At 42.2% G+C, this 118103-nt stretch overlaps 1 protein-coding gene and 1 long non-coding RNA gene across 5 annotated transcripts; both read left to right on the top strand.

Annotated features, from left to right (window-relative positions):
- The first annotated feature begins 911 nt into the window (after positions 1-911).
- Positions 912-5982, top strand: LOC147257368 (uncharacterized). 2 transcript variants are annotated; one of them, XR_015117587.1, is made up of 3 exons: positions 912-2849; positions 3579-3721; positions 5043-5982. It is a non-coding gene; the product is annotated as an uncharacterized LOC147257368 (long non-coding RNA). The 2 variants fall into 2 exon arrangements; XR_015117588.1 differs by having other exon boundaries at positions 4890-5982.
- Positions 5983-6171: 189 nt separating this feature from the next.
- septin9b (septin 9b) lies at positions 6172-77372 on the top strand. Of its 3 annotated transcripts, none has more exons than XM_086211262.1 (11): positions 6172-6760; positions 35721-36404; positions 62109-62294; positions 65418-65546; positions 65669-65750; positions 66489-66626; positions 70773-70890; positions 72685-72780; positions 73297-73393; positions 75935-75986; positions 77013-77372. In XM_086211262.1, exons 1-11 carry the CDS (start codon positions 6739-6741, stop codon positions 77230-77232), a joined length of 1824 nt encoding a protein of 607 aa, XP_086067388.1. In that variant the 5' UTR covers positions 6172-6738; the 3' UTR covers positions 77233-77372. The 3 variants fall into 3 exon arrangements, with proteins under 3 accessions (XP_086067388.1, XP_086067389.1, XP_086067387.1); XM_086211263.1 differs by lacking the exon at positions 6172-6760 and adding an exon at positions 20517-20600; XM_086211261.1 differs by lacking the exon at positions 6172-6760 and adding an exon at positions 27156-27343.
- Positions 77373-118103: the final 40731 nt, after the last annotated feature.

The raw sequence follows: 118103 nt of genomic DNA, 5'->3' as shown, positions 1-118103 counted from the left end.
TCGTGGTCTTCATGCTATTTTATTTGTGCATCATGTAACTTTTAAATTACTTTTAATGATGAGAAGAGGTTAAATATGACTTGATAACAGTGTTCATGGCTGCCATGACAGATTTAAGACATGACGTCACTGATACCGGTGAAGGTGTAGCAATTCTGCCATCTGCTGGATAAAAATCACAGTAGCTAAAATAAAAAAGCAACAAGTTTTTAGAAACAAAAGCATTGAAATTTATGTTCTGTATAAAAGAAACAAAAGCGGGTATGAGATCCCAAGTAGGACCAAAGCAAAGCATCTGAATGAGCATCCTGGTGTTTGCTGCCAGACAACCAGACAGTGGTGAACAGTGAGGCCCTGAACCACAGGTTGACTCTTCCAGGTAGAAGAACATTGTCTGTTATAGTCCACGTTTTATTTATCCAACTGTTTAACTCCAATCAGTGTGTTTGTGTACAACTGAGAATATGAAAAAATGATATGGATTTTGATGTGTTAGATAATTTAGAAACTGGCATTACCTCATAGCTCTTTTGTTAGCCGTCAGTCACCATTGGCTTCAAGCTAAGTATACGTGTCCGGCACTTTCTGCATTCTGGAGTCACAAAGAAGTGATGCAGGAGGGGGAAACAAACACCTTTGTGAGTTCAAGACAGCAATTTTTAAATGAATGCAGGTAAAATATTTATTTTGAGGCCAAGTATCATGAGACATGAGAAGTAAACAAACGCGACCTAATAGAGATGTTTGATTAAAATAAAAGGACAAAAGTAGTACAGAAAAAATATGCACAAGACAATTATTAAAGTACATGCATACAGTACATGGTTTGCAAAATTTTCCATCCATCCATCCATCCATCCATTTTCTTCTGCTTACCCTGTTAAGGGTCGTGGGGGGGGGGGGGGGGGGGGTGGAGCCTATCCCAGCAGCCTTCAGGTGAGAGGCGGGGTTCACCCTGGACAGGTCACCAGTCCATCACAGGGCCAACACATAGAGACAGACAACCATTCACACTCACAGTCACACCTACAGTCAATTTAGAGTATCAATCAGCCTCGTCCTCTCTTGATGTCTTTGGACTGTGGGAGGAAGCTGGAGTACCAGAGAGAACCCACACAGGAACAGGGAGAACATGCAGACTCACACAGAAAGACTCCATGCCCGAGCTGGGACTTGAACCCAGAACCTTCTTGCTGTGAGCCGACAGAGCTAAACACAAAACTTTATTTCCCCTTTTTTCAAACTTGTAAATAGCAGTGACATACATTTCAACCTCTAGCTTTCTAATAGTCCCCAGCAGGGGGTGCTGTCAACTAAAAGTTGCAAACATGAAACAGGAAACACAAAGTTGTGTATTTGCTGTGGTGAGCTGGAGGCCATGTGAACTGGCAGGTGGAGGCTTTAGTGACTGGGGCTAAGTACGAGCATCCCAGGTGAGTAGAAGAGGACATGTATTACCATCAATCCATCCATTTTCTATCGCTTGTCCTGTTAAGGGTCATGGGGGCTGGAGCCTGTCCCAGCAGCCTTCAGGTGAGAGGCGGGGTTCACCCTGGACAGGTCACCAGTCCATCACAGGGCCAACACATAGAGACAGACAACCATTCACACTCACAGTCACACCTACAGTCAATTTAGAGTATCAATCAGCCTCGTCCCCTCTTGATGTCTTTGGACTGTGGGAGGAAGCTGGAGTACCAGAGAGAACCCACACAGGTACAGAGAGAACATGGAGACTCCACACAGAAAGATCCCGTGCTCAAATCCAGAACCTTCTTGCTGTGAGGCGACAGAGCTGACCACTGCACCACCATAAATCACCCTGTTTCTTAAAAGACCTGTAGACATGACATGCCTGCTAGTCATGACTCACCCAAGCACTTAAATAACACTTACACTTACATGACTTACAGCTGTTGCACTTTTTTCCTCTAAAGAGAAGTCAAAATTCTACTGTGGAAATGCAGAATGTCAATTTTTTTTTTATTTAAAAAAAAAAGAAGCTTAACCATGTAGATGAGTTCACATGAAATAACAGAGCAATAATTACAATAAATGCATTTATGCACATGAAATATAAAATATATGAACACAAACTGGCATGTGCATTTTTAAATCACATATTTGTCAGAGTACGAACTTAGAGTAGCGCCACCATCAATGGATCACAAGGAAATGAGTGAAACAAAAGGTTTCGTGTCACTGATGACAGATCAAACTGAAGAAGTTGCACGCTCTCTTGGTTACGTGATAGAAACTCTCGAAAGAACAGGGTCAATGCTGTTTTGGTGGAACATGATGCTCCTCTGTTGGTGTGCGTTGTTGCTGTCTCTTGCTTCTGATGCAGGTATGTCCATATACTCTGGTTTAAATGATACAGAATATAAATAAAACACAAGAGGTGAACACTACAGCTGCTCCCAGAGGTCATGTTATTTAGTCAGGTTCGATGTACTGCTGATGACCGAAGGCTCTCTTGCCGCTCTTCTCATCCCTTCCTTACATGATAGAGAACACTACGATGCGTGGAAGATCTGCTGAAAATATCACCTTGGAGTGTTCCGCGGCGGGATGTCCCAAAAGCATTCAAGGGTGTGTTGGGATGTATCTGTATCAAGTGTTTAAAGAGCGAAAGGAGGTGCTTTACTATCACCCTAAGGCATCATCAAAGGACAAAATCACCCCTGCAGTGAGGTACATCAACAGGATTCAGACTATAGGATCGCTGCAAAACCACACCATCACCATCAGCAACCTGACACAGGAGGATTCCGGTCTCTACAGCTGCGTCTACGTCTGGTTTCCCATGGCTGAAGTCCAGTGTAATGTCTACATAATTGTTGTAGAAGGTAAGCATTTCTTTTTATTCTTAAAAAAAAAAAAAACTACAACCAGGCAGTGGTGATAGGTCCAGGAGTGCATTCTCTGTCAGTCACCTGTTTGATTCTCCACTCAGTAACTGAGGAGATTTCTCAGTAAAACATGTAATGAATGAAAAGCACTTATGCTTTTTAGTGCAGAACAAAGCTAAAATGGATTTAACCAGAAGCAGTTTTCAAAAAAATAATATAAAAAATTAAAAAAAAATTTCCTTACAGGATAATGCTTTGAACAATATGAATTGTTGTATTTTCGCTAATCATCGTGATTAGAATATTTTTTCTGCCTTTTTCTTTTTTTACACTTCGATGTACTCCTCCCAGTGGGCGCCATCTCAAATTTGGTCCTAAAGTCCTAAAGAATTCTGTAAATATTGACTTTAATCCCTGTGGGTTCTGCTCAACGGTGCTACCTTGGTGGGTAAAATCCCACATAAACCTGTGCACTTTTAGCTGCAGTTTTGTTTCTTTTTGTCATTGAAATCTCTCAGGTGGTTGTTTATCCATCTCTGACATACATCGCACGTAGCTTTGCATTTTAAGTTGAGTTCTCTATCAGGTAGATTTGAGAGTCATTTTACTCATGTTTGTTTCGGAAATTGTAGTCGTTTGCCACAGAAGCAGAAATGCTAGACAAGACTGAGAGTGTGTGTGCGTTGATATGACTTTTTTTTTTTCCTTTTTCTTCATTTCACACAGGAGCGCCGCCACGTCAAACTCAGGTTACACCTACAGAAAAGCCTGTGAAAAGCCATTGTCCTGCAGTGTTTTTAGCCGTCATCATATCGTGTGTTGTCAGCATCCTGGCCACTGTGGTCTTGGCCCTGCTGATCATCCACGGGGTCAGTTCAGTTGTCTTTTCATGTATTAAACGTGAGACACACCCTGAAAATGGTTGCGTCTAGCACACATTGTTTATCTGTCACTCCATCACCCTCCTTCCGACCACAACTGCACCAAGCACGTGGTTAAGACTCCATGTGGGTGTGCGCGTGGGTTTGTGCAGAAGAGATAGGAAACCGCAGAAAACAGGTGTCTTTCTATGGGGTGCCGGATGTAAAAATTTGGTCACAATTTTCTAGCTGATATATTTTCCACATTTAGCTCACTTTAACTCACATTTGAGACAGAAATTCATGTAATGTAAGTTAATATCACAGTAAAACAACTTAACTTAACGTTAATGGTATGATGTGGCGGTGGAGTTATACCTTGGAGTGCAGGCCGCACATCTGCAACGGGGCCGGCTCTATGGGGGGCCAGACGGGGTAACGCCCCTTCAAACAAATGCCTTGCCCCCTCAAATCAAAATTTTTAGAAGTTTAGAAAAAAGAAACACATTTTGATGCACTCACTAATTGATATATAAGAAGTTGACAAAATTATCTGCAGTAGCAGAGAAATCCGCCGCAAAAGGTACGCGATACAGCACCAGCTATCAGCCTCCAGGTGGGACAGGTGGGCCCAAGTTGGACAGGTCTTAGGGTAAAGGACTGACAATGTGCAATCCAATTACATGACAAAAACATTTATCCAGAGCCCACCTACGCCCCCCCCCCCCCCACCACCACCACCACACCCTTTCGCACCTCCGTTGCCACCATGTGCCCCCTTCACATTTCTGTCTGCCCCCTTATGTATGCCCGTCTAGAACCGGCCCTGATCTGCAACAACCGCCGTTCAATCTCTCCTGTTCATTTAGATTTAGATTCAGCTTTTATTTTTTACATATGAACATATTTTTGACGAACACATATAACACGTTTTACATGAAATTCTGTCTCAAATGTGAGGAAAGTGAGCTAAATGTTGAAAATCAATCAGCTCAAAAATAGTTACTACATTTTTACATTCGACTTCCCATACATCACAGCTTCTCAAACTTGTGTACATTTACACACGTATCCAATAGTTGACTCAAGAACACTATCTTTATTATGAGTTTATGCGTAATGAATCCAGAAAATGTTTTTAAACTTTTCCATGATATTCTATTTTTCTGAAATGCAGCATCAGCCGTTACCACCGAAGACGTGGGCTCCATCAATAAAAGATTTGGCCGCAATAGTTTGCGACTGTCAACTGAAATTTTCCTGTTGTCTCGTAAAACATATTTTTACACATTTTCTAATATCTGCATTCCATACACACAATATCTGACAGGCAAAACTGTACGCACACAACAGAAGAACTAAGGAGGATTCCAACGATGGCGTGTATGAAGAGATGACCAGAAAGGGAGTGCAGCACCTCCAGATCACTCAACGTCAACACTGAGGTGTTTGAGGACTGGATTGGTGACCCTTCGCTTTGAAAAAAAAAAAAGTTTTTCTTTCTCTCTTTTTCTCGTCTGGGCTCAAATGTCAACATACTGCACTTAAAGAAAAAAAAAAGAAATTAAAAAAATGCCTGTTGCTTTTCTGTTCTTTTTTTTTAAGTTTAAATTGATGACGCTTCTTTTGCTTTATTGAGAGTGAATTATGAGCACGTGGGTTTGTGTGGCCGTCGATGGTTTGTTCAGCTTCAGGTAACAGGAGGAAATTATCTTTAAAAAAAAAAAGAAAAAAGAAGGAAGGTTTTTGATAGAAACTCTAACTTAAATCAAAGGAAGAACTGAAAAGTCCAAATTGTTGAAGAGACAGTTTCAGCCGTCAAGCAACTATCTAATATTTTCAAGTAATCTGTTTTTTTTTTGATAAGACAAATGCAGGACTTTAACGTTGTTATTCTAAATCATGTGTACAAGCACAGACAGTAAGAGACACATACAGTATTGTAGTATTTGTTAGTATTTTTGGACAGCAAGGGGAGGACAGATAGTGTTAGCTCATAAATGAGTAGCACTGCGTCTCTGAAGGTATTGTTCTCCATGTTACCACAATATCAATTAAAAGTAAGAGTGAAATAAATGCAGGACATTCCAGAATAATTGCAGATATTATTGGTGATTGACCAGAATCTATCAGTCTATTGACTCTTCCAGTGCAGTCAAAACCGTTCCCGCCTTTCCAGGAAATGAACTGCAGCCTACACATTTGTAATGATTTTTGACCTGAAATTACGCTGTAATTATATGTCAATCGACTTCACAATGTAACCTTGTCTAAAGTAAAACTTGTTTATCAGCTTGTTTAAAAGTCAAATAAACAAAGTGAATAAATGAAGTAAAAAAAAAAAAGTTTTGCCGATGACGGTTTTGACCAGCAGAGAGCAGCTTCGGACAGTTGTGTTGCTTTGCTTCAGCCTGTGCTCTATCAGGCAAACGCTCACAAAACGCTGCGCTTTAACGGCGGTAAGTTCCCAGTTCCTCGTCTGATGCGTGTTCAGGTGGACTGAGTAGAACGGGTGCCAGTAACTGCAGTGGAGGTGGTGCTTGTTCCATCGACATGACAGCCCTAATGAAGCCAAGTGCAGGTGCTCGTTCATTATCGACGCATATTTAGTTGGACTCAATTATTAAAATCCTCGAATTCTGTCTCCAGAGTTTAAAACTAATAAATTGTCTCCATTTAGGATCCGAGCGTAAAAGACGCTGCGTAACGGGATTTCCCTCCCTCGCTCCCTCCTCCCGCTCCGTGCGCGCACATCTCCTACTAATGCTGTCGTGCGGTCTCCAGACTCAGCATCCCACTGAGGAGCAAATCATCGAGCTGCGCGCATCACACGACACTTCTACATCTGCGCCGCCCGGAGCCACGCACTGTCGTCACGCACCGAGAGCGAGCTGTGCGAGAACAAGTGTAGGGAAACCCAGACCAAGTCAGCTCCAGGTTTAGGACGACGGGAGACCCCCCCGAGTTCCAGGATTCTCCTCTTCTACTGACGCCTGAGTGAGGTGGACCCGCAGCAAAGTCAGAGCATGAAGAAAACTCCGAATTCAGGTACAGAACCCAGTCAATAAGTGAATAATTTCGGTTGGACTAAATGTTTCGGGTTGTTAGATGAATGAAGAAGGATACTTTTGATGTTGTTTGCATGTCAAGTTATTATATGTAGTTTGTTATAAATGATCTGTTCGTTCGATGAATGTGTAAATTTGATTAGATTTTACATCACGTGATATTTCTGCGATTCATCTTTAATGACGTTACTTCCGATCATTTTCAGTCGCCCAGCTTGTCTCTATCCAACTTGTCAAACTCTTTCTCTTAGTTTTGCACCCTCTGTTTTGGGGTCAGTTTGTTTTGCAGCTGAGTGCGCAGCACCCAGGGGAGCACCTCCAGGTCCCCTGGCTATTAAAGTCGGATGTGCATCATCATCATCATCATCTGTCCTTCTCAGCCTGACCTTCTGTATGGATGCACTGGCCCCTCCAGGCTGTGCTCTCTTTGTACACTCATAGTGCTCTCTGAGTGTGTGTGTGTGTGTGTGTTTGTGTGTGTGTGTGTGTGCCCTCTTGCATATTTTGTTGGCATACATACTTTTGTGCTTGCTTTGTGTGGGTATGATTTGAAATTGTGTGTCTGTGTAAGCGTGTGTTATACAACATGTCTCTGGCTTTGCTCAGGCCCCATCTGCCCCCCCCCCCCCCCCCCCCATCATTTAGGAACACAGGATGGACTCTGGGGAAAAAATAAAGCAGTCTGTTTGAAAACAGACGCATAAATGTGGCACAAGCTGAGGCTGCCGAGGTTTGGGATGAAAACAGGAAACATATTTAACACCGACTCGGGAGAAAAATGTGTCATGTTCATACACGGCGTAAAACACCCGATGATTTTTACACTCGTCATGTTTGGAGGACACAGCATGTGTTCCTGTACGCTTGGTTTATATCTTTCTCACAGAATTATGTTCCTCATTAATATGCTGGAAGATCCGATGATCCAATTATTGCCACATGCAACCAGCATAAACACACAGCAGCGATCTGCCGCCTCAAGGAATCAGTGTTTGACCTTTCAGGAAGTCGATATGTGGGAGTGACCCAAGGTGAAGGTCCCCAAATGCAATTTTATTATTCCTAACAAGAGGTTAATAAAACGGTAAAGGTAAGGTTAATAACCTCCGTAAAGGTGTTGATGTTTTCATTGCAGCTTGCTTATCTGTCAACAAGCCTGCACAAAAATCACCCATCCGGATGAAACCCGTGAGAGGTGGTGAAACGTAAAAGTAATTTTGCCTTGCTACGTTGTTTCGGCGACATCTTGGAGATATTACAAATGATATGAAACGTGTAATTAGCTGGGAGGCCAGATATGGTTGGGACGGAGGACGACTGCGCCAGCTTGGTTGAGACTTACCAGTGGCGGTTAGCTTCTGAATCTGGAATCACACTCAAACTGTGGGGCTTCAGTTAAGGGTGGCCGAGCAGGAAAGTAAGCGTCAGAAGTCACGGCAATGACAAACGTGTATTTACTTGCTACTCTAGGTATCCAAATGTTAACTGCAGCCTGCGTACTTGGAAGATCAGGCTCCCTGTCGCTTATTTTTTAATGAGTTATGGGTGTTATGATTGTGAGGTCTTCATACTCTTGAGCTCTCAAGTCAAAAGGTGAACCATGACCTGGCAACCCTGCGCTGTCCTCCTGGTCTTCACGAATGCTTTCATTCAACATCTTGACCTAAAGGTGTTGAATTATCTGTCAAGCTGGGTGATTCCATGACTGGACTGAAGGAAAAGCCCGTAAGCAGTACACCACAAAACGTTTTTCTCTGGCTTCCCTTGCATATCTGTCAAATCTGCCGAGCAAAAAAAGGTCTATTTTGTGTAGACGGTTTGAAGTGTGATGCTGGAATCCCCTCAAGATGTTAAAGGCCTGGATGAAAACACCTCTCATATTCACTTCCAATGTTTTATGCTGTTTTCACATTTTCCTGCAGCCTCTATTTTTCTTTTTTCTCCAGTATCACAAGAAAGACTGAGAAGAACTACTTAGAACTGCACCATGTTGTTCTGTAACCTCTTTGGAAGAGGGTTTTGGATCATTTACTGTCATTCATCTTTTCCCTGAGATCACCAGTGAAAAATTGTTGTCTCCCATGTAGAAAAGGATGGTGAGCTTGTTGAGTTTAATGAGCTTGATGCACTCGTGTTGTTCTGTAGTTTCACTTTTAGTGACTTAGTGACCCTGAATAATCAGGGAGATACCCCCCCCCCCCCCGCGGAGTAAATGTACTGTTACACCCCACCCCCCATTCTGTTTTTTTTCTTCATATCTTCCTACGCATGAGAGATCTCAGTCAGCTGGGCTTTATATTCTCATGCTTGGGTCATTTTTGAGAACTGGCCTGTCCTCAGCTTGAATAGACTCCTTTGTGGTGAGCATTTGCTGGGGGGTGGGGTGGGGGGGTGGGGTGGGGGGGTGCTTATGTGGATTTATTAGGCTTTTCATCGTTGATCGAGGATTTGATAAAAACACAGCGAGGCGCACCTGAGGTAGATCTGTGGGTGAGACACAAGTAGTAATATTACTACATCCTATTGTATTTTTAGTCGTATTTGAAGTAATGACTGTGTACCACAATGACAAGGCTGTCTCCTGGTGCCTTTCTCAGTTTTGCTTGTATTACAGAGAAAGGAGTAATTATCACAGTGACTCATCATCTCAGTGCTGAGCAGCATATTAGAGGGGGCAACGGCCAGGATTTAGCCTGTTGGATTAGTTCTAGTGGGGGACGTGCAGACTTTGGTTCCCAAAGCTACAGTAATAGACTGTGCTCCTCTGTTCCATCCTGAATCCTAATTAAACGTCTCAAACAACACTTTCTCAGCAAAACTTCATGAGTCCAAGCAAAGTTGTACTCATCGGGATACTTTTTTTTTTTTAACTTTTGGTTGGTGATGAGATTCGTCGGGATTAATCTGGAACAACGGAACACAATTAATTGTGCTCAGCGGAAGTTCAGTTAAGTGATGCTATTGCTCAGCCTGTGTGAATCTGTCCAGGGTGCAGCACGCCTCTCTCTCGGTGTCAGCTGGGACTCCAGCTCCCTGTGACCCTGCATAGGATAAAGATACATGACTCATGAATGAATGAATGGATAAATGGATGGATGAATAGATGAATGTTGTCCAGGCCTACAATAGCAATGCCATCACCTTTTTAATGTGATCGTACCAGATCATCACAGTCTTGTGTCACACCTTGGTTGCAGCTAATTTTGCACTTCAAGGACGTGCTGTTTTTGTGAATAATCCGGGGGGTTTTTTTTGGTGTGAAATCTTTTCCTATGAACACGTTCAAAGTTTATACACAGTTCTATTTGTTTATTTAGCACAAAATTAGTAACAATCTTGCCCATGTATTGTACGGTGTAGTGAAAAAGTGACAAATGGTGTAGTGACAAATTTAGAAGAACAGATCAAATAAACCAATCAACAGGGTGAGTAGAACTGTTAAAAAAGGAAACAGTAAACTTTATTTAAGTGAAAAAAATAAGGAATAAAGAATCAAACCACAATCCAAAGTAAAGCAAATTAAAGAAACACAGACAGATCCATAAAACAGAGAGATGACGCAGCAGCAGTGTTTCTGACAGAGCCAATGTTTGGCATTTCTGAAATACATAATTTGATTCCTGTACTAAAATATGTAATATAAATAGAATCATTCATTTGGGAACGATGAGTCAATCGGTGTAGTATGCAACTGAGGATACCATGACTGGACTGCAGCATCCATCACTCTATGTCATCCATCCTCCCACTGAACCACTCCAGTTGCTCCCATGGACGAGCAGCAGATGAGAGGAGTCAATACAGCTCTTTATTTCTCTTCAACAACGACTCTTCAGTGACAGCTGAGCTGGATTCCCTTCGGTCTGAGTCATGTATTGGCCCGGACCGCCAGTGACATTCACCATTACTCCCTGTGACTTTGATATTCATCGCTGAGCTCCTATTTAATTCACTATCTCCGGGTCAAGCTCGGGGCTTCATATAATCCTTATCGCATTAAAGCCCCCACTTGAAAGAGTATTAACCACCTTTATCAGTCTTTTTCCGTAGGTACCAAGTACAAGGCTCTCAGTTTTAGCCTCTGAGGGTTGCCTTAGGTAACATTATTATCAACAAAAGTTCCTCTCATTTGAAGTTTCCTCCCTCGGATAAACTTTCCCTCAGCTATTAGCTTAATCCTCTCCCACCCACCACAGGAAATGACTCTTGTCTTTCCTGGTTTTATCTTTATTTCTTTTTGAGGATGTAATTCCAATCTGATTAAAAATAGGCTCTGAAATACTGAGCCATGCTTCAACAATGCATACATACATACGCACACACACACTCGCAGAAGACCTCACCCCCACATGAATAGCCTCTTATTCCCTCACAGCCGTGTGCACACGTATACAAGTATGACATCATCTGCCACTGTGTCACTGGCTATAAATAGAGATGGGTGATAATGACGTCTTTAATAAAAAAAATAAAAAAAGCCCCCATGTGAATAACATATGGATGAAAACAGGCCATGTCACTGTTGCTTACTATGATGAGCAGCCAGTCAGTCGTGAATGATTCGGCTGCATGTTCATTAAAGAGACACCTGATGTTGCAGGCAGATGTCATCATTAGACAGAATGACTGTTACTAGGCAGTTTGCTCCAGAATAATCCACAGTGACATTTAGGATGTATCTTGACATAGGTTGACTTCAACGCGTTATCCTCAGGTCTGCCCTCAGGGTGAGACGTCTAAACAATTTTAATAAAAGTTTATCGGTGATGACAGAGTTGTTGCAAGATTGTTTAGCAATGTTTATGTAAGAAACAGACCAGCAAACATCCGTTCCTACGCTAAAAGTGGTCGCGCATGAGTAAATTTGGATCACCTTGTAAATTACACATGGATGCAGATGTCCGGGTCATAGCGGAGGGTGGTGAGAACAGACCGCCAGAATATTTAGCTCATTAAAATAGTTCTTCAGGATATATGAGCTTGATAAAGAAGTCAAATGCACACAAACTTTACCAAAAATATCTGAGGAGAGCCGTTTGTGGTGCTGACATTTTCATGTTTCTAGGATGTCCAGACGATCACGACTTCACATGCAGGACATCCTCACATAAATTTTAACCTTTTTTGGAAGGTCACATCTTGATTGCTTGTTCAAACTAGAAAAATACTGTGTGCCTTTTACAGTGACCTTGACCTTTGACCCTTTTCTGTTCATACTTGAATCCTAGTGGATGTTTGTTCCATATTTGAAGACGTTTCCTCGAGGCTTTGCTGGGATGTTGTGTTAAGCTGACAGACAGCAACATACTGCCTCCGGTCTATCTTCTCTCACTAACGCTCACATCCTTGCCAGGTAAACGTCACACATTCACACCCATGCCAGGTCTTTGTCTCCACACCATGTCCATAACTTAGTTGTATGAAACTTGAGGCAAGTTTGGAGGAAGTTAAGCTCGGAATAATAGCCGCTTGATTGAAAGACATAGCGGGAACCTGCAGTAAAGAAACACAGCTGTCACTGATGTAACGTGGGTTCGCCCATCTGAGCAGGTTTAATGAGAAAATAATAAATGGGACATGTAGACGTAATGTTCCTGCAATGACCAGCATCTGCAGATACTTTATTCTCTCTTCCACAAGTCAAAAGCCGAATAAAACTCCTGCCTTACAGCAGCTTTGAAGAGACACGATTTATCAGACATAGAAGGCTTTTAAATCCCGGTGTTATGATGGTCGAGAGCTCAGTGATTAACAATGATCGACCATTAACCCAACCCTAGCGTGGAGGCACTACAACAGTCAGTCAACGTCTAGTTGCTGCTGTTGGGGTATAAACAGACACAGGAGATCTTGAATGTTGTTCCTGAATGTGCTAGAGATATAATGGGATAGCTGGGTGGTAGGACCCCCTAGTCAGGGTGAGTAATTCCAGCAGATTTCCCGGGAACAACATCTGAGGACTCTATCTAGATGAGTGCAGTCCTAGTAACTGCTAAGATACTACACAGAGCCCGAGAACTCCCAGGGCCAGGAATAAAGCAGCATCAAAGGTGCTGGACCACCACGAGAACAGCTTCACAGCTCTGTCGAACATACAGCATTGGTCCAATGAAGGAGTTCAACTGGTCTGAGATCTGAGGATCGTGAACCACATGATTTAAATCTCCCACTCAGGGACCTCTGTTCTGTGTGGATGCATCTACGTTTGTTATGTCTCTGCTCTCATTTATCATGTCTTTCCTTATTTGTCTGTCTGCCATTTTATGTGTAGATACAGTAGTTCACGCTAAGTCTTGTTTTATTTATTTGGGACGAACTCCATAGTAAGACTCCACATGAACACGGATCACTGCAGCTCATGTGTCAGGGTCTCCTTCTGGTGTGTGCCTGCATGCAACTGCGTGTGTGTGTGTGTGTGTGTGTGTGTGTACGTGTGTGTGCGTGTGCGCACGCACGCACGCACGCACGCGCGTGTGGAGATCGTCTGGGTCCAAGCGGTGGAATTGAACATCAGGAGCTTGGCATGCTGATTACAGATGTCTGAAGCCACAGGGAACCACAGGAACTCTCTTCTCGTTCTTTCTTCTGGTTCCCTGTCCAACATCATCCCTCCATCAGTTCAGGCTAATTTGCAGAGTTGGAGGTGGAAGCATTGGGACTGATGTGGTTGGCTTCTGGGTCTTAGGATAATCAGCCAAATCACACATGTGCCTCTCAGCTATTCTACAATGCACAGTTAAGCAGCACGGATTAACAGTGCAGAACACAATGAGGAACATTAGTAGATGATAAGCCAAATCAGTTCATGCAGGGTGGACGGGAGGTGCAGACACCTCCACAGTGGCTTCATGTCTATCTACAATATCCACACAGCACCCACATATCCATCAACAACAGACCCTTTCTTCCTTATAAGTGAAGATATCCCATTTTACCCTGCTGCCAGCTCCCTCTCAAATCTAATGATTACCTTATGGTGCAAAGGAAATAGCCAGCACTTTTCGCCCAGCCGTGCTGGGATGGATAGACATGCAGACTGCACTGGAGCACTTTTACACTCCAAATGACTTTAAAAGTGGGATTTAAGTAGTTTGGAGGAGAGGAGGCAATGTGAGTTAAAGGGAAAGGGTTCGCCAGGACTGTTAATTGAGCAGAATGTGTGTTTTTCCTGTGTGTGTCAAGCGGAACAGGGATCATGTATGGGTTGTTGTAGCGTTGTCTGGTTCCTGCTGAGGACTGGCTCAGTGCGTTTCAGTCTCTTACTAGACATCAGCAATGATTCGGCCGCATAAGTTTTGCACTTTGTTTTGACTGCTGATTTTGTGAGCTGTGAAACACATTCGGTGGTTGGGAATTTGTGATTGAGTGCTAGTAATTATAGCTGTCAGCATTACTGCTTGGATTCACTATTATCAGAGAGGACATCAAACCTTAACATCAAGAAAGATATTGCAATACAATAAACCAAAAGTTGAGGATATATGTACTTTATGTATTTTTTCTTTTTTTTTTTCTACCAGCACCAAGCAGATTATGTTTCCTGTCTGTCAGAATTATGCAAAAAACGACTTTCTTGTTGCTTGGAGCAGGAGTGATGTACGGTCCTGAACCCAGGACATTTTGTGGCAGATCCAGATCATTTGGAAGATCAGGGATGTGCGTTTTTCCCCTCTTACCTCACCGTTGCATGATGGGATTTTAATTGATAACTTCCTCATAACTTTCTTACAAAAATATTACATGGACCTTTAGGAGTAATAGTATTTATTTACCATATAGCAGTTTTGGAGATAGAGTTAGAGTTGGATGTGATAACGCACATTGCAATTAAACGTATACTGATGATGGGCGTAGATTAAACGTCACATGTGTAGTATATAAGTGAAAGTAGAAATGTCTACGACCTCACACACATTTGTGGAACTTTGAAGCAGCAACTTTGTCTGAGGCGTATTTCAATGCTCTGTGTGTTTTATGTGGACCCTGATGAAATGGAGTAATTTGCCTCTTAATTGTAATTGTCAGACTGACTCTTTTGACATTATCAGTTCTCTCAAGTTGATACATATAAATGTATCGAGCATTTTGAGTTTTTGATGCATTTTTTCTAAAATATGTCACCAGTTCCCGAATTCCAAAACTTCCCATTGATTCTGCATCTTGTATGTGGATACATTTAATGTAATATTACAGCCAGGGGGCGGCATGTGTCAGTGGTAGAGTGACCGTCTAGCAACCGAAGGGTTGCTGGTTCGATCCTCACTTCCCCCCCCGCAGACCATGTTGAAGTAGAAGAAATGACTGGTGACCCATCCAGGCAGGGTGAACCCGCCTCTTGCCAAATGCCCCCCCCCCCCCAGCTCTAGAAGCAGTATAGAAAATGGATGGATGGATGGAAATACAGATACAGACACACAGTGATTTGTTGTTCATTCTGATGCTGTAGGTAGAAAGAAGGGTTCATTCATCATGTGATCTGGTTCCGTGTGCCTGCCTGTTGCTGTAGTTCAAAGTCAGACTCAGTCGGTCTTCGCTCATTCATAGGTTGCCAGCACACGCCCCTATCATGGTAGCAGGCAGCAGCAGAGGCCAACAAGGAAGTGACGCACAGTAAAAAGGGTCTCATTCATATTGGTATTGCACCATATGGGACAGAAACAAGAAAGATATGTTTTCCGCCCACTAAATCCTAATAAAGCTAAACATCAATATAAATGTGATAGAATATCTGAGATGTAATAAGGATAAATCGCCTTGATAAAACTATGGAACATGTCAACGTTGTTACAGGGAACCATCAGCGTTGACTAGCAGAAGTATCAAACAGATTTTTCAGATTAAGATGTATGAGTTGTGCAAAAAAAATAACACGATGACAGTTCTGAGATGATCAGTTTATTAAATCCAGGCTGTCTTCACCCACCAGCTCAGCAGATTTGAAGCTGCAGCTCAACACAGTGATACGGCTTTCACCTGACATACATTTCTCTCTCTCTCTCTCCTACTGAAGACTCAGATCATTTATGAGGACCACGCTGCTGTCATCAGGCCAGACTGGAGGAGATACAATCAGACCTTACTGTCTGAAGAACACCTGGCTTTCTTCTTCATCATGCTGAAAAGGATTTCTTGTCAAAATTAATTCCAGATTCAATATTTAAAACTCACAGCTGTTATTGTTTAGAGATACTTTTTTCCTCCTCTCTCCCAGAATTCAAGTGTACCACAAGGAAAAACAAATGGAACGGGAGCTTTTCTGCAAAATAAATGTACATCCTCATGGTTCTTAAGAGAGCAGGGGTCCGCTTCTAAATTTGGCCTTTGTAGATGAGTGATGTGAAGAGTTTTGTCGTCCCTGTACATGCCCCAGGTTGGATGTGTAGGCTTGAGCAGCAGCAGTGGGGGAACACAAATGAGGAGGACAGCGCCTCTCTCTCTCTCTCTCTCTCTCTCTCTCTCTGTATGAGTGTGGCTCTGAAACAGACAAGACAGAGGGGAGATGGGTTCTGCGTAGCGGTCTGGTGAGGTCATCAGACTGTGGCTAGAAGCACCACATCGTACTGTTTTCTCTTTTTACCCCTCCCCCCTCCCCACTCTGCATCATCGTCTATATCTGCAGACAGGAGTCTCGCACCTTTGCTGTTCTGTAGGGGATTTATAAGAATAAAAGAAGGTGTGTGTGGATGAGCATGTTTAAGTCTGCTATATATAGACACGTGCCTGCGTTATGATGATTAGTTCCAATAGGTTTGTATCGTGTGTGTGTGTGTGTGTGTGTGTGTGTGTGTGTGTGTGTCCTTTTACATGTGTTTTCCACCCCTGAGGAACGGAGCTCCAGCTCTCTCACCTCATCATCTTTCTTCTTCCCCTCCATTTACCTCCTTTGCTACTTCCCATGCTTGTTCCTCCTCTTCCCCTTTTATCTTTAATGTTCCTTCTCCTTCATTGTGCATCACTGCCCTGCAGGCATCCCTTTAGTGTTTGCTGGCATGCTGGTGAGTTTTATGCTTGACTGTTATATAACTAATTTTAGCAAGTTTGAGTCACGCGTTGGGCTGTAGGTCGTGCTCTGAAGTGACGGCTTACATTAATGTGCACCCCAAGGCTCACTATACACTCTTAGTCAATGTGTGATACACAGTCTTTTTGGGGTTGTGTGTGTGTGTGTGTGTGTGTGTGTGTGTGTGTGTGTGTGTATGTGTGTGCATATATGTGCGTGTCTTGCATGAGTGAACAAGTGCACATGTCCGTCTGTGCCTCATGACCATCTGCCTCGTCGGCTGCTAATATAGGCTACATCTTTGGTATATGTGTATGTAATTTAAAGTGCGTGTGTGTGTGCGTGTGTGTGTGTGTGTGTGTGTGTGTGTGTGTGTGTGTGTGTATGTGTGTGTGTGTGTGTTTAGATGGTATTCTGTCATGCAAGAGGAATCTGTTTGGGATCCTTTGAGTGTGTATCTATTTTTAAGTGGATGTTTGAGGGTTCATAGCTCTTTAAGTGTGTGTGTGTGTGTGTGTGTGTGTGTGTGTGTGTGTGTGTGTGTGTGTGTGTGTGTGTGTGTGTGTGTGTGTGTGGACTAGTAGTAGTAGTGGGAGGGTCTAGCTGTATCTCTCCTGCAGGTTGGGATGATGGAGAGTGTAGTGGAGGTGGTGAAAGGTATGAGAGAGGGAGGCCCACTTGGTCTCTCCATCAGGTTTTTCTGAATTATGTCCTGTACAAGTCTGAGCAACCTGTCCCCCCCCCCCAAAAAAAAGGTGAGTAGTATATTCTTACAGCACAAAACACTTGCAGTTGATTGGAAATTAAAATAACGGGTCTTAAAAATAGTCATCAACAACATTACCCCCGAGAATGAAGAACATCCATCTGCAAAATAATGAAATATGAATAAAATAAAACTAAAAGAGGGCGGCACGGTGGTGCAGTGGTCAGCGCTGTCGCCTTATAGCAAGAAGGTTCCGGGTTGGAGTCCCGGCTCGAGCACAGGATCTTTCTGTGTGGAGATAGCACGTGGCCTGTGATGGACTGGTGACTGTCAAGGATGAACCCCGCCTCTCGCCTAAAAAGCTGCTGGGATAGGCTCCAGCCCCCCCGATCCTTAACAGGAATAAGTGCAAGAAAATGGATGGATGGAGTATTTGTGGTTGAAAATCTGAAATAGTGCCATAAATTCCTGCATCAGCTAATGATGTAATGTACTAATTAAATTAATTAAAACAATATTTGATCATTAAAACTGAAAGGTGTGTGTGTGTGTGTGTGTGTGTGTGTGTGTGTGTGCTTTTACACGTGAGCAGGCTGCCATTTCAACCCAGGCCACTGCCCTTTGTTGAAAGAGCACACTAGGAGGGTTCACCTGGGGTGTGCATGGAGCGCGTTTGTGTGCGTGCGTGCATGCGTGTGTGTGTGTGTGCACGCGTGTGTGTGTGACTGGTGGATTGCATTCAAAAAATTGAACGGTAAAAATTAACATAAGAACTGAAATTTCATAGCAGTGTCAGACAAGTACACAAGCAGACAGGCAGCTACCTGTGTTTGACATATTTTGAAGAACATGTTTGAGTCTTGCACATATGATAGTGGGTCAACAAATGGACAAACATATGTTGTTTCATGTGGAGCTTTTTCTATCTTTTTTTTACCCTGTTATTAAATGTAGCTTTTTAAGTCTGGAAAATGATCATGAGACAGACACGGCTTTTTGGTGGTTTTCTTCTCCCTCTAATTCTTTCAAAATGCACGAATCTGAGATGGAACTGCAACAAATCAAATCTTAAGAGGTTATAAATAAAAACGAATACCAGAATCACAAATATTACATGGCACCAAAATGGCAGTTAACTCAACAGTTTTATGTGATAAAATACACATATATTTACATATTCATCTTTTTTATTTCATATTATCTCATACAAAAAGGTATTTTTTTGTCCTGTATCACCAGCCAGCCAGCTAATGGCTGAAGCTAATGGAGACTTTCCGTCAACGACAGCTAAAATTGCCCCCAAATATTCTTATGTGCATCGTACAGTATAATCAACATCTTCTTTATTCATTCAGTAACCAACAGACACTGTGATTTGGGTTATTTGCTCGGTGGTAGCACTGATTGTGACCAGCCGGTGCATTCAGCTGAACCAAACTACAACCAAGCTTTTTTAGGGTCAAGACGCCGACTTGTGAATACATAAAAGGACAAAAACAAGTTTAACTTTAAGATGCCATTCCAGCTTCAATGACTAGAAAAAATGCTTTCAGACAATATTTAACCAAGTTTTCCCTCTCATTAGACAAGAATTAGTAGCAAGGCCTTACTAAATCTGCTCAACCTCTCACAGCACAGACAAATGAATACTCCTAATCTGCCTCCGCTGCTCTGCTTCTCCTCACTTGCCGATGTCAAAAAGGCCTTATAGGACTGAGGGGAGTGGAAGCTGTGTGCTTTGTATCTCTCAGGATGTTCCACCCATTTACACTGTGTTCCTATATGTCGTAAATAATCTAATCTGAAATTCCGTTTTGAAGACAGAAACAGAAGAACAGAGAACGAGAGAGTCAAATGCTTGCAGTGTAAAATCTCCCAGAATGCCAGATAGATGAAGCATTTGTCATCACTGCACGCATGGAGAAACACCAGGCCACATCATTGGCCTCACCCATGGTGTTCTATTGGTTCTAAGGTTTGTGTCTGTGTGTGCGTGTGTGTCTTTTTCTGTCCCCTGTCCATGTATGCATGCATGCTTGAGCAGGTAGAAGAGCATACATTTGTTTCATACTTATGATTCTTGCTCAAACCAGTTGCTATGCTCTGAAAGACATGGGTTGGGATGTTATTATAAGAAAGAGGAAGGAAGCTGTTGTGCCTTCTCCTATTCCCCTTGACGTTAATGTTTGTGTGTGTGTGTGTGTGTGTGTGTGTATTTTTTGGGACTTTGGCAGCAGTGCGACAGCTTGCGAAGTGGCCCTTGACCCTGTTGGACTGCAAGTTGAGGGTCAGAGAGTACAGTTCAAGCATGATCAGAGCAAAAATGTCCATATATTTTGACAACATGATTTCCAGTTGTTCCTCAGCTGAACTGAGGAGCTGTGTGGGAGGTCTGGTGATACGGTTTATTAGCTTCTTGTAAACTGTCCTTATTGAGAACTACTTTATGCAAGATGGCCTTGGACTGAAGCTTATTTTGACAAGAATTGTTGAAAATACTCTTCAATCCACATCTAGGAAGTCATCGCTTGCTTGGATGATGGCTTTATGTGAATTTCTACATCCTGATAGCACATTCGGCATGTAACTGTTGACTTCTCAGGAGTGTGTAGTGTACAGGTTCTTAATAGAGTGCCAGGATAAGTGAAATGAGGGTAGTTTCAGACTTGGAGTTCAGAAACAATGTAGATTTATGAGGGGAATACTCGGAAATATTGGGGAAAGCTTCTTAAACTCTGGAATAACAGGCTGCATCTAAATTCTTTAAGAAGAGGAAGAGAAATTTTTTTTGGAAAAGAAAGCAAAATCAAGGGACTCCATATGACTTGCACATGGCTGCGGACGTCTGCGCCGCTCAGTTGTTATCCTGACAGACTGAAGACATTAAAAACTGGGAGGAAGTACGAGCGAGGGGGAGGAAAAGGAGGGAGGAGAGAGGGAGGGTTGAAAGAGGGGGACAGGGTGACTAAGTCAGGCATCAGGAGTCAGTCAGAAGAAAAGGGGAAGTCTTCATGAAGAAAAAAGGGAGGGGAGGAGGGAGAGGGGAGAAAAAAGGAGAGGTTGATGTGGCTATTTGAGGTAGCCGTTGAATTATGGAGCGAGCCAGAATAGCCGGTAAGTTGTGATTGTTTCCAACTTATTTGATACTTGAACACAGAGACGTTTTCCCCTCTGGTGGGAGTTTCTTTGCTCTTTTCATGGTTGGACTTGAGAGGGAGCAGCTTCTTGGCAGTGGCAGCAGTGAGCTAGATCCTGCTTGTGTTTGCTTTAGTCTGTTGGGTTTTTGGGAGCTGCCGTTTAGGGACTCTGTCTGGGTGTCTATATGTCAGCGTGCCTCCTCTGATTTATTTCTCACAGATGTCTGAGCTCAAAACTGACCACTAGACTTTTCTCTTCTGTCGGTTCAATTGAATTGACAGCCAAGCACATTGTAAAGTACTATTTCTGAACAACTTCCACATGCAGAGCACCATTTATTAAACCTCATGTGATGGGCTGCCAAAGGGGACTCTCCAGAATGAGCAAATATAAGCTTCTTTAGCAAAGTGGCTCCTGATACATTCACAGTGGATGGACAGAGTTAAGTCTTTATACCATCACCACAGATTGGTTTTTGGATTAATTCTATCTCAGACAGATGGGTTATTTTTAAGTTACAGGGAGCGAGAGAAGAGCATATGTCAGCTAATATGACTTGGTTTTCCACTGACTCTTTTGAGGAATGTTGGCATCACGTACAGTGCTGCATCTGAGCTCTTCTGTCACACTCAGTAGCTTCTGGCTTCTCCACATCAGCAATGGATTTTTAATATATAATAATTTACTGTTTAGAGTTGATAGAGATTCAATGGAGCTTCTGTTGAGATCCGTTTGTGTTCAGCCTGCACAGAGAGAATAAGAGCAACCTAGCAAGTTACAGCGATGAAAGCCGGACGTCAAGCTGAGTGACGCTCTGCAAATTAGCCTCTGATTCAGCCGCGGCTGAGCTCAATGAGCCAGAAACACTTGCAAGCTTTTATGTCTCCCCACTTGGTGGCAGTGTTGCAGTGTTATTTGTCCTCCTCACTTCAGCCACATTTCTGTGTGAAATGTTACATGCGGACGATTCAAATTTTGCACATAGAGTTTTTCTATGGGGGGGAAAGGGAATTTACTGACTGCATGGCATGAATAGAGAGCTAAAGTGTTGGGAGGTGTAAAACAATTATTTTGCAACAACGAAAAAAAACCTTTTAGGCATAACTTCCTCCCACATACTTCTCACTTGAGGAAGCCCTGTATGGGCTGAGCTACTTCCTGATTTTCAACATGTGTAGTGTTTGTTTGGACCCATTGTCAAGGCAACAGCACCCCCCCCCCCTCCATGGTTCCCACCTCTCCATCTTCAGACTTTTGTTTTCTTAAAGATATTGATGATGATGGCCGCACTTGGTCTTCTACGACACCTCCACCTCCCCTTTGATCCATAACAGGACGTCGTCCAGGGTAACGTGTGGTCACCACATTGCTGTAATTTGCTAATTGGTGACATATACAGCATACAAGGAAGCAAAAGAAAGAGTTTATTTTGAGAATGAGAGAGAGAGAGAGAGAGAGAGATGATTGTGTCATGTTGCTTCATGCTCTGCCAGTTAAACAAGATGAAAATGGAGTTCTTGTATGTTGAGACAACAGTAATTATTTCATTTCTGTGGCCTGTTCAGTATTGTGCAATAAAAGCGATAATTAATTCATCGAAACTGAAGGTTACATGTGAGAAAAAGGATCTTTTGATGACTCCCTACCTCCCTAAATTAAAACCTGATAACATTTTAAGAGGGACCATGGCCGAGTCTTGTACTCAATTTTTTGCACATGTTCTAAAATTCACTCCAGATATTATACTCAATGTATCAAATCTAGCTTTGCAGTCGTAAAAAAGAAATGTAATGTGCTGTAATTGTCTCTCAGTGTTGTGGTATTCGGTATAATACAATATATATTCTTATTATGAGTTGTTTTGTCGAATCAGCACTTAAATGCATGAGTGTTCCGACCCCAGTATCGTGAGCTACAGTCACATTATTAAAGGCTTATCCTTTAAGGTGATATATTCTGTTTTTTTCCAGTAAATCTGTCAGTTAACAAGCTAGATTTAAAGGTCATCACATCGTGATCAGTGCGTTTATGTTACGTGACTCACTCACACTGTTATGGCTCTCTCACATTCACTAATCGCCTTCGCCGTGGTTACAGGCCGAGGAAGTGTTGTCTTAGTGTTTGTTTGTCTATCAACAGGATTACAGAACAATTGAGGGTAAAATTTCACTGAACTTGATGGAGGGGTGTAATATGTGGGACCAGGAAGTTCCCATTCAATTTTCGTTTTATTGTGGAGAAAATGGCCTTTCATTTTGAAATTGTGTTTGTCTGAGTTTGCAGGCGATCTCTGGGTGCCCTCTCGCTCCTGTTGAAAACAGATGAAATGCTCCTACACCCTCTTTGAGCCCTATGTTCCCTCACCCCGAAACGCACGTGCACATAACCCACCCACGCCCTCCAACTCACACGAACTCAGAGTGACGAAAGTCAAGGAAATCACCCAGGTCAACGTGTTCCATAAAAGAAGTGTACAGGATATCCTCTATGAGTGAACGCCTCACAGTTCTCCTCCTACTGCCCTCCCACTATCTCGTCCTATATTGTTTTTCAGATTATTATTCAGTCATAATGAGCCCATGAAAACAACAAGCACAGCCAGTACAGGAAACTGGTTGGGAAGCTCCACCTTCAGTCATCCTGAGGAGGATTTCTGACAGGTGACATTATTCAACATGATGGAGGAAAGGCAGTTAGAGCCGGAGCTGATAGAAGAGAGGCGGATGAACTCATTCAGGGGTTTAGAAGCTCCTGTGTAGCGGTCAAGGTGTGAGGAGGAAATCAGCTGGTGTCAATATTTAGAGAGGCAGGCAGAGTGTGAGCAGCAGGTGTTACACGCCGCACAGCTTGTGTGTGTGAGACGTCTGTTTCCTGCAGCACTGAAGGTATTACAAGAATACAATGCTTCTCTATTTCTGTCCTCACACTATTGGATATAAATAATGATTATTATTACCCTGTGAACTTTTAATGAATATATTTTTTTATACATGTGAATGTTATACAGAAACAAACTAATTTAGGCAATTGAGGCTTTTTGTTCACAGTATACACCAGCATGAATCTTTATTTACTGTATTTAACCTTTATTAAACCAGAAAACCATTTGAGAACCAATTCTCATTCACAGTCATGCAGCAGTACAGCAGAATATACATAGAAAAACATCACATTATGTACATGGAATGCCTTTGCTTACTTTACAAAATACTTCAAATGGATTCTCTTCACTTTTGCCTGAAAAACTGGCCTTTGAACTTTTGTGTTCCAGGGGTAGAATTTGTGTCCAATCATCATTTTGTGCCATAAAACACAATACCACCGAACAAATTTATTTTCACACAAATTGCAGCTTGTGAAATTTGGAATAGAGCAATAATATGCGTATTCCACCATTTTAGAGAAAAATTAACATCAACATCAATTTCAATATCAATTTAATGGACCCAAATTTTGCAGGAAAACCAAATCCGAACTGTTAACCATCTTTGATACCCCACTTTCCATTGACCTGTTTAAAGCTCACTGGAACAATATACAGTGAACAAGTCGGTAAATAGTCCGTTGTATTGGACTCAATGAGCGGAGTTCTCTGCAACCTGGGTTCTGTTGTGTGTTCTATTCGCACAGTTAGTGCGTGCTCATTTTAGGTCAACAGGCCTTTAAACGCAGAGAAAGTTTCCTTGGCAACCGATGTTTTGTGGGGCTGTGTTGAATGTCTTAGGGAGCTAACAAGCAGATTTGCTAATAAAACAAATGACAGATGCGGTTGTGTTGTCAAGAGAGGAATTGTGCACCAATTCTGTCCTGCAGTTCTTGCACCGCACCACATTTAAACTATCTGAAAAGTTTCTTGAGCAGAGCAGTTCTTTTTATTCTTCCTTTAAATTTCTGCAGTGGTTTTTCATGTAACATTTCTGCAATGATGGTGTGTCATTTATAATTTTATTTCATTCCATTTAGAATTACTGCAGAGGGGTTATTATGTCTTGTATATGTAGGTCAAAGAGATCAACTTTAAAAGGTGCTATTTACTGTACATGAACCCACACACTTCAGAGTGGAGAGGCTTGTTTTGTGCAGCTTCCTGCCAATAAATGTTTGTGGTTTTGGGGAATTCCTGTTTGTCTTCAATTTGACCAAGCATCAATGCTCTAAATGAAAATCATATATGGCACAATAGATAAATAATAAAATAATAAATGAAATGCTTTGTTCCAAGGACTACATATCATTAAGTGTCATGCATAATGAAATTAATATTAATCAGAAAAAATAACCATTGTGCTGTAAGAAATCAATCATAATCATATCAACAATTAAAGCTGCAAATCAGTGAAGAAGAATAAATTCTACAATCTAACATCCCCGGTTGGAGGAATGCTGATACTCCGGGCAGATTACACACTTTCACACTTACACTCTAACACAAAACATGCAAGCTCAGCCCTGGTGTCTCCCAGCACCACGGAGATATGAGGCTGACTGTTTCTGGTTAGGCAGATTTATCCCCCAGACACACATAAACACAACTGTGTTCACATTCACTGACAACTAACCACACTAGCACATGTATGCGCAGGCACACATTCACTGCACACAGTGTAAACACATATGCGCATAACACAGACGCTTCTCCAGATGTTGTTTTGGAGCTTTCCCTCATTCTGTCATTCAGCTTTGCCTTGCACTTGCAGCCAGTGTGTATCCATGTTTAGATAAATACACACTGGCTTGGGAGCTGTGTGTTTCACACACTGTGTTTTGGTTTAATTGAGTACTACAGAACCCTGTGGCATATGGTTTGCAGTGCAGCTTGCATTGGCTGGCATGGCTGCACATGGGCCTCACACTTAGTTCCATGTAAGTACAGTACATTGACACGCACTCACACACCCGTGTGTGTGTACTGGGTGTGTGTGTGTGTGCGTGTGTGTGTATGTATATATATATATGTGTGTGTGTGTGCGTGTGTGTGTATGTATATATATATGTGTGTGTGTGTGTGTGTGTGTGTGTGTAGAGTATGGGAAGGAACACAGATTCACATGCAGATGTATTTTTACTAGCATGTCAAGGTGCACTATAAAAACACACGCAGGCTCAGGCTGACAATTAACTCTAAATGCCAGTACACAGCTGTCAGGGTCTCTGCATGTTATGTGGGGTCATATAAGAAGGACTCAAAGCATAATAAACAATGGGCAATGATATTCAAAAAGTTGCTTATTGCCTAATTTAGGATCACTGTAAGTGCCACATGCTGGTCCTCATCCGGAGACACCTCACCAGCCCTCGTTATGAAACAACTAGACTGCATCATAAACACACACTCTTATTTTGTGTTGCCATCGACCTTGTAGGTGTTAAAGTTTGGGGCCACAAGGTGGGTTTATTAGTGTCCCTTAGAATAGAGGTGTTCATTCACGTGGGATTTTGAATTATCCTTGCAGTTTATAAAAACACCAGTCAAGGCTTTTGAGCCTTTTTGCCTTTGCGAAGGCCAAAGCACAATATGATTGTGATATTTAATTGATCCCTGGTTAGTTTCCGTTGGTTATCTGGGAGTAGAAATGCCAGTTTCCTGTGGCTCCTGCTGCAGGGTTAGGTTTCCTTTTGGTGGGGGTCAGCTTCTATATGCCTATTCACTGTTATGACATGAGAAGTTAGTTTAAAATAATCCAGGATTAAGGATCTTCTTAAGGAAACTGTGATAAACTGCTCCCTCACTCCTGCCCAATCTATTTGCAATACATGCAAAGCCGACTTTGATATTTCATCACTTCAGGTTATTTTATCATCACCTTTTGAAAAATGTTTCCCTGTCGCCGCCAGTCTGGCCACTTCAGCTTCAAGGACAGGAAGTGTAACCAATACAAAAGTTTGGCCTCCAAAAGAAGGGCTTCTAGATTACCTGGTGATTAGCAAGCTCCAAATTCCCATGTCTTTTCTGATAATATGGTGTCCCAGAGGTTAGGTTGGTGCACACTGATTGCCCAGAGGCGCCATCATAGTTTCCTAATGTCAACTTTCTCCAGGAAGTCTCTCGAGGTTTTTCTGTCCCAGGAAAGCAGCAATAGTGTGAAGTGACTGCACTTTAATTTACATGCCAGCTGGTTTGTAGAGGTTGTTTACTCCAAAGTGACACCTCAGGACTCTTACATTATCTGTAGTGGCTCTGTGCAGCGGCGCTGCCGCAGAGTGAAACTGGCTTTCTGATGGCTACTTTAAGAGCCGCTGTTGTAACTGCGTCTGATTGCAGTTTAACGTCGTTAACTGTCTGACATGTCGTCCAGTTTCTCTGTCAGATCTGGTCTGACCCTCAATGAAGAAATCAGAGCTGAGAGCCACTTTGGTCAGTAGAGGGTCTGAAGGTATGACAGGGTCAGCATGGGGGGCAGGGGAAACACACACACACACACACACACACACACAGGACATGCAGGGAGTGGTGGGGGGGGTGTTTCTGGCTAAAGGCAGGGGAGGAGAAGGGAGGAGGCTTGAGCTTTTTCGCTGCCTCTGAAGTCTAAATTCAGATTTACAGAGAAGTTAGTGAGGACTAAAAAAGGTGCCCTACTAAGAGAGTTTTGACAGTATTTTATTTGAATTAGAATTAAGAGAGAACAACTTTAAAGGCGTTTCTAGAAGTTTCTTGACTGAAAAAATGTCTGACTCTGGAGTCAATCCTCACTTGGAGGGAATTATCTCTGATTTTGAAGGTTTGTACTTTGCCTCTCTTTCACTTGAAATTAGCATGCTGGTTTAGTTGTCAGAGGACAACAGCACTGATATGACAATATACTGTGTATTATGATTTCTGTCTACTGTGTGCGCATATGTTACATTTATTTTGTGATTGTTGGTATGCATATGTGTGTTTGTGTGTGTGTCTCCGCGTGTGTGTTCTAAGAACAGATTGGAGCCTGGAGCCTGTCGTCTGTTATTGATTATACCCAAATTGCGTCAATAACAGAAACAAACACAGCACTGACACCACAATTTTCCAGCACCGGAAAGCCCTCAGCAGAACACACTGAGAGTGGAAACAGCTAACATCTGTCCAATCCCTCATTACTGTTCTACCAGTACAAAAAAATTGTCATTACACTGAGGGAACAATATTTTAAATTTTAATCAATAGCTGAAACACACCAAAGACCAGCCCTGCATGTCCCAGGGTTCTGATATAAATGACCCACATTTAGAACGGAACGCCGGGCCAAACCTGAGTTCAACAATCACCTCCAAATGTGGGACAGATCTTTGGTATTTATTAGGGCCACCAAAGGACAGTTGCTGTCAGGGAACATGGCAACGCACTAACAACATTAAACTTGGCTATCATGTTTAAAGCAGCATCATATAATTTCAGTGAGCAGCAGCAGCACCTGCTGGTAGAAGTGATGAAACACAGGATGCTGGTGCACTCAGATCTGGCCATTTGACAATTTTCAGGTGAACTGAAACAAAATTATTAGATGGAGATAAACGATTCATTTTCACGAGGTTAAAAAAAAAAATGCTTCAGTTTGTTGTCATCACCATGATTGTTTACCTGAGAATTCTGAGCTCGCTTCTAGAACCTGAGACCAAGACGGCATTAGGTGCCCAGTCAGATTACAGTACGGAAGCAGATGATAGGTGAGGGAAAGAGCCACCATTCTTCTGATCACAGATCAGTGTACCAGCAAAACAATGTTGAAAACTTCAAAAAAAAAATATCACTGGCTAAAAACTAACCGCAGTGAGAAAGCTCAGGCGTTTTCAAACTGAAATGAATCAGTATTTTGAATTTAGACGATATATTCCCCACTGGGCATTTCCTACGTTTGCTAAGCCATTTGTCATCTTCTTCCTCTGCTATTCTTCTTTTCTTCCTTCCCTACCGTTTCCTTTTCCTCCTCTGGTCAAGCTGTGTTCCTCCAACTGCTCTGTGGCCTGAAGCTGACTGTCAGAACTCACGTGCTTGGAGAGAAAACAACCACATCCTCATCAATATTGAACAAGTGCCCTGTCAGTGTTTGTGCGTTGTAATGATGTAGCATTTGCCCATGAACCTGTTCGATATCAGTCAATTGTTTACTTTTTTGTATTCAATCTTTTTACACTCCTGTTTCTGAGTGACACGCAGCTGGGAGGAGTTGCCTGTTTACACATAACAAAACCGAAGAGTCATTAAACTTGGTGCATGCCGGCTTTGGATTTGTCTGCGCTCCTGCGATTAATACAATCATAATGTAATAGAAGTTTTTATGTTGCGCTTTAAATAGATGAAGCATGGCCTCAATTAAATATCAGTGGCTTGTTTTTTATAACCAGACAAAAAAGAGAACTCTTTGAGTCAGACAATTGGTTTAATTTACAGCAATAGAAAAAAAATCGAATGGGCCATACTCATTTTTACGACGTCAGCTAAGGAGGTAATGTGATGACAGGGTGTGTTTGTTTGTAAATGGGATATCTCAAACACTAATAGACAGATTTAGATGAAATCTAGAAATTTTGCAGGGGATGGATGGTATTATGGAGAGCGATAGATTAAATTATGGCGGTGATGTGAAGCAAATTGTAGATATTCATATTCTTTATGTGCTCTCTGAAATGTCTCACCGCTTTCACTATTCGAGTACGCAAGCAGGTTAACAGGTCACAATGGTTCAGATGTGGTGTAAAAACATCCAAAACCAGAAAATACACAGGAGGAGAGGAGATTTCTCCCTTTTTTATGTGAGCATTTTCTACATTTCGCCCTCCTTTTTGTCTGTCTTTGAGTACCATTATTTCCCACAGGCATTACTGGTCCCAGCTTCACGATAACAACTTCATTTCGAGTATTTCCTGGCTACTATGGGTTTATGATTTGGCAACCAAAATCCTGAAACTAATGTTTTGGATTGCACATTTAGATCATGGAAAGTACAAGAAGCAGCCTTGGTCTGTAGTTGCCAGACTTTCCTGGATGTATTTTGTAATATTACAGGTGTAGTGGTAGTTGTTGTATTGATTGGTGTCCAAGGCAGTAAAGCTGGAAGTGAACAGGACAAATTAAGTTTAAGGCCAGAAGGAATGTACATCCACTGAGAGATCAGAACAGAACCAGACTCCATTGCCAGCATGGACCATTCTAGCATCTCCATCCAGCATAGAAACATCTTTTGAGAATGGCACGACTGAGTAAAACTCCGTTCTGTCCCAGACCATCCAGGACAATGCCAGGGACTTCGCACTGAAGGGGAAATAAACAGGGCGAGGGAAGAGCAGTTTAATTGGTGACCACACTAAAGATGCACAAGTCTTGCCTGAATATGTGTGTGTGGTACTGTTATGGAAAGAAAGTATCGTAGAAACTACAAACAATATTTTAATATTTCAAAATGTAAACCTATGAGTCACTTGAGAATAAGCCCATATTTATATATTCAGAGGGACCTTGAGTGGTACACAGAATCCCTCTGTGTTTGCCAACCGCAACTGAATTTTTGTGGAGAGTTCAAGTAATTTGGACTGATCATCTGTTTAAAGGTGCCATGTTGCTGCTACAGTGTGGCATGTGCACACGGAGAGGAAATTAACATTGAAACGGAGTGTGTGTGGGGGTGTGTGTGTGTGTGTGCAGGCACATTTTCTAAATGTGGCAAAGAAAGAGGCCAGTGTGTTCTTTAGTTGGTTCAAGTGGATAATGTGCATAAATACAACACTTTCTTAACAGTTCTCAGTGGTGCTGTTCGCTGCAGTTTATACTGGATGATGACAGGTGGCAGAACGTTGGCCAGGAGAACACAGTGGAATGTGATTTCTTCAGTTCATATACTCTTTTTGTAATGTTTTACCCAGAAATTGCAGATGGAGCTGCAGTCGTTTTTATCGCCATGTCCTCTAATTTACTGGAAGAACCAGTCTACTGCATTCTTGAAAAAAAAACAACACTTTTTTTTCTGTTTCCTTTTTGTTGATGTGTGTGTGATTCATATAGTAAGAACTTACATAGATGAAGGTTGCCAAATCTCTCTCCTCCTTAAGCTCCCTTTTTCGTAACCTCCTGAAGGTATGTGTGTGTGTGTGTGTGTGTGTGTGTGTGTGTGCGCGCGCGCGTGTGTGTGTGTGAGAAGTGTAAAGTGGAATGCAGCCCCTCTCCTCATTCCTTCACTGATGTAAATCAATCTGTCCATGAAGCGGATAGTTAACTCGTGACTGATCAAAGAAACAGATCAAGGCTTTACCTGTCAAAGGTTGAGGCCTGAAGCCAAGCACTAGGCGAACTATGTAACAGCTTCTTGAATTACTTTGTGTGTGTGTGTGTGTGTGTGTGTGTGTGTGTGTGTTTGTTTGCACCCACTTTAACTCAACGATGATATTGTCCGTTGCTGATAAGGGTTCAGATCCTCCCTTTAAACATCTGTTATTCTACCATAAATTGTACAACCTGGACTCGTCTGCACCAACTTACTCTATCTCACGGCTTCCCTCTTTGCTGAACACCTCTAATACTCCCAGAATTCCTTTGGGCTGGACTCAGGGTGTCGGCCAGACAAGGAGCGAACCACACAGTAAATCCCACAAAGTGAATTGTATTGCTCCTTGTCAGCATTGGTTCTCCCCGACACCATCAGTGGGCAGCTGAAGGAAGTGTGTGTTTGACAGTGTAGCATTAAGGATTTGTCTGACCCAGCAGAATGGCTACCTAGAGTGAAACTCTATCGCCGGCCTTGTCTTGTCAAATGTGGTTTGTTTTTCCTGGTTTGACCACATCGACTTGTACTTTGCGGCCATTGACATCAGATAAGCTCCATTGTGCATAAATTGGTTTTATATAACCGGTGTTTGACAGAGTAACTGCCTTGATCGCTTGACTTATTACCTGATTGTCTGACTGTACTATTGCAAGTGCAATTAGGAGTTCAAGGCTATGACTTCACCAATTATGGTCTGAGCCCTTAGTAACATCAACAACCCAGCTTTTATTGAGAAGGTCCTTCATGTCCAACTCTCTCTGTTTTATGGCGCTCTAGTCATGAACGCCCTTGTTTTTATCTGATAGCTATCAATGCAAACTCATCACGTGTTCCATTTGAGTCACATGACTGGGCAGCAGATCGTTTATGTAATTAACACTGTATTTTAATTAAAAAAAGAGTAGTTTCATCACATTTTTGTGAAAAAGTTTGTTGTCCAGTTTGAAATTGATCCGAGCCTTCTGGAATGTGGAGGGGACGATCACCAGCGCGTCTGTTTATTTATTTCAGATTTATTTTCAGCAGGATACCTCGGATTTGATTCATTTGAAAGATTGGTAATATTATAAGGAACACATGATCAACTTTTGGAGGCAATCTGGATAAAACTATAGATCTTGTAGAATTTCCGTCTGATGCCTTAAGTTCACATGAATAGGTTGAAAGAAAGTATTGGCTTCTGCAAATTATCTTGATTGTATTCTGGAACTTGGATCCAATATTTCAGCTTTTTGCACGTTTTGATGAAATTCATACAGCCAATTTATTTTGATTGGAGAGCTACGTTCAAAGCCTCTGGGGATCGTGTTCTGGATCATTTATTCAGAAGAATTATTTTGTAACTATTCAGCAGGAGGACGAAGACTGTACCATGAACAATTACTGCTGTATGTTCGTATTCTGTATCAATGTCGCCTCCCTGGCTGAGGCTCTCTCAGTACTGCCTCATATGAAATCATAATACATGAACAGCCATTCATCACTTTTGAATTAAGTTTAACTTTAATCCTCAGTAACTTAAGGAGCACAATATGTCAGTTACGACACTGCAGTGCCACAAAATCTCAACTCTGAAATCTAGCAGTGTGTTGACACACTTCACCGTGTCAGTCCCACTAATATCGGGGAAAACACGGTAAGCGATGACTTCATCTTGACCTGTAAACCGCTGCAGTCTCACTTCCCTCCTGAATGCGTGCGTTTGTTTTCCTCCCTCCAGCCTCGTGCATCTGGGCCGAGATGATACTGAATGTTTGTGTTCATTGGTCGGGGTGTCCTTGAGAGACAGTGATGATGATGATAAAGAGGCAGCTTAACCTAACACCTGGCTTGTATTACAAACAAAAGTTAGAATACAGCTGCCTCCTTGTTTGGTTTTGTTACACTAGAGGTTGTGAGCGATGTTGTAAAGGACGTGAGGAGACGAAGCTCCTGGCTGCTGGTAACAAGGTTCCTCTGTGGTAGACTGGACCACCTCTTGTCTTCTGCTTGTGGTCTGGGAATGCTGCTGGGAATGATACTCCATCATTTCTATCAGGAATACTGCTCATATTGTTCCACTATCCTGATGGTATTCATGATCCTGGATGGAAGCAAAAGGGTATTTTTATGTTGCTATATTTGAATTTAAGAAAGGAGAATCAAGCAATAAAACTGACTGCATGGAAAAGCCTTTGGAAAGTATCCTTTAAATTGTACTGCACGAGTTGCGCCATCATCTCAGAGATGCCCCGAATGCTTTTTTCTTCTATGTTCCCAAACAACATGAAAGCACAGTAAAAATTCACTTCTGCTCTTAAATCATATACACTTGACTGCACAGTTTCTAAAATACAAACAAACTGCTTGAGAGCAAAGCACTCAAGTCCTCGCTGCCCGCGTCTGAGGGTGTATAAACACAAAGCAACAAAGAACCAAAATACTAGTCTATGAAACAGGTCACTGAAGAAAACATCCAGGTTCAGTTCTTTTACTGGGACTAAACATGTGGACATAGTTCATCATATCCCTCCTACATTCAGCTTGAAAATGTTACCAAAGTCTACAGTGAGAGTCAGAGTCTTCTGGAGGTTGAAATGAATGTCGCTTCATTTCAAGTCAGCATTCATCTCTTTATGAAGGCTGTAGAGCAATTTTGGCGGATTGACTTCTTCTCTGGCCGGTGTCGAAAGTTGCCTTGGGCTGCCTTTCAGCAATCATAAAACAGGGGGAAAGCGGGGTTAAGGAAGAGACAGTCCAGTGGCTATGTGGGTTTGGACACCACTTTTGTAAATTGCAAGTTTATTATTGTGTATAATTTCTCTAAATCTATAATGATATAATGGATCACTGGATAATGAACTCTCATACAAAATAAGCAATAGGGGTGTGGGAAAAGTGTGTGTTTCGTAACAGTTTTTAATACTTAACGCGTATCACTGCGCAAGTATCTGGAGGTAGCAGCCCCAGCAAGAACACCAAGAACACAGAGATGAAAGGTAGCCATGCTTTGAAATGGAGATAAAGTGTGTGCAGGGTGTTGGTGTTGGTGGTGGTGGTGGTGGTGGGGGGGACCAAGAGTAGAGTGCAGATCCATTTATTCTTGAGGTGTCAAGAGTGTCCTTGGTGTATCCGACAAGCTCCAGATAAAGAATAAGATCTTGGCTATGGCCTGAATTTTTCTTAGGGGGTAAATTGTATCAAATGTCCACTATGCTGGAATGAAGCAGTTAATAATAGTAAATTAGATTAGCGGCTGATGTGCAATGGCTTTGATTTGATTGTATGGAGCTCAACATTCCCTAACAGAGGGGAAGAGGGGCCGGTCCTCCTCCCTACGGGTGCGCTCGCTTTACAACAATTCATTTTTACAAGCACTTTAAGAAGAATTACACAGGACGACACACACGCCAACACACCACAAGCCACACTGAGATTAAATAATCAACAATGAGTTTTGGATTGGAGGAAACAGGAGATGTTGCTGAGGGTGTGCGTGAGCAAACTGGTCCAGTGGTGTGTCATTTTGACGCCAGCTCGTGGCCACTGGCTCCACGCTACAACTTCTTCATGGGAGTCAAATTCATGTTGATTTCCAGCCAGTGCACTCTTCCCAGGGGGTGATTCCATCCCTCAGTATCTTCATCTTGGACAGTGCAGCCATTTTCTCCTGTCACAACTAACCAAAGGCTGGGATGAGCCTCGATCTCATTGTTGCTCATAAACTGTGAGATTTTTCTTTTCTTTTGGCAGTGAGTGTTTCTTGGCTGATTGAGAGCAGTATAACATGTCACGAAATGGTTCAAATGGCTGTGTGTAAAACCCCAGATTTTCATATTTTATTGTACCACACAACCATGCCATGACAGAATAACATGAACTGCCTGAAATATGTTATACAGTCTTGCTGCTGCCAGTAATGGAAGTTTTAATGAAATTAGATGGGTATGCCTCAAATGCTTGTGTATGCTGTTTCACCAAAATTGCTTCTACAGCTACTCCACCCTCAATTTTCAAGGTTTTAGTAATCTGATACCGTTCATAGTCTTTTAAAGGAGAAAAAACTCACTTTTGTTTTAATTGGATTGAATGAATCCATATTTTACAATATTATTTTTGTATGCAGCATATACAAATGAGCTTGTGTTTGGAATTACCTGCAGCCACTGAAGGTAGATTCCGCAGAATGGTTTGTTCCGTAAACACAGCATACATGCTGATTGGGCACCATAAGTGTATGCCCCACTGTTAACTCCTGGCCAGCACAAGGTCACTGCCACAAGGACAACCACCGGATAGCACGAGCTAAACAGTGGCTCGGACAGGCAAAACACCAGTTAGCAAATGCTAAATGCCAGTAAGCACACGCTAAATGCCTACAAAGACAAACTAAACGCTGGCCTGCATGAGCAAACTGCCAGTGTTTGGCCCCTACCTGTCCAGCAGGAAACAGGCCAACTCCACATCAGTCGAAGCCCAAACAGAGATTCTCTATTGTTCTGGAATAATCTTTACATGCTTGGTGTTTGCCGCCACTAGAGCTGTATTCCCTTTTCTTGTTGCTCCGTGCACATCCACCATTTTCTCAGGAAGGAATTTTGTGTACATACTGTGTTTAATCCACACCACACCCTACCTCACCCACTCCCTGCCCAGAAATATTCTGACAAAACAAAAACTTCGTAAAAACAGGCATAGGGCAGTGGCTCTGCGCATATAGTCACCACTACAGAGCTCTCTAGGTGCATAAAAGTAGATTAAGCCGGATTAATTTGCATGAGTCAGATTTAGTTTTTAAAGAACGTGCTGGAGACTCTGCCTTAAAATGCGCTCATTGATATTTTGATATCTTAGCTAATATGTTATCTTTGTGCTTTTTGTGCAGCTCTGAAAAGGTCCTTTGAGGTGGAGGATGTGGACACATCATCTCACTCTTCCCCCGGCTCCCGTCGCACAACCAACTCCCCCCACCGCAACGCCATGTCTCCCACCAGCATCTACTACCGTGACCTGGGTACCGCTTCCCCGGCCACCAACAACAACAACCTCAACTACACTCAACCCCGCTCCATCATGGGTGGAGGAGGCTCCAGGACTCCTGAGCCTGTGTCCCGCCGGTCTGAACTCTCCATCGACATCTCCTCCTCTTCCAGCAAGCAGGTGGATAACGCCACCAGCCCTGCCTCCGCACGCTTGGTAACCAACAGTGCCCTGAAACGCCCTGAAGTCCTCGGCCACTCCAAGACCCCCGAGATGAGCCACAAGAGGGAAGTCACTTTTGCCAAGACTCCGACTGACTCCCCGGTGATTCGCCGTAACGAAAGCAGCAGTAACAACAATGGGACCAGCCGGATCTCTGAGCAAAATCACACTCGCAAGTTTGAGCCCCCCAGTCCTGGGGACATCCGTAAACCTGATATCAGCATCACTAGAGCACCAGTGGAGAACAACGGCCACCATGCAGCAGTGCACCACCCACACCACCCCAACCCTCACCACAACACTATCGTTACCACCTTCCGCTGCTCCTCACCGAGCCACGCTGGACGCAAATCCCCTAATCCTGACAGTAAGTCTTCCTTATTTAACTTGAAATGTTCAGTAATGTCCTGGAAATGCCTCATCTTCCAACTCATCACTTATTTAAAAGAAATAGTATTTCACTGGAACTCAAAAGCAATAATCTCCTTTGGGTACCATGATTGCTTCAAGAGAAACTTCACTTTCAGTTTATCATTTTGTCATGTTGGCTGAACCTTGTTAGGGTTCAAACGCTGAAGGGTTTGTTTTTCCTCCAAGTTTATTGATATTATTTGTCTTTTGCGTTAATACAAATTGCTGTGTACTTGAAGGAACTACAGACATGAAACTTACTGGGGTAACTGCAAATGACATGCAAATTCTTCCCATAAAATATGATTAAAATCATCCAGATGGTGGCTCTAAATTTAACATTAAAAACACAAACATAAAAACCTCACAATTTGAGCCCGCCAGCATAAACTGAAACACGAAATTGGATAGAAAATTGACTTTCTGGGTTTTGGCACACAGCCTGTAATTTCTATAATAAATGAGTAAGATCAGTGGAGCAAAATCACTGCAATCAACCAAAACATCTTCGCAAAGGATGGAGCTAAGTGAACGCTAGCACTAACTCATTTAACGTTTATCTCATAGATCCTGGCGCACAGCCTTGGTTTGTGCTTGGCAATAGGTCCACCAAAGCATTGTGGTAGCTCCAGATTGTTGAGGAAGATTAAAAAAGTGTAATATCTTACTAAACTTCAATTCAAATCAAATCCCATATTCAAAATCCACCTTTTCACGAGATGAGGAGATGGCCTGATTCATATCCTCTGCTGTGGGAATGTTTCAAGTCAAACCCCAGCGGGAGAAAAAAAGATTTTGTCACATTTTCCAGATTCTATTTCACTGAATCTTTTACTCCATATCGTCCTGCTCCTTTTCCACTAACGCCGCCGACAACTCCGAGTATCACATCTCTCACCAGAGGAAGCCAGTAACAGGAGCGGGTTGCTTGATTAATCCGATGTCTGCATGTCTGTCAGTAATACCAGTAACCATGTCTATATCCTCGGAGGCCCGTCGAGTAACAGCAGACTGAGTGTCTGTAGTTGTGGTAATCTGTGTATTATTTGGATGCTTGTTCTTAATGCAGTAATGGAGCTGGAGAGATTTTGGTAATGCGATGAAAGCTTAACCTTGGCAGCATTAGAACAGTCGAACTGTAGTTAAATAGTAATTAGTGCCCGCAGCAAGTGATTTTAATTTTCTTCCTGTGGTTAGCTGAAGTAGGTAAATGTTTAGGCCAAATGTGTCCTTGTAAAAAGGGCAAACACAGAATTTCTCACATAGTTTCAGACCATTTAATCTCACACTTTTCAAATATTGCTGCCTTCTGTCTCCCTCACACATGTTAAAGATGAATACTGGGTGTTCAAGGTTTGATTAATCTCTATATTCTAATATCACTATTGACTGCACTGCTGAGAATTTTTTAATCAGCGCTTGAATATGAGGATAAAGTTTTCCTGTTGATTTAAGCAGTGTCCTGGATTGTAAATACGACAATCTGTTATTGAGCAGATTGTTGTTTTATTCTGTGCTTTACTTTCCTGTCGCTGGAACTTCTAACAACGTCTGTGGAGAATATGGAGGTTGCAGTCACATGTTTGCCCACAGGGAGAGGCCCATAAGAGGTCTTCATCAAGGTGACCTGCCTGGAGGGACCTGGAGCTTAGATGGGACCCTTTAACTTTTGACCAAGAGCACTTCAACAAAAAAATACAAAAATACAAAAACAACCCTCTGTTGTCATTTTTCTATCAACGTAGTTTGATGTGTATTTTGAAGTTCTGCATAGAAAAGGTGGATTGAAAAGATCAAATTGGGGGAAAAAATGTGCAAAAAAAGCTTGTTGAAAGCGTGGTCGGTTTTGCCTTTTTCCAAAAAAGTGCACACAAAAATTAGAAATGAAAGCCCCTTGCAGAAGAAGCTCCGAGGTGGCCTGGACGCACGTGACTGAGCAGCTGTAGCTGCAGGCAGCTCCGCACATACCCTCAACGTTTGTCTTCATGTCACAGATACCGACCAATGCTTACCGGCACAAAAAACCACCACCACCACCACCAACAACAACAACGAAAAAAACACTTACAGCAAGATCTCGCTCCATTTTTTGCTAGTGGTTAGCCAAGACGGCCCCTTCTTCTTTTTCTGTTGATTATAGCATTGCGTAACGTTGCCTACACTGCCATCTTATGCTATAATTACTTACTGCAAAGCAGAGTTCACTTGGTCTCAGCAAGTTAATGGAAACTGACACATGTTCAAGTAGATTGAGTGGACTTTATCTTGTGATGTCATGTTTTTGTTTTACTTTTTGGTCTATTGAACACATGTTGATGCAGCTTTCATCGACACTGTTGGCAGTCTATTTGATGACGATCTTTCTTGACTATTCAACTGTTCCAGGAGGAAACGACATCGTGTGTCATTTATGTGGTTACAACACACACACACACACACACACACACACACACACACACACACACACACACACACACATACGCACGAGTATCCTGTGCTTCCTTCCGCATTATGTCAGCAGGATTGTCGCCCCTTCTGTGGAGCCTCGCTGAGGTTGACTTCCTCTCTCAAAGGTCATGTGATCTAAGTCAGTCAGCTTCCTCGCAAATATCACACCATACTTTGATCTAAGTATCACTGAGATACACCGGGATGTTTGTTTTTTTGTTTTTTTGTAAAAGGTCAACTTGAAAAGGACACACAAATGTTCACAGATTAGCAAATGTGTCATGTTTTGGGCCTTGAAGTTAGATCATAGACTCACACACACACACACACACACACACACACACACACACACACACACACACACACACACACAGGGAGAGAGAGATCCATGAAACTAACACATGCTGCCAATTTCTTACATTTATCTATTCCAAACCGCACTGCTTGAAGCTGTAAATGCCTCTAATAGTCTCCAAAGTCTCTTCAATCTCACCAAATAGCTCATTTCTCCAGCACCGGGCAAACAAAACTCCACAGATCATAAATTAGAATGTAACAAAAGAGGCGAGAACATACAATAGAGTAAAAACAATAAAGATATTAAGTGTTTGAGCTACGATGAAAACAATTTAAAAGAAAAAACCCTGACAGGAAATTTTTCAGCGAATGATAAAGGAAGGAAGTTAAAAATGACTAAGAAAAAATAAGCTTCTTCTAGTGTTTAGTTCTAAATGTGGGCAGAGTATGGTTACAGGCTGTTTTACCGAAGGGGAACAACCAGTAATCCAGATTGGTCAATTTGCCTCTTCAATCTAATGGATCCTTTGGTGGAGCCATCATGTTGTGTAGAGAAATGTTTTTTTACAGTTTCCAAGGGAAAATGTCAGACTGAACTTCAGCAGTAAGCGCGTTAAATGGCCCACGTGACACAAAATGTACTGCATCAGGTAATATGTGATATTTTATTATGTCGCTCCGTTTAGCTGGAAGAAACCTTTAGAATCCACATGTTACTGATGTGGTGAGTAGCGTAACATTGCTGTAGTAATGTCAAGCAACATGACACAGACAGAAACACTCAATCAGGCTCCTCCAGGCTGCAGACAGACTGATTGTATCTGTCGTGCTTGTGTGTATTCAGTCTTATCTTGGCAGGCAGGTCTGCTGTTCATCAATCCATCATACACTACTGAAAGTCTGTTATCTGACATCTCTGGACACAGTGGTTTAGACCATCTGTGGTCACATGGTCACTTTTTCCTAACTAAAGTAAAGCCTCTTCTCTCTTAGACTCCGTAGATGTTTCCTCCTCCTCCTCCTCTCCTGCAGTACCGAACACTGGGAAAAGGAGAGATTGTGATGGATTAAATTGATGAGGTGATATTGAGATTATGGATTAAGGGTTGACATGTAGAATGCTGCTTTTTTTTAGTAACTAAATCATCAGACAGTCACAAAATAAAAATAATGAAGTAACCACCGGGAGTAGAGGGGAGCTAAATAACACCCTTGGCTTTAGTAGAAGTACTAACATCACACTTTCAAAATATTCCACTACAAGTAAAAGTCTTAATGTTGCTGTTGGTTCAGGTGGAGCTCATTCTGAATGATTTTGTACAGGACTGCAATTGATGTTTATTTTCATTATGGATCATTCTGCTCAGTGTTTCCTCCATCAATCCATCAACTTTGGGTTATAAAAACAGTGAAATGTGGCCAGTACAATAAGTGGCATCCTCATTTAAAAAAAAAATTATATTTCCTACATTTTTAGGTTATGCTTTTGCAGTGTTATATAATTAACAATTACTGTAGTATATAAGTACGATACGTGGAAATATGAGAAACATCATTTGAATTCCTGTATGTCTTGTGCATAAATGTATATAATGTTGGTGTAAAGCTGTTCACATCACATGTTAGTAACTCTAAATACTGTACGTTTTGTGCAAAAGTATGAAGAGTGCAAAAAGGTGACGTACAGGCGCAGAAAGTGGCATGAAAAGTACCTCACATTTGGAAGTAAACATACTCAGTTACGTTCCACCACTGCTGGTCTGTTGAGAAATGCCAAAAATACCGAATAAATTATCCTCATTTCAGCTTAGCAGACTGAGTCCTGAACTGGAACCAGAATTTGTGCTTATAACGCCAGAAAAAACAAATTATCTTGTAGTTCATTTGTTTTCCTAATTGAGATGTCGTCATTATGAAAGAAGGAGCAAATGATGCCATTTGTCTCTTATTTGGATTGACCTTCTGGAAGGGGGGTCTGGAGAGAGGGTGATTTGTCTCTGCCTGTCTATAGGTCTGGAAAGGGCACGCACATACACACGCACGCACACACGTTCAGGCAAAGGCAGTCTGAGGTCAAACCTCTCCCAGTCTCCCAGTGTAATTACTGGGATCTCAGACTGTTGTATCCCCGTCTTGTGATGGAGAACATTGTTGTTGCTCAGCAGTGGTCGTACAAGTTAAAATGTCAGCTGAGGAAGCTGTCCTGGAACGACCTGATATAAGACCAGCTCTACCTCCAGGAGTTACTAGAGCTTTGTTCACATAAGTGTAGAATAAGGAAGAGAGATACAGATTCAGTTATATCTTGTTGTTATCAAGCGTGTTTTCCTGTTATTGTCCACACATTGACAGCACATCCAAAAATATGTACAGGCACAGGACAAAAAAACCCAGATACATTGCACAAACAAAGAAAACAGGTCCATACTCTGCTGAGTTCCAAAAAATGTCTTTTTCTTTCTTACACTGCAACATTTTCATCTCCAAGATCCTCCTCAGGTTACACAAGAACTGTCCAAATTATTTTTCCACTGTATCTTTGTAAACAAATAAAGCGCCTGTCATTGCCAGAATCCCCTATGTGTGCACAGAGTTATATAATTGGTCGGTAATCATGAAAAATGAAAAGACGTTTGAATGTGGGTAATGTTGCTCAATGACCTGTTTGTCAAAGCAACCTCGTATTTTTATATTAGATCTGGCTGTTAAATATCATCACAGCAAATGCATGGTAACGTTTCTCTTCCGACGATGGTTTTGTTGCACCTTAGCACAGATTGTTGCTGTCTGTGTCTGTTTGGGCTTTGCTGTCAAATAATGTGCTGATTTACTCAGTTAAAGTCTGTGAGCCGGGGGACTGCCAGGATTGTCATTTCTCTTCAAACACCATCTGTCCTACATTCAAACTGGTGACTTGCTGTCAGTACTTGTTTTCACTTTGAGTGTGCTTCCTAAACAAGCCAGCAGGAGGCAGTGTGTGACAGGTGAAATCTCCTGTGAACCTCAAAGGGTCTCAATTAGATGTCACTGGTGTATCACCGCAGAAATGCATCAGACCCTTTCACAGTTAATGAAACTTCTATCACTCCAGTATATCACAGCAACTAGCCAAACAGTGTGTTGCAGCTTCTTGAAGTGGATGACACTCATTCAGGGACTGATGAAATGAAAGGTTTCACTATCAGAAGAGACAATGTTAGAGGAGGAGCAGGAGACAAATAGGAAATGCTCTCTCTCTCTCTCTGTCTCTCTCTCTCTCTCTCTCTCTCTCTCTCTCTCACACACACACACACACACACACACACACACACGGAAGTTGGAGTTTACATTGAGCATCTGGGGGAAGTCAAGGGTTAAAGAAGTTTCCCACCACTGCAGAAGGACCTTTGTCCTGTTTAGATTTGGTGCCAAATCCCACAACCGCAGTAAAACGCACCCCTCTTTTTTCACTTCCGCCAGCAGCCTGCTGTGAACCAGCAGGCACATTTACACATTTCACCTTCACACAGGTGTAGAAGCACGTCCATCCGAATCAGCACTCATACGAGGACTTTGACTCTGTTTTTCCCGTTGTTCTCTACAGTACAGAGTACACAGACAAATAAACTACGACAGCAAGCTGGAGAAGAGTACAAAAATCATGTATACACACTGAATATGCATACTTATAAGTGTGTTAAAGATGAACAAAAAGCGCAGAGTGCAAAAATGAGAGTAACAGTGTGCATAATAATTATTCCTTTAGTTACATGCACAGCATTGCAATAATAGCGCAAATTTACTGAAAAATATGGAAATATTTGCAAAGCATGTTCAAGCACACACACACACACACACACACACACACTCACACCAGCTTTGCTGTTGAGCGTGGACATATATCGTCCTCCATATCCAGCTTAATGCTGGATACACTCGCACAGAAACTGAAAAAACCTTTTCCATCACTGAAAGATAACAACAAATAGTAGGTTATGGCCCATCAGAGTTTGATGAAGCACGCAGCGATAACGTACGGTCTTAGCTGATACTATCTGCTGTCTCCGGGTGAGTCCCCCTCGCTTGTTTATACAGAGATGAGACTTTGCTGTGGTTCCCTTTGCTCAGGAGACTGATGGGAAAATCATGTGTCTTATCTTGACCATGAAAATGAAGAAGGCAGCCTAGTGTAGGGTCCAGGACTGGAAGAAAAACATAGTTACTTCTGTGTCATCAATCAAAGGTAGCTGTCTCTGGGGACAGATCTACAGCCAGGGACCACCTGTCCTCCTGCCCTTAAAGTGACAGAGTAACAGATTGAAGACTTTTACTCTGGGGATCAATATTTCTAATTCTGATTGACAACCATTCGATAAACTTGAAATATAGACAAAAAGGTTATAGTTCCATAACTGAACTTACAAAGTGGGACCATCTGCACAGAGATAAATTCCTAACGAGGAATAAAGCTTCATGTGAGTCAGGTTTCCACCACAGTCTGTGCTAATGATGTTTGGCACCATTTTTGGCCGATAGAGGAGTGACTGGAGAAACAATAATGTGTGTGTGTATGTGTGTGTGTATGTGTTTGTGAGTGTTTGTGTGGAAAGGCAGATGGCCAGTCGCGCCACAGTCTTGCCATCTGCTGAAATGAGGAGATGAAAGTGCAGAGGGATTGGAGTGGAAGTGCGTCCGTCTGAAGTGAGCATGTGTAGGGAAGGCAAAATAAGAGGGAAACTTCTAGTCTTGCATATTTTTACATTTACGCTGCCTAGGAACGATGATGATACAGCTCTTTTTTTTTCGGCCTTCTGACATCAGGTGAAGATACAGCAGCTTGTAAAGTCTCTGTTGTTCCCTGGTGTCTTTTGTTTGATCACACCATGATATCTTGACACAGTGCTTCTCTATGCTGCCTGCAAGGTGATGAAGGAAACCTTTGTTCTGGGTCCTTTTCCATCCTATTAATAAACTGGGAATCACTCAGAGAGCCCGCCCCTCTGCCAAGGCCAACTTTCAGCCCCTGGCACGTTTGTGCTCAGCTCCTAATTAAAGCTGCAAGTAGTGATGACTAGACCCGCACATGCGCGCGCGCGCACACACACACACACACACACACACAGCCACACACACACACACACACTGCTGCATGACTGTACAGCAAGAGGTGGAACCCGAAGATATTTAGATTTTACATGAGGGAGCAGCCTAATGCATTCATTGCGTCGCAAACATCCCTTTCTGTATCCACTAGGTGGCGCTGTAAAACACAGTATGATGCTGTTCATCATGAGAAGACAATTCAACTTTTAGATGTTTGCAGAGGTTCTCATCTCTGTCTGACCATGTGGAGTCTTGTTATGATAACCTTGGGTCCAAAGTAATCTATCAAAATTGTTGGCCTGGCAACGGTAACATCGTTTAAAATTCTTCGCAGTGACTCATCAGCAGGTTCCTGAGGTTCTTCTGACAATATGTGAGATTGATCTAGTGGACACACTCAGAGGAGTTCATCATAGTACAAAATTACTGAAGTAATTTCATGCTGCCATCAGGTGGCGCTATAAATAATCGGTCCCAAAATCTAATGGGTTCTTTCTCGGCCCATGGACCAAATTTGGTGACGATCTGTTTTCAGATGGTAATACAAACCCCATTCATTTGTAGCAGCGTATATCACAACAGATATTCAACTCGTCCCATAAACTTTGGTACTAATAACATCATCAGTGGCTCAGATCCATCAGGTGTCCCACGAAGCATCAACAGAGAGCCAGCATGCAGCTAGTTAATATAGTTATTAATATTATGAATCGCTGCTGTGCTTTTACTCTGACACAAGCGCCGTGTCGACCGTGATAAGGCAGAGTTCATTCAAACAGGCAAATGGGAAGTCATTTATCTTAATTTTTCTGATATGAATCCTCGTTTCCTCATTTATGTTTGAATACCCTCACCCTTCTAACCCCGCAGATTAAAGTTCTGGATTAGCAAAGCGAGCCTAGCAGACGTACTTGTTAGCTGACTACTGTGTTTGTATTCAATGATTTGGGGATTTAGAGAAAATAACATTGTAGCTCTATGATTTACAGGCTGATGATAGAAAAGCCTTGGCAAAGAAACACAGAGGAGCCGTTGGTTACATTTCACTCTCAACCTGGAGTGAGTTTGGGGTGATGCTGCACAGAGATTAACATCAGTGAGGAGAGGAGAGGGCAGCAGGAAGAAGCACAACGGAGGATTTGGGGGAAAGGGCAAATCATTTTAGATAAGTTGCTTTGCCTTATTATTAGACAGACGTTTTTCCTGTAAATAATGTCATATTAAAAGTAAAAGTCGATGATCGCTAAGTAAACCTTATCTGCGTGCATAGAATTTTGTGGAATCAAGCTGTCAGATGCCCTCAGATGGGAAAGAAACAGCGAGTCTGCTTGGGGGAGGTGAGCTTACACAGAATCACAAAAAGCATCTTGAGTTATGAACATGGAAGTGATAGGCCACACTCACTTTTGCCAATCTCTATCAGATTGTGCATCCCCCCCCCCCCCCCCCCCAAAAAAAAAGAGCACGGACATCAAGTTTGAAATTCTGTTTGTGGCACCCCCTGAGGGCTAAAACTGCTTCAGTAGAGCAAACACAGACTGAATTTATGTACCATGGTAAGTAACATTTTAAATCCAGCAAAGCCCCTCCCTTTGCAAATCTTTAGGAGCATTACCAGAATTTGAAGCTTGTGGTTTTTCAATAACCACTGCAGCAGAGGGTTAACTATAAACCAGCAGAAACAGGTTGGTCTTTTGAACCCTAGATAATTAGCATTATAACTGGGTCACCCTCGCTGTTTCTTAAATTCAAGCAGCCAATGATAATTGTTCATCATTCAGCTGCTACTGTTTTGCTCTTTGTTTTTAAGAGTTGAGTCACCGCTGTCCCACTCCCCTGCAGCTCCAGTGAGGGGGCCAGGGTTTCCCCCCAGAAGGCCGATCCCCTGGAGTTGCTGTGTTTATTGTTCATCAGGGAAGGCTTTAACTCCACAACATCAGACTCAGAGGCGACACAGTTGTGCGTTAGAGAGTGTTTAGTTGCATCTGCAGCTGGGACCGACAGAACCTAGAGATCTTTTAAGAGGTTTCTTGCTTTGTCAGAGTTGTAGTTATTGTTGAACTGACAAGGAGGCAAAAGACAATCAAGGGGCAATGGATTCTGCTTGCAATGAGATGTACAACATCCAGGACACCGTCTGTGAGTATCTGTTCAGAGAGCATGGCGGGTTTTGACTTTTACAGGAGCAGGAAGGACAACCATCTTTAAAGGAGCCAAGTCGGGGTAGGATGTGCCCTCTTCACATGGGAATACACAGACACACGTCAAGATGCTGCTGAAACATTACGTCCCGTTCTTTTGCTGTTTAGTGTCAATGTTTAGTTGACAGTATTGTTCCTTTCTTCTTACAAACACAGTTTGATAGCTAAAGCAGCAGGGTCTTTGTGTGGGTGGTGCTTTGGTTTAAGTAGAAAGAAGACAATGCTTTCATTGAAGAGGGTTTCATCGAGCATATGGGAATTGAAAGGGGGGCTTCTCTTCAGTCTGTGGAGATCTCAGTATCAAGCAGTCCAGCTGTGAAAACTGAAACTGGACAGAAAGACACTCTTGACAACTTTTGCAATATCAGACTTATGAGATCTCCACAGACAGAAGTCTGGGGATTTCTGAACACCAGGTAGTAGCGAGAATAGTTAGTCATTTTGTCAGTGACTTCCTGGAAATAATTCACACCCCTATTTCTTTTGATAATTAAACAAATCGGACAGTGCATCACTTTCTAAAATAGGGAGAGCCATAGTCTGCCGTTTGGAAGAAGCATGTTCTGAAAAATCTCTTTTTTTAGTATGTTTCCTCGCAAACACCAACACATTATGAAAGCTTTTTTTTTTTTTTGTGACTGCAGCTTGGCTGTCCCCTAATGCACATGTTGCTGGTGGGACAGTTTTTACAGGTACACCACTTCCGCATGCCACAGCCCAAAATAAAACTAAAACCCTTTAAAATGTTCCCACCAACTTTTTTAGCAACAAAACCGAGAGATGAGGGAACCTGACCTGCAGACAAACACCTTCCTTCTCCACGACCACGTAACCAACCAATCCCCAGCGCTTTTGTGAATAAAGTTTCAAAAAAGTGATGACAAAGCAAACCCATGCCTGGGCTGCTGTAACGCTTGGGCCAAATGTGCACGCCGGGTTCTGAGGAAAAACCTGGACGATGAAAGTATTCTTGAGTCAACATGTGAGGACGCATCTACCCACACTGTTAATTGCAACCAGGGACTGCGAGGCCACTTCAGGGTGATGGGATAAACCATCCTCCCTCACCACACACACATGCTGTCTCCATTTGCAAGCACAGGGGAGTGCAGCAACCACAGTGAAAATAAAAACACAACAGGAAGTCTCTAAAAGACGCCGCTATCTTCCGGCTGTAGATATCCAGGTCAGGCCAGATGTTCTTCGTCTTTCCACTTCTTCCCCTCTAACCCCTCCTCCTCCTCCTCCTTCTTCTCCTCCTCCTCTGCCCTTCCTCCAGCTTCCCCCGCTCTCTAAGGGAAGATGTGTCACCCTGTCACTGCTCCGCTGAGTCACGGAGGGGACTCTCTTAATCAGATCCATACGAGCTCTTTGATTTGGTAGCCTGCAGCAATCAGCGCCGACCTCCAGGGAAATCACAATCAGGCCCACCCGTATTTATCTTCACTTTCATCTGTCGCCATTTTTAATGATGCAGCTAAAGGTTTCAGAGCATATGAGTTGAAATGAAATGTTTCCAAGGGGAAAAAAAGAATAACAAATACTAATTTAAGCGTTATAGCCAAGTAGTAGCCAGATAGGTCATAGATGCAGAAAAACCTATATTGACCTTTGACTGGCGCATGATTTCCAGTGGCCTTTTTTGAACTCATAAGAAATATACAGCATGGAAATCAATGTAATGAGGCAGTTTGGGGGGAGGGGGGCTGCATGGATCCTACAAACATTAAACTTTGCAGTGGAAGATTTGTATTTGCGGAGTGGAGACAATCGTTTGATGGTGCAGCTGAAGACAGATGTTCATTACCTGTAAAAAAGTGCTTATTTCAACAGAAACCTTCCCTTACCTTGCATAGCTTTAGCAGATCATAAACCATCATTCAGCTTCAAAACTGATTCATAACAGGCATAAAGGAAACGTGCTTATTATATTGTACGCTCGTTTGGGTTGGAACACATGTCGACACACAAGCTCACGTATGCCTCGCGCAGACAAGCTTGGATTCTGTTTTGATTTATTTACCAGTAGCTTTTAGAGCGAAGCTGCCCTACAGGCTCTTACTAACTAATAAAATAACCTCCACACATAAGAACTCCACTTTCATCTTTAGTTCCCACAAGAGGAAATATTACTAGCGGGTCATGAGCTTCATCCTGACAACATTGTGAGAGTTCTATGGAAAATATTCCCCTTGATAAAAGGAGATGTACAGTGGGAACGTAGAAGAAGCTCTTCTTCAGTCTTGCTAAAAAAATTTCACTTCCTCACCACCGATGGACCAGCGACAGATGGGTCTTCAGCTTCAGGAAGAAGACAAGTGCGTTGCTTGACTTTATCGCATTTCTGCAGTGGTGCTATAGAATGTTAACAAAGAACGCTAACCGATACTGAAGCCTGAATCATGAAGCTAAGAGGGTGTTTTACTGCACGTCTCCCAGAGCAGCAAATATTACTCTGAATTTACAATCTGAACGCTGATCTGTCATTTACAGGGGAGCAATAACGTCTTTCTCGGCGTTAAATCAAGCTGAATTCATGTGTTTTTAATGAAACCCGCTGCTCACGTAGAGCTCTTATGAATTGGGGATGATAACAACGATGACACAGCGTCAATCGTGTGCAGCACACACGCTGATGGATGCATTCATACTTCATGCACGCGCGCACACACTCACACACACACACACACACACACACACACACTTTCACACACTTTCACAATGAAACTACAGCCAAGTGTGAGATTTAGCTCCAACGCTGGCAGGAAGGAAGCATTTGTGCTGAATGTTATGAAAGCTTCTCTCAGGCCTTCAGTGTGTGTGTGATGAGGGGGGAAAAAAATGAGATGAGCCGTATCAGCAAAGGAACATATGAATCACTCACTCCTTCTAGCCACCAGAGATCAAATCCATATTTCATAACTACAATTGTCCAGTAATCCCCAGATCTGTTTTGAGAAAATTTCTTTTCACATGTCAAGTATTTTTTGCAGTCGTGTTTGTGATAAATGGGTATTTTCTGTAACACAGGAAGTGGAGAAGAGCAACAGAGAGTTCTGGAGAAGTTTGAAAATTAGTTTCATCTGTTTTGGGGCCAACTGCGCAGATTTTTGTAATTTTTTAAAATATTTCTGCTTTGTTTTGTTTATTTTTATTCAACGGTACTTCTCTCTTATTCTGAAAATGATGTTTTTTATTTAATGTTTAAACTTTTTAGGTACAAGTCATATACAGTTATAGAGATGTTTAGTATTTTTAGTGCTCACACGATCTAAGGGAAGGAACGAACAGATGGAGAAGTAAAATAGAATATTTCCTCACTCTGTGCAAGCAAGCTTTCACATACTCCCACTTTCTCTCTCTCACTCTTATGCATTAAACTGACACACACACACACACACACACACACACACACACACACACACACACACACACACACAGCTTTTCCTCCAGTGGGGTTACATAAAGTCACATGGTTTCAGATAGCCCCCTATAATATCCACAATGTTCTTCATTCACTTTCTTTGAATGAGGGGTGTGGTTGCCTGAATGCCTTCCTGGCCACTTGGGATTGTTGGTCACATGACAGAGCAGTGGGCGTGGCAAAGGCAGCAGCAGTAGTGCAGCCTCACCAGCTGGAGCTGTGATTGAGAGGGGAAGAGAGTGGGAGAGAGGAAGAGAAAGAGAGGAAGGAGAAGAAGAAGAAGAAGAAGAGCAGGGAAGGGCTGGGTGAGTTGTCAATTTTTATATTTGCCGTGTGCTTCTCGTCCTGTGAAGGATTTGTAGAGAAAGAAGGGAGTAGGGGGGTGAATGGGTTGAAGATTGGGGGGTTGGGGGGCAGAAAGGGGAGATATTGATTGGTGCTCTGAAGCTTTTGGTGTCAAAGTTAGTTTTCCAGCTGTTGCCCTGCATTGAAAGTGAAGCTGAGAGGGGGAGTGTGTTTTTGGCAGGAGATCAGTAGAAAACTAATTTAACAGACAAGTCTTGCCTTTTTAAAAAAAAAAAAAAATCTTTTTCTCTATCCTCCCCTGTTCCATTGTGTTGGAGTTTGGGGGTCAGCACTCTTCCCCCACCTCCTCAGATTATTCTCTAGCCCCCCCTCCCCCTTTCCCCTCTCCCCTCCCATTGTGTCTTCAGCTCTGGTGCATGCATGGATAATCAATCTCCTATAATGGGATGAGAGCTGACCAATCAGGATAGACCTTATTACTCTTTAAGTTCCCAGCTTTGCAGCACTCTGGTCCCATCTCATAAACACACACACACACACACACACACACACACACACACACACACACACACACACAGTTTCCAGGCTGACTTTGATCCAGTGCAGTGGATTATCCAGGCACTGATAGAGCCGAGCTGTTTTGACGTGATTTAATTTTGACAATCCCCTGTGTCTGCTGCTCTTAAGAGAGTTTGTTGCCAAGTTCAAGAGGAGTGGAGGAGTCGAAGAGGTCATTACTCTTTGTGACAGTTTTGTTCTTCCGCAGGGAACAGTAGGAACACATGTCTACCCCTGCCAACAAAATTAGTTTGTTGTTACTTGGTTTGACTCTTATTTATTGCCTCAGAGGCTAGCAAAACATCTTAAAGTGAGTTAGCTTTCATGTTGTTAGCGGATCAGGTGGTCGACTTTTATCCAGTTTGCCGAACGTGTTGAATAGTTGCTTTGTTTGTCACTTCAAAAACAAATAGTTGTTAATGCAATGACATTTTCCCTGCTTTGTTTGCTACCCACTGATGTTCCACAATGTGTTCACATTGGTAGACGAAGTACAGCACCCCTGTACTTGAGTCGTAGTAGATCAAAATGAATCCAGTACGAGGGAGAGATGCTCACTTAAACACATACTTGAGTACTTGTATTTCCGTATGATAAAGATGACAATTAGTGTTTTGCAGAAGTTTATCAGTGACACGTTTAACAGGATTTGATGGCGGGTTCTTAAGAGCAGAGATGTAGTTTCCAGTAAATGTTTGAAACAGTATGAGTCATTTTTCATATCTGAAATCTCCAAACTGACTTGAAATATGGCCTTGGTTCCTCTGGTTTGGAACCAGTAGGATTCTTTGCTGTGGCCATTATCACCATCATGTTTTGAAAGTGGATGTGTCTCAGGCTTCTCTTTTCACACGTGGGTGTGTCAGGTTCCACGGAGCTGGATGATGTTTTGCTTTTTTCTTTACAAAAACCCCCCCCTAAATCTAAGCCAGTTGAGAGCGAGTATTTTGGTTAGCTCTTCTCCTGTGAGGAACACAGCTTGACGCCAATCTTACTTAAAAAAAGACAGTTGGCTTTTCATGCTTAAAAGTAACATGTAACAACAAACCATGGAAATTTAGTGACATCAGAAGTAGAATATTTACTTTATAAAAATTGAAGTGAAAGTTTGTTTCCTAAAACAGAAACAAATACTCAAGTAAAATACAAATACTGGAAAAGTGTCACTGAGAGTGCACAGCATGACAACTCAGTATTCCCGAGTAAAGAAATTCATTTCGACTTTTTTTGTCCTCACATTTGAAGTCGGCATGCACACAAACAGCAATGCTAATGCTTCCTCCTGCTTTATTTACATCATCACGGCAGCATGTTTCACAGTAGGTGTCTGTCAAAGCCGCCCAACCATTGTTTCTGTTGTGTTAATCAGATTATAATTAGATTAGCGCCCTGATAAATCATTCAGTCACCATGGGAGGGACCGGCGTGAGGTGGCTAGAACTGATAGCATTATAGCTTAGAACTCACCCTGTCACAGATCTTCATTTAATCCTAAAAAGACCTTTTAAACTTGATGCTTGAAATGTAAATGCGTAGAGTTAACTTGCTCCCACCCTGCTGGACAATCGATCTGTGTACTTTTTTTTTGCCTTAAAAGCAGAAAGTTTTTAACATGTTTCATGATGAACAAGCAGACTGTTTGTCTAAAAATATTCTCTCCCGTATCTCCAGTGTGTCTTCATTGCTCCACGGGATAATTGCATCCATGTGTGTGTGCAGTCTCGTATGATCTTCTTGTCTTGTTCAATTCCAGTGAAGAATGTAGCAACATTTCTGCAGAGAGAAAACCCACAATCTCACTCACAACATGTCATGTAGTCGCAGCTGCCTGCAGTGGGAGGATAGTTGCTCGTCTACATGCGTGTAGGAGAAGGGAAGCAGTCAGACATGTCATGTCCTGTCAGAGCTCACTGGCTGTGGGCCTGCTACGGCACCGCTGACTGGAGGGATGGAGGCAGGTGGTGGTCTCCTGCACAGCGCTGGGGCAACACTGGGCCTCAAGGCATTATGGGCCGACTGTTTCAATGTTTCTGAATCTGAGCGGATGAACTGGAATTAGAGGTCTTTGGTTTCCAACTCGTATAACATAGAAGAATGCGTGTGTGTGTGTGCGTGTGTGTGTGTGTGGGGTTCAAAGGGGTGGGTGAACAAATGCACACAGATACGGTTTAAGTCACTCACAATCAATATACATTTTGAATAAAGAATACAAACAATAAATAAGATGTAAAAATTATGAATTAAATTCTAATTTATATTACCAATCATTGTAGAAACATACTGAAGACATCACATATATGAAGTAGCAAAGACAAAAATGTTCAATAACTTTAAATAGGTTTTATATTTCAGCCACCCTTTGCTTTGCTGACAGCGCTGCAACCCTTGGCCGTCTCTCAGAGAGTCAGGAGAACGCCAGGAGTGAGCAAAGTAGTCATCAAAGCAAAGGTGGCTATTTTGAAGAATCTCAAATATAAAACATGTTTCGAGGTATTTCACACTTTTTTGTTTGCTACATCATTCCACATGTGTTCATTCATAGTTTTGATGCCCTCAGTGAGAACCTACAATGCAAATAGTCAGAAAAGTAAAGAATCAATCACAGCCCAACCATAACTGGTTGTTGTTTTTATGGTTTTTGTTTGGATTGTACATATATTTGAGGTAGGAAAATCATGTGAGAAAATTCTGGGCTTACATTACTTCTGAACTTATTTTATCACTGTTTTTTTGTTCTTTTTTATCAATTTCGTTGAAATTGACACAAATCTACATTTGAACTTGCACTTGAAAACTATTGTGTAGAAGAATTAAAAGTCCTAAAACAGGAAAAGTCACTTCAGATTAAATCTTGTGTTAGTTTCTTTATTTATATATATATATATATATATATATATATATATATATATATATATTTTTACAGAATATCACAGACATCTTGAACTGCGGCTTGAGTTTCTTACTGTGTTGTTGTTCACACTTGGATTCTTGTTGCTGGAAACTTTAGACTCATCCAAGATGAAAGTCGTGTTATTTTGGCTACTTTGAAAAGATTCTGTTTTGCAAGCTGAGTAATTTCCAAACATGTGCAGAGCTTTTTGCTTCTCTTGAAGCCTCTAAACTTGTTGTTGTTTAAGGTTTTCATGGTTTTCATAATGATGCATGTTAAATGTATTTGGTAAACTAATAAGGAGACCTCGCTAGAAATTCATGACATGTGAAACTAAGTGCTGTGATTGAAAGCCGTGCGATGCTTCTCATTTCCTCTCATTAAGCACTAAAGAGAATTCTGAGTAGAAATATTCAAACCAGCTGCCCGCCTCCTTCTTGGTATTTTGTGGTTGTGTGATTTACTCCATCGGGGTCCTGTTTCTCCTTTACCCCCAATACCAGTTCCCCTATTGTAGCAGTAGACTGGGGTCTGTGGCTCTGAGTTCTCCTTCCACTTCTCTTAGAGATGTTCTGGCTGTGGTTTGTCTGCGATGCCGGCCAGATTCACAGACTCTCTCAGTGGCGCAGTGCTTTGTCATGCTCTCGGTCTGAGAGTTATTGACTGGACCTTTGCTGTTTTTAAACCTCTCGATACTTTGGAGATTATCTTACATCTGATCTCTCTGCGGTCACGTCCTCTCCTACACTCACACCTCTCTGTCTCCCCCTCTTCGATTGTTGTTGTTTTGTTTTGTTTTTGGACCTGTTTTGGGACAGGTGCACTTCCAGACCTTTCCCAAGAATTTCAACATGGAGCAGCACCACCTGCTTTGCTCCGGGAGCTTACATTCCCAGTGTGCCGACACAAGTGTCAAGACTGAAAGATGAAGTAGGCCAGTGGCATTCTTCAGAGCTTCAGAAGGGCTGATGTATGTTTGTCAACTGCACCCGTCATCGAGCCCTCCGAGCCTCCTTCTCATCTTACATGGTTGTTGTGATGGAGAAACACGTCAGGATTTTTAATCAGCGCATTCTGTTGGTAGCAAGGATGGGGGATTGAGTCATAAAATGGATTTCCTCATTCATGTACATGACAGTCCAACGAGAACCTCTTTATCCCTCACCTACTACAACCCAATCATCATCTTTTCTCCCTCGGACAGAATAACATTGAGACGGTAGTCTAAGCTCCCGCATCAACAGCTCCATGGGAAGAAGCTGATAGGAAATATTTGAAGCTAGCTGGGCATGTAGCATGCAGCTGCCACAATCTTAGCATTTGCACCAATTACTCTGGCAGTTAATTTTAGCCTTCATCTCAGTTTCATCTTGTGACTCTTCCTGTATTTGGTCTCTGATGTCATCATTCTGACTGCAGCCCAGGACTGGAGTGCACTTCTGTTGCGAATTTTCCTTCGGTGTCGATACGAATGAAAGTCTTTGACAACAGAGGCTTGATTTTCAGGCTTCGATAGAGTTGATAAGTGCTCCTCAAATCAAGGCCCGTCTCAGTGCTCTCTCACCCACCTGGCGAAGTGAGACACTCTCACCAGGATGTTAACACTCCGCTTTTCCTGCTTAGACAAGACTAAATATCTGCTGTGGAAAAATCCATAACTTTCCATCTATGGATCACAGGTGCAGCAGTACTGGTTGTTGTAATTTCTTCTATTTCAGTGTGAGCTGAGCCTTTGTGTGAATGTCAATGTCGGACGCATTTTTAATAATGTTTGTTAAAATAAAAACAATATCCAATGTAATGGAGACTTTTTTCCATCTAAGCGAGCACAATTTCATAAGATTAGTAGTTATTAAAAAAACTTCAGCCTGTGAAACATAATCTTCTATAACAGATTTTGCATCTTTTTTAAATCACTATTATGTCAGACACTGTTGCACAAAGCACGTCAGTGGCCTTATTCATCATCAGGAATAAAAGAAAAGTGATCTGAACAGGATGCTTTGTTCAAAAGCAAAGTTTCAATGTGTTTGCGCCCCAGGATGAGCTTGAATGTTTCAAGTGTGACAGAATGTAAAAACATATTCATGAATCCATTAAATTTGTAGCTGAAACTAATGTGTGCATGTGTCTCAAATTCATGTAACACACATCTACTTGTCAGTCAGCTCTTGTGCTGCCGTGTTCGCTGGCGCTCCATCTTCTCCAGATGGGAGCAGGCATAAAACTTTATGATCTTTTCCTCTTTACAGGCGGACACCAAACGACCAGTGGAAATGTCATCTCCGGTTCAAAAAAGAAAAGTGAGATGACAGAGAGAGATGAAAAAAATCAAGGAGAGCAGATAAACGCTCAGGAAAGGGAAAAATGCAGAAGTGAACCAAGCCAGAGACCCAAGGGTTTCCCCTCAGAGGAACCATGTTTTGGAAAAAATAACTTAACCGAGCTTTCAGTAACTGTGTTAGTGGAAGAACCGATATGATATCTTCTATTCCCAATGCTCGACCCCCACCCCGGGGAGTGACTGGGCAGCTTTGAACACATGTTTGACAAACTTAAGGCAAAGAATTGAACCTTGTTTCACTGCATAGTTGAGAGAAACTGCAGGCGATATCGTCGATGGTAACTCGATATAAAATGTTTTATCGGGTATGAAAACTTATCCAGATATTAAAACTTCTCACCAAAGTCTGTATCGTTTACAAAACTGCCTCACGCCACAGAAAATAACATTCAGGAGAATCCAGGGTGGATTGCAAGCCAGGGTGGACCAACATTCTGGTGTTCTGATGCATCTTAAAGTATAAGAAGATCATCAAGACAGATTGTTGATTGTGGCTCAGTCACTGTTGTTGTATTTTGGATGACAGCAGGAGGATTTGATGTGAAGTAAAACAGCACGCAGAGTGAAAGTGTTACTTTAAATGACTGTGGAGCTTGGAACAAGAAGCTAATATGCTCCAGTGCTAAGACGATAAACGTCAAATTAGCAGGCTGCTTTAGCTGCCGTAGGTCATCGTTACAGACACTCATCGACAAATTATACAAGCACTGGATTTATACTCACTGATTTGCATTTGAAATCCAATTCTTTTTACTTTTTCCAAGGATGGGACCTCTCAGAACAAACTGAATTGATCACTTCTGTGTAAGCATATTTCTGTCCACAGTTTTAGAGTCGTACGCTGGCCCCTGCAGTAGTGCTCATCCATCACACCAACAGTTTAAACAGTGGAGTTCCATCAGGACTAATAACATGTTGTGTATGCCACGAATCCGTGTACTGATTTCTCTCTGCCTCTTTAAAACCCTGTTTTCTGCAGGATATTTACCATACTGATATTTCCAGAGTTTAGAGTGAAGTTAAACAGTCACATACTACAACTAACTCACTTTCTCCTATAATTTAAACAAGGGGCTGTAAAGTGGTGGAACAGTTCTTGTGGATCGAAGGAAACCGAATTTCTGTGGTTTTTGGAGGCTTCAAAAGAAAACAATGGTGGGCCCTGCTCCTCGCTGTGGCATGATTAAAATTCACTCAATGAATTTTAAATGTTGGGTTGGATGTTACGTCCCTGATGGGATTTTAATGGCAGGCTTGAAAATATTGTTTTGTGCAGATATTAAGTGGGAAGGGGATTATCTGTTCTTGTAGAACGGCAAAGTGTGTCTGATTGAACCTGAAGAGTGTATTAGTTTTTCCGGAGGATTGGATTCCACGTCAGTTCAAGGAAGGAACCGAGCGGGTTTAAAGACGTTCAAGATAGTGGTTAACTGAGGCCTGTCAGCTCAATATATACATGTTACATCCCTGCGTCATGCTTCATGATCTATTACTTTTATGTAAATGTTGCCTTACATGTCCGATGAGCTGTGCAGGCCTGTAGGATTAACCAAAAATGTATTTTGCTTGTCTTCCATTCAGCACAAATACTCAAATCCTGCGCCGCCCAATCACATTTCTGTGTCACAAACAAGACACCAATGATGGACTGTGCAGTATTTCAGAGGTCAAACGCACGCCGAGATATCCTGACTTCACTCCTTGCCCATCATCAAATTCTAATTGAGCCTACAATTCCCACAATGCAGCTTGGTAGCATTTTTCATGATCGACCTAGTAAATATTCTCCTTCTCCAGTTCACAAAATTGACAAAACTCCCTTCTGAGACATTTTAAACAAGGCTGAGTCTAAGTTTTCACTTTCTGAAAATATATTCAAGGTTTTAAGACTCTGGCAGCAGAAAAAGCTGGTCAGTCATGTGAGATAAAGATTCCCAATTGTGGTTTCCATCTCGAAATTTGCATTTACTCTTTATAAAAGGAGTGTCAATTCGTTGGATTTTTTCCCCCTCATTTTATCATTTTCCATCACTGTAGATAAGAAGGCCAACAATGCCCGTAATTTGTTTTCTATGTTGAATGAACTCCTGATAGTCGAGGCTCTTAGCTATCTGGGAGAAGGTCACATGATTGGGTTGTGAGCCACTCAGCATGAATGTGGGTTTCTGCTTCATTGTTTCTCAAAATCTCTCTTTTCTGCCCTTCCACAGTAAAACACAGTCCTAGAGATTTCAAACTAAAAGCCGACTTTAAGAACTTTTCGATGTAGGCGTCATAAAAAAGACCTGAGTAGTATGAACACCTGGCTTTATTGCATCAAAATTTGTAACAGAAAATGCGAAACCTTTCGATGAAAGTTGGGTGCAATGGCCTTATTTAAGCTGCAGACATGTTTATTAGGTTTGTAATTCTGGGGTTCGTCAGTTTTGAATTCATGAGGGGAAACAGGAACCCAGACATCTGTCATGATGTTGATGAAACACTCTCCACTCTAACAGCTTTTCAGCGACATAAAAGCTTCAGTTAATGTCTTAGTTTGATAATTGCGCACAATCTTTCAAAAATATCTTCATGCAGTAGTCATTTAAATGTCTCCCGGAAAACACTGAAACAACCTCCAAGTGCCCTCTTCCGTATGAAGGACTCCAGTCCTCTCTTTGATGGGATGTATCCACTCATGCAAAGACAAAGCTTGAACTCATTCACTCAATAAAGCTCTAACGTCCGTTAATCCAAATGCTCCTTTCTAATGTCACGATCCGTCAGATGTATTTACTGGAATGCACCTTTTCATCTGTTTGCAATTTCAACTGCTCTGAGAGTTTGTAGGGTGTGGAATTGTAAAAGCAGGTCAAATGTTTTGATATTTTTCTCGACTCAGGACATCGGATGATGTCCACCGATGCACCTGCTCATTCCTCTGCACCAGACCGTCTCCTATATTTTTTTATTTGAATCAGTTCTTTCCTCCCCCTGGCTCACTGTCTATCTAGCGAAACACAGAGTCTTCTGAGGAATTTTATCCTTCACAAGTCTCTGATGCATTGTTCTATTTTGGTGCAGTGTTTGTATCCGTTTCACTTGAGTGTTGTATGATGGAGATTGAATGGTTCAGGCCACCGAGCCATGATCCATGAGTCATACAGTATGTCTCTGCTCATTTGTAGCGAGGTTACTCATTCAGAAATGTAGTTTCCATGGCAAAGGTTATTCACCCCGTCTTTGTGGGACATTATAATGCTCCAATTCAGATCTGACTCATGAAGAGTCTGGCAGCCTTGTCACTTGGGTACGAGGCAAAGAACCAACTCTGTTAAAGAGCAGCTAGCCGTGACTGTTAATAGCTAACTAATTTGTACACCTTAGAAGGAAAGGCTTATATTAGCATGAGGTGTTGCTGATGGTGAAAATGTTTAGCGGGGCAGCGGTCAGGCGTGGTAACGCTTCATGCGCCCATCTTGCATTTGCTCATTAGTGCGTGTGCGTTTGTCTCTACTAGAGTGTGACCGTTTGGCTGTTCTTAGAGAGAAAGCATGTAAGACTGCAGATGGCCCGGCTGGCACAGTCATGGCACCCAGGAGGCAGTTTGGCTGCAGACTTGGGGTATGTCATCAGAACTAATCTGCATTCTCTCTTGGCTAAAGTGACTGGCCTCCATTTATTAGAGTTTAGTGGACAGTTATCCAAAAAACTCTTTGTGACACTATGCAACGTTTCCAAACACATCTCACAGGCTTAAGACAAATTATCTTAATTGTTCATTGCATCGCTTCCAAGATTTCATTTCCTAACAGGGTTTCATGAGGACAGCAGTAAATCAGCTTTAGCCCAGCGTTTTGAGGGTTCTCATGGCACTGAGGATGCTTTTTGGTGGCTTAATTTACTTTGCAAAAACAATGAAATGCCTATTTACTCTAATAACACCCCCCCCCACCCCATAAGTTCTAACAATATTTTAGCAGTGTAATTGAATTTTCTCCAAACCACAGTTTCCAAATAGCAGGCACATTCAAGGCTAATCTGGGACACATTTGGCACTTACGGCTCAGTTACGGTATTGGCAATTGTTGTTTGGGCCAGGAGTGGCCCAGATGTAATGAGCCGAGCTTGACTTATGGTCATAGCAAGTGCTGTGTAGGCCAGATGTGGCCCTACTGTAATGAGCTGGGCTGTATGGAGTGAACCTGTGGCCCAGTTCAGGCATCAGCACACATCGCTGTCATTCACATCCCAATGTGGGCCAAAGAGAACTGAACTGAGAACAGATGTGGACCAAACCGCATATCAAGTGCCAAAATTTCATTTTGCTTTTGGTTCCTTCACATGGACGATTCCATCACCAGAAACTTGTCTACGGTTAGAAAGGACATAAAAAAATGACAAATATTTGTATAAGGAAGGAGAAAAGTTCATGGGAGGGAACAAGTTAGATGTCCCTTTTTTTGTTAGGAAAGTCTTTATTCAACACAAATTTTTATTCAAAGCAGAGTAGTTTCTTTTAAAAACGTTTCTGCATATTCAAGCGCACACACACAACTCTAAAAGTGAAACTAGTGATTTTCAGATTAAACAAGCCGAGCACTGATATTGATTAATTAAATACACAGTTTTATCTGATAATGTGCATTGATACCACAATACTTCCTACTTAATTCATTATAATACCACAAAGAAGCACATGTCGCAGTAAAACTTAGGCTTCGGGTGCAAACACGTCCCTCCACGTCATGCCAGACAGACAAATCAAATGCACAAAGGCATCTATGTTCTGCAAGAAAAGCTTCTACACGGCGGCATCTTGAATCCCCAGTTTTTTGTTATGTGAGAAAACCAATTTAGACTATGACAGTTACACTCCTGCTGCTCGTGTAGCGAGACAGAATGATTTAGGTTCCATTCAGCTTCAAGTATATATTCCTGTGACTGCAAACCTCACACAGACAACACCGCAAGTTTCTGTCACAGCACAGGAAATGTTGTCTCCTCCCATGTGAGGGAAGAATCTGTCGTTGCTGCTGTAAGCACATACCAGCACCGTTGGCAGTTGTGTTGTGTTTTAGTTGCTGGTTGTAACAGTGCTTTGGCACACAGCCTTGCTCTTCCAGAAAGTGATCCTCCTCCAAGTTAGGTAAGCTGTGACTTGTTGGCAGCTCCATCTCCCAAACAAGGTCTGTCCATTTTGTCTTTCTAATTCTTTGATGCTCATTAAATCTACATCTAATCTACAGCTGTTAGTTACAGTATCCAATTGACTGACAGTCAAAAAAAGCTGGGTGGGATGCTAACATGCATACGGTGGCTTAAAAGCACATATTTAGAAGTTAATATTAAGGAGCAAATTTTTGGTTTATTATGGTTATTATTATATGAGTTTGCAGTTGTAAGTTGAGTGAATGTATATTATGCTAGAGGAAGACAGCTGTTTGTGTTGTTATTGTTGCTGTTTCTAATAGATTCATCTGTTTGAAGGATTTCTGGGGTTTGTGAATATTAATAAATCGAATGTGCTGTCTCCCACACAGGAAATGAACTTCTCAGTATCTTTTCCTGTGCACGTTGTTCGGTTTCCGTTGTATTAGTGCAAAAAGTAATGCTGTTGTTAAGATTCTACAAACAGGTTTCACTCCCAATGCAAGTCACTGTTTTACAAACGAGTGATTTTTTTTTTTTAAACATGGTGCTCTGTTTTTATAATGTACATAAATCAGCAGAATAGTTGGATCTCTCTCTGTTGATTTAAACTCTACAGAATGTGTGTCGTATTTGGGGTACAGGCGTGAGTGGGCTCCCGGTGTCAGACGCAAAAAAAAAATCACATATTCCCGGTAATTGGTCGTGTCATTACTGATGCACATCCATCAAAACTGGCACCAAACTGAAAGCATATAATTCAATCAATAGGTTTTAAACTTCAATACTGTGAGGTCCAATCTGTGCTTTACTTTGCAGGTATAACCGATGCACCCGCTTGATAAAATGTTATTTAATTTTAATTTTCCAAAAGCTGCATACGTTCTGTCCTATGCACCTGTGGGCCTGCAGGTCCAACTTGCATCATGTCCACTGGAGGGCTTGTTTAACGTTTTCATTCTCTTCACTGCAAACCTCAGGGTCAGAGGTCAATCTGAGCCACAGCAGCATGTCGGACCACACCAAGCCCCACCACCCCAACCCTCAAGTTAAAGGGGAGAAGAGCCATGGGAACGACTTCAGCTACGTCGGCATTGACGCCATCCTGGAGCAAATGAGGAGGAAGGCCATGAAACAGGGTTTTGAGTTCAACATCATGGTTGTGGGTAAGTCTGACATGCACGCACGCACACACACACACACACACACACACACACACACACACACACACACACACACACACGCCAAAGAGAGAGAACCTGCAGGCTGGATATTCTCCTCATCTTCTTCTAATTTAAATCAATAAAGATGAGGTATTTTCTTCTTATTTACCTGTATTTATCTTTTCACTGTAATCTGCTGCTCACAGCTCCTGAGCACAAGTTGGTCTTAATTTTTTCTTTAGGTGCCATCAGTTTGTACTGTGTTTATAGTGAAAAAGCCAGACATATTTTTACTAGTTCTTCAAAAACCACATGTGCACTGATGAGAAATGTATAATAAATCAGCAGCCCATTGTGAAGATTTGCTGAGCTGTTACCTTCTAACCTTCAGCTAGATTATATCTTCATGTTAGATGTGGATCAGACTTTATCTTAAACTAACACAGATGTTTCCCACAAGACCTGGAGCAGAAATGGCCTCCAAATGGGTTATATTTACAACATTCTCCATTCAGCACTAAATTCAGCAGGAAAGATCAGATGGTATCGATTATACGCTGCAACATCACGAAAGGCAGAACAAAGCAAGTTGAACTTTCTTGTAAAGAGGCTCAAGTAAGTCATGCTGCTTAGTTTGCTTATTCTCTGGCCTGAAAATAACTTTTTTTCCCTTACATCATTAAACATTCAATCAATAATTTGCTACAGTTGTTAGAAAAAGCCAATACATATAAAAACTCCAGCATTTCTTTCTTTTTTTCAGCCAGCGCGGCGCCTCTTCTCCTCTTTGTGTGTCCATGATGTCACAAACAAACAAGCGCACATATTGAGTGGATAAAAAGAGGCTGTCAGGCAGAGAAAGAGGCATAATAATGGCCATTACGCACACACACTCCCGAGGGAGCGCTCACACTTCCTGAAAGAGTGACAACACACCACACAAGTCCGTGCACACACAGATAGTGTGGATGCAACTGGGTGTATGCATTGCAGGCGCGCACATACAGTATAGAAGGAAATATCCAAATGTTTGAACCTCCCGCTGACATGGTTTATGCTTCCACGATGTCCCAGGTTCTAGCCTGTGTGTTTGTGTTTGTGTCATGCTGGCACGCTGATTGTTTCTGTAGAATGCAGTCTGTTCCATTTCAGCCCCTGCAGGGCAGTGTTTTGCACAGTGCTTAGCCAGATAACATGTCAGCACAGCTCCGAGACATCATGCAGCATGACGAACAATGATGGACTGATACAGATTTTATAGGACGAAGGGAACGTGTGCAGAAGCCAGAATCAGTCATTTCTGTATCAGTGCATCTTCATCAATGTTGCAGGCAGATTTGTCATATTTGCAGTTGAGATGATATATAAGTGTGCCTTGAGATAACAATGAGGGAGTGTTCAGTGGGTTATAATGCAATCATGTTTTCAATAGAGGAGAACAATGATGAGTTTTAACCTGCATGAGAGGATTTATTTTCCAGGGAGCAGCAACGTATCAAGTTTTGCTGGATAATTTGGTAGCAAATGACACCGCACTGGAGTCCTGATCCTCCTTGTAAGGCCAGTACTGACCCGCCTTTTAGGTTTTGGCAAATTAAATCCAGAGGAAAAAACTACTCAATTCTTTTAGTTTTTTAGAAGTTCGAACTTCTCTGTCTGTTACACAGACACTTGTAAAGGGATTTGTGTGCTATTGTGTCAGGCCTTTACACAACAAAGCTTTTTGCTGCGGGCCTGATGAACTTTCTTTGCCTCTAACCTAAGATGAACTTTGTGTTGCCTCTGTAAATGAGGTCACAAATTACAGGAAGGTCGTGGTATTGGAAGAAAACAGGACGGAAATAACATAAAGTCAAGGATGGTCTAGTGAGGACGTGAAAGGTTAAAGCAGCTGTAGTCTTGGCTCTAGTGTTTGTGGATGCGTTTGCCTAATCTCTGCCCCTCAGCCAGCTGACCTTTGAATTCCCACCACGCAGGGAGGGCAGTCAGGGTGTCTTGTTGTGGTTGTGTGTGTGTGTGTGTGTGTGTGTGTGCGTGCGTGCGCTCGCGCGCGCATGGGAATGCATGCGGCTGAGGAGAGTGCATGTGTTTATGAAAGGGTAAATGTGTTTGTGTATGTGTGAGACAGACAGTGGCGGAAAAGCCGCCCAGGGTGTCACAGAGGTCCTGGCAGCCTGGCAGCTCTCCACATGCCATGGCGGATGGTTGAAGGGGTTTGAACAGATGGTGGGAAGAAAATATGGTCGGCATGTGTCTGTGGGTACACCTTTTATACAAGTATAGAATTACATATTATCAGTTAATGTTCAAACAACACAAATCATCACTGATGTCATCAGTAAAATGCAAAAAGTGTGTAAAAGCTACACAAACACCAAAACCTGTAATAAACAATGTAAGAGAAAGTTTTAAATAAGTAAAAAACACTTCCAGAAAATGTAATGACTTCTTTATCCATGTTAACATGTGAAAGCAACCTGGGACTGTTTCTGTTACAAATTCAAATTAACAAACCAAAAACCATGGGTTTCAAATCACATTTTGATTTTTCAAAACAGCCAAAAAAGGTTAATAGTTCTTCAGTTCCCTCACCATTTTTTTTGTACAATAATAGAAAACGGAAATGTATGTGGATGAAACCCTGTAGGGTTATAAAATGTCCCAAGAAATTCCATACCCTTTACCCTACCATACCGTTTGGAGACAAAGATGAATATTAGTCCACTGACGTGGGCGTGTGTGTATGTGTGTGTGTGTGTGTGTGTGTGTGTGTGTGTGTGTGTGTGTGTGTGTGTGTGTGTGTGTGTGTGTGTGTGTGTGTGTGTGTGTGTGTGTGTGTGGTCCAGAGAGTACATCTGTCCTCCTGGCTCCCACAGCTTGCTCGTCTGACCCCACAGCTGTCCTGTCACTCTCATGCTCCATTACCACCCATACATGTGCAGTCCATACATTTGCGATGTCACGTGCAAATTCTGGAGGAAAATCCTTCAAAGACATATTTTGTTTTGCAGTTGAATAAAACGTTTGTCTTAGACAGGTTTTTTTTTCCTGTGACTGTGCATTTTCAATTTCTCAATTGTGTGTGTGTGTGTGTGTGTGCGTGCGTGTGTGTTTTTTCCTGAGCAGGGCAGAGCGGCTTGGGGAAGTCCACTCTGATGAACACACTGTTCAAATCAAAGGTCAGCCGTAGGTCAGTTCAGTCCAATGCTGAGGAAAGGATTCCCAAGACCATCGAGATCAAGTCCATCAGTCACGGTTGGTCATTCTTCAAGTTTAGTAACAGCTGTGTGTGTGTGTGGTGTGTGTGTGTTTCACCCTGCTGATTTTTTTGTGTGTGTCCAATAGAAATACAGATGAAATGACTTTTATTTGTCCAGATATTGAGGAAAAAGGCGTGAGGATGAAGCTGACCGTCATCGACACTCCAGGATTTGGGGATCAGATCAACAATGAAAACTGGTGAGCTGAAACCACTGACGGCCTCAGTGGCAACTGGTAAAGTTGAATCCTTCCTTACATCCTTACATTTGTTTGGGTTTTAATCTTTATTCATATTACATCTTTATCAGAATCCATATTTCATCATAACCACATTGTAATCTCATCACTGTATTATTTAACTCCCTCACGCGTCATTAAAAAGGCGGAATGACAGCTGTAGAATGACATGAGACTCGTCACGTTCCTTGAGAATAAAAAAGATACAAATCATGAGAATGATGCATAATAACAGACAAAAAAACATTGCTATTTCACAGCTTCTCTCTTCCACTTACTTTCATTTGCATGATAGGTTTTTACTGCAGCTGAGGTTCATCGTAGATGAAAAGGGCCTTTTTTTGGGGGGGGGGGGGGGGGGTTGGAAGACCTGCTCTTGAAGACCAAAGCACTCGAAGCCTCGAGAGGGATTATAAAATGAAAGCGAATCGGTGATGTAAGAGAGTGCTTGAACATTAAGAGCTTCATATATAGTTAGAGGGACCTTGCTATCAGTTAGTGCAATGTAGCTAAAATTGGAGTGATATGGGTTTTTTTTTGTGTGTTTTTGTTCAAAGTTGCGGCAAAGTTCTGGATTACTTTTTGTAAAAAAGAGCAATAGTGCACCACCTAATTCATCGCTATTAGTCTCAAGCGGTTCGATCAAGTGGGCTTTTGCAAAGCTAGCCTCTCATTCTCATACTTGTTTTCCTTTGTTAGCTGGCAGCCCATCATGAAGTTCATCAATGACCAGTATGAAGCGTACCTGCAGGAGGAAATCAACATCGACAGGAAGAAGAGGATCCCCGACTCCAGGGTCCACTGCTGCATATACTTCATCCCTCCCACTGGTCACTGGTAAGGACACATGTCAGCGAGATCAAACAACCATGTGGCCCCAGCTCGTACTTGTTCATCATCCCACTAGTTTCTCCCACAGCTGCAGTGATGAATCAGACCTTCTGGGAATTTCCCCTGATCCATTGTCTGTCCACAGCTCTTCTCCAGCTCTTTATTTCTGTCTCCTTCTCCAGTGACCACATATGCAGCTCATTATCTCCTCAGAGACACTCGAGTATCACTGGAGGCGTCACTTTACACAAAGAAATTTCACGCTTGATTGCTGTAAAAACAGTGAAACTTTTATCAGCATGCAGAGACGATGAATAGGATGAATTTTAGTGGTATGGTAATTTCTTTAGATGAGATGCAAACAGAAAAGCACAACAGGGACTTTTAGTTCTTGATGTAGTTCCTGAGGTTAGCAGGAACTTTTAGTCACTTTTGGCGTATTTATAGACTCATTTCATTTCCTGCAGACTCACCCTATCCACTCCTTGCCTAACCCTAACCACTGACCCAAAAGTTTGTTCCACCAACCGGGGATGCAGCTTTTGTCCCCAGTTGCACTCGCTGCCCCCAATTAACTGGTCCTAGGCCAGAAATTGACTTAAGTCACACCCACATGCGGAAAATGTCGGTAATGACTGTTTTTGTGGAGATCTGTCGTTGACATTCCTTCATCCATTAATGCATTCCTTAGCTACTAATGCACCTATGAGCAAATCTGAGTCTTCAGTTACTGAAAGTTTCAGGGTCCCACCAAGCACAGGGTCGATCCCAGTTTTCAGACCCAATTTAATGGGGGCACATTAGAAGACACATGAACAAAAATATGTACAGTTTCTTCGGACCACGTAACTAATATTCATGCAGGAGGGATTTCACTGTCCTAGTCATCATTCTTTTGACTGGGAGATACTAAATGTTTGGAACTTACAGCGCGAGACTGGATTTCAAGTCTTTCGGTTTTGCCAGTATACCATTGCAGACTTGACTTCAAACTACATTCCCTCTCTTGTTTGGTCCCTCATTAGGGTCATGTTCTCCTGGTCAACTCAGTAATTCGTTTGACTTGTGCAGGGAGCATCACTAGCACACACAGCCTAGACACTCGTGTATTTATACTCTATAGAGGCACCTTGTTATGCAACTGATTCTACCATTCACACTTGCCAGGAAACACACAAGCAGACTCTTGTGCAGTCTGTAAACACGCTTGTTCGCTAACCATCTTGACCTCGTATGTCAGTGACGGCTCCATCCGCTGCTGCTTCATGTTTCTGCCCACCAGTAACTCAACAGTTGTCCACTTAAATGTCCTCTCTTATCAGAAGGGGATGAATGTGTCCCGTGATTTGACAGCCCCCCCATCATCATCTGCTCATATCACCGCAGCTGCTGCTTCAAGAAACGTGTATGTGTGTTTTTGCACATGTGTTGTGGGTTCCTCTGGGCTGCGGCTACGCTAACACCACTGTTGCTATGTGACAGCCCAGTTTGTGTGTTGTCTTGTTTACAGCTGCACAGTTCAGCCAGTAACTTGTGTGGCCTTTATGATATATATATATATATATATATATATATATATATATATATATATATATATATATATATATATATATATATATATATATATACACACACACACACACACACACGTGGCATACATGAGCATAAACACTCCTTTTGACAGCAAAGACGCTAACATCTATCTGCCAGCGATGTGACAGCCAACCGAAATTGTAGGCATGAGAGAAAAAGAGCGAGCTCTGTAAGGGCCACCATTGTGACCTGACATGGATGAATGTCTGTACTCAGAATTGAAAAATACAGATGCCAGCAGCGCATGTTTGTAATTATTCTTCTTTTGACAGAAAGTTTAGATTTAATCTAGATAAAAAAACAACATAAATTTTCTCTGGACAAATTGTATTGTCTAGTAAAACCAGCTCTATTCCTCAGCTGAAACTCTAAATTAAAGACTTTGAGTGTCTAATACAGAGCCAAGTCTCTACCACAGTCCAAAAAAATGACTGGCAGGAAAAAAAAATGATAAGAGAACCTCCCTGGCAGCTCTTTTTGGCTTCTATCACTGGATCACAGCTGTTTTTTCTCCCTTATTTCTAGTTTTTGTAGAAGAAGAAGAATCTCAAACAGCAACTTAATTATCGTTGCTCTAATGTAATTTGCATGTCAGCAATTTGGGTTTACGTTGCTTCAGTGGTTTCGCATAGATGAACAGTGGCCGCTGAAGCAGTTGGCAAAGGCAACCATTTCTGATCATGGCAAAGTCAGCCACACTGTTTCCCCTCTGGCTGGTCTTGTCATTACCTCATTTAACATGTCTTCTTGAGAAGAAGGCTGCACTTTGACTCCATCGACTCACAACTGTTTTCAGATCCGTTTCAAAGAAAATAGAGGTAATAGAGGGCAAGCTACACTGTGATTGGCTGTTCTCCCAGTTTCAGTTTTATCTCAGAGCTCACATCTTGGGTTTGCTCTATGTACGTGGGGCAATTTGTGTATGCATGCACCATCAATTTGACATTGTTTTTGTCTGTGAAGCACATGTTCCCGTGCCAGGATACATGTGCATATGTGAAAAAGCCTGGTCATGTATACTTATGACATAGCTCACATTCTTGGTGCATTCTTGTATCTGCATATCTACATTTTATGCATTAGGATACATTAGCATCAATTTCTATCCATTTTCATGATCAAACCTGAAACTCATCAATTTTCATTTGGCCTGTTGTTATCCATTGTCTCTGTCTGTATGACCCCTGCCAGTTACACTCTCAGCATTTGATGCATGGCTTCAAACATTAGAGTTGCTCTTTTTCTTCCTTCCTCTCTGTGTGTGCATGCAGCTGCCCCTTGGTTTTTGAACCAAGCTGGCCTTGCTTGCCTGGGACTAATTGGAGGGCAGAATAGACGGCACGAGGGGAGTGAGTCTCGAGGAGCAGCTGAAGGCAACTCTGAGTCCAAAAAAGAAAGAAAGAAAGAAAAAGAAACCCTCCAACGGAGGACAGGGAGAAGTAGGAGACAGTGTTGACTGACACAAAAATATTGTTTTAAATTGTTGAAGCAAACATGACGTTGTTGTTGCAGGGGAAAAATAAGAACATGAAAATGAAATGGTGTTACAGTGGAGTGCTTACATGCAAATTTGCCTTAAATATAAATGCCCGACTACAGGAAATGAGCCCCTGTCTAAAGACACATTAGCATCTGTAGAACCGGTGCCCTGAAAGCATCTGACTGACAGGCAAGTAGTGCCAGGGAGTCTAGGAAAAGCAGAGCGGCATGTTAAGTATAATGTGGCACCATAAGACATTAAGTTTGACTTATTAGAATGGAATAGACTATGATTGCCATCTAGTGGTGGTTTTTGTCATTACATTAAAGTCAAAGGAATTCACATCCTGGTAGATCTGAGAGGAGCTGCTGAATCTGAGCAGATGAACAAGGGGGTTGTTTTTTTATCCCAAAAGATTGGCCATTTCTGCAGGTTGTGCTTTTTCTACATGAAGCCCTAAAGAAGAAGAAGAATCATCACACAGATTTAAGAATCTACCTACAAATCATTGTTGATTGCAAAAATGCAAGTAAGATACACAAATGCAAGTGATGTCCATTGTAGATTGTGTACTTGTCTAGAAAGTGCAGATGGACATAAGCTAATAGCTCCCAAGATTTGAGAAGAATATTACTCTGCACATGGGTAGACACAAAATAAACTAAAAATGACCAAAATGTTGGTAACTCCACTTTAGGGTTGCATAACTGAACTTTTGGAGAAAAAGAACCACTATGTACACATCCCAAGGTTCAGTTCACTTTTAATTATTTATTTATTTATTGGTACTAATGAGGAAAAACAAAAAAGTTTTGTCAGTGCTGCCATCGCTGAGAACGTGAAGCGAAGGGTACGGACACCATAGCAACGGTGAGTGTAAATAACAACACAGTGCTCTTAGTTATGTCATTTATCCAGCGCTGTTTTTTGCTTGGAATGCTTTTCTTCGAAATGCTCAAAACCAACTCAACCCGAACTAAAACTATGACCCAAAACTGCAGCACAAACTGAAACATGGGTTATCGCACCTCCAAATAGATTCGCTCCATGAACTGACGTTCTGTGTTGTCCTCCTCTAGTCTGAGGCCTCTTGATGTGGAGTTCATGAGGCGTCTCAGTAAAGTGGTCAACATCGTCCCGGTCATCGCCAAGGCTGACACGCTCACCCTGGAGGAGCGGGACGACTTTAAACAGACGGTGAGACGGGTCTGTGTGTGTGACTGAAATAATGTGTGTGTGTGTGTGTGTGTGTGTGTGTGTGTGTGTGTGTGTGTGTGTTTGTGTTTTCCCATGCGGTTAGTTCATCGTACAACCCTCTGTTTGCACGTTCCTCCCATCACACCTGCAATAACCTAAAACATGTCTTTAACATCTAAAATAAGAGTGCATTAGCAGGTCAAACGGTTGGTGCAAACATGTGTAGGCTGTGTACCGCCGCAACCACAGGTCAGTTACATATGAAGAGCTGCCAGGCACCACAAACAAAATCCATCTGGGTAAACACACACTGTACATATTCTGAAAATACCACAGCATTGACTTTTTAAAAGTCCAGACGAAAACATTTAAGAGCTATTTATCTGAATACCTACTGAAGTGTTTTTCTCAACCCCTGATTTTGCAGCTAGTGTCTTCACAAGAGCCGTCCACACACTCTGACACAAGCAAATATCTGCACATTAACACCACACAGAGTAGCTGCAGACAAAATTATAGGTCACACGAGTCGGCACAGACTTGGAAAGCTTCGTCTTCTGGCCTGCTGTCCCTCTTTAGTGTGCGGTGTGCTTTTGCGTGGTGTACAATAGCATTGATGGTAAACCAGCGTACAACAGAAGAGTCCTCAGACTGACTGTCATCTCACATCTGTCTGCCCTTCACCTTGGATTTCCCTGCTACATCACGTTTTTCAGTCGGGTCTCTGCTGTGGCCTGTTTCTGTCTGATAATTCTCCTTCCGAAGAAGGCAGACAGCCCACCTGGCTTCCTCCATCACTTCCTTAATATCTCTATCCCTCCCACCTTATTCATTTCAGAGATCCACAATGGCTACCTTGGCTAGCACACCCCACCATGCCTGTTACATTATCCAGTAAGAACAAAGCAGTGGCTGGACCAGGCACTGGCAAAGGCTTGCAGCCGCAGGGCTTGTAGATTGCTTGTTTGGGTTGGCTGAACAAGCGCAGTATGACCCTGAAGATTATTGACTAAAAGCCTCTCGTGCCAAATGTTTTTCCCCCAATGTTCCCTGAAGCAACTTGACATGCAAATAGAATAAGAGGGATATTTTGTGTGTGTGTGTGTGTGTGTGTGTGTGTGTGTGTGTGTGTGTGTGTGTGTCTGGTCCTTTTAAGCAACAGTTGATGTGGCTTCTTTGTAGAACGTAACTTGGTTTGTGTCCTATAATGTAACCATGAGAAAGCGTCCAATGATAAACAATGCAGTGTTTGATCGTGGATCAAGTGGAAACTGAGGCAGTGAGCAGTCATTCATTAAAAGGACATTTCTCCCAGAAGCTCGTCTGCCTTTTTGTTCACATCCTTGTTGGTGTAACGGCCATTATAAAGACATACAGAGACAAACACAACAGAGTAATGAGCTCAATGGTAAAATAATTTCCTATGGATTACTCGGACTAGATTAAGAACTAAACATAATGCGTTACTGATGCTAATTCCAGTTTCCAAACAACAAGATAATAAAAGTATATTTCATCATAAGTAACACTTAAAACACTTGAAAGTAAGTGGCCAGTTTAACCAAAGCTTAGCTGAGTTGTTTTGTTTGCACTCCAGTTACCTTCGCCTACCCCATCATCATCTACTACCTGTAATAAAAACTGAAAAATGATGTAGGTTCGTAGGAACGAGGAATGTTTTTGTGTTACCTGTATGTCACTTTAATGTTCCCCCTCTATACTGTAGAGTTTTTTTTTTTTCCTTTTTGCATCCATTCATGTTTTTTTTCTCTGCCACTTTGGCTTTTGTTGCAGATCAGGGAAGAGCTGCGAGCCAATGGGATCGACGTTTATCCTCAGAAGGAGTTTGATGAGGATGCAGAGGACAGGCTGATCAATGACAAAATCAGGGTAGGTTGGCAGGTCTGCAGTTTCTCTGTAAGAAATTTTAAAATCCAGGATTGTTAAAAAAAGGTAAGCATTTTTTCTTGCAAAGGAAGCAAAGATTCTTGGGGCAAAGGTCAAAGTTTCAGGGCTTCAGGTATAGCATAACATACCAGGGTGGAGTCTTCCTCCCCTTCTGTTTGCCCGTCATACTTTTAAGTCCTACTCAGAGTCTTGAGATGCAAGAAAAGGGATGATAGATGATTGGATTATTTCATGAATTACGCGAGGGACAGCAGATAAAATTAGAAGGTAATTTGTCATCAGGTGATAGCAGATTAGAAGATCCATTGTGTGCCGCCTCTTCTGTTCTCGTGGACAGTTTACCTGCTAGGAATCTTAACACCGGATGCATCCAATCCCAAAGTCATGAGCCTTGCCACCAGTTTACGCTTTGATAGTCATGTCTTTGTTGTAGAAACAAATCTCTCCGTTAACCCTTTCATAGCTCTGCGTGTGTGTTCGCATGTGTGCGCTCAACAGGAAATGATCCCTTTTGCTGTGGTGGGCAGTGACCAGGAGTACCAGGAGAACGGGAAGAGGATCCTGGGGAGGAAAACAAAATGGGGCACCATAGAGGGTACTACGAACACACACACACACACACACACACACACACACACACACACACACACACACACACACACACACACACACACACACACACGGATGCGATTTCTGCTTCCTAACAGACCGTGGAAAATGAATCATCTGTCAGGATGGTGTACATTTCCTAACAACCACGATTCACCCATTGTCATTTCTGTTCTCTCGGCCACTACCAGCGATCAAAGTTGAGATTCCTAACATTTGTAATCATCATTGATATATCCTATAACTGCCCATCCACATGGCTCAGTGATTGTCAGACTCTTGGATCTGGTCCGTATGTGTTGAGCTGACGAGGCTTTCTATCGTCATCACTGTCGCCATCATCAAACAAGCCAGGAGAAACAGTTCCACCAGAAGATTCTCTGTCACATTCTTTGTAGTGAGCATGTGTGTGGCTCCAGACGCGCAGGTATAAAATGTGGCCAGCTTATTGAAGCATCTGTGTACGTGTGACTGTCTGAGTCGAGGGACGTGTACTGTCGGAGGAGGAGGAGGAGCAGGCTTACAGAGACAAACACACACTCCATCAGGCTCATGTTCAAACTCATTCATGAAAGGTTCTGATGCATAAAATGAGTTCTGACAGACGATTGGACTTTTTTAGCCCTTCATCTAGTCTTAAAGACAGGAAGCGCCTTCTGCCAGATACAAGAGGTACAGACATGTCAGAGTTAGCTTGTCGTTTCTCTGTTGGGTATTAAAGTATTTTGTATCAGAGCCATCAGGCTTTGCTTCCTGTCTGTAAGACTAAATTGAGGGCTGAATGTTCTATGATTGAGGAACATCGTCTCCTTCCCGGGAAGCTATAGTGCACTGGCTGTATCATACAAAAAAAACATCCCATTTTTTAATGAAATCATTTGAATATTTTATTCCTAATTGTTTGTATCTTGTGTTTTACTTGTGTTTTGTCTATTAAAGTTTCGCCAACATTTTTTTTCTCCTCACAACTCACATTTAAAAAAATGACCATCCATTGCTACTCAATTGACTTGAGGTCATATGTGTGGGAAAAAAATTAGATAGAGGAGAGAAGTTTTTGCACTTTTGCTTGCATTTTTACATCCCTGTATAAACCTTGAGTAGGTTAAACAAGGCCTGCTTCAGGAATCTCAACTCAGTGTTTGAAGTATGTTTCTGACAACACGTTTACACCACAGAAATAAACTTTAAAAGACAGACGGACAATCAGTAATTTATTTTGCAACCTAAATAAAATCTCCTCCGTCCCACGTGGGGGTGATGAATCCCGACCCAGTCTTTGGGAAAGGGGAATCCGGACGGATGCTTTAGTAGGAAAAACACAGAGACTTTGTGAAAACTGATTGCACAGTTTAATGTGAATCTTAAAGGTCAGGCTAGTCAAGTGATTGTCCTGCTCTTCCAGATTTTGAAAAACATGGAATGACAAGACCCCAATGAGATACACACTAAAAATGATGACATTTTAGTACCATGAACCCTTTTTCTAAATCACTCTGTGTGTTGTGATGTGAACGCCGCAGAGCTGCGGGGTGAGAGAGAGGTGTGGACTGTGGGACAAATGCCGTCCTGTGCTGTGTTTGAGAACAATAGCTCAATTCTATTAATGCCAGGAGGTGGGAGAGAAAGCGAACAAGGAAAAGGAGGAGAGAGGAAGCTTCTGGGCTGCCGGACTTGTCAGCACCAACATCATAAATTAGACCTCCGAGGAGAAGCCAGACGTCAAGTGTAAACCGCAAAAGCAGAAACATGTTTTTCAGGGGTTTGGGGAACAATTAGTAGGCATGCATGTAATTATGTGGGATGTATGCAGGGACGGCAGGAGTTGAAAGGGTAGATAGCAAGTTTTCTCAGAACGCCGCTAATCAGCACCCAGCAGTTACACCGCTCTTCTCCTTTCAAATGGAATTTAATTTCCTGCCTGTGCATTTCAAAGCTTAACATAAATAGCTCCCTCCTTTTCTTTCATTTACACTCTTGACGTAATCTATAATTCAAACGTGTGTTAGCCCTACTAGAGGCACCAGCAGTTTGTCACTGGGAGTTTATGTGAAAACGTCTCACTTAAAGAAAAAGAAAGGAGGGGGGGGGGTGTATTAAATTACTGGAAAATGGAGGCGTGTGTTATAGTGGTTTAAGAAAATTGCTGTGGATGACGTGCGAGAGGGTGTCCTTGAGTTGACTCGTGAACAACACCGCCATCTTGTGTTGAAGAAGGTAATGGCAGCTATGGCAGGAGCTGGAGGGAATGATCATAGTTACGTAGGATGGCAAAAAAAGAGATTAATATAAGCTATTAATTGCTGCTGTTTTCCACTGCATTGACCCAGTACGTAGAAGACAAACTGCTGTTACATTTTAGGTTAAAAACGACACAAAAAATGAAGACAACAGCAAAATACACTCACTTTAGAAAAGGGTGAATTGCTAGAGGTATTCTGAGAGATTATTTCATAGATTTGTGTGTTTGCCTGCACATGTTAAGTTTATGTAATTAAACATTTTTCTCTACTTTCTCTCTTTGCAGTTGAGAATATTGCACATTGTGAGTTTGCTTACCTGCGAGACCTCCTTATCAGGTAAAACTCAAAATGTTACTGTTGTAGTCCGCATAGGCTTCTGCTAAATCAAAACAAAAAACAAAACCTGTGAAATTAACTGTAAACCTCTCAAACTCCACTGATCTTTAGTGTTTTGTTGGATTGTGCTTTGTTCTGCGACGTGAGACCGAGACCGACGTAAAACGAGTCAGGAATTTCCTCTGGAGAATTTTATCGAGTTTCTAACTGCAGTAGTTTTGAGGCTTAAATGCTACACGAGTCCATATTCGCTTGAGGAAGATTACTGCCCCCATGGAGATGCTGAATGACGGAATGCAGTTTCTCTGATCATTAAAGTCAATCATTAAACAGAATATGATCATGCATCAATAAAGCCTCACTTGGAAAGCTGCTGGTAGAGGTGGGGCAATATGCCCATGTGGATTTAAATAAACATTAGGCTTTATAATAGATATTTTCTAAAAAAAAAAAAAAAAATGTGGACATTTCTATGTATGCTCCCTCTCTTTTTCTCTTTCTCTCTCTCTCTTTCTCTCTCTCTCTCTCTCTCTCTGGTGAGCCTTCTCCACATTTTTCTTTAATATCCCTAAAAACCCTTACTTCCTTTGTCCATGGACCCAATATATTAAGCACTGTCCCGATGCTTTAATTCAGCCGAATTATTTATTACATATCCCACCATTATGACTCATAGACAGCTGCCGACTGGAGATGGGCGGATCACAGTTATGACAGTTAATCCCGTGTGGGGGGCGAGTTGGCTCATAAACTTTTACATTCTGATTAATAGTGGATGGGTTGCGGGGGGGGGGGGTAATACATTGATAATGGGAAAAATATAGTGGGTGTCTTCTCTTCTCATTCTGTGGAGTCCATCTTTGTCTGTTGTCATGTCCACTTAAACTACAGTACAAGAGGAGATTGGTCTTATTAACGCTCTGTGTATTATTTACACACCCGAGTGCAGCACCCGATGCCTAAAATGATTGCGCTACAGTCGTGGAAGTACTTGCCGCCTTCGTTAAAATGTCTTTTATCTTTCAGGACGCACATGCAGAACATCAAAGACATCACAGGCAGCATCCACTATGAGACGTATCGCGTCCGCCGGTTAAATGAATCCAACACCCACTTCACCTCTCAGCCGCCTGCCCATCCCGCCGATGCTCAACCGAAGGCTAACGGTCAACCGGAGGAGCTGCCCAGCGCCGTGCAGGCCAATGGAGTGGCTGCGCCGCATGAAGCCCTGTCCCACGAGATGTAGAGGAGAACCAAGATATCAGGACACAGCCAGGCAATAAATATACACCTACTCTGTTTACAAAACCAAGCCCACATGCAGACAAACGTACACTCAGGCTGTGAAGATGATTTTTTTTTTTAACCACATTTTTTGGGGGGGGGGGGGGGGGGGTTATCATTAAGTTGCAATACATTTTACTCTGCAGCAAGTTTTTTTGCATCTTTTTCAGATTCAGACCAAATCATATACATATATTCACTATAGTTCCAGGTAGAAGTAGTCCTGCTCATTTTCCAACTCCCCAATGCAATCGAATCTTTGTGAAATATACAGTAAAAGTGCTGTGATGTTCAGAATAAAAGCTTAAAGAACATACTAGTATAGTTCTAAATTAGCGATAACATTAGTGCCACTGGCCTGGTCTGCTTTGTGTCGTGGTATATAGTTTTGTATTAGGGTAAAGTATTTAGATTAGGTTTAAAGTATCATGGAGGAAGATATTATTGACACCTCCACACTCCAAATTAAAAAAAATAAAATAAAAGTATTAGTGTGGAGCAGCTATCGGATAAATTTGTCCTCTGATTCTTTTGTTTCCAATGTGACGATTTTAAAACCAAACCATTGTGTTCCTTTCTATATATTGCCAATGTTGTGTAAAACTGTCATACCTTGTATTTTACAGTGCTCATTTACTATTGTGTTTTTATTGCTGTTGTTCATGTTCTAATATTATTGTAGAAAATGGAGGAGGAGGAGGAGGAGGAGGAGGAGGAGGGACTTGTGGAGGATTATGTGCAACTGTTGTCCCCATGAAGCCATTCTGCCCATTGCTTTTCTGCTTGTAAACCAAATTAAAGTCAGTTTTTGTGTTCAGAAGAGAAACAGATACAGTAACAGAATTCATTTATGAAACCTATTTATACGTGTGTTCAGTGGCATCCATTTAAATCAGCTTTTATTTCAGCTGTTAGGTCCCACAGGGTGGTCGCTCGTCTTAAAACAGACGTTTTCGTTCTTACGGTATGTTCCACCATGTTGGGCTTCATTTAAACTAGCACCAACATACTCAACCTGCTAGTTAAGTGCATATATGTACTTTTAATATACATATTTACATCTGATCTTGACATGAGAGAATGGTTACAACGGTGCCATTTGCAGTTTTAAGCTTAAAGCGTTAAGTTTAAGCACGTTTTATTATTCAGCGGACAAATTTGGGCCAAGAAACTTCAAATAACTCCTATACGATGCCACTTTATTTCAGCAGTAACCGAGAAATTTTTTTTTTGTGTTAATATTTGTGAAAAACGTGTGCATTCCTTCGAACTCAATGGATATTGTTTGTGGCTACTTCTAAATATAGAACTTTTTTATTACTTATATAACAAATAATAAAATCACCACTCATGAGAAGATTCACAACAGCCTACAGAAGAGATAATATTTTCATAATTCAAGAGAAGAGCCTCTTATCCTGATTGGGTTACACTTTGTTTACTGTTGTATAGTTCTTGTGTAATTTGTAATGGTATAATAGATTAAGGTTTTATCTTCGATATGCTATCTCAAAGAATAAAGATTGATATTTTTATTGTTTTAAAGCTGGTTGTCTTGTTTGCCATCAAGCTAAATAAAAGAAATGTTCAATAACTAGAAATGTTTTGTCCCTGTGTGCAGGGCAACAAAGAGCCGCTTCTATATTCTCAAGGGTAAACCAATTAGAGCAATTTTAGCGACGTTGAATCCGCCAAAACATGTCAACGTTTGCAGCTGAGGTTAAAATGACAATGACGGTTCATTAGCGTGGAGCTTTGTCTGCGTGTTGACTGTTTCACTCTCACTGCCAGAACATTTAATCATTATAAAACCAATTCACATGCTTTGGATGTTTACTTTTAATAAACGAATAAGCCTCTAAACATGTTATTTACTGCTGTAATCCCACTACGTGTAAAAGATGTGACATCTTAAAGCTACTAAATCCACTCAGAAATGTAAGACCTAAATTAAGCCTGTTTATTTTCATTGAGAGATAATGAGAGAATATTGAACGTGGTTTAATAAAACATTAGCCAAACTGTTGGAACATGGTTTTTTTTTTTCTTATTAGTGTCATTTTTAAACAGTCTATGCACATTCTTACGTCTCTATTGAAGACCGAGAAAGACTGACAGCAATACTGAACATGTGACACTAATGACACTTGCACATCACTCAGGGAATCACTATGACCTGCCGACTGCCATGAGAGCAGCTTTCATTATTCATACGGTATAAAAATACCTCACTTCCACGTCCACATGTCACAACACAAACTCATCCATGTGAAAAAACAAGTTTGCAGCTTTACGCCAGCATCGCATCACACTCCCGCAACACTTCTCATTTACACCTCCTCTCGCTCACTCTTTCTCAACTACCCCAGCTGGCGGGTCAGCGCTGACTTCTTTAGCGAAGGTCATTTTCACCCTTTCGCATGTTGTAACTCCTGCTGTGACTTTTCCTGCCTTCCACCCGTGGATTTCATCGGTGGAAAGATGTCGCAGCATGAATGTCAAACGGTGAGAAAAAGAAAGTTCCATTGAGCACTCGCGTGACATTGACGTGTCTATCTTTAGAGTTCAAGCTGCAGCTGGGAAGCATGAAGGTAACTGGTCGTGACAACTGGGACCACGATGCTGGAACAGGCGCCAGACCAATTTGGCAGCACGTATTAATTGACATATGTACTTGATCAACAGTACAGTGTCATTCCTTCGCCTTTTTTTTCCTCATGAAAACAGTTGAATTGACAGGTAACCCTTCAATAGCAGTAGGATGTACGATTTCTGCGAGCGTGGGCGGCATGGATCACCCAGACGAACTTCGCGGCACATGATTGTGGGACTCTGAGAGAAAATGAGCTTTCAGAGACTCATCCAGAATTGGCCAACTGAAATAAACTTATTGTTTTATAATTGGATTTCAATCATACTTCCATTTAAAAAGAATACTATGAGATTTCTTTTGGACCTGAGCAGCAGCTCAGCTCAACCTGATCTTCATCCATTATCTTGGACCCTTGAACCTCCACCGAGGAGGTGATGCTTTCACTGTGCGTTTATTTATTTTTGCGAGACTGCACAAAAACTACTGCGGCAGTTTTCACCAAACCTGGTAGAGTGCCTTCGCGCGGGGCGCGGGGATTTTGGGGCAGATCCAGCCTCCCCTTCTTTATTTTTTTACAGTGTTGTTTGCAAAAGTCTGCACTCTGGAGATGTCTGCAGTCTGGCTGTGGGATTATGCTAAACTACCCAGGTGGAATTTTTTACAAAACTTGACGGAAGGGTGGATCATGGACCAAGGAAGAAGAACGCCCTACATTTTGGGGAAGACTCAAGTTTAGGTATGCGCTACATGCCTGTGTGTTCTACCTCCACCCACACCAGAAGTTGAAACCGTTTACCTGCTGCATTCCTGTTTCTTACTGGAGTCTCAGCTGCTTCTGTTTGGATCTGGTCCCTGATATATAAACATCAATATCATTCACTTACCGGTAAAATCTTTGAAATACTCCCATCTGATTGCCTTTTTTTTTTGGATCCCTTCCTTCATTCACTCCCTTGCAAAGGCTTTGACTGACTGGAACTGTAAATAAAGTATTGAAAAATCTCACAGAGCAATTTCTAGTGGAGTAGAAAACCTCTCAAGGTCTCAAATGTGAAAGATTATTTTGCATCGCTGAAAGAATTATTGGAGTCAACGCTTGCTGGAAAACCTGTGAAAAGGTACACTGTAGATGACACCATGCACTATTAATGAAGGAGCTAAAGACATAAGAAGGCTTTCTACCACCAAAACAAAAGCACATACAATCATATAAATAGTAGAATTACTGCAATTCAACACAAGTATTTTAATATTCCATTATTAGGAGTAACTTATCAAAAAAAAAGTCTAAAAACTAAAATACTACATTTCAGAAAAATATTTAAGGTTAAACTACTCCCTGCAGAGTCAAACCATCTGGCAACTTTTACTTTGAAAGTTCAGTTTTAAAGGGGCAACTTCCTGTAGTCAACAGGAGGTGACCTCTTTGGACTGAACCATTTGTGGCTGTCTGTAGACAAAAAAAAACCAACCAAAAAACACTTGAGGAAATCCAGCAGAAATCTTTTCATTCAATCAAGTTAAGACTTCCAGTAAGTCAACATTTCTCTGATGTCTTTCACATTTTCTTTACTCGATCTTCTCAGTTTCCAGTTGAGTGAGTAAAAATGGCATTTCTTCCTTCACAAACCTCCAGTTTATACTTCTTTCATCTTTAAACTTCTTTTCCTTCACGTTAGTGTCAGTTTCAACTGTAATTCACCGTACTCCAATGATACACCCCGGTTTATTTGTGTGTGTGTGTAGCACACTGCTGCCTCCTGTTTGACAGCAGCAATATTAGTGCAGCAGTGTTGAGAACAGACTGTAATTGTCCTCAGTGCAGTTCACCTTGTCTCTCCGCACACCATTTGTCTGTGAGCGTTTTCTTTCATCACATTTTAGTTTCTGTAAGTAGAATGTAGTTGCTGTGTTTTGTTGCCCTTTGTGTCATTTGTTTGGTAGGTGGTCTGTCGCCCTGCTTGCCAGGCATTTTCTGTTGGAACCTGACATGGTGTCTTGTCTCTCAAACAAATGTTTGTTCACTTGTTATTTCTTTTTGCTGTTTGTGCTTCTTCAGCAATTTTACAGCTGCAAATACTAGAAATGTTTTTTGGGGTTTATTGAGGGATTTTAAAGCAGTTTGCTTGCTTTGACATGTGGGAAATGCAATTTTTGAACGCAATTATTGAGTACTGGAATTGGAACTGGAAAGCCTGAGTCCTCCATCCTCATCTGACAACAGCAGAAAAATATACCTCAATAAAACCTTTCATTTCATTCCATTTCATTTCATTTCCTCAATGATTATTAAAAGTTGTTGGTGACTTATTTTAAAATTGGTGAGCTGATGTGTTTGTTTGCTGACGTGCGTTCAATTTCTCACTTTACAATCCTTTTGTTGTGTCACAAGCGGATGATGCAAACAAGCCTGACAGCTTTAAAGCGGTTAGCTGTTAGCTTGTAGCAGGCGCTGTGGTCGAGGGATGTGATTGGCCGGAAACGATTCAGGGAGGGAGCTTTAAGATTGTTAATGAGAGCAAACTTGATTTTCTATATGCTTTCATTGCAGTTTCTATTCTTTCACTTAAACACTAATATAACTATTGATACTGTATTGAACACTCAAGTGTCTATACCTTATATTCCGTGTTTTTTGCACAGGACTGTGTCGTGCTCCTAAATGATCATGAGGAAAGACAGCTGAGGACCCCCAGGTCCATTCTGTAGTCCACATTCCACATACATGAGCGAGCACCAGTTGGATGATTAGTCGTGACAGAGTATGTTTAAGGGTCTTTACTGCGCTGTGTATCGATAAATGCATGTCGCTCTCCATGGTGCTGAAGCAGCAGACTGATTTGTAATCGGACCTTTTCCTCTTCTGTTTGCCGCGACAGAGATCTTTAACATTCCATAAACTACTCCCTAAATATTTGTCTCTAATGCTATCTGTGGATAAATCTTCAGGATGAACGTGACAAGATGCTACACGTAGAAGAGTAAGAGGACGATATAGACAAACTTTGACCTGTGGTGCTCATATACCTATTATAAATGCAAATTATTTCTCTATGGACATACAGTATTTGACTGCAGTTAATAAATACAAAATTCCAAATTTTAAATGGATTTTCTGTAACTATCTTTTAATTCTCAAGATGATAAGGACAGGTTGTCTTTTCCCACTTCCACGTTGCTGCCTCAGAAAAAAAGAAGCTAAATCTAACAGCAGGTGCATTATGTGTCTCAGCTGGATCATATTTGTAGAATATATCACTGCATTAATGGAGGAATAAAATCAGAAATATCATTCTGCTTTTCTCCTAATGTCACAAGTCTCAGTTGTTGTCCTTTTGAATTAAGCCAAATATAGGGGGGAGAGAGAGGGGGAGATGAAAAAGAACCCCATGGTGAGGAAAAACACAGCTTTCCTTGTTCCTCTCACTGGCTCCGTCGTTACCAGGCAGAGTTCTTTTGGCCAGACAGCCAATGAACCACCACGCCAGCCAGACAGCCAGCAAACCCACCACCAGATAGACTTCCACTCAGCCAGTTTACCATCTGTCTGCTGAGCCCGTCGTTGAACGAGCCAACGCCTGTCTGTGCTGGCTTCAGCCCCCGGTGGCAAGTTGTCTTGTTTGCTCTCATTCCCGAACATACAAGCACATCTTTCATCAGACTCTGTCTGCTCCTGAGCTACACAGAACTGGTGATAACTCTGCTACATCTGCTTGTTCCTCTGTCTTTGTCTGGGAAAAACAAGCCTAAAACAAAAGATCGCTCCATGGTGCCCACCTTACGCACCCCATGCCTCGCTGCACAGTGTCTCCAACGTAATCAACACGAGCTAATTTGTTAGTGATTAAAAAGAACTTTGCATACTAATGATGTTTTGTATTTTGTGTTGTCACTGCGGGCTAGTCAGCATCTTTAGGATGTACAACGGAAATATATGTTCACAAACACAACGCACGCATATACCCTCTGGTTCCATTTACCCTTGAGCCTCTCCTGGATGCAAAGCACGGTGTCCCAGTTTGTTGTTGAGATATGCTAATGTGCTACATCCATCTGTTTGTTTGCTTAATTTGGACTTTGCTTGTTACCGACCGTGTTCCCGCCCCTCCCAGTCCCCCATCTCCTCCCCTCACCGTTATCCACACCTCCCGCATCACCTTTTTTCTCCTCCTCCTCCTCTTCTTCCTCCTCTGCCCCATTTCCGTCTCCTTCCTGCCGCTCTGACATCAGGGCTCTCATCTGCCTGGATCTCTGCCAGCTCTCAGCGTAAGGGTAGGAGGGTCCACCGCCCCTTCCTGTCCGTATGCAAATCGGTCTTGTTTTGATTAAAGGACAGCTGCATATTTCATTAAAGTCACCAGTGGAGGTGGGAGAGTAGAAGGCACACCTCTCCAGGGAGGCAGAGGTTGTTTAGCTGGAGTGAATGTTAGCAGGGCTGCTTTTTAGTGCTGCTGAGGGAACAAATAGTGAAAACAAAAGAGCTGTCCAGGGACTGCTTTGGGGTTTAATGGTGCTGACTGACTAGAACATCAGTTAAGACTCACACCGATTCAAGACGTGAGTGAATGTGCATCGCCTGATAACAGCAGCAATTGACAATGACATATATTAGCCTGCATGGTGCTTTGGCATCCTTACCCACGGGTGCCATGCTGGCGAGACAAAACCTGGCAAGCTCTTGAGTACTACAGTGAGAAATGGTTTCTGGTGCTGCCATCTTTGGCAGATCGGCTGTTCCCTTGTGCGCTCAGTGAAAGAACAAATCAATGCTTCTCTGATATATTTTCACCGGTTCAGATTAAATAAGTTGTTTCCTTTACAGTTTTTCTTCAGTTTTCTGTGTTTGAGGGTGCAGGGGACACTGCTACTGTAATGATCAAGTCTAGCATGAATGGATGAATGAGTCCGCGCTGTTTGCAAGCATGTATTTGTGATTGACCAAAGGTTATATTCTTACTACCTTTTTCTTTTGTTTTTTAACCATTTGTAGGTGGCTGTCACTTTATCAGGAGTGGATGGAAATGATATATGGATGGGTGGGCACCCTATCAGGTCAGAGGGTGGGAGTGGGAAGGGTGGGGGAGGATCTGTTGGCATGGAGCCAGCTCCAGTGGGGATGGGAGGATGGAGCGATGGTTGCTCTGCATAATCAATCAGAAACAATAGAGGGAGAGAGCGAGTGGTTCTGCCTTCCTTGACAGGCCTGATTGTATTTATGCAGGAATGGAAGCGAGGAGGGAGAGACATTAAAACGGATTGGGTAGTAAGATGTGGGCAGGTGCAGGACTGCTGTAATGGGTGGCCCCCACTGCACAGCCAAGGACATATACCCAAGAGAAACTGATTGAATGCCATGCCAATAAAGTGAGGCAGTTTCATGCACCATTGACCGAGTTGGCATCCTCACAGTCACACTGAGATGAAACACCCTTCGAGGTCATGATAATGTGAATCACATTTTGTCCCTCAGTGGGTTGTCCTGCTCTAAGAAAGAATTAAACCGCGCCTTCCCAACCTGATTTTTCTTCTCTGCTCCTCTTACAGGATGTGGCATACATCAGATGTTTTTTTTTTTTTTTTCCTTTCTATGTCAAAACACTGGGGTAATCATATTGAGTGTTTGTTTGGACAGGAATGAAAAGATCAAATTCTGAGTCACAATAGGTGGGGAAAATAATCTGATTTGAGCCTGCAGAGCACATACAGCCAGAGAGATTGTCCTTTCATTTTCTCTGTAGGTAGAGCAGCATGTCCCAGAGCGGGCTAATGGAATGCTTGTCTTGTATCTTTGCAGCCACAAACTTTTCTGACTCACAATTACATTCAGTCTGAGAGCCTGTGTGCCTCGCAGCCCAATACAGTTGAAGTAAAGCAGTTTGATTTGTATGTTGATCTCAGCGAGCACGTTTGTGAAGATGCAATCAAAAACATATCCAGGGGCTTTAAAAATCTCAGTTAGCAACTTATCCAGTGAGTTGGTTTTACTTTTTTATTCCAAAGTTGTAACCTTCAAATATATTTGTTTCATTGTGTACAGTCCTGTATGAGTGACATTAAGTTGATAAATTTACATTCAAGACCAACGGATAATGGATTTTTGGGGCCGATACTGACATCGGGGAGTAAAAAATACAAATATTCTCGATATAATAAGTCAAGGGGCATTGATTTAAAGCATTATGTTTAGCAAATGTATCATAGAAGTATCATGTCGTCACCTTCTTAAAATAATAAGTCATTTTTTGACATTTTTTTCCCTAAATCAACTCCTTATGATGTTTTGTCTCTTTTTTGTGTTTTCTGAAAAACTTGAAAAAAAACGACTTAGGTGATTATTTTAAGAAGGTTACTGTAATTTATATGGATTAGGCCTGTATTTTGTATAGTCAGTGAAAAAGTAAGAAAGTTGTGAGGAGACTACACTGCTATATAACATGACCTTTGATTCTGTGCCTGACTGGGTTACTGCATGTTAGTGCCAGTCAGAAATATCATCAAGACTTACTATAACAGTAGGTTTCCTTTAACTTTTGAGTAGAATTGGATTATATTTTGTTTTGGAAACTGTATCCATGTCTAAGAAGTTGAGGGAAACTGTAGTTTGTGTGCAAAGGAAGGATGTTCGCGTCTGTGCTACAGATGCTGCATCGCTGCCTCCTGCTGTTCATCCACAGCAGTAGCAGTTCAATTCCTCAGCATGTACAAAAAAAAATCATCTCCCACTGTCAGTCCGGACATTAATGCATGTACTGATCCACAAGCCCCTTGGAGACCTCTCAACTCCATCCACCTCTCCTCCTCTGCCCTGTTTCACTCATTGTTATCAATTCGCTGTTTTCTCAAGGAAAATATAAGCTAAGCTCACCTTATTTACATTTATATGATCAGATTTTCTTCCGTATAGAAGGTATGCAAATTTGCCCTTTTCGTGAGTCTTAGCCACTGACTGTGTAGATTTGTTGCAAAGAATGAAAAAAATAATAATAATGTTGCCCTCCAGGAAGAAACAGACCCAAGGTAGGATTTCTGGACCTCATGAATTTTGTAATGATCAATTTGTTCTCTGTCGCCCCTCTAAGACTTATCAGGACATTTTGAGCCAGGGATATATAACATGAGAATGATTTACAACTGAATTGTCTATCTGTCTTTCTTTCGTGAAATGTACATACCCTTGATTGTTGCCCCTGCAGTGTTCAGAACATCTATTTTTCATTTTCCTCATCTGGTGGCTCCTAAATTCCACTATCAGCTGGGTGAGATGGAGGTGGATTCACAGCCAACCGTCATGGCTAAAATCTGCGAGCAGACGAGGAGTGAAAGGCAAATAAGAGGGCTGGTTCTGTGCAGTCAGCTTGAGCTTATTTGAATAAAAACCCGTGTGTGTGTGTGTGTGTGTGTGTGTGTGTGTGTGTGTGTGTGTGTGTGTGCGTGTGCGTGTGGGAGACAGAGAGAGAGAGAGAGAGACAGACAGACAGAGAGAGAGAGAGAGACAGGATTGTGTATGTAGGTGAGTACTTTACCAGAGTGTTAACCCATTGTAAAATGAATGGCTTGGCATTGCACTGTTTTAGTGGGTCTGTGTGTATATGCCAGTAGGCATGTGTGTGTCTGGGTATGTCTGTGTGTGCGTGTGTGCATGCATGTGTGTGCGTGAATGCATGCGTGTGTGTGTGTGTGTGTGTGTGTGTGTGTGTGTGTGTGTGTGTGTGTGTGCGTGTATGTGTGTGTCCAGTGGATGGCGGAGAGGGAATAGCACTCGAGCAAATTGCTTTCTGCCAGCATATTGGCAGCGCCAGTCTTTATTCCTCAAGATGAGGAAGCATGTCTCAGACAATTACAGCCCCCCGATTCAGGCTCGCACAGCCGGGCCTGGACAGTCCTGCTCGACCCATAGCCCCGATTTACAATACACTCCCCTATACCGCGCCATACCTTTCCTGATGAAATGCTGATGTGGAATATTTAACTGACACTCCAAGCAAAACCTAATAATATTATCAGGTAATAAGAAATTAATTTTCTCCCTGACTGCACTTTAACTGGGTTGTTGATACAGTGAACGGAAAGAGAAATCATGAGCCAAATGTAGGTGAGGGAATGTTGAAGGTAGGCTAGCCTCTCTCTCTCTCTCTCTCTCTCTCTCTCTCTCTCTCTCTCTCTCTCGCTCATAACACACTTTGATGATTCGATAGCCACCCCCACACACCCGTTCACACACCTCATGCTCCTGTGCACATTCAAATTTGTGGACCCTCACAATAACAAGGGTGCCTCCCTATGCTACTGAACTGTAGCAGCAAACGCACATAGACACACAAAATGAGCTAAAGAACGTGATGTCCCTTACAGGCACACTTTGTGAATGTCCTGCACAATAGACCAATATGAGCAGATGCACTTTTCTTGCAAGTTAACACAAGACTCTGATCTCAAGTATAAGTCCACTCTGAAGTCTTTGATCTCAGGTTCAAATCAACTCTCTTTTGATAAAAAATCATGCCTTTTCTCCTCCCTTTTCCAAATTTAATGCACAGATTCTCCCAATTACATCTTTCTCTCAGTTTAACATACTGTATAATCATTTTAGCAAAACCAGCACTGAAAAGCATTCATCTCTTAAAAGTATTTAGTGAACAAAAGTCTAATCAAGTCAACATCATACAAAGCTAGTAGCAAGCTAACATAGAGCTGATACGACGGAGCTTACCTCAACATTACTTTTCACATTAGGAAGTGAGTTGAATGTGTTCTCATGTGCAACATTTTGATGTAGTCGATCCAGCGTCCTTTGTTTTGACAACAAAAATGACCAGTTCTTTTGTTTGCACTTGACTTGCAGGACATTTTGTAGCACCAAAAATCATAATGAATGGCACAGGTTTGCTGCTGCTGCTGCTGCTGCTGTGCACCATAGATATGATGCTACAGAGTCTTGGCGGCTGCGTGCTCCAGTCAAATGCATGATGGGAGGGAATGACATTCAGCTTGCCAGATAGTTCACTAATGTAGTACAAAAATTAAAAAAAATGTTCATGATTCCCAAAGCCTGAGTACAAAGAAAGACTCAAGTCATGTGTGCTCAACGAAAGACCCCATCTCTGCAAATATGGCTGACGGTTCCTGTTAGAAAAAAGGAAGGATATTGCTGTATGTCAGCATCATCAATAAACCCACTTAATGGAATTAATTTTGTCCTGCATTTTCTCACGCTTATCTTCTTGTTTTATGTCTTTACATGCATCTTTCCTCTCTCAATCTCTCGTCCTTATGTACAGCGGTTAATTAGGAGGCAGGAGTCCATTGATGTCAGTGCTCTGGTGTTTTATTGTTCCCCATACTTGCCCTGTTGGCCTCAAAGGGGGAGGCATCAATAACCCTCCCCCCCAAACACACACACACACACACACACACACACGCACACACAACATGCTAGAGTTTCTATGGCCCTGCTTGCTCCTGCCTGGCATAGTAATCCATCTCTACCCCCACCTCTAACCACCCACTCGCCCAACCACTGCTCTCGCCTCCTTTTCCATCACCCCCTCCCTTCTTTTCCATCCCCTGCCATCGCCTCTCTACCTGAGAGCATTTGTCATCCCGTCGCTCTGTGAGCTGCGGCCGATGCAATGAAAAAAGACAGAAAAAAAAAACTCTGAGGCAATATGCAAAAATGCAAAAAGGTAGATGCGGGTTGCCCGGGCAACGGCTCCGAGGTTATTTCCAAGCTCTGATGGAAATCAATGTCATGTGCCAGGCAGGCAGGCGGGTAGGCAAGCAGGCAGGCACCTCCGTCCTCAGGAAAATTAGAAAAATGGGGGGGGGTGAGGGAGAGGGGAGGAGAAGGGAGAGCTGAAAGGACAAAGAAAATGCAGAGACACAGAAATGTGTTTTTTTTCTCCTCTCTGAAGAACTCCTGACTTTTCTTCAAAGGAGCTGGAGGTGTGCTGCCATGTCATTTGGGCCTTGCTGTGGGTCATTTTTATTTTCCCTTGCTTTTGTTTCTGCTTTTGCATTAACCATAAATCCTGCCCGTCCTCTGCAGACTTAACACACCACCTGACTTTTCTCTTTTGTTTATGTACTAAGAGGAAAAATAACTCCTGGGTTGTAAGGGCACCAAAGCAGAAAGATAAATGAAGGTGAGAGTGGAAGTGTTTTTATGTTATTGTCCATCTGACTAATCCATTCTATGATACCCACCACATCTAGCAATGTCATTTGGGAACAGACACTTTGTGTGCTAAAATAACCTGCACGCAGGTCCAGACCAGACATAGACTTGTTTCCGACCTCTGAGATGCTGCCCACATTTCTGTATTTTTAAAGTGCAAATTAAATGGCTGTTCAGTTTGATAATCAGGCTAAACCAGGAATAGAAATTGCACTTGACTCTCTGTGGCTGTATTTGTTTGAGTCTACAAGGACAAAGTTTTCTCTCCCACTTGACAATGAAGGGTGCTCAAGGCAAGAAGAGATGGTGCTCAGATACATGCCTGAGATCCTTTGTTTAGATTTTTCATTCAAAACTTGACATTGGAATATTTGGAGAGTGTTTACCCTCAAAGATGAACCATTTTTGGGGCCAGAGATACATAACATGCTAGCAAACCTTAGTGTCAGAAAGAGCTGTGCCTATGGGAGGAACATTATGAACAGTAATGGTTGCTGTGTTTGCAGCTGTATGGTTGGTATACAGAGCCATGGCATTACGATGATCTCGTGTGATCTTGTTTGCTTGGATAATCTCCAAATCCAGCTTGCAAATCTAGCTCAAAATGTAGCGTAATCTGGGCAGACATGGAGGAAGTGTCTCAGATGGGAGGACGAGGGCGAAGAACCCGTTCTGTAGCCACTGTTGTTGTTATGCTAATTCCAAAACAAGAGGAAATGATAAAATGGAAAAGTAAGTGATGGTTATTTTAAACCATTTTTTAAAAATTGAATGTATAGAACAGAGAAGGGCATTATATTTAAGCCATATGTCATGAGAAGGGGGAGCAGAGTGGTGCAGTGGTTAGCATTGTTGCCTCACAGCAAGAAGGCACTGGGTTCCAGCCCCAGGTCAGGCATGGGATCTTTCTGTGTGGAGTCTGCATGTTCTCCCTGTTCCTGTGTGGGTTCTCTCTGGTACTCCAGCTTCCTCCCACAGTCCAAAGACATCAAGAGAGGACGAGGCTGATTGATACTCTAAATTGACTGTAGGTGTGACTGTGAGTGTGAATGGTTGTCTGTCTCTATGTGTTGGTTCTGTGATGGACTGGTGACCCGTCCAGGGTGAACCCCACCTCTCACCCGAAGGCAGCTATGATAGGCTCCAGCCCCCCCACGACCCTTAACAGGATAAGCAGTATAGAAAATGAATGGATGGATGGACATGAGAGGGATTCATTGTCACAATGGCTGTGATGATGATCTTCCGTTGTTTGGCTTTGTCAGACTCTGCAAACTGAAACAGACCCTGTTTCATGGTACAGGAGGTTTGCACGGAAGTAACAAGGGTTCTCTCCTTCCCTTCATGCTCGTCTGGAGACCATTCTTATTTTTTAACTCAAATGTTATTTCTGGGAATAACATCTTTTTGGTACAATTTCACATAATGTAAGCTAGCACCTGACAGTTTTAGTGACAGGGTTCGCTGCTCTGCTGCTTCACAATTATTGCTCTAATTACAGCTGTGGAGCAGAATGAACTGTACTGCTGAAAGTCCTCGTGATGTATCAGCACACTTGGAGTGCCTGTTATCCAATCACATAACTTGGTTGGAACAAACTGTTAAAAAATAAGAATTTTGGTAGTATAGCCCATCACTAGTCTTATCTAAGTTATTGATAAAGATCAATTCAACATATCTATTGTGCACTTTTTCCACATTATTCTAAATAACATTTTGGTTTTCCGATTATTTTAGTTTTATGATTGAGATGTACCGTAGTCGTGTAACGGGGGGTCTGTCCAAGCATCCAAGCAGCTCTCTTGTCATGTTATGTTGATCAGTAGTTACAGTTTCACATAGGTCAATCAATCATGAGTAGGATCAATATCATGTATTGCAGTTTCTGTGCTTTCAGTACCAGTTGATGTAACTCTTCAAAGCCCAAATTTGATAAAAATGTTGAGAAGATAGCTTGTGTAAAACCAGAAAAACAAAGGTTTGTTCGAAGAATAGAGGCAATGCTAACTTCCTTAGCTGGAAGGTGAAACTCTCAATTTACCAGTTGATTCCTCAACCCTTATTAATTATCAATTGTGGGTAGTTACTAGAGACAGTGAGAAGTGGATGGAGTCAGTGTGATGTCATCCATTGGTTCAAGGATTCCTGCTCTGTGTTCTGCGCTTTTGCCGTCACCATCTTGGATCTTGACAACCAGAAGATTTGGATGAGATGGTGGAGTGAAAGAGGCATCGTGTTTTGGATCTGACTAAGAGGCATCCAGCCATGGTAGCAGCAATTTGTCAATCACAAGGCCTAACCTGCTTAATCATTATTTTATCTCAAACTGGACAGTGATATGTAAAATTAACATGATGGAATATTAAAGAACACTTGAGAGTAGCGATTTAGACCATAAACTCTTTCTGCAAGATGTTTACTGAAGTAAAAAAAAAATCAAGTGAGAAATGAAGGTACTTTTGCATTAATGTCAGTGATCAGACCGGGATGCCCGGTTTCCTCTGGTAGGTGGGAGGACTGGGCTGCTGCTCCGTCACACCACAGTAACTTCTGGGAGAAGTTTGGAGTGAAGCTGCAGCTCCTTCATGCCACACTAACTTCTTATCATCTCTGGAGGAACAAAGCTGTAGTACTTGATGGATTGGCGTGGTAATCCTTGATTTCTACACATGGCACCTTTAATTGATATTCTGTGTTGAGTTAATGTTGACTGTGGCATGTTCATTTGTCCTGCTGCTGAGTTGGTTTCCTCCCTAATGGTCTTTGTTTGTTGTCCATATTAGTAATATTTTTGGTATTTTATTTCTCTTTTATTATTACCTTTTTGGGGGTTGAATTGTCTTTCAAGTCACTTGAACTGGAAAAAAAAATTCCAAACTTCCTTATCAGACTCGAGCAAAATTACAGCAAGCATTAATAAAGCAGGATTTTTTTTACTGCTTAGCTTACGTTGAGAGATATATAGAATTAATTTCCCTAGGTTGGAATCAATAACCCATAAACCATAATTTATAGCATCAACTGCTGCAGTCACCACGGGCCATCTCTGACGTGATTCGTATTGCTGTGGCAGGCTGCTGAGGAATAGATGGGGCATGCATGTCGAGCCAATAGGTTCTCCCCTTCATTTGCATACCTAACATGCCGTTCACACTCCAGTTGACACATTTGCAACCCACCACTTATCCCATTACTGACTGTTCCTGGTCGCAGCCTTGTTTGCTGTGTCGGCACTCTTTCTCGCTGGATGGCCACCTCAGCTCCAGCTGAAGCGTTTTGAGGCATTTGTAGGTTTTTTTGGATGCAGCTGAACTTGACACAGCTTTGCTCACAGGCTCACATGCAGACTCAAGTAAACATTCTGACAAACAATGAAGCATAGACATAAACACACACACGCGTACAAGGCTGTGCCCTCCAGCCCAGCTTATGGGGGCAAAGAAAGAATGACCAAAGCAGAGTCTTCAGTCATAATGAAATAAATATGACCAACAGCATTTATTGAAGGCACATGCTGCTTAAATTAAACTGTTTTAGAATGATAATTTTCACCACAAAACTCCCTTTTCTGTACGATAGTGATGGTATTTAACTCTGGCTCTAACTGGTATGCCTGGACCCGCCTCTCTGATTACGCTATTTGGGTCCTTATGTGGTGAATCAATAGCGCTGCCCGGCCGTGCAGCTGTGATCTCAACTAACACTGTTTATGTATTACTTAAATTATAAATTCAAAATGTCTCAAATCAAAGTGAATCTATCATAGATGATTGTAATTATTACCCACAAGTAATTAAGAATACTCTTAGCTTGATGTTGGAATTAATGTTACACAATGAACATTGCTGGCAAACTACTGAGCAAGCTGTTAGCACAAAATATTTAGGGCTGGGTATTTCTAAGGACCTCACAGTAAACGCACAATTAGATTTTTGTGTAGCTCCACATTCCACTGAACAGGTTGTCACATAATTTACTGAAAATTTCAAAATAGAGCTGACAATACAACTTGCTCTACTACATCACCTGGTTAGTAATATTATGTACAGTCCTGTATATTAAATTGGTAACTCAACAGATGAATTGAATCAAAGCTATCACATTGAAAATATCCATTCTGGTTTATTAGAACGATATTTGCAAAGTTGCACTGTTCAGTTTATCACACAATTTCTAACATGCAATAAGTTGCTGTTGTCTGTTACTACAACTTGAATAAGTGAGCAGAGACGACCGCCTCCTGATTGATTGATCCTAAGAACTCTATAAAAATCTCTCTAACTCTTTAAAATCGATATCCGATGCATATTTTTTGCATTTTTGACTGAATTGTGCGCGTGATATTCTGACCAGACCACATCTCCCCTTCACACTCGCATGAATGAACGCACACGCTTCTCATACCACCATGTTAGCCACTTGCTAATATGGGTGCTACAATTTGTCATTAAAGGTTTAATTTTGGTTGCTGGCTTTGCTCTGGATGTTTAATTTGAGTCTTAAATAACACCCCCCGCCCCTCCAACCCTGCAGCCATTTTTGCCTCCCTCTCATTCCTCTGTCACTTCCTCCCTCCCCTTTTTCTCCTTCTCATTCCCACTGTTTTGAGGGGAGGGCAGCATTACAGAATAAGTAAAACTGATTTCCACAAGGCACAAAAAGAAATGCGTATTAGTGTTCAAGGATTGGTCTACCTTGTTCACCTTCACCATCGCTCCAGGATACGGTCCATTACAGCCTCACTGATATTTGCCTTCTCACTGACAGAGAGCCTTATGGTATGTCATCCTGCAGTAAGGCTTTCAAAGTTCCATGTTTTTACAACGGGGGGTCTGGGTATCTCTCACACAAGACTTACATTCCATTTCTTTTGAGCTTTCTTATCAAACGGCAGCGTAAACCGGCTTACACTGAGACTCTAAACTCAATGAACTTACAATCACGGAGCAGATTCTCCATGGTGGAGGAGCTGAAAGCTGTATGTCACCCATGGATTTTCTGATAAGATCATTTCCACCCAGCACATCTATTTTTGATGTGCTGTGTTGGTGGCATAGTGAATAAATGAATATTCATGAATGTGCAGAAAGCCAATATGTATCATCGTGATTTCCATCCCTGTCATCAAGCTATGCAAATTACATCCTTACATCTCCATACAGCCCCCTCTCCTCCCTAATTAATGATGCTGAGAAAATGTTTTTCTTCCAAGGAAAATTAGCTCTTTCAATACAGAACTGTTGCAGATATTAATGGAAAGAGATAAATTTGACTTGAGGTAATATGTGACATTTTCCCTTATAAGACAAAAAGACAAAACCTGTGTTGCAGCTTTATTTAGTGGTGTGCACAGAGTACATTGCTCCAACAATGTTCAAACCCAGACAACTGTGTAATTTCATTCAAAGTAAATAAAACATCTTACAGCATCATTCAACATGCTAGATAAAATTTTAGTATGATTGTTTTGTAGTGCTGGGTTTAATTCTCTGCATGACATTAACTGTAGTGGATTTAATGGGGATTTTGCATCATGTCAGGGTTGGTATGATGTGGGCAGCAGCTTATTAAGAATAAAATGATACGTGAACATAAAAAAAACATTGTACAAATGATGCTTCAATATCTGATCGTGAATATGAAATTCTCCCTGTGCTGCTTCAGATTCAGAGGCGCACTTTCACGATCCCGCACTACTTCACCGCAGCATAAAACTTACAGTAATCTTTCACTGTTGCTTTGATGAACAGATCCCTGGCAGCAGATATTTCATTGTGGGGATCTGTTACACTTGTAGAGACCTGATTGAAATCCGTCCCGACTGACTGATCGATCACAAGTTGGTCGCATGTGGTCAGCCACTTATTGCCACATTTTCAACTGTATGTATGCAAGTGCATCCTGGACCGTATTCATTGTGCACCAAACGGCAGTGTGTTATTACAACATCTGAACGTGGGCAAAGACCAAAGAGAGACATTATTACAGTTGCTTCAAACGTCTTTGGTGGTTGGATTTGTCAGGAACATGCAGAGGAACAGACCTGGTCAGTTTTGTTGTGATTTCTCTCTCCTGCTTTTAATTTCTTATTGATATTCATGAGGAAAGTATCACCAGCAGTGACGCTCGTTATCTTATTCAGAGCTATTCTCTGTCTCTCTCTCTCTCTCTCTCTCTGTTCAAAACAAGACAGTAATGCCTTAGTATTAAATATGTCAGGGATAATCATGAGTGGATGTGTTGATCGACACAATGAACTGCAACAAATGAACAAGTTACACCTGGAGTAACTTTAGTGACATACTCGCATGTGCTGCTTGCAATGAATGCAAACCGTAGCAGCTACAGCTAGCAGGTGGATACATATTCATGGTAATGTGTGCCATCAGCTACAGAGGCACCTCCAGAAATAACTACATCATGATATCGATTTGTACGAAGTAATTTATGCTTTGTCTCTTTGGTCGACAAAGTGACGAGTTAAAAGAACTATTAAAATACCTGTGTTCTGACAAGGTAGAGAGATGCGACTGAACTCCTCGGTTCCATCAGTTCCGTTCTGTTGTGGTGACTAGGTTCTCTTTGTTCCTCATCTGCATCCTCGGTGCAACTTTACCAGGTTGTAACGGCTACACATAAAAACAAGTAGGACCAAGAAAGAGGGAAAGAGCAGGAGGTTATAGGAGCTGCAGCATGGCATCTCTGGGGAGGAGGCCCTGCGCACCAAAAGATCCAACCCACTGCTCCTAACAAGATTAAGTCAGGGTCAGGTCTATACATTTGGTCCTGTAACTTCATTACAAGGTCACATTTTATGTGAAGTGGAATATTTTTTTCTTTTGCAACTTTGCTGGAATTGGGGGGGCTGCACCTTTACCATGAATGTCTGATTCTGCTTTTCGGGTGATAATTAATATCCCACATCCACTTTACTGGGTATATTATTGCGGTCGTATTTTCTTCTGTACCTCACCACAGAGATATTATAATTGTGATCCATAAGAAAGTGTATAGGTAAGATTTTAATAACGGAAGCTTTAGCTTTCATGTATGTGATTCTTCTACCGAGGAGAGGTAAATCTTAGAGGCATTAATTGGCTTTTATTTTTCAGCGGGCTGATTGTCTAAATGTTACAGAGATCCCACCCCAGCACCCCCGCCTACCCACTGTGCACTATGATGAAATGAAACACGACCGATGGCAGACGAATCACTGAATTACAAGTCGTGCGCTCAACTCATCTTCTGGTCAATGTGGGCGATGAATTCTTCAAAGATGAAACAGAAGATTAGGAGAGGAGAGATAACTGGTGAGGATGAAGAGCAGGAGTGAGGATAAATGGTAAAGCTGACATTAAGGGTCAAGTGCTGATCTGGCATCACATTTCCCTTTCAAATCCCACTCTAAGTATATGCTGGCAGCTACACACGAGGCTGCAGCTACACGTGTGTAGCCGCACGCTCACACGTTGTGTTGGGGAGCCCAACAGAGAAGGTGAAGCCACACTGAGAATAAAAAGCAAATGAAATCAAATGAAGAAAAGAGAATATTGCAAATTATCGTGTGTGTGTGTGTGTGTGTGTGTGTGTGTGTGTGTGTGTGTGTGTGTGTGTGTGTGTGGAAGAGGAATCTATCGAGGATGGAGGTAGTATCTCACTGACAGACTGAACCACCATGCTCAGCCAGTTCATTGCTGTCATTCTTTACATCTTTTGACATTTTCAATTATGTCTTTCACACATGGCTGGGCGCTTGTTTTTTTTCTCGCTATGTTCTCCTCATCATCCTCCTCTGCTTTTTTTTCTCACTCTCCCTCCTTCTTGTTCTATTCCTCCACCTTCATTCCATTTCCTTTTTAAGTGGCTGCTTCCATACTTGCTTTGTGTGTCAGCCCTCTCCATATGCGGGGGTCAGGTAGCCCAGGGATCCTATTACTCCCCCGCTCTCTGTGGAGGATGGAGTGGGGAAGGGGACAGTGGGGTGAGTGAGGAAAAGGGCAATCAAGGAGTGAAACGGATGCTGTCAGATCTGTCAGAGACTCCTGTTCAATTTACCTGGTGATCCTGAGGGGGACCTCACAGGGCGAGGCGTTCGAAGAATGGGGCAGACTTGTGTTTTCAGAGGGCGAGATTCTGCTTGCTACACGTTCACCTGACAGCAAGTGAGCAAAGATTTAGCTGTAATGTTTGCAATGTGACATTTATCCTGAGTATTTTCACCATTTCAAATAGTTGGACCTCACCACATTGAAATGAACTTTGATAATGAAGGATCCTATTAAGTTATATCTCTACTACTGAATTACAGAATGAACAAAACAAAATGAGTGAAAAATTACTTCATGTAATAATGATTTTCAAATATCTTCTTTTTAAACCCAAGAGTAATGATCATTATTCATCTAAATGGTCTAAAATACAACCAACAAAAGAAAATTATAGGCTGGACTACAGACTTGACAACCTGAAAGGCCAATCAGATTCATCTTCTGTTGTCATGGAGTCTTTGTACTTACAGTACTAAAGTAATTAACTTTAATTCCTGTTTAACTTACATGTGAATGAGGCACTTGAAAGACATCTGGACATTTACAGACATTTTTCGGTCAAATAGAACAAAAAAGTTGTTTATAGTTAGACGTCGAGAAATTATGAGCGATTGTAATTAGTGATGAAACAAATAATCCAATTAATTAAAGGATTTGTAATTAATTAATCAAATTAATCGCATTTTAATCTCATATGTGCTTTGGATTATGTACATTTTTCTTTGTAGTATTGACTAAGCTATGTTTCATGAGAATACGTTGCAGGATACTTCATATGGTTAGAGTAAAGTCAAATTCAAGTATCTTAATGCGGCTTACTCTTTAATTCGTCACCGATAATCCAACCCATTCATCAATAACACAGATGGAGTAATTATGCTTGTGTAATACAAGGAGTTACTTTAATGCTTAAGGTATTTTCACAATATTTGTTTGCAGTGTCAAATGTGTTTCCAGACTTTTTTCACTATGATTTTGTCCAGTTACTGAAAGGATTTTCAATTCCAGTGCAGGAAGTACACAGAAATAGATATAGCTACAAGTGTTATCATTGGTATTATTATATTAGCATGTAGCATGAGCAATATTGCCATATCACAAGCAGTAAGCAATGTCATCTTGGAAGCATCCAAACTGTGACTGATTAGCTGACTCTAATTGATTGAGTCATAATGAGGACATGATGTTTTTCTCCACTAAGAGCGTCAGAGGACAGACAACATCAGTAATGAATGATCCATATTAAAGGGAGCAGGGATCATTTTTAGATCAATGATGGATTTGCTGATTGATTGATTGATCGACCGACTGACTGACTAACTGACGGATTTTGTAATGAGAGGGGGAAAAAAACACATTTTTCTCCATTAAGGCAAACCAGGGGGGATTCCCCTGGCTGGCAGCTGTGATGTAATGCGTAGGTTTTAATGACCTCAGCATAATCACCACCATTATGAAGCAGGCGCTCAGCTCTCAAAACCACTTCATCATCAGAGTGTTGCGTACTCGTGCCTATGGCCATCGGTCATTTACGCCACTCCTCTTGCACAAAGTCAGCCAAACAGGTTACTAACGCTGCTGTCAGATCTGCAACTAAATCACAGCAGAAATGTTGCACGCTGCCAACAGATCTTTGTTTGTAGGAGTTTGGATTAAAAAAAAGTGTGTGTGTGTGTGTGTGTGTGTGTGTGTGTGTGTGTGTGTGTGTGTGTGTGTGTGTGTGTGTGTGTGTGTGTGTGTGTGTGTACACGTGTGCGTGCATGTGAGATAGTGGACTTCTGTCTTTGCCAAACTGGCAGGCAGGCCTGGCTGTATTCACTTTCACCAGGGGGCAGTCAAGGAGGCGAGAGGCCAAATTGCTATTTTTCCAAGCTAATCATGGGACCGGATTGCCAGGTCTTTCCCCCTCTTAATCCCCCACCCCCCACCCCCCATGCTGAATCTTACCCCTGACCCTTCAGCGGGCGATCTTTCCTTTGGCAAGAGGGAGGAGGGAAAAAAAACACAGAAAAATCGAGGAAAGTCAGTGGGGTGAGCTGCAAAAGAGAAATGGGTGAGTTGTGGTCAAGAGCTGATTAATGAGCTTTTAATTTAATCAGCAATTCCCATCTCACCAGGGCCTTCTGCACTCAGCTCTGTAGCAGCCTATTATTTTTTAACAAGTCCGTGATCTCACCCCCCTTTTTTCTCCTTTTTTCTTCCTTTCTACCTCTTTCTGTCATTCCCCCCTTCCCCTTTCATAGCGGCTCTTATCTATGTCAGAGTCGGGTGTGTGAATAGAAGGGCAATGAGTAATGGAGATTTAAACTGAGGAAGGATGTCTCATCATTATCTCTCTCTGTCTCTTCTTAAATAAAACTGACTGCTGTAGACAGAGACACAGTTTCAGACTGGACAGCTGCTGTTATGTAACCAATTACACTGAGGAATGCTCAAAGATGGCGCCTGACACTCAGTTTATATTGTAAGATCAGGGGTGAGACGAGATTGAGAGTTTCTGTCTGTGAGCTCTGACGCATGTCTTCTAAGTTTGTTTTCCAGCAACCTGTCTCTCGACTCTTACAAATTTCTAAGCACTGAAAAATAAAGAAAAGAACATAACTTTTTCTCTTGAATGCTTTTAAAGCGGTAATATTACAATACTCTCAGGTTTAAGCAATTCCTTTGATAAGTCCAGATAGAAATGGAAAAAAACTTGAGATGTAACAAACTGGGTTTTGTGTGACTTAATATTAATCATTTCTTCCTAACGAGTAAACAGAGAGAGTACAGCATCAGTAGCTTCCAACCATTTATGTTGTTTATTTTGGCAGTTGGATGTATCACTTTAGAAAAGGCTGATGGGAACAGCTAAATTTGAACAAAAAAAAACAGTAAACACACAAATTTGTCCAGTGTGCTCTGGCAAAGCAAAGCTTGGTGTGACTGACCAGCTTGTTCCTGCTGCCAGCATCTTCCCTGGTATTCACAAACTTTGTTCATACACTAACTGGCGCAAAAGAACAATTACAACTTGCGGCGTAATTTAAACAATTCCTATACCTGGTTGTTGCTATTTTTAATTGTTTCTAAAGATAAATAATAGTACCATGACTACCGTAAAAATAGCAGACTAAAATTTTAATTGTTCTGTGTGTGTGAACCATTCATTGTCTTCCGCTTATCCTGTTAAGGGTCATGGGGGGGCTGGAGCCTATCACAGCAGCCTTCAGGTGAGAGGCAGGGTTCACCCTGGACAGGTCACCAGTCCATCACAGGGCCAACACATAGAGACAGACAACCATTCACACTCACAGTCACACCTACGGTCAATTTAGAGTATCAATCAGCCTCGTCCCCTCTTGATGTCTTTGGACTGTGGGAGGAAGCTGGAGTACCAGAGAGAACCCACACAGGAACAGGGAGAACATGGAGACTCCACACAGAAAGATCCCGTGCCTGAACTCTGCACCACCATGCGCCCTGTACAATTATTAGTAGTAGTAGTAGTAATAGTCGTAGAAGTAGCAGTAGTAAGTTTTGTTTAACATCTAATTCATGTTTGCTTTCTTCTTTTTTTGTTTTCTCTTTTCCAACATTTTCTGAAAACCTTTGCTTGAAAACTAAGTGGACACAAATCTACAATGTTGTAGCAAAACTGACAGACGGGTTGAGGACGCATCATCTTGCTGTGTGCTTCATTTACTGGACCACAAACCCAGTCAGTAGATGATAAAAGCCCACCTGGCTTGTCTTCTTCACAGTCACTACTATCTGCCCTCGCTCACATTTTTTGACTGCATAAAACAGCACACACAGCACCTTTTTTTTTTCTTCTTTTCAAACGCAGAAGCAATTCATGTATTACCAGATAATTAGAAATGATGGCAGGTAAAAAAAAAGAAGAAGAAGAAATGAGCGAGTGAGTCAGAATGGAGATGAGAGAAGCTCTTTAATTCTATCTCTGATTACTAAGTGGCTCTGTCCATTATCTTTACACGGTGAATAGCAGAACACCATAAAGGTAAAATGTGACTCATCCATCCCCACTGGTTATCACACTCAGTGGCTTATGGGAGCTGCACCCACCACCCCACCACCCCCACCACCCCATCCATCCCCATACAGATTGACAGTGTCTACTCCACATAGCTCTTCAGAAATTGCTTTTAGATTGTGCCTGTGTGTGTGTGTGTGTGTGTGTGTGTGTGTGTGTGTGTGTGTGTGTGTGTGTGTGTGTGTGTGTGTGTGTGTGTGTGTGTAAAGTAGAGCTTTATACATTCACTTTACACTAGATGTCCACGGAGGAATGATTTCCAAAAAAAGGCTGTTGTGTATGTATGAGCATCTGTGTATGCATGAAAGTGGGCATATGTGTCTTTCTTAGAACGTGCGTCTGTGTCAGGTCATTTCATGTATGTTTTCCTTCAGTCTGAGACAAGGGGTGGGGAATGTAGGTCCCCTCTTTCCGATGCTCTGCCAGGGTGCTAGAAGAGGTATTGCCTCAGTTATTGCTGTTGAAAAGCCCCATCAGTGCCAGTCGTACTGATTTATGTCCCTGATCCCTTCCACCTCCAGCTCCTTTCCATTAGGCTTTACAATATTCGGCCCATTGTTCAGCTCCCGGCGTTATCTGCCCTGCACAGGCCTGTCAGCGGGACCTGCCCCACACACACACAATCACACCAGGAGCAGCAGGACGAGGAGAAGGGAGGGAAGGAGGGGGGGGGGCTAGATAAGAGCGAGAGATCGAAGAGGTGGGATAGGAAGGAGTGTGAGAGAGAGAGAGAGAGAGAGAGAGAGAGAGAGAGAGAGTGGAGGATAGATTGGAGGAGGACGATGAGGTGGTGGGCAGCATGTTGAGGGAAGTGTAGCAATGAGAGATGTCCATCTGAGCCTTGGTTTTATTGTTTCTGAAAGGGTGGCCATGATGGCATGTGAGAGTGGGGTGGGGGGTGGGGGGTGGAGAGAGACATAAGTTAGGTAAAATGTGAAAGGTTGACTATAACGATGAGGGGAGGAGATGCCATTTGGTTACATGAGGTTTTCTCTTAGTGCATGTCCATTAAGATGGAGCTTTTATTGCTTGAAAATGGGTTGAGGTTGATGTGTGTTCGGTGCAGGGTTGGGGGAGATAAGGAGATGTCACAAGCAAAGGAAGCTTTTGATATCAGTTTTATAGCTTTGAAGAAAGGTTGGCCCTGCAACAGGAACGGTCTTGGTTAAATGTAGGTGCCTTTCAGACTGAAGTTTACAATAAAACACCGGCAGATGCAACAGAGTCGTTAAGTGGCGGTACAATGAATGCGAGAGCAGCAGCCGGGAGAAAGGTCGAGAGGGCCACATGAGCAGAATGTGAATGAGGCAGGGAAGACTATTTAAAGAGATTCAGGATCAATGCTTGTCTTAATGATGTGCAGCCAAAGACAAAGCACGTAGAGGTTGTTTGTGAGTGTGAAGCATTGCAAGTTTCTGCTAGTTAATAAGAAATGTTTTGGTTTTTTTTGTTCCTGGGAGTAAGTAAAGTCGTATTTCCTTGTTGTGAATATAAAGACAATTGTAATCCTAGCCCTCTGTAAGTGGACGCCACCTTGACTTCCACCTCCCCTTTTCTAATTGCACCAGAAGTCCATTGCACACAAATTAGAATTTTTTTTCTTTTTTTTACATTTGTCTCAGTGTTGCATATGCGTACCCAGACAATGAAATGGTAAATTTGAAATGAATTGCAAATATCTTCTCATTTAATATGCAGGGACCTCTCCTCCTCTATCGTTCCTGTGGAAGCTCCTTCTGACATATACCTTCTTAACAAGAGGAAGACGAGAAAACTAAGATGAAAAGAAGAAGCGGAAGGAAAGAGGAGAGGAGAGGAGGGGTGTGCGTGCGTGCGTGCGTGCGTGTGTATGTGGTTGTGTGTGTGTGTGGAGGGGTTGCAGATAAGCTTGCTTGCTTTCAACTCTGGAGGATAAGGGAGAAGAAGTTTTAATATCTCTAAATCAGAGGCTCGATATTGAAAGTGTCATCTAATTGAAAATGATTTAGGACACTGGGCCCGCCTGGCAATCATATATAAATTCACTCCTGACACCAACTCCAAAGTCTCTCTATTTCTACTTTATGAGTCATTTGCATGGTGGGGGCCTTGGAGAGTATAAACCATGCAAATGATATGGAGCGCTGCACAAGGTGATGTACCCCCCCTCCGTCTCCTCCACCTCCTCCATCTCTCCATCTCTCTCATTCCCCCTTTTAGCCTCAGGAGAAATGCTTTCTGCTTTGCTGCTGCCTTTGTCCAGAAAGTCATTTATTTCTCTTGTTGTTCGCTCGCTTGCTATTTTACAGCTTGCCGCATAGGTTTGCCGGCCGCCCCTATTCAGCCGAAGAGCTGTCATCTCCCATTTTCTGTCTAACTCATGTTGAATGTTGAAGTCATTTCCTTATTTTTGAAGAAAGATTGAGATACCACAATAGGAATGGTGGTTTATATCCCAATAGCACATAACAGTAAATATACCTGCGCTTTAATGTGACACTGAAAGCCTTCCAGTGCATCGTTGCACCTCGATACCAAGGTGTATCTGTACTGTCTGACTTGAGAATGAATGGGTTCAGTTTCTATCTTTCAATGAGCTCTTGTCTGTGTAGCGCCACCAGCGTAGGACCGCTTTTAAGTCCTACATACACACTTGGTAATATGTGAAGTACATCACACAATTACAGGCCTTGATGAGCTAAATACAGCTGAAACATGAATAAACTATGAAATACGAAATGAAACAAAGAAACATTGAAATCTTAAATCAAAGATGATTCGATTCTTTCCAGAGACATTCTTTACCTGAGCGCCTATCCCCACTCTCAGATAGATCTAAAGAGCGGGGAGTGTAAGAGTTCACGACTGTACACGCTTACCCCTTTATGAATCCTATAAAACTTTTATGATTTGAAAAAGCTCAGTTTCTCTGTCTCTCTGGAGGGGAAAAAATGTGAGATTAAAGGATGAAAGTGTAGGAGAGGGAGAATTGGAGTCACCTGGAAAGCAACAAAAAAAAAAGGTTGTCTCACTGGAAGTAGGTATGAAGACACACATGGGATCTTTTTTACTTCTACAAGCTACTCTTATTAAGTAAACTAGCATGAGGGAAATATCCATATATCCATATCCAACAATATTATCGTATAACAACGTGTGGCCTTTCGATGTGGAAACAGGGCTAAGTTATCCCACTGGGTGTAATTTGTGTGTAAACATGTGCCAACCCCCTACCCCCCACCCCCACCCCTGGATCTGCGGTTTTGGTCCATTTACCAAGAAGAGCAGCTCTAATCCTCTCTGTATGTTTGTGTGTATCTGCACATATGGCTCATATTCTGGATGTTGTTTGTACATTTTTCTACGTGTGAACGCTTTGTTTTTTTTGCTGTTCACACCAGTGCACAGATCATAATTTAATGTGTGTTCATGCTTTAATTCATGTCTTTATGTTTTAGCTAATATATGCAAATTGTCGAGGAAGACGTGTGCGTGCGGGTGTGCGTGCGGGCGTGTGTGTGTGTGGGTTCAGGAGGAAGTGTGTGAATGACTGCAGCAGTCTCAAGTGTTGCCCTGGGAGCTCCTGCAAGCAGTGGTGGTCTTGTTTGTCTTCCACTGCTGCTCAAACAATGGCTCCCTATGGACCTGCTCTCCATCTAATTGAGAGACTACAGAATTAGAGAGAAGGAGAGAGGGAGAGAGAGAGAGAGAGAGATTGTATGACCGTGCTTGGATCAGCTCAATTATATACAGTGCGCACACACAAACACACACACCAGGTCAAGTATAAACAAACACACATACATAAAGAGGAATAAAGTGCAACAAGCTGATGATAGAATCACCATTCATGTCGTGATGTAACAAGAGGAACATCTGATGGAGAGACAGCTGCACTTAATCTAGCAGTCATGTAACAGTCAATACACTCCTCTAGTGTGTGTGCGCATGCATGCATGCGTGTGTGTGTGTGTGTGTGTGTGTGTGTTTATGTTCAACCCCTTCAAGCTCCTCACTCTCCTTCAACCACGCCTTCATCTCAGTCTATCACCTGGGCTCACCTACTGTATGTAGGCGACTTCGTTTGCTTGTTTTGCAGGGTCATCATGATGTAGCCCTACCCTGTTTTTCAGTCCCGTGCTTCCTCGGTGCTACTAAACCCAATCCTCTGCTCGTCCTCTTGGATTTTTCCATCTCTCCTCCGAGTTTGAGTGATGTACGTAGAGTGTTCACTGTGAGGAAATGTTGTTGCAGTGCGATGATGTATGTAGAAAGGAAATTGATGTTCCATGAGTCTCTTGAAGCCAGATGTCCCTTTATTCACACCACCAGCACAGGACAACATCTGGCACATCTGTTATCATTTAGCTATCATTCTATAGCAAAAAAAAAAAAAAGATGACTTGATTGTGTCTCCATTAACTACAGTAAACATAATTCTCATAGCCCAGGATGCAGAAGAAGAATGTGCCCATTCAATAGCAAACGTTCTAAACATAACAACTGTCTTCATAAAAAACTTGTCATTTCCAGTTTGCCTGCCTACACAAAAAGACTACACATGCTTTGAGTCTTTATGCTAATTAGTACAAAAGGACAATAACCGCATGTCAAACAGACGTTGAGCACAGCATTATGTATATTTAATTGATACTGTCTTATGCCATGTGTTATATGGAAAAAAAGCATAAAATGTTAGGGACTGTTGTCTTACACACACACACACACACACACATACAACACATGCAATTTGGAGGAAAAAAGCCTAACATTCTCCCTGCTTCTCTCTCAGCTCTCCAAGACCATTAGTGGAAGAGAAAGAAGGAACGTGTGTGTGTGTGTGTGTGTGTGTGTGTGTAAGCAGTGAGCTCTCCGGGTCCATTACAGTCCTAGTGCTGGGCGACTACCAGGAGAATAGACTGCAGACACAAGTGGATTAGGACTTTCTAACGAGGACAGGCAATACCTCCTGATGGATGACAACCTTCATACCGTACTGCTGTGCTTAGAGGATGTGTGTATGTGCTGAGGGGGCTTTTGGTGCATGTGCGCATACTGAGATTAGGTTTGTGTGTGTTTATAGCAGTGTATTCCAGTTTGTCTGCCTGCCATTATTATGTCAACATAGTTGTTTTATAAGAAAAATGTGAAAATGATGGCCTTGAATTTCTCCATAATAAGATTTCTCCTGTGTACATACAGCATATATATATATATATATATATATATATATATATATATATTTATACATGTAATTTTGCATCTTATTTGTTAATAAAAGGCCCAGCTGATAGATGTCAGTTTAATATTTTGTATGCTGTGACCCTCTAAGCCTATTGGGAAAACCCCCCCAAAAAACACAGGATATTGTTGAATAGGGTGTCTGTGTTCGTCCAGGATCGTTGACATTCTCTTGGTTGTACAATAGAGCCCAAAGCAAGGAGGCATGGAAGTGTCGGCTGCTTGTGTAGTCAATGGGGCCCTTTTACAAGCTATTTAAGGGGATAAAAGCATGTCCTTTTCAGCACGACACCGGTGTCAGTGCGTTTCAAAGGCGCTCCAGGGCCATTTAGGAGCAGTGGCAGCGCCGCCCGCTTTGATTAAAGCGCCACAGTGCAGAAAAGAGAGAGGCAACACTGTTAAGTGAGTATGGAAATGACATACGCCGTCCTCTTTTGCTCCCACGCCAGCTTCACTGAGTGCAGAGTGGCGTCTGAGTATGTCCTGTTTGTGTCTATGCATTCACGGGATGTATTGCATATTTCTAGTTAGGATATAGCTCTGATATAGTTTAGAGGAAGGGGATGGTCATGGTCACATGATGGGCCCAGTGGAGTGGCTGGCTCTAGTGTCCCGCTTCTGATTAATTAATATACACCTCCGATGACAATGGCCCCTGACAGAGTGAGACCTTGACTCCCTTCTCCTCCTGCTGGAGCTCCCTGCATTACACACCAGGGACTAATATAACTAATACACACACATAAATTATCTCTCTGACTCTGCGCTCATCTCTATAAATATTTAGTTTAGAGCAATATATTCACATATGGAGCACATATGCATTCAACCCCTCTGAAATGGTGATAAATGACTGAGGTGAAAATAAGCCTCTTTATCTCTGCAAAAATGGAAAAACACAGCAATACACACCTGCTCGCTGATCCTCATCCACAACCCAGATCACATATTCGAACATGGCTGCGTCCTGTACTGTAGGTGAGCTCATTTGCATGAGTGCTTTGTTACGTGCCAGTGGCCCTCAAATGGAAGCTTCCAGTTAAGACTCCAATTAACCCAACACAACATAGTTGTCATCCAGTAATTGACCTAATTGTTTGGCTTGTCAGCTCCTGTTCTACGTATTAAGCATTAAATATGCTGGGTGTCATTAATCAAAGGATTATCATGTATTCACGGGAGGGCAAATGCGCTGTGTCTTATTCTTGTTTAGCAGTCGGAGATGTCCACAAGGTGTTGTATAACCCTACATTTCTCCTTGTATTTTAATCTCCATAACATTTTTTACAGCCTTTAAGCCTTTATAGCTTGTTAAATTCACCCTTTTTTTTTACAGCCCAACAACACTCCATCACATTATCTAAAGGGTTTACAGTGGGCTGTCGTTGCCAGGTAAAGTGAGTTTCTTTGAAAATTGTGTAAAATTGAATTTTGTTTAGCCTGGGAAAATCGTAAATCAAAATGTTATTCCCAACACCATCATCCCATTACTGTAAAGCTGCCCACTCTAGCCTTAATGTACTATCTCTGAGTGCCGACATCAGCTTACCAGCCCTGATACCTTTCCATAGGCCTTTATGGAGGAATGTGAGCGTGTGTGTGTGTGTGTGTGTGTGTGTGTGTGTGTGTGTGTGTGTGTGTGCAAACAGGCAGATGGCTCAAGTCCAAATCACAGCTGATTCACTGCTGAGGTTTATGTATTTAGAAGCAGATTGCCTCCAGGTTGCTGTAAAAAGGTGTTGAGCTGCCACCTTTATTGGATTTTTAAAGTGAGCAGATTACATCCCGTATATGTCTAATAGTTCCCCGCACACCACTTATTCAGTTTCGGCTCTCCTCTGGTGAGTTTTTTGTTTTCTGTTATTGTCTAGAGTATACGAAGAGGTGTGTGTGCTCACTTATATGCACACACCCCAGTGCATTAATAACAATAACAATATAATGGTAATCAAATCTGTAAAAACAATATGTACTTAATGTTGGCCCAGAATTCACCGCTAAAAGCCCACCTCATCAAACTGCAAATTAGTCTCGGCCGTAACTTTATTACAGCCTGGCCCGGAGACGGGCAGCCATAAATAATTCAACTGCACCATCTCTGAAAGCAGTGAGATTTAATTCCACTGAATGGAAAGCGCATGCATGTGACTGTCTGCTGCATGTTTGATTGTCTGGGCAGTTATTTAGGAAGGTGCTCTGTGGTGCCTGTGAGGTTTTATTTGAGCTACTTTGTGCATGTATTTGTGGAATTAGTTGACACATGTACTCACACACACACACACACACACACACACACACACACACACACACACACAAACACATACAAACACAGTTCTCTTCTTTTCCTGTGAACTGCCATTAGCCAGCTGCTCACATTAGCTTCCCATTGCAGAACCCTTCCCACCAGGTAGCACCGAGGCAATGCCCTCAGCCACATCCATCAGCCAAGTAACAGTCCAAACATTCTTAGTAGCTCTGAAAAATTCCAAAAGTTTTAACCTGAATATAACACTATTAGCATCTTCTTCCAACTTCATAATTACTGTGGCAATGGCAGATTAATACCAATAATTCCAGCACAATGAATCTTGCCCAACAGTTGGCTAGTTTACTACCCTGCTGGATTTACTGCCTCCTCTCTAGATTTCAGTTATTACTTCTATGAGTTCAGTGTTGTGCATAACTTGTAAAATAAAGGTTAAACCTACAATGGCAAAGTTGCAGCTATCAAATGTATTCCATCCGTCCGTCCGTCCATTTTCTTCCACTTATCCTGTCAAGGGTAATGGGGGGGCTGGAGTCTATCCAAGCTGCCTTCAGGTGAGAGGCGGGATTCACCCTGGACAGGTTGCCAGTCCATCACAGGGCCAACACATAGAGACAGACAACCATTCACACTCACAGTCACACCTACGGTCAATTTAGAGTATCAATCAGCCTCGTCCTCTCTTGATGTCTTTGGACTGTGGGAGGAAGCTGGAGTACCAGAGAGAACCCACACAGGAACAGGGAGAACATGGAGACTCACACAGAAAGATACCGTGCCTGAGCCGGGACTCAAACCAGGAACCTTCTTGCTGTGAGTTGACAGTGCTGACCACTGCATCACCGTGCCACCCTAACAAATGTATTTAATTGCTGAAATTAAGGTTGGTTTGTAAATTTAAGATGTTGAAAATGTCATTTGAATTCACCATTGAAAGGAAGGAAATTGTGTTATACCTTTTCCACATTTTTCATCTTTGTCTAGTAAATATGAGATTTCTTTTCAATCACTGTCCACTACTGAACATCTAGAGTTTAATTGCATATGATTCACCCTTAAATGATGATTTGGGGAGTTATTTATAACCAAAGTGCTCTGCCATTAATTTGGGCAATAAAATAATTTCATGCAAGAACAAAATAACATAAAATCATCACATATCACACTGACACGTTTCTCCATCTGATAAGATATTGAGTTAATTTCTCTGAATTCCTCTCAACCCCATTTTTTGTGTCCGAAATCAACACGCTCAACAAATCACCGCTCAGACAGCTGTGGTATGAACCGGTGCCTCGGGGCAGACGGAAGCTCTCTGCTGCCCATGAGAATGTCATCACTGTACCTGCGGCATACATCTTCATTAGGACAGCACCGAGAGGCATGGGGGTAGGGGTGATGAGAAAATTTTGGGTGTTAAGCTCAAGCAATGAATTTGAATTCACAGTGTGTGTGTGTGTGTGTGTGTGTATGTGTAAGTGTGTGTGCACAATCAACCTATTAGTTGCATTCAACTTTCAGTACAATAAATTTTCTCCAGTATTTTTGTGTGTGTGTGTGCGCGTGTGTGTGTGTTTGGCTATGTGACAATAAGAGATGGTGATGTATGGCGTGGTATTGCAGTGGAACGCATTTCCAGGCTGCTGTATTCTCTGACATCTGCACCTTGTTTACTGAGAGCGAGGGACCCTATTGGCTGGGTGGGGGAGGAGGCACAAGGGGAGCCCCGGGTCTCACTTGTAATTGAAGAGTGGAATGAGAAAATGTGGATGAGAAAAATGAAAATAGTCATGGAAGGAGAAAGGTTGGTAAAATGGTTTTTCGTGCATGTGTGTGTGTGTGTGTGTGTGTGTGTGTGTGTGTGTGTGTGTAAGTGTAAGTGTATGTGCACACTCCTGTGTGTGTGCTTAGTTTACACCAGGAATTCATCATATTATGGGGACAAAAAAAGTGTTTACATAGTCACATTGTGGGGACTTGCCTCCCTGTTACGGACAAAGAACTGTAACGTACAGTACGTACGTAAAGTCCAGTATTCTTTAACCCGGAGCCTATTTTACCATGTTTCTGGATTAAAATGATGAAAAAGGAACCTCAGTTATTTTCCTTTATTGAACCAGATGCATATTCAGGCCATGAAATGGCTGCAAGCAGGGCAACACTCCACCTCAAAGAGCTTGTTTTTGCCTGTGACAGGCTCAGATGATTAGCAGTGTCTGACTGCATCACTGGAATGATCAAATAAAAATGAAAGAGAGAGTCGTGTGTTCCTTAAAAGTGACTGCAGTCTCACTCTGAACGTTCTCAATGAAGAGTTTCTGATGACCAAAACAACAGCAGATTCTGTGGTTGGTGCTGTATTCTTGGTCCGCTTCTCCCAGTCTCGGGTCTTCAAATTCAAATTTCTAATTTACATCAAAATCAGCTAAATATTATGTTATGAAATAAAAAAATTCATAGCAATTCCTCTTTTGCAGGTGACTAAGAGCTCTAGACTGATGTTACACCTCATAACACTTCCCTCACAACACCACCGCGGATAATAAAAGCTCAGTTTAAACAAATATCATTTTAATGATATTGTTTGACTGTAGGGCGGCACAGCAGTTAGCACTGACGCCTCACAGCAAGAAGGCTCCAGGCTCCAGCACAGGATCTTTCTGTGTGAGTCTGCATGTTCTCCCTGTTCCTGTGTGGGTTCTCTCTGGTTCTCCAGCTTCCTCCCACAGTCCAAAGACATCAAGAGAGGACGAGGCTGATTGATACTCTAAATTGACTGTAGGTGTGACTGTGAGTGTGAATGGTTGTCTGTCTCTATGTGTTGGTCCTGTGATGGACTGGTGTCCTGCCCAGGGTGAACCCTGCCTCTCACCTGAAGGCAGCTGGGATTGGTTCAAGCCCCCCCCCCCCCCCCCCCCACCCTTAATGGATAAGTGGTGTAGAAAATGGATGGATGTTTGACTGTAAATAATCATCTCAGCCTGTCCATGGCAAACACATACTTGAGGTGGACAGACTTTTGTCCGATAAGATTATATTGCAGCTGTATCAGTTACCAGTCATTGCTTTGGCACACAAAACTGGTATTATTTCAATCGCTTTAGTCCCTATCCATCATTTTTGACCCCTCAAATCACTGAAAAACAAGGCTCGGATTGAAAAAATACAATAATTTTCCTTGAGGAGCTCTGCAGGGTAGATGTGTATGTGCTGGCATGTATCGAGAGTGATGTAACACCCCTGCAACATCAGAGGCAATATTGGTGGTCCAAGAAGGACTTGAGTGAGCAAAACCTTGGGGAGTTTGTTTCTCCCATCCCCCGTCTTTCTTTATTTGTGTGTGTGTTAGTGTGTGTAATGGTGCAACAGCATTGTGGCTGCAAAGCACAATCAGTTCCACCAAGCTGACATTCCACCTGCCTCATCTGCCTCCTCCCCACCCGTGGCTCACCCAGTCTCAGCATGGATGCAGTGGCGCGAGTGATAAGGCCAATATTACTTGGGGATAAAAATGGAATTAGCTACCTGCTGTGAAAAACGGGCACTTCGGGCTGTGATTGAGAGCCAGGGGGTTTCGGGGGGTGGGGATACAGGGGTGTGTGAGAGTATGCATGTGTGTGTTAGCGGTGTCGTTTTTGTTATATTGGATAAGTGTGAGAATAATGGCCTTACAGTGACCCTTCTATCGACAGACCCTCACTGGTGCAGTTGCTTATTGTTGTTGTTTTTGTTTTTGTTTTTAATTTCTACCTTTCCTATCTTTCAGCTGCTCAGCCCCCCCACCCCCAAAATGTGTAACTCCCTCCCCCCAGACATCTGTAACATCACCTCTCTCCACCTTCAAAAGTTGTCTCAAAACTCATCTGCTTAAAGAGGCGTATTTTACTCAATCAACATAACATGCAATGTTTTAACAATCAGTTAAACAGTGAAATTGTCTAACTTATTGTTTGGCCTTTTTATATTGCTTTGTTTTTATTCTGCCCTGTCATGTGACCTTGAGAGCCTTGAAAGGCACCTATAAATAAAATTTATTGTTAATTATCATTATCTTTCTTTCACTGTCTGGTTTGTGATTACTAAGCCTTTGCCTTTTTTAATTTTCAAATAACCACAAAGATTTCAATGTGACATGATACTACCTCAAAATTTAGAGGTAATTCAAAAAGTGAATTTTCAAATAATAACAGCAGAATCAGTTCATACATCTCATTGTTGTGTAGAGAAATGCTTATATCTCTCCGCACGAATGACGTATTTTTGTAGTCCAACAGAAAGTTCGCAACAGGTTCCCTCATCCAAAAGCTAATGCGATTTCTATATAATTTATATTTTTGATCACAAATTTTCTGAAACGTACATGTTACTGACTGAAAGGAAATCCCCATAAATGAATTTGATCATTAGAAGTACAAAGCTAACGTTCGGCTGTGAACGCACGCGGACCTCTGACTTCAAGATAAACATAACTAGCGTCACACCTCTTCATCCGTGATCTTGATGAAGTGCAACAGCCACGATGACCTCTGTAGTCTCATTTAGTCGTTTGTCAGCAGACGCCATTATAAAGATACACAAACACTTCGAAATTCACGACTGCAGTATTTACTGTAGTAGGACATACCAAAATAACTTCAGTTCATATTAACCAAAGATGTTATTTTAGGCATTTAACAAAAAATCCCTTTGACTTTGAGGGCGCTTTCTCACCCACCTCCTTTGGTCCGGACTTTCGGAATTTCCAGATAGTCCGGAGCAAATTGACAGATGTGAAAGCTCCACCGGACCATGGTCCGGACTAAGGACCGAGTCTTTGGTCCTGCCTCTGTAGGTGGTCTCGGTCCGGATTATCCTGGTCCAAAGTCCGCTGCTGTGTAATCTGAGTAATGTGAAAGCATTTTTTGGACTATCGGACCAAAAGCAGGATACACGTCATATTTAAATGTCTCGTTCCCGCCGGAAAAACATAAACAAAGCAAAGCTGAGCCGTGGTAATACTTGGGGGGAGGAGGAACTTAAATATTTCATTCCGATATGGTCCGAGGATGAAATAAAAAATGAACTGGAGAAGACCCACCGGAACTCGGAGACGGTTTGTGTTTTTTCGGCGAGGATTGCAGTCTTCGCCTCCTTGCCTGTCGAAATATCAAGCGCACCATAAGGACGTTATTCATTTGATGACATCGCACTAGTCTCACGCAGCCAATGTGGTGCGAGGGCAACAAAGTGGATCTGCGGATCCATGGTTGATGGTAACTTCTTTGCTGCGACCAAAACAAATACACCGCCAGAGCACTTCCGACGTCGTAACGTCAGACGCACGCTCATCCACAAGCCAATCAATGACAGGCGCAGACCTTGCAGTTCATGGCGTCATGACGTAGGTAGCTCCTTTGGTCCGCTTTCATAATAGCAGTGAGAAAGCGAACTTTACCAGACTATATGAAAACAATTTAACAACAACAAAAAAAAGTCCAGACCTTGTACCAGACCATTAGGTGAGAAAGCGCTCTGAGAGGAGAGAACTGCACGTTCAGTAATGTTAACTTATTTCTGGATGGTAGGACACATTCCTTCACTAATTCGTAGCAGCGGCTCTTAGAGGGTCACGCCTACACTCCGAGGTTCTGGAGTTACCTGATGTACCCACTGATATTATTCTCAGCAGACAAAACTGAATAAATCCTCCATCACATTCAACCAGTGCTTTGAATCATTAATATGAAATCAACCTCTTGTATCGTCGAGTTGCTTCAGAGTTTTAAAACCAGCCCACATGGTAGAAACCAAAGATGGCAGCCTGAGGAGCGTGTTTAAGGACCCCAGAGCTGGATTGTATCCTCTCATACTGCACATAACTCACACACAGAACCTGTTGCTGATTTAAGCTCAGTTTCAGCTGATGTGCCTCTCCTTGGATATATAGAATACACACACACACACACACACACACATACACCAGTGAAACCCCATCTGGGACATTTTGCTGCAGCTCTCATTTAGGTGTAAGTGAGTAACAGCTCGTTTTCTTCAGCCAGCCACTGCCTGAGGGAAGGAGGTTGGAGGTGTGATGCGGCCCATCATGGTCCAGATAGGAGTAAATACACTATAACAGAAAGGAGCTGAAATATTGATGAGGGCCCGACATGGAGCCTGCAGCTCTGTAGCCTGGCTACTACGAGGCGCTTTATCATTCTGGCCTGTAATTGAGCTATAGAAAAAAGAGAGAGAATGGGAGGCCCCCCCGAGGCAGTTTGTAAGAACTAGAAGCTCCACTTCTATGTCAACTAAGGACCCCCCATGACGCCTCCAACACTGAAAGCGAGTATTACAAAGAATCTACTTTCTCATCCTGCATTAATTGGACATTATTTATCCTCCAAATGCTCCATCACTACTGAGACTGATTGCAACAATTTGTCCAGAGTGCCACCCCCCCCCCCACACACACACACACACCCCTACACGAAGGCTGTATTGCAGTTTTCTTTCATCCGTGTAGTACCAATATGAGTAAATTAGGCCGGTAAGTGGGACGGACAAAGTTTTGATTTCTGCTTCACTCCCACAGAAGATATGGCAATCAGACAGCATTCCTTCGTTTCTGTGCCTCAGTGCCAGTTGCAGTGATGGGCTGGAGGTATTATGTTGACATGATTGTATTAAATTAAGAAACAATAATAGCTAATTGAGTTCATCAAGTGCAAATAACTCAGTAAACTAATCAATCAATGCCACCTGTCAGAAAATGAGCCGAAGAAATTCTATACTTTCCTGTCCCCACTCACAAATTCAATTCCTGAAGCTGAAGTGTTTTTATTGTTTATTACACATTGAAAGCGAATAATCAGCCACATTTATAGATCATGCTATCCATTTTGAATCAAATTATGATTACATTTTCATCTCTGCTTGATTCTTCCACAAACTCTCATTTCTCACTTTCACTGATGATTGGACACCAGGCCACAGCCAGCGGCTCCCTCCCCTCTTCCTCCTTCCTGACACTTTCAACATGGCTCTCATTTACATATTTTGCATAATCCAACCCCCCTCCCCCGTGAAGGTCCACGCTGTGAAATGAGCAGAGTTGCCTGCGCCAACGAGCCATGTGGGCATGACGACATGTTGGCTCGCCAGTTGGCATCGGGGCAAAGAGGCTGTGGGTCAATAATGCAATAAAAGGAGAGGCGAAGGAGAGATGATGAGTTGAAGGGGGTAGAGATGTCGTGGCGGTTGTAGTTTTTAACGGAGTGGGGGCGGGTTCAGGCACTAAAAACAACGCCCTGTGTCACTCCACTCTACACTCCCATTTAAAGCGGTTAATTAGCAGGTGGTACATAGAGGGAGATTGACGAGTATGTTACCATGAGACAACTTGGCTTCTAATTAAGAGCAGCTCTTGGGTGGGGGGGACTCCCTGTATGAGTGAACGCATGCTCGCATGAATAACCTTTCGCATAAATCTGAGTATTTTGTGCTCGTGTGTATTTCACGTGTTGCATGTGAGAGCGTGCGTGTGTGTGCGTGCGTGTGTGTGTGGGGGGGGGGGAGGGGGATTAACAACACAGGAGAGGGGGGTAGCTGTAATCCGTGGGGGTACCCGAGTGAAACAAGGTTGAGAGGGAAAATCTGTTATTTTGTGTAATTACCTCATAATTGTAAGTCCATAATGGCCTTGTTTGTTTGAGATTGAGGAGGAATGATGAACTGCTCGTCTATTCCTGGTGTCCATATTTGTTATTTGTCATTTGACATATTTACTTTGTGGTTGTATTTTTTGAGGTGCAAACATGATACAGGAGGGTTTTTGTTTGTTTGTTTGTTTGTTTTTTACATTTGTAACATGGTGAGAAGTCATTATCTCTTGTATGTCCATGTAAACTTCCCACGATTGCTTAACTAGTTTCAGCATTTTCAGTCCAGTTACTGGACATTGTGAATATCTTTTATTTTGTTCGTCAAAGAATGTTGGTTGACTCTCCCCCCCACCTTTTTTTTTTTAGGTTTTGTCTTCTGAAACCAGACTAAAACTAACAATATTCCAATTAGTCTAAAAATTTGACCAAAAAAAATCCTTAGACTTTAATCAACTTGACCAAATTAACATTGACACCAAAGACCAAGACTGAAAAAGCAGCTGCTGGGATGAACACAAGCTACAAGCTACCTGTATCAGAATCTACCAGGATCTGATATTTTCTTCCCAGCTGGAGCAGTTGGGCCACACTGGAGCCTTTTTAGTATAATACAGCTTATGCATAAGCTTTTTTTCCGCCCACGATCTTTTACAGCGAGGGAGCACCGTACCTTCCAAACTTCCAATCTCCTCAGCCTACATATGAGGGATGAACCTGCACGACTGACTGGTGAAAAAAAATGAATGCGCAGAAGTGGATCGGTAGAAGGTAAGTATTAAGACATGTCATTGTTGAGGATTTCCAGGAAGTTGAAGGCCAAAATAATCACGTACCGAAAAACAGCATCAGCACACTT

The sequence above is a fragment of the Aulostomus chinensis genome, chromosome 8 (assembly GCF_037954235.1).
Source record: "Aulostomus chinensis isolate RoL2024-O1b breed Wild chromosome 8, RoL_Achi_v1.0, whole genome shotgun sequence".
NCBI lineage: Eukaryota > Metazoa > Chordata > Actinopteri > Syngnathiformes > Aulostomidae > Aulostomus > Aulostomus chinensis.
The sequence above is the reverse complement of the archived record's forward strand: the minus strand, read 5'-3'. Positions and strand labels throughout refer to the sequence as shown.

Excerpts from the sequence above, each read along its gene's own strand:
- septin9b (XM_086211261.1), top strand. The coding sequence starts at position 27,289 with ATGTCTGACTCTGGAGTCAATCCTCACTTGGAGGGAATTATCTCTGAT. Across the intron at positions 27,344-35,720 it reads AATTATCTCTGATTTTGAAG|CTCTGAAAAGGTCCTTTGAG; the intron begins GTTTGTACTTTG and ends CTTTTTGTGCAG. Across the intron at positions 75,987-77,012 it reads CTGCGAGACCTCCTTATCAG|GACGCACATGCAGAACATCA; the intron begins GTAAAACTCAAA and ends TTTATCTTTCAG.